At 46.9% G+C, this 139,294-nt stretch overlaps 4 protein-coding genes across 9 annotated transcripts; 3 read left to right on the top strand and 1 right to left on the bottom strand.

Moving 5' to 3' along the window:
• Nucleotides 1–11,513: 11,513 nt before the first annotated feature.
• Glipr2 (GLI pathogenesis related 2) lies at nucleotides 11,514–34,499 on the top strand. Its single transcript, XM_075967338.1, has 5 exons — nucleotides 11,514–11,652; nucleotides 22,020–22,128; nucleotides 22,471–22,574; nucleotides 24,210–24,287; nucleotides 33,095–34,499. The coding sequence occupies exons 1-5, from the start codon at nucleotides 11,640–11,642 to the stop codon at nucleotides 33,253–33,255; spliced, it is 465 nt and encodes a 154-aa protein (XP_075823453.1). The 5' UTR covers nucleotides 11,514–11,639; the 3' UTR covers nucleotides 33,256–34,499.
• A 4,760-nt stretch (nucleotides 34,500–39,259) lies between these two features.
• Ccin (calicin) lies at nucleotides 39,260–41,131 on the top strand. The gene has a single exon (XM_075968067.1). It carries the CDS (start codon nucleotides 39,300–39,302, stop codon nucleotides 41,064–41,066), a length of 1,767 nt encoding a protein of 588 aa, XP_075824182.1. The 5' UTR covers nucleotides 39,260–39,299; the 3' UTR covers nucleotides 41,067–41,131.
• A 27,471-nt stretch (nucleotides 41,132–68,602) lies between these two features.
• Clta (clathrin light chain A) lies at nucleotides 68,603–86,150 on the top strand. 4 transcript variants are annotated; one of them, XM_075967334.1, is made up of 7 exons: nucleotides 68,603–68,958; nucleotides 74,059–74,096; nucleotides 75,187–75,304; nucleotides 79,222–79,333; nucleotides 83,531–83,584; nucleotides 84,745–84,780; nucleotides 85,715–86,150. In XM_075967334.1, the coding sequence occupies exons 1-7, from the start codon at nucleotides 68,742–68,744 to the stop codon at nucleotides 85,884–85,886; spliced, it is 747 nt and encodes a 248-aa protein (XP_075823449.1). In that variant the 5' UTR covers nucleotides 68,603–68,741; the 3' UTR covers nucleotides 85,887–86,150. The 4 variants fall into 4 exon arrangements, with proteins under 4 accessions (XP_075823449.1, XP_075823451.1, XP_075823450.1 ...); XM_075967336.1 differs by lacking the exon at nucleotides 83,531–83,584; XM_075967335.1 differs by lacking the exon at nucleotides 84,745–84,780.
• A 3,400-nt stretch (nucleotides 86,151–89,550) lies between these two features.
• On the bottom strand, nucleotides 89,551–136,925 carry Gne (glucosamine (UDP-N-acetyl)-2-epimerase/N-acetylmannosamine kinase). 3 transcript variants are annotated; one of them, XM_075967332.1, is made up of 12 exons: nucleotides 136,773–136,925; nucleotides 117,142–117,347; nucleotides 115,211–115,662; nucleotides 111,930–112,082; nucleotides 108,670–108,882; nucleotides 101,617–101,704; nucleotides 99,941–100,151; nucleotides 97,014–97,143; nucleotides 96,496–96,717; nucleotides 94,527–94,709; nucleotides 91,154–91,270; nucleotides 89,551–90,092 (listed from the first exon to the last, which is right to left on the bottom strand). In XM_075967332.1, the coding sequence occupies exons 1-12, from the start codon at nucleotides 136,821–136,823 to the stop codon at nucleotides 89,857–89,859; spliced, it is 2,262 nt and encodes a 753-aa protein (XP_075823447.1). In that variant the 5' UTR covers nucleotides 136,824–136,925; the 3' UTR covers nucleotides 89,551–89,856. The 3 variants fall into 3 exon arrangements, with proteins under 3 accessions (XP_075823447.1, XP_075823448.1, XP_075823445.1); XM_075967333.1 differs by lacking the exon at nucleotides 136,773–136,925 and adding an exon at nucleotides 122,412–122,775; XM_075967330.1 differs by lacking the exon at nucleotides 136,773–136,925 and adding an exon at nucleotides 122,028–122,046.
• Nucleotides 136,926–139,294: the final 2,369 nt, after the last annotated feature.

The following is a 139,294-nucleotide window of genomic DNA, read 5'->3' as shown; positions in this document are numbered from 1 at the left end:
GACTTTGGACTTTTATTATGAAGACCCAGTAGAACTCGTCTACATATTGGCACCCAACTGCTTGCCTGTGGCTTTGCAGCCATGGGCACAGGCCAGAGCTGCAAGCAGAGCTCCTGCTGGAGTCACCACCCAGCTGGCCAGGTTCTTCTCTAAGCGAGTTTGGGATTTGTTGTTGTAGCTTCTCTGCAACAAACTTCACAGACCCAAACTCCACAGGCACCTGACTCCAAATGCCACAGGACTTACCTGTCCTTGGCCGACTGGCTCTGCCTTCAGAAAGGCCCTACCACGTGTGCTTCTTCTGCACAATTCCACGTGTGTTTTTCAGACAGCTGGCTCCTCTCTCTCTCTCTCTCTCTCTCTCTCTCTCTCTCTCTCTCTCTCTCTCTCTCTCTCTCCTCTCTCCTCTCTCCTCTCTCTCCCCTCTCTCTCTCTCTCCATCATGGTTTATGAGTTTTCCCCTATACCCCCTCTCCTCAGGCTGCTGCTCTCAGCTCACAACTACTCACAAGCAGCTGCAGCTACCCTCAGCCAGGCTGTTCACTGTCTATGTTCTCTGCTCAGATGCACTGTACCTCACAGTTCACTGACATTGTTGGCAAATTTGATAAGACAATTGAGAATTCTTAATTAGTTAAAGAGAGAGATTTTTCCCCACATTTAAAAAAAGTGAAACTCTATTACAATAGAGGTATTTAGGTTTCTATATGATATGCTGGACAGTTTGAAGATGAAACAATTGAATAAAAAGATAACTAATTTAGATGGGACTTATAATGTCAATTATAAACATCAGTTTTATTATTTTTGTTTTTTCACTAAAAAAGTTTGTTAATATGAGTGCTAAGATACAAGTTTTAGAAAAACTTAAAACATCATAGAGATATTCAGATACAGATATAGAAATTTAATGGAGAATCAATTTCAGCATTGCATTATAAAGTTAAAGAATAACAGCCTAAAGTTTTCAAATAAAATATTAATTCAGTCGTCTTACAGGAACAACTGTGAAATGATAGATATCCCCAAGGCTGTGCAAGAGTTAATGGACTCCTATGAGAATGTTAGATTTAAGGAGATTCAAGGAAGCAATAGTCTCATATGCCATGCATTCACTTTTTGAGAAGCAGATGTTAAACTCATGGTCAACTTATAATATTATAATATATGGATAATATAAAATTATCCATAGAGACTAGAGAGACTTGGTTAAAGCAGTCTTAGAGCCTGGTCCTCAATTACAATGGAAAAGCTAATGTAAAGAAAGGGCTAAACCACTGAACAACGAAGTAGGGCTAGAGGAATGGAAATCTCCCAAGCCAAACTTCTTGGAAAGATTATGCTGATGTACAAAGGCAATCTCTGTATGATGAACACACTCTGGATTTATGCTGTATTGATGGGGGAGTGTCATATATCAATCTGTTGATTTCCTTGGTTAAGCAATAAAGAAACTGCTAGGCCCATTGGATAGGCCCACCCTTAGGTGGGTGGAGTAAACAGAACAGAATGCCAGGAGGAAGAGGAAGTGAGGTCAGACTCCACAGCTCTGCTCTCCGGAGCAGACGCAGGAGAGACGCCATGCTACCTGCTCCAGGGAAGACGCACGCTATGAAGCTCCGACCCAGGATGGACTTAGGATCTTCCCGGTAAGCGCACCTAGGGGCGCTACACAGATGATTAGAAATGGGCCAGAGCAGTGTTTAAAAGAATACAGTGTCCGTGTAATTATTTGGGGCATAAGCTAGCCGGGCAGGGCAGGCGGCTGGGGTGTTTGGGGACGCAGCCCCGCCGCCGCTCCCTATTACTACAAATGGCGCCCACGTGATGGACTAAATCCACTTAAAAAACCTGAGAAGGCTTAAAAATAAGGGAGAGAGAGTTTAACACAGATTTTTGCTGTTTGTTGGTGGCGTGCTGTAGAGAGATTTCCTGATTCGGCAACAGCAGCAGAAAAAACGCTGTGTCATTTCAAAGCACCAGTGCAAACTCTGGCTTTATGTTTGTGTTCCTGCTTGGGATCGGAAGGAGAGTGCTCTGAGACCTTGACGATGACTCAGAGCTCCCCGCCTGCTCCTGGGCAGAAGGCAGAATCAGGCTTAGGCAGGAGGAAGAGCATGGCGGATTCCTGCTGCCATACAGAGACGTGTTTTCAGACTGCGCAGTGCTCTGCGTGTCAGATTTGGATGTAACTTGGATGAAAAGAATTTCTGTGCTGCACGCTCAGTCTCAGAATTTAAGTGCTGAGTGCTGCTCCTACCTGGTGGCCCCAGAGCTAGCACAAAATGGTACGTCCTCCATTTTGAAATTTTCCTGACTCAGCAGCAGGAACAAACCTGTGTTGTTTTAAAATGCCGGATTTCTGGGCCATCCTGCCAGGCCAAACTCTGACTGTTTGAGGCAGGAGGGCCGGCTACAGAGAGAGGACTTGAGTGTTGTCTGTTGTAGCTTGTTGGCTGGCAGGGACCTTGAAATGCTATAAACATGGCTACAGCCAGTACCTCAGCCTTGAGGCTGGAAAGCTAAGAAATGGACTGGATCTAGCTGGCAAAGCCACGCCTTTAGTCCTACTGATATTGCTTGGTAAATTAAAGACTCATGTGGTCAGAAAAAGAGAGATATACAGTAAAGAGAGATTCAAAGACAGAGAAAATTTCTGAATGGTTTAAAGTGTGTTAAAAATATATGCAAGCTGAAAGTTGAAGTTCTTAAAGCAAAAAACAAAAAAAAAAAAAGGAAGCGAGTTGTGTGTCGTGGTACACACCTTTAATCCCAACACTTGGGAGGCAGAGGGAGATAGACCTCTGTGACTTCAAGGTGTGGTAGCACACGCCTTTGATCCCAATGCCTGGGAGGCAGAGACAGGCGGATCTCAGAGAGTTCAAAGACAGCCTGGTCTACAGGGTTATTCCAGGTCAAAGATGTGCACTCAAAAAGCAAAAAGTTAACTTAGGAATGTCACAGCTTAGATTCTTAAGCGCCTAGTGATTTAAAGGCGCAAATCAAAAGTGCTCCTGGATAGTAAAAAATTGCAGATTCACAATAGGACAGATTCAGACCACTAAATGAGTCACACTGTTGGATGAATGTACGTAGGCTTGGAGAGAGAAGAAAAGGAATATAGAGAATAAAGTTAATGGTTAAAAAAAAAAAGGTAAAGTCTTTAAAGAGACAGAATAAAGTAAAGTGATAGAGTAAAAATAAGCCGCATAAAGATGAAAAATTCACAGAGAGTCTGGATTCTTTGTATTATTGTGTTTTCTTTAAAATTTTTGACTGTGAAGGAACTAAGTACAGAGAGACATTTCATTATATGGGCTGCCAAGTGGAACCAGAACGGATATCATGAGGGTATGACTTCAGAATTTGGGTCTAAGGATATGATGCTTTGGAGAGAGTCTTCTTTTGTTTTCACAGAGGACCAGACCCTTTGGATTTCTTCTATCCCGATTTGGTATGATGGACCACGTCCTCCTGAAGGGTTGCTGTGAATACCTTCAGAAAATTGCTTCGCTCAACTGCCAACTGAGATGAAACTAGCACACAGGTTATACCATGAAAGGCCTAATTAACGACGCCCCCATTCAGCAGGAAGCAGTTTGGAGAGAAAAAACTGCGCCCATGTTCCCAAATATGGTTTATAAATGTTCTTTTACATTTAAAGGGGGATATGATATAGATATGAATAATTTGCATTAGTATAGATTTTGCTTTATTGATAGCATTGATAATAGTAAAGCTTGTAGTCATGTTAGTTAGATTTTCTAGATATATAGAGATATATTTTAGATAGACATTCTTCATGTCTTTCAAAGATTACAGAATAGGACATTTAATGTTTTAATAACTTAGGACTTTTCATGACAATGAGACACTCTGCTCCTGGCAGCACTAATCTACTTCAAGAGGAAGATGGGCATTGAAGAGGCTCCTTATGGAGTTTGATAGCCATTTGGGCAAGAAACTGCTCTTGCCTGGACTATTGCATAAACTGGACACAGAGAACCCACAGAGAGAGGACTACTGAACTTGCCTAAGGTGAGATGATCTTTCGGGGTTCCTGATTCATGAAAGAGTCTGCAAGACATTCTGCAGGACACAACAGATAGTGACTGAACTGACTTTGAATTTTCCTGCTTTATGGAAATGTCTGCTGGATACCATGGGCCTGAGGGCTGAAGATGGATGCCCCAATGGTACAGAGGAACTTTGGGTGACTGTCCAGGCAGCGAGATGTCTCTGTCATTTCTAGAGTTTTCTTATTTCTTGTTTACTTAGGTAGTATTATATCCTTCTGGAGTCTTTGCTGGAGTTGAAGAATGAATAGATAGTTATAGTTTTCCTTAGTTATGATAAAAGATAAAATAGATATAAATATTGTAACTGTAATTCTTGCTTGATAACTGTTTTGCTATATGTAATTTTACTATGTTAAAGTTAAAGCCTTTCTTTTTTGTTTAAACAGAAAAAGGGGAAGTGATGTGGGAGTGTCATATATCAATCTGTTGATTTCATTGGCTCTAAGCAATAAAGAAACTGCTAGGCCCATTGGATAGGCCCACCCTTAGGTGGGTGGAGTAAACAGAACAGAATGCCGGGAGGAAGAGGAAGTGAGGTCAGACTCGACAGCTCTCCTCTCCGGAGCAGACGCAGGAGAGACGCCATGCTACCTGCTCCAGGGAAGACGCACGCTATGAAGCTCCGACCCAGGATGGACTTAGGCTAGAATCTTCCCGGTAAGCGCACCTAGGGGCGCTACACAGATGATTAGAAATGGGCCAGAGCAGTGTTTAAAAGAATACAGTGTCCGTGTAATTATTTGGGGCATAAGCTAGCCGGGCAGGGCAGGCGGCTGGGGTGTTTGGGGACGCAGCCCCACCGCCGCTCCCTATTACTACACTGTATGACAGCTTTGAATGATTGGAGTAGAATTGGAGAAGTAGGAAAGAAAACTGAGTCATTTACTAAAGTTATAAAGGGCCCAAAGGAAACCTTCAAGGATTTCTTACAAAGACTGACTCAGCAATAAATAGAATGATACCCGATTCAGAACCTAGACAAATAATTGAATCTCTGGCTTTTGAAAATGCTACTGCACAATTCAAAAGGATAATTAGGCCATTCAAGGCAAGATGGGTTGAATGTATAGGGCAGAAATCAGGGGGGAAAATTAAAGCCATATGTGGCTAACAGCAATGAACTTATGGGGTGTGATTTGTTACAACAATGGAATACTCAGTTCAGCATTCCTCCAATCTCAGAAGCAAACCATAAATTAACATATGTTTCTGAGAAGACTATTAGAAGGTATTATAAAGAGCAACCACTGACCATTCAGGTTGTGCAAGAACAGTGTAAGCAGAGACTGCACTTTTGTTTTCTGGCCACCCAGACCAGAATAATTACACAAAACTATATTAATTAAAACACTGTTTGGCCAAGGGCTCAGACATATTCATATCTAGCTCTTAAATCTTAACACATTTCTATTAATCTATGTATTGCCACAAGGCTGTGGCTTATTGGTAATGTTCTGGAATCTTTCTCATTCAGCAGCTACAGGTTGTCTCCTTGACTCTACTTACTCTCTCTGTATATCTCTGTTCAGATTAACTGCCTGGCTTTATTCTGCTAAGCCATTGGCCAAAATAGCTTTATTTATTAACAAGTAAAAGCAACACATATACAGAAGGACATCCCAAATCAGAACATGGCACAATAGCTGCTGATATTTCAAAGGCACCAACAGCCCTACCTTTAAAATGGTTGATTGACAAACCTGTATGGGTTAATCAATGGCCTTTAACAATAGAGAAACAGCAGGCCTTAGAACTGCTGGCATAGGAACAGTTAAATGCTCAGCATATTGAAGAATCTCCTATATTGAAGAATTCTCCTATATTGCTATTTAAAAGAAATCTGGAAAATGGAGAATGGTAATAGATCTAAGGACTGTTAATAAAATGGTTCAGCCAATGAGCACTCTACAGTCTGGAATTCCTTTTTCATGCACAGGCATGAGGCTCCCCTCTCACAGAAAGGCAAATAGCGGTTGCATCCCAGAACCAGTAGAATGGCCTGCTGGACCAACCTGAGGGGGACAGAGCCAGGCTGGTGTGGGATTGCCCTCTGTATGCTGTGAATATGTTTTATTGCCATTGGTTAATAAAGAAGCTGCTTCAGCCTATGGCAGGGCAGAATATAGCCAGGTGGGAAATCCAAACAGAGGTTTATAGAGATAACAGGCAAAGTCAAGGAGATGCCATGTAGCTGCTGAAGAAGGAGCCATAGCCTTTCTGGGAAGCCACAGCCTCATGGCAATAGACAGATTATTGGAATGAATTAATTCAAGATGTAAGAGCTAGCTAGAAATATGCTGGAGTCATTGGCCAAACAGTGTTGTAAGTAATACACTTTCTGTGTGAATATTTGGGTCTCAGTGGCAGAGAAATGAAAGAGCAGTCTCCTTTTACATCAGTCACCAGCACTGTGTGGTAAGTGGAGACAAACAGCAGGTAGCCTTGCCCTGTAATATAGGCTCATGCAGTCAAAGAAGGTTGCATGCTCACGGAAAGCCAGGTCTAGACTGAAAAAAAAAACTCTGAGCAGGTACAATATGCTTGAAAATGTGGCTTAGATGTGTTGGAGGAGGCTGCTAGTTAGTTCTCAGTCACTTAGCCCCAAAATAGTCACACAGAAACTGTATTAATTAAATCATCACTTGGACCATTAGCCCTAGCTTCTTATTGGCTAATTCTTACATATTAATTTAACCCATTTCTATTAATCACCATGTGGCTGTGGCTTACTGGCTATAGTTCCGGTGTCTGTCTCTGATGGGGCTACATGGCTTCTCTCTGACTCTGTCCTTCTTTCTCCCAGCATTCACTTTAGTTTTTCTTGCTTAGCTCTTTCTGCCCTGCTCTGCTATAGACTCAAAGCAGTCCATTATTAACCAATGGTATTCGCAGCATACAGAGGGGAATCCCACATCATAGGTGCTAAAGAAAGAAAATAAAATGGGTATAGACAATCATAGAAAAAATAAATAAACCAGTGGTGGTGGCACATGCCTTTAAGCCTAGCATTTGGGAGGCAGAGGCAGGTGGATGTCAGTAAGTATGAGGCCACACTGGTCTACCAAGTATGTTCCAGGGTAGGCAGGACTGTTATACAGAGAAACCCTGACCGTCGCTATGATTTGAAGGTGGAATGTCCTCCATAGACTGTGTGTTTGAATACCTGGTCTCCTGCTGGTGGCGCTGTTTGGAAAGGTCCCGGAACCTTGCTGGAGGAAATCGGGCTCTTATTTCCTGCCGTCTCTCTGTATCCTTGCTGTTTGATCTGTATTCTCACTGCTGCCCTACCTTCATAACAGGAATGGATTGAGGAGTTTGCATCCCCTCAAACAACAGAGAATAAACACCTCTTCCTGGAGTTGCTTCTTATCAAGGATTTGGTAACAAAGAAGGTAGCCTGTACACTTTGAAAATATATCAAAATCAAGTTTTACACTAGTAAAGATTAATTTTACAAACCATAAAAGTAACTTTACTTTTGCTGTGTACATTAATAGTCTTCTGAATTTATTGAAAGAAAAAAAGTTAAAAGATAAAAATTAGATGATCTGGGCTGGGGACAGTTCAGCTCAGAGGTAGCTTGCCTAGCGTGTGCAAGGCCGTAGGTTCATCACTAGGACTACAGTAAACAAACACTCATTGAGAGAAAGCTAGGACAGCTGCACTGATATCAAACCTGCATTTCCCATGAAGAAGTATGAGGAGAGAGAGATCTTTTTCAGTGATAGAAGAACTGATTTACTGGGCCAGGTTTATAGCTCAGTGGTAGAGCGCTTGCCTGCCATACATGAGTTCCTGAGTTTGAACTCTGGGGTGAGCGGGAAGGTCAACTTATCAAGATGATAAAAGCCATAAATGTTTATTTTCAAATAAAATGGTTCAAAGTACACGAAGCAAACTGGTATAGTCTCTGTCTCCGACTTAAGGTTTGAGGTGTGAGGTCTCAGCTGTTCCTGCCGCCACACCTTGGCTCCGCCCTCTGGACTCTAATCCTCTGGAGCTGTAAACCCAATTAAAGGTTTTCTTTTCTAGGTCGCCTTGGTCATGGTGTAATATCACAGCAATGGAACAGTAACTAACTCAGATGCTGACCCTGAGAGGAGCTTGTTTGGGGTTGGGGTCTGAGTTACACACGCCTCGGCCTCTAACCAAACCTAAACCCATGTGAAGATCCTACGATGGGCTGGGGGCTGAGGAATGTCATAGACCCTTCCTTCTTCCTAATGTGACCCATTGACTCAGTCTCCTCTTTCTCTGTTGTCTTGTCATCCAATGCGTGTGTGTTGGAATATCTTCCCATTGGTCCGGGTGCTTGGGTGCTGTTTCCACTGCAGGAGCATCCTGTGGCAGGACAGAGGACCATGGAGCAGCCAACACGCAAGGCTAAGTTGATGCAGGCCGAGAGCGTGCTGTTTGCAGAGCATCCTAGGCATTTCACACTCATGGGGTAGCAGTCATCCCTCTTCCCAGCACTTCTGTTTGTTTTCTTCCGGAGAGGGAGGGACAGCCCCGCAATAAGCACGAGCTTGTAGGGAGGTCACTGCTGGGAAGGTTCCTTATTTGCTTTCCGCAAAGAAGAGGTAGAGGAGGAAGAGAAAGGGGGTGGGGAAGAAATAATAGAGAACAGCAGAGAGAGAACAAAACCAGCTCCACAGGCTCTGTCACAATCCAAAAGTAAGACAAAACTTGAGTGTAAGAGTCAGAACTGACAAGCATCAGAAAAAAATGGGAAATCTCATGTTTGCTTAGTGACATTGGGGGTAAACTCAGGGATTCCCTGTGCTGAGTATACTCTACCCTGAGTTACACCCAGGTCAGGAGTTCTCAAATGAGACAAACCATACAAGAAATTAATAAACCGATTGGGAGTTGGAGTCAGGAGACTCAGGAGTTCAAGGCCATCCTCAGCTATAAGGCTAATTTGAGGCCAGCCTGGGCTAGGTGACAAAGCACAAGTTGTGCTAATCTCTCTTCTTGGTGTCTGGCCTTGGCTGTGGCTTGTCTCTTGTCCCCGACTTCTGGCCTAGCAGCACCTCCCTCTCCAGCCACCGAGTTGTCCTTAGTAGAAATCAGCTTTGACACTGCCTAAATCCACTTGGCACACTGCTGGTATGCTGCTGGCAGAGCCAGTTTACAGAGTCCACAGCGAAACAGCCATAGAGTCTCCAGATGTCACCAAGGCAGGAATCTAGCCTTGCCAGGTCTCTGGCCCTCTCCTTCTGAATGAGGGAGTCGTGAGACCGATGGCCACTGACAGTTGTCCTCTGCACACGGTGAATGGTTCCTCTGGGCTCAGCTGTTTCCTTGTGGCCTTGCATTTCTGGTTCCTCTGAAACAGCTTTCTAGAGATCCTACGTGTGATAAGGATCCCCCCTGGGCTCCTTTGGTTATTTCAATGGGAATTTGTCAGCAAAATGGAGCAGAGAATTGAACAGTGGGGGTCAGACTCCCTACCCAGAACTACAAGTCCCTCTAAGTCAGATGGGCACCAGTGTCCACTGTGCTCCTGTTTGGAAGTGCGAAGAGGCAGGAAGTATATCGGATGGACAGAGCGGGAGGGACAGTGAGGGCAGTGTGTGGCTCTGGGCTGACCTACTGGACACATCTAAACTCGATACGAGTCTGGTGAGGTGTGGTGGCGCAGTCCTGACCTGTGACCAGCACCTGAGTGAGTGTGGTGGTGTGAGGCTGTTTTGGGCTGCTCACTGAGACTGTTGAACAAACCAGCAGTAGCCTAAACCAGTGCAATTTAATTCCTAGGGTATGTACCGCTGGGGATACAGCCCGTAGTCACAGCCTCAGGAGGTGGAAGCATGAAGATCTGAGCTCCAAAGTCAGACTCAGCTACACCGGGAACTCCAGACCAGCCAAGGCCACAGGAGAGCCTGCCACAAAAAATAAAATGCAGAAGAGTAGAGAAGAGACAATGGCTGGAGAGACAGATGTCTTATCAGGTAATGGCGCTCGCTGCCAAGCCGGACTCTCAGGGCTCACATGGTGGAAGGAAAGTACCGGTTCTCAGCAGCTGTTCTCTGACTTCCATGCACCACACTCAAACACCCAACATAAATTACACAAAATACACAATCAAAATCTAAAGATGAGGTCGCACTATATAGACCAGGCTGATCTTAAATTCACAGAGATTTTCATGCTTCTGTTTCCCAAGTGCTGAGAATAAAGGCATGTGTTACCATGCCTGCCCCAAATAAATATATTTTAAAGTATATGTAGCACACACACACACACACACACACAGAAAGAGAGAGAGAGAGAGAGAACTGTCCTTGTAATTTGTTAATCAGTTCAACTCAGTCCCCATTTATTAAAAGTCTTTAAATTTTTTATGGTGAGAAAAAGGTGTGTCTTGAATTAACCAGCTGGACTCCGTTTAGATGATGCCAATGGTGGGATGGAGGAGGGGCGTGCCACCATCCCCAAGGAGAAGATGGCTTTCAAGAGTTGGTCCTCTTTCCACTGTATTCATTCCAGGAATCCAGCTCAGAATTAGAGTTTGGCTGCTTACCCTGAGTCAACTCACCAGGCCTTTATGGAAACGCCTGAACACAAGTCTTCCACAGGGGCTTCCAAATCTTCTGTCCCACCAGTGAGAAAGACTTCCTCGGCACAGGGAGTGTATTAGGCTGTGCCTTGGCTGGGTGCACTTCTCAGGGCTGAAGACCTTGAGCCAGTCTCTCCCATGTTAGGAGTGTACTGTCCTAAAAGTGGGGAAGGGAAGGGCTGTTGAGAGCTGAAGAAATTGACAGACTCCAGAGTACAGGTTAGGAGGGTCAGGTATGCGGCTGTCCCTGTTGAGGGATGAGTGAGCAAAACCAAGAACGTTTGGGGAATCTGGTTTGACAGGAACGTGGGATAAAGTTAGAGAGGTGGGGATCCATGTCTGGAGTCAGACTCAGGGGTGGGAAATTTGGCTTGGTCTCAGAGGCAGTGAGGGTCAAAAGCACAGGTCCGAATTGAGCTGTGGGCACCTCCTGGGGCGGCTGGATCTGGAGGGCTAGGACGTGTTCAGTTACAACCTGGGGTCGCATAGCGGAAGGGTCCTAGAAAGATGTGGTTGAAACACAGGGTCGCAGAGGAGGGGAATAAGCACACTCGGGGGGAGGGGGGTGTTGCCTGTCGCTCAAGACCGAGATTGGGAGAGTACCGACCCCTGGTGGCACCGGCGGGAACGGTTCCTGGCCAGGCTACAGTGAGCACCGCAGTCTTAATGACGCCTCTGTAGCACAGGAGTCATGGGGAACCACAAGGAAGGCTCAAGCACCCCTAGGTCTCATGCGCGCTTTCAGATCGGGGAGAGAGGCACTGCGTCCACATCTGGACCGCCCTAGCCAGCGGCGGAATCCCACCAGGCCATGTGAATTCTAGGGGTGGCCCCCCGTGCCTCCGCCTGCAGCTGCCGTTGCCTTATAAGGCGGGGCCGGGCGGCGCCGGGGGAGTGGCTGCAGCCGCCCCTGCCCCTGCTGGCCCTGGCCAGCTGCTGGGACCCACCACCCCGCGCAGCGCAGCCGCCGCCGAGCAGAGGAGCGCACACAGTCGGCCATGGGCAAGTCAGGTGAGTTGCCCGTTCAGCCCGCCGGAGTGCTAGCATGGCTCCGGGACAGTCACTGTCACCCTGTCCCGCCTGGGGCCCTGTCCCCTGGGAATCCCCTGTGGTCCCCGCAGCTCTCGTTGCAATGCATGACCCCTGAGTGGGAATGGAGAGCATGCGGAGCAAAGCGCCCAAAGGCGCAGCTGCGGCTGTTTCTGGTTCAACCTGGGAGCAAAGGTAGCGGAAAGACCACCAGAGGGGAGAGAAAGAAAGAAGAGGGAAAGCGATGGAGGGTCCCTCTGGCTTCGAGCCAGGGATTGCGTCAGGGAGGGTTTCCAAGCGCTGATGGGGTTAGCTCTCTAAGTCTGCCGAGGCGTGGCTTTGCTTTGTTTCCAAGTGAGGACAAAGTTACAGTTGGAAAAAGTCACCAAACTGTGACAGCACCCGTGCCTGTGAAGCGGCTAGTCCTGTCCCAGTCCCACTAAGGCGGCTCTGGGAGTCCTTTTTGCTCTCTTTAGGAGCATCTCCTTAGTGCCCTCTGCTCCAGGCTGGGTGCTGTGCAGACCCGCTCCCCCTCTGTTCTCTGCCCTGCCGCCGCCCATCCTCATCACTGGGACTGTGAGGTTGAAATGACTGAAAACCACCTTTCCCGTCGCTCCCTGCTTCCCGCCCTCTTTGCTGCACAGCTGTGCTGGCTGGCTCACACTCAGGTTACTTCCCCTGGGTGTCCTGGCCCAGTCTTTACCACTCCAATTATCCAGCCGGAAACTCTCCTCGTCCTTCTGAGCTCAACTCTTGTGAAGGGGATCCCATCCCTAATGTCACTCTCCTCCTTCAGAGGGACAGCTCACATCCTGCATCATCTGTCCTCGCTCCTGCAAAGACAAGGGACAGGTGTTGGGTAATAGATTTACTTCTCCCAGACTTATCCCTTCTGGACATCTATTAGGACATTATTTCTTCCTCACAGGAGGCTCTAGAGCCCTGGTTCTCAACTTGTGAGTCGCAACCCTTCAGGGTGGACAGAGGTCTCCTAAGACCATTGGAAAACACAGATGCTTAAATTATGATTCATAAGAGGAGTGAAACTACAGTTATGAGGCAGCAATGAAAATAATTTTATAGTTGGAAGTCCCCACAACATGAGGTGCTGTATTAAAGGGTTGCAGCACTAGGAAGGTTGAGAGCCACTGCCCTAAAGAAACAATGAAGTCAATGGGCTGTCAGCCTCAGATGAGGAAGGCTGGGTCCCTTCTTGGGTCTGTCCTCCAGGATCAAGACTCAAGAGATGCACAGGAAATGGCCTTCCGCGACCTGGTCCTAACCTGCTTTTCCTTCCGTTTGAGTGACAGGCCTGGTTTGCAATACTGGCCCTACTAATCATTTGCTACGTGATGGGAAGTAAGGTCTTCCTCTGTGCATCATTTTACCCATCTGTACAAAGAGGGTGGCCCATATGACCCCCAAGATCCTTTGCAGTGGAAAGGATGATGTCACATAATTAAAAGAACAAGATGAAAAATGGGGCAAATGATGTCAGATGTGAGAAGGCCTTTTGACACCTCTACTTGAAAAAATTAACTCCTTCCTCCCTACACTTATGAGGCAGTTCAGGGACTCTCTAAAGCCGTTTCATTTTATTGATATTTATTGTTACTATTATTGCTGTAAGACAGGGTCTCACTGTGTACCTCTGTCTAATCTGAAACTCACTATGTTGACCAGACTGATCTCAAATTCACAGAGATCCACCAGCATCTGTACCTCTATGGTGCTGGGATTAAAAGCTGACCACCTGCCCCACCCCTACCCCAGCCCCTAAGATACATTTTGATTGATTGTTTCCAGCCCCTGCTCCAAGACACAATTTTCTAAAACTGCACCTGTGCCGTCATCCTTCTACCTGCTCTCCCCCATCTGTCTCTGTGTCCCCTCCCTCCTAACACCTGTCCTTTCTTCCAAGCTGTGGACCCGGTGCACAGAAGGCCAGCCAATCTTTAGGAATGTTCATTTGAATTGTGACATGAATCAGCGGGAGGGGGGAACTTCTGTAAGAGCTGGGAAATGATCTTGATTCAGACAATGAAGGGAGGTGGGGGAGGCACAGGAGAGAGGTGTCCTATGTGAGGACCATCAAAGGAGTGTGAAGAAAGTGGCCCATTCTAGAGGGTCCTGGGAGGTTCTGGGTCATCTTAGGGATACAGGGTGCTACTGAGCAGGGTGGGAGAGGCTAGAGGCAGGGAGCAAAGAGATTGACTCCCTACAGACAGCGGTGGTGCAAGCACCTCGGGCCTGGCTTCTGAAACTGTCCACTTGCAAAAGAAGTAGTTTTACTCAATAAACTGTTATACAACTCCAGGTATACAGGCATGTAAAACAAGTATGTGAATCAAATATTTGCTGATTATAAATCATACAGAAATTTATTTTATTATGTGTGTATGTTCTGTGTGTGAATGTGTATACGTGGGGTGTGTGTTTGTGTGTATGTGTGGAGTGTGTGTGTGTGTGTGAGGGTCACAGGTAGACAGTGGGTGTCATCTTCAGCCACTCTCCTCCTTATCTTTAGAAGCAGGGTCTCTCACTGAACCTGGAGCTGACTGACTCAGCTGGAGTAGCTGGCCAGTGGGCCCCAGGATCCTCCTCTCTCTCCTTTCTAGCTCTAGACTACAGGCATCACCGCCCCTTGCCCAGTCATTGCTTTGTGTTGTTGTTGTCGTTTCTAAGCAGGGGTGCTAGGGACCCCAACTTCAATCCTCACGCTTGCCTGGCAAGTGTTTTATCAGAAGCCATTTCCCCCTGCTTTAAAAGAAAAGAAACTTATCTTCAAACAGTTCTTTAGGACACGGACACACATTTGAGACAGGGTCTCACTAGGTAGCCTTGGCTGTGTAGACCAGGCTGGACTCAACAAACTCATAGACATCCACCCACCTCTGCCTCCTGAAGTGCTGGGATTAAAAGCATGTGTTATCACGCCTGTAGTAAGGAGGCTGCTTGTTCGTTCCTGGCTGCTCAGCCCCAAAATAATTACACAGAAACTATATCATACAAAACACTGCTTGGCCCATTAGCTCTAGCTTCTTATTTACTAACTCTTACATCTTAATTTAACCCATTTCTAGTAATCTGTGAACTGCCACATGGCTGTGGCTTACCGGCTCCAGCAGGAATAAATGACCTCTCTCTACTCCACCTTCCTCCTCCCAGCATTCAGTTTAGTTTTCCCTGCCTAGCTCTGTTCCACAGCATACAGGGGGAAATCCCACATCACACGCCCAGTTTATTGTTGGAACTTCTGTCCTAACTCAAGACAAAATTCATTCAATGATTTTTTTTAGTTTATTTTTTGGTACGAAGGCTTGAACCCAGGGCCTTGTACATGCCAAGCAAGCACCACTGAGTTACATCCCTTCGGAGACTTCTTATGACCCTCAAGTGAATAACTCAACAGCAATTTTTAAAACCAAGCATTCTAGGGCCAACAAAATGGGTTACTGGGTAAAGGCGCTTGCTGTCAAGCCTGAAGACTTGAATTTGACCTCTGTAACCTACACGATAGGGCAAGAGAGTCAACTCCCCCAAGCTGTCCTCTGACCTCCACACACAGACCTGAAAAAATGTAAATAAAAACAAATAGATTTCAAACTCAAGCATTCTAACACGACACAATCCTCAGCTACACTAACTTGACTGAGAAATGACAGTAGGAAAATACTATGCTTTCTGTAATTACCATTATATTTCTATAAGAGCAGAGTGCTTTGTGTGTGCAACAATGACACAACCTGTCGGGAACTATCAGAAGCACCTCAAGTTCATTCTTGTGCTTGCTTTTGAATCGGGTTTTGGTAGTCGTACATTCAGAAATCTTTTATTGTTGCCAAAATTTTCACCACCCCTACATTCAGTTGTGTGCCGACGTGGAGGATAGGGGCGGGCGTTGCCAGGGAAGCTGTGGTCTAGGGCAAGGATGGGAGCCAGAGGGGAGGAAGGATGGACTTGCCCGTGGAGATCTTGGACAAACTTGATGACAACTTTCAAGGAATAGAAGGGAAGGGGAGACGCACGAGTGCGCCCGAAAACGGTGCTGATGCAGATTGCGGGGCGGGAAGCAGGTTGCAGCAGGTAGAGCCCGGTGTCCCCCACTCGCTAGCTCTCTAGCCCAGGCCCACGCTAGCTCATAGCCACACATGCCCGCATCTTCTAAGGTTCCCCAGAGAGAAAGTAACTCCTCTGGATGACTCAGACCCAATGAGCCTGCTGCACAAACCCAACCCTGAAGATCCAAGCCACCAGTCTAGGCTTCGGGGAGGTGCCTCCTGGCGATACCCATTTACGTAGTAGTTTATGTAAATTTACGTGACTCCCAAAAGACCATCTAAGGAATCAATCCCTGCCTCAATGGGTCGCAGTTTGGCCTCGTGGAACAGAACTCAGATACACCCCAGAGCTTCACGGTGAGTGTGAGAAATCCCCTAACGCCATCAAACAACTGCCAAGGCTCAATCCTAGAGAGCTTGGACCGGTGCTGGAAACTCTCAATCCTGCCCACAGCCCTGGTCTCCCTGCTGGGCCTCTGTATACCAGGTGTGTTCGGACCTAAGATTGCAATAGCCCTCTGCCTTGAATAATAGTGATTGCCAATCATTTGGCCTCCTGTTGTATGCTAGGCAGTTAGTAAGTTAGGTATTTTATGTTATTGGCCTTTTCAACAGCACTCTAGGCCACGGCGCTCGTCATATAATGTCTGGACCAGTATGTGAACAAATTAGGATTAGAATTTAGCTCTGGCTGGTGTGTGTGTGTGCATGTGCACACACATGTGCACACGCAGAGCCTAGTTCTTTGCCTTCTGAATTGTGTGTGTCCACAGCACACTGACCACATGCCTTCACCACAGTTCCCATCCCGAATGGACTCTGGTTAGACCCACACAAGTCCTCCAATCGTCTCTAAGACTCTTGGTGTCTCAGACACTGGACCCCTACACCAGAGGATATCAGAGCAGAAGGCCAGGAATTTTCTTCTGAGTGAGCCCCTGGGACCACTACAGGAAGAGGCCACGTGGGCCAGGGCAACCCCAGCAGCCCCAGCTCATCTCTTCATTTCCTTGCCGGCCTCATTTGAAGGGTTTCCCTGATTTGAGGACATCTTGAAACCCGCAGCTGTCCTCTTCCATACTCAGAGGGGAGCCTGGGGCCCAGGGGACAGAAACTTGTCACTAGGGAAGGACTGGCACTTGAACGGCCTGAGCAAGCACTCTCCTGTCTGGCAGCTTCAGTCATTCAAGGACCATGTGTATACTTGGGCATCTTTCAAACAGGCCGGCCTGAAGGAGGCCATCACTCCAAGAAATGGATTCCTGGCCCACAGGCAGCTGAGCAACACTTGGTAGCCTATTCCTGCCATCAAAAAAAGGGGGTGTTGGGTGTAAAATCGCAAGTGTGAAGGATTAGGGGTGGGAGAGGGGCAAAGGAGGGATGCTGTTAGGTCTGGCTTTAACCAGGGCCTCCTGGGTCTGAGTGACCTGAGACCATTTGTACACTGCCCCAGACACCGATTTCTTGTCTGATACAGCCGGGATCTAGTCCTCGTATTGTCTCTGAACCTTATTCCTTTGCTCATTCACTCACTCAGCAAATTTCCATGCTTGGAAGAACTTTCAAAATTGTTTCCCAGCTGAGCAGTGGTGGTGCCCACCTATAATCCCAGCCCTTGAGAGGCAGAAGCAGGCAAATCTCTGTGAGTTCGAGGCCAACCTGGTCTACAGAGTGAGTTCTAGGACAGCAAGGACTACACAGAGAAACCATGTCTTGAAAAAGAAAAAACTGTAAAATTGTTTTCTCTCCAATTATCTGCTTTCTACTCTTCCTAAAGATGCAAAACCAGTTTTGCCCCAAAGGCTGGAGCAATTTGCTTTCCAACCTCTTGTCAAGCGTATGGAGGGGCCTGTTCTCACCCTTTGTGGGGAGGCTGGAGAGGGCAGTGGTCAGGGAGGGGGAAGCTGAGGAAGGAGCCTGTCTGCCCAAAGCAGGGGGGGGCTAAGGACAGCTCTCAGAATCCCCCCCACACTCTCCCCAGTCCCCAAAAAGGAAGCGGAGTAGCCCCACCTAGAGTGTGCAGCCTTGCATTCCGGCAGACAGCTGCCTGGCTGTCACCCCTGCTCTAGCCTCTGCAGTCTCCTGCAGCCCTCTCTCCCAGGAGGCTCTTGAGAAATGCGAGAGATCAGAGGAAGCTGCTCGTGTGGGCTCCTTTCCCCTACTGCTCCCTTCAGCTGTCCCCGAAGCTTGAGGGGCACCTCCCGCTGCTCCACAGTGACCATGGGTTACTGGGCAGAGCTTCAGAGCAGGGCCTTCCTTCAAGTCTAGAGCCCTCCTGATGGTACCCCTTGAGCAGGAAGGGAATCTGGGCAGGCTGCTGCCCTTGCAAAGAGCATTTTTTTCTAGTTTAGTCATAAATGTGTCAGGACACCCCAAGAGGCGGCGAGAGGTTAACGAGGTCTTCAAGGCCCTGTGGGAGATGAGCAAGAGAAAGCAAGAGCCCAGGGCAGATAAGTCTGCCTGTCCCTCCTTCTGGCTCTTCTGCAAAATAAAATGTGGATCCCTGCCCTTCTCCCCACCCTAGGACAGCTGAGGGCCCACCCTGCCTGGCTGTGGGTGGCTGGTTTTACTCTGACTTTATCTGTGTTGGGGTTTTTCTATAGCAGTAGGGCAAGCCTCGGCCTGGGTGTGGTCACCATTGATAACTTGCCTCCTAGGGCTCTCCTCCTGCTCCGAGTGGGAGGGGACGCCTAAGATAGCCCTAAAGTGGCTGGAGGGCCCCCTGGCTTCCAGCTATAGGAAGCTATGGGTCTCTGTTGAGACCTGGTGACCCCTTGCAAAAGTCCCGGCTGAGGGAGCCTGACCCTGCTGGGGCCTGTGCCTGGCGTCAGCTTCTGGCACTGATCTTGAGTTGGTTCAGAAACTTTCACTTTTGTCCCCTGGAACTTCCTCCATTCTGGGACTACAGTGACCTAGTTTTTAGAAGTCACACATGTTTCTGACAAAAAGCCTGCAGGGCCTTCAGCGCTATGGGGTCCAGTTCTCCTGGGTCCTGTCATAACCTGGCCCTTTCTGCACCTTTGGCCTCCTCCTCCTCCTCCTGAACCTGGAACACCGTTTCCAGGGAGTTCTTGTGACACTGCACGTGTCACCAAGTCTCAAGTGTCGCTCACAGTGTCCCAGCAGACCTTCTCTGGCCTATTTGAGTCGTGGGAACTAGTTTAGGATGGCCCTGGCTGTGCCTATCATACAGATAGGGGCCTTTCTCAGTGTGACCGCATAGCTCACACAAGCCCTTTTATAACCGTCTGTTTACCGAAGTCACCTTCCTCTCCAGCACTGGATGGGATCCTACAAGGAATGGAGACAAACTGGCTTGCATGGCCCAGTGGTAGCTTGCTATCCTCTGGGAGGAAGCTCTGTCCAATCCCCAGAAAGCTTTATGCCAGTCCAGCAAAGGCACATATTTCTAAAGAGAGATGCAGACTTCAGATATCAAACTATTGGCACAATGGAACCAAGGAATTGGAACGGCCCCAGGAGTCTCATGCTGGGGGGAAGGAGAAGGCTGCAACCCCAGTGCCAGCCATGGGGAGGGACTTGTCTTCCAGGAGGAGACCTCCTAGAGCGCTGGCTGCTTGAAAGAAGGCTTGCCGCGTGGGGCCAACTTTAAGGAGAAGGCTTTCTTATTCAGAATTTGCCTGCTATTTAAACCCAGACCTTGCATCAGGTCTCCCCGATGGAGAGGGGGGATGGGGGTCACTGGATCTTTTGTTCCTCCTCACTGTGGCCACATTGTCACCTTTCTCTGCTTTCCACTTGGAATAGTGAGGACAGGGACGGCTATTTCAGAGTACGGAGGACAGGGTGAACCCCCATTTTTCGGGGCTGCCAGAGTTCAGGCTTGTTCCCTTAAAGCTCCAGGAACTTTCTGACTGGGAGAAAGGGACCTTCTTATTCCTGGCTGACATCCTGCCCTTCCTGCCTGCCAGCTCCAGCTTTGTCCTGTAGGACCTCAGAATTCCCCAGAGAACTCTCCCCCCCAACCCCAGTCTTCCAGTCTGATCCCAGTGTGTGCTTACTCTCATAAGACCCCACTTGTGCAAGGCAGGGCAGAGCACCCATGGCCTAGGAGCCATGGTTCCCACATTATCCTGCTGGTTCCCTAGCTCACTAAAAAAGACCAAACTTGTGACTTGTGCCCAGGAATTGCTGCTCTTGTTCTCATTATTCCCTGTTCCCCATGGTCTTTGAAAGACTGCTTTGATGTCCCCCAGTCCCACATCAGCATGCCAAACCAAAACTCTTCCTTGAGATGCCCCATTGTCAAATGAGATCACACAGCTGTCAAGCAACTCCAGGATCCTTCACCTTGGAAACTCGACACTTAACTAAACACCACCTGCTAAACACCCGTTTCCTCCCACCTCAGGAGACCTGAAGTCTGTCTTTCCTAACACAAGGGTGTGGACCTTCTCTGGCCACCAGGACGTGAGGGTTTCTGGTTGTGACTCCACCTTCTCTGTTAAGCTGAGTCATTATTTCCACGTTTACCTTTGTTCACTTTGCCATCTGTTACCCCAAACCTTACAAATCAGTTCAGAGCCCTTCCAACCCTGCTCCACCATATGTTCTGAGACTGATCACCTACACAATCTTGCTGGGCCCTACAGCCCCCAAGGGCGGTCTACTTCCTCTGTAGTTTGTCAGAAAGTCCGAGGACAGCGCGGCCACCAACCGCCAGCAGCATTTCTTCCTCCCTCCTGCCTGCAGTTGGCCCCAGGACTTCCTTCATGACTGTGGTTGCCTTTCCTACCACCGCCAAAAGACAGGCAGATGGGCCAGTCTGATCTCGCTCCTTGTTCTCTGGGCACCCCATGTCCACAGAGAGGGGTGGAGTCCTAGGTTCCTGAGGCCTGTGATCCTGGCCGCTTGCTCCAGGCTCCTCTTGCACCCTTACTGTTCTCTGCTCACAAGACCATCTTCCTTCTCTGTGTGAGCTTTGGAGGTCTGGGTTTGGCATCACGTGGGACAGTGCTCAGGGAGCAGACGTGTAGATTAGAGTCGGTCTGAACTGATGGTCAGGACTTGGGTGGGTGGATGTGGTTGCTCAACGATGATGACTTGGTGGAAGGGTAAGTGCTGGAAATGGAAAACGAGTGGGTGCATGACATGGGATGTGGATGCAAAGCAGATGGACGTTTGGTGAAAGGTGATTGGCTGGCGGGACTGATGGATGGTTTGGGACAAGTATTGAATAGATAAAAGATTCAGATCTGAAGCAGTATGGGTTTCGTCCACTCTTGCTCTTCATCCATCCCCTATGTCCCTAACCCCAGCCCTCTGGTCTTGTCTTTACTGAATTTATCATTCAGTTGGGCACAGGCTCTTTCCCCACTGGAGCATCACACAGCAGATCACACCCTCCCTTCCAGTCACCATGGAGTCCTTTTCTATACTCTCCTCTCCTCCATCCCTCAATGATGCTTTATTTGGTCCTCCCTGTTTTTTTTATTTATTTATTTATTTATTTATTTATTATTTTTTTATTTTTTATTTATTATTTTGGTTTTTCAAGACAGGGTTTCTCTGTAGCTTTGGTGCCTGTCCCAGAACTAGCTCTTGTAGACCAGGCTGGCCTCAAACTCCCAGAGATCCGCCTGCCTCTGCCTCCCAAGTGCTGGGATTAAAGGCGTGTGCCACCACTGCCTGGCTTTAGTCCTCCCTCTTTATCTGGCTTTATTTGACTCTCTCTCTCTCTCTCTCTCTCTCTCTCTCTCTCTCTCTCTCTCCCTCTCTCTCCCTCCCTCTCCCTCCCTCCTTCCCTCTCTCTCTTTCTCTCTCTCGCTGTCCTTATTCTCTCCTTCCTTCCCTCTCCCTTCCCCTCATCTTTTGCTTTCACTGATCCAACATGGTACCATCCACTCTAAGATATTCTTCCCTAAGCTCCCAACACCAGCCCTTCCCAGATTCTACTGGTCTAGTCTGAGGTTTGCCGCCACCTTCAGACATTGTCTCTTAGATGTCTGACCAGCTCTCTACCTTCCTCAGCACCAAGAACATCTTTCAGAAACACTCTCCCTGCTTCGGCTTAGTAGTCTCCCATTGCCTCAGATAAAGATTCAAATCCCCAACGTGGCCCAGAAGATCCTACATAATCAGCAGACCTCTGATCTGCAGAGACAGGGAGGGTGACAGGAGTGTAGAGATGAACACTGGTATGGAACAGGGCCGTGTGACCAGGATGGAGAAGAGGTGAGCAGTCTCTGCGTGTCCTGAAGCATGCCTATGTACCTTCAGAGGGTCTTCCCTCTGCACTGAGGGTTCTCCATCCTTCTGTCCTTCTAGCTTCCAAACAGTTCAATAACGAGGTCCTGAAGGCCCACAACGAGTACCGGGCTCAGCACGGTGTCCCCCCACTGAAGCTTTGCAAGAAGCTCAACCAAGAAGCCCAGCAGTGAGTCTCCAGCCCCAATCGGGTGCTAGCCCTTCATGGAGCTGCTTCTGCACTCATAGAGGGATCCTGGGTGGTTGAAGGGATGTGGTTGGAGTTCTGGTACAGCCAGGCTTAAGGACCACTCTGCTGCCAGCTCAGGCAGGTTCCCTCTACTCCTGAGTGTCAGTGTGCTCTTCTGAAAACGGGATTGTCGGAGGCCCAGGCACTGGGGTGGTGTTTCCGCTATCCCTCTGGGAACCCAGACAGGGAAGGCGGCTCAGTCATACTAGATCAAAACTCAGACACTGGATCAGGGTGGAGGGTCCCTAGGTTGGGCCTGCTCTGAGGAGACATGTTATGCAGGTATTCAGAGGCCCTGGCCAGCACAAGAATCCTCAAGCACAGCCCAGAGTCCAGTCGTGGCCAGTGTGGGGAGAACCTTGCGTGGGCATCCTACGACCAGACAGGTAGGACACCCTTGACTCTTCTTCTCTCCGTCCATCTGGATACGGGATGACACTATGCCCTTCATGGCTCAGTGGTGGTGTGGCCACAGGCCCAGGAAGGGAGAGGAGGCCCTGAATTCTCAGCATCTGCTCCAGGGCTGACCTCAGTGGCTGGCTCGGAGCCAGGAAGCTGGGAGCCGGGAACAGAGGAGTCAGACTGCAGTTCAGATGCGTGGGCGCCAGAGACTGCAGCACTGTATCCAATGGCAGCCTGGTTCTGTGGGCCCTGGAGCAACCTTGATCGTTTCTAAATTAATTTTTTATGCTGTAGGTATATTGCTCTTATTATAGAAAAAAAAGAAAAGAATTGAGCATTTTTCTTTTCTTTAAAAAAATAAAAGGAAGAATAAAAAGATGATTTTTCTGCCCGGAGCCTGGGAGGGAATGACCCCACCCCACTGAGCAAGCATTCTTGAGTCTCTATTTCCTATAACTCTGATGTAGCTTTTTAGGAAAAATAGATATGTCACAATCCCTGAGCTTTCTCCAAACCCCGGAAGAAAAAGATTCCTCTTCTCCCAAGCCTTACATTCCCCAGAGCTCCCAAGGGATCCCCCAGGCTGCCTGGTTTCCTAACACACCAGCCCCCCTCCTCCTGCCTCTCTCTCCCCAAGAGCTAAGTGCCTGAAAGGCGGCTGATGATGGGGTCTCTCCGCCTCCCCCTCAGTCAGCAGACTAGGGGCCCAGGGCTGCTGCCTCTCCTGATTGGGCCCTAAGGACACTGTTCTAGCCCGGCCTGTGTTGGATCTCTCTGGCCCTACCTTTCCCATTTCTACACAAAGAGCTTTGAATTGATGTCTCCTGGTTACTCAGGAGAGTCTCAGGAGAGCTTTTACATTTTTTCCAATCCCTGGGTCTCTCCTCCAGAACCAATAGAGCTGAAGAAGGCCCTGGGCCTCAGCTTCCTTTCAATGGTCCCCAGGCATGGCTGATATTTACTTCATGAACTAGCAGCCACAGTAGAGAACTTGGTAGAGATGAAGAATCATGGTCCTCTAGGACCTGCTTTAATCAGGCTCTAAGTTGTAACAAGGTCCTAGGGCGACCCATCTTGACTCCTGTGTCCTGAGTTGGAACGGTGGCACTGGGATCTACAGATCCCTGGGAAATGCCGCCTCACGCCATGGCTGACAGTGGATGCTCGAGATGAGGCCTTTCTGCTGGCAGTGACTACCTTTGGCCTACAGGCTCAACTGCTTTTACTCAGGCCTATTTTAGAAACAGACCCCGAGTGGAGTGAGAACGCCTCGTAGAAGTTCAGACCATTGCTAGAAGGCCCTCAGGATGTGCTAGGTTCAACCTTTTTATTGTAGAGGCCGAGAACAGAAAAGGCCTTGCCTAGAATGCCACAGCGGATCAGTGGCAGGATGTAGGTTTCCTTATCTGGGGACTGTGGCTTAACTCCGGGCCAGTGCTCATCCCAACGAAGGTTCTGTCTTCATCACGAGTCCCCAGGAGTCTGCGGGAGTAACCCTCATGCGTTACTTCATCAGCGTGCCGTCAGACATCCAGGCGTGGACTCCGGGTGGTTTGGGGTCTGTGGGAGAAGATGGCTTAGACTCCGTGACTTAGTTCACGTGTGCCTTTTCTGTCCAGGAAAGGAAGTGGCTGATCGGTGGTACAGTGAAATCAAGAACTACAACTTCCAGCAGCCTGGCTTCACCTCAGGGACCGGTGAGTAGCAATGGCGCCTGGGCTGACCAGTGTCTTCAGAAGGTTCGCTCTTTCCCTCCTGTGTTGGCTCAGTCATGTTTCTCCAGCTGAGCTGCCAGAAACCAAAGCTTCCTTTGCCCAACACCTGTCCACCTCACCCCACCCCACCATCATCCCACACCTTACTCTTTCTTCATCTGGGGGTACCCAGGATACTGATCCTGCCCCCTCCATTACATTCCCAGTCAGCTCAAAGTTCAGTGTGTTCCTCTCACTGCAGTGTGTTCCTCTCACTGCAGCGTGTTCCCCTCACTGCAGCGTGTTCCCCTCACTGCAGCGTGTTCCCCTCACTGCAGCGTGTTCCTCTCACTGCAGTGTGTTCCCCTCACTGCAGCATGTTCCCCTCACTGCAGCGTGTTCCCCTCACTGCAGCGTGTTCCCCTCACTGCAGCGTGTTCCCCTCACTGCAGCGTGTTCCCCTAACTGCAGCGTGTTCATCTCACTGCAGTGTGTTCCCCTCACTGCAGTGTGTTCCCCTCACTGCAGTGTGTTCCCTTCACTGCAGTGTGTTCTCCTCACTGCAGTGTTTTCTCACTGTAGTGTGTTCCCCTAACTGCAGCGTGTTCCTCTCACTGCAGTATGTTCCTCTCAGTGCAGCATGTTCCCCTCACTACAGTGTGTTCCCCTCACTGCAGTGTGTTCCCTTCACTGCAGTGTGTTCCCCTCAGTGCAGTGTGTTCCCCTAACTGCAGTGTGTTCCTCTCACTGCAGTGTGTTCTCCTCACTGCAGTGTCTTCTCACTGTAGTGTGTTCCCCTAACTGCAGTGTGTTCCTCTCACTGCAGTGTGTTCCTCTCACTGCAGTGTGTTCCCCTCACTGCAGTGTGTTCCCCTCACTGCAGCGTGTTCCCCTCAGTGCAGTGTGTTCCCCTCACTGTAGTGTGTTCCCCTAACTGCAGCGTGTTCCCCTCACTGCAGCGTGTTCCCCTCACTGCAGCGTGTTCCCCTCACTGCAGCGTGTTCCTCTCACTGCAGTGTGTTCCCCTCACTGCAGCATGTTCCCCTCACTGCAGCGTGTTCCCCTCACTGCAGCGTGTTCCCCTCACTGCAGCGTGTTCCCCTCACTGCAGCGTGTTCCCCTAACTGCAGCGTGTTCATCTCACTGCAGTGTGTTCCCCTCACTGCAGTGTGTTCCCTTCACTGCAGTGTGTTCTCCTCACTGCAGTGTTTTCTCACTGTAGTGTGTTCCCCTAACTGCAGCGTGTTCCTCTCACTGCAGTATGTTCCTCTCAGTGCAGCATGTTCCCCTCACTACAGTGTGTTCCCCTCAGTGCAGTGTGTTCCTCTCACTGCAGTGTGTTCCCCTCACTGCAGTGTGTTCCCTTCACTGCAGTGTGTTCCCCTCAGTGCAGTGTGTTCCCCTCACTGCAGTGTGTTCCTCTCAGTGCAGTGTGTTCCTCTCAGTGCAGTGTGTTCCTCTCAGTGCAGTGTGTTCCTCTCACTGCAGTGTGTTCCTCTCACTGCAGTGTGTTCCCCTCAGTGCAGTGTGTTCCTCTCACTGCAGTGTGTTCCTCTCAGTGCAGTGTGTTCCTCTCAGTGCAGTGTGTTCCTCTCAGTGCAGTGTGTTCCTCTCACTGCAGTGTGTTCCTCTCACTGCAGTGTGTTCCCCTCACTGTAGTGTGTTCCTCTCACTGCAGTGTGTTCCTCTCACTGCAGTGTGTTCCCCTCAGTGCAGTGTGTTCCTCTCACTGCAGTGTGTTCCCCTCAGTGCAGTGTGTTCCTCTCAGTGCAGTGTGTTCCTCTCAGTGCAGTGTGTTCCTCTCACTGCAGTGTGTTCCTCTCAGTGCAGTGTGTTCCCCTCACTGCAGTGTGTTCCTCTCAGTGCAGTGTGTTCCCCTCACTGCAGCGTGTTCCTCTCACTGCAGTGTGTTCCTCTCAGTGCAGTGTGTTCCTCTCACTGCAGTGTGTTCCCCTCAGTGCAGTGTGTTCCTCTCACTGCAGTGTGTTCCTCTCAGTGCAGTGTGTTCCCCTCACTGCAGTGTGTTCCTCTCAGTGCAGTGTGTTCCCCTCACTGCAGTGTGTTCCTCTCACTGCAGTGTGTTCCTCTCACTGCAGTGTGTTCCCCTCAGTGCAGTGTGTTCCTCTCACTGCAGTGTGTTCCCCTCAGTGCAGTGTGTTCCTCTCACTGCAGTGTGTTCCCCTCAGTGCAGTGTGTTCCCCTCACTGTAGTGTGTTCCTCTCAGTGCAGTGTGTTCCTCTCACTGCAGTGTGTTCCTCTCACTGCAGTGTGTTCCCCTCAGTGCAGTGTGTTCCTCTCACTGCAGTGTGTTCCTCTCAGTGCAGTGTGTTCCTCTCAGTGCAGTGTGTTCCTCTCACTGCAGTGTGTTCCTCTCACTGCAGTGTGTTCCTCTCAGTGCAGTGTGTTCCCCTCAGTGCAGTGTGTTCCTCTCAGTGCAGTGTGTTCCTCTCAGTGCAGTGTGTTCCTCTCACTGCAGTGTGTTCCTCTCACTGCAGTGTGTTCCTCTCACTGCAGTGTGTTCCTCTCAGTGCAGTGTGTTCCCCTCACTGCAGTGTGTTCCCCTCACTGCAGTGTGTTCCCCTCACTGCAGTGTGTTCCTCTCAGTGCAGTGTGTTCCCCTCACTGCAGCGTGTTCTCCTCATTGCAGTGTGTTCTCTAGAGTCTGGATTTGAGCTGGCTGCTTCTTTCTTGAACTAGTATCTGAGAACATCTGACTGGTTATCCTGCCTCTGGTGTTTCTTCTGCCTCAGCTGCTCTGGTTGCACTGCTGTGGCTCCCTGGAGGCAGTCAGGAAAGGGTCAGGCCACTCTTCACCTTTCCTCCTTCACACCTCCCTCCTCTTCCTGCTCGTTCTCCACACCTCATGGTACCAGGGGGTTTCCCTTCCTCTTGCATTCTAAGATTCAGGAAAGCTCGGCTCTTCCTAGATCTGCCATTTGTGGTGTGAACTTGAGTCAGTTCTGGTGGTGGTCTCCCAAGCGCTTCTGGGAATTGGTGATGCAGAACCGGAGGAGACCACCTTTGTTATAGCCTTTTTTTAGGGCGAGCAGTAAACGTGTGTGTGTGTGTGTATGTGTTTGCAGATACGTGTGTGTGCGCGTAAGTGTGTAAGATGTAAATGTGTGTGAAAAGGTTGCTGTCTAAGGTCTTCCTCTTGGTTGCTCTCCACCTTAGCTTTTGAGATAGGGTTTCTCACTGAATTTGAGCTCAGCAAGTTGACTGCCCAGCCAATGAGCTCCCACCCCCACACTAGGCAAGCTTTTTGAGCCAGTGCTTAGGATGGGCCACTTCCCCAGCCTTGAGCAGTAAACATTTATCTTATTAACATTTGGGCAGCTCTTCTGGTTTCTGAGGTCCTTCTGCCTCATTTGCAGGCCTCGCTGCCCCACCCCCACCTCCCCACTTTTCCTAAGAAGTGACTCAGACCCTTCTTGGGCCCCCAGACAGGGTAAGAAGGATGTGTATATGATTCAAAGCACCAGAGAAACTGAAAGGGGGAGGGGTTCCCTCCCCACCCCAACCCTACCATCCCACCTACATAAGGGTAGAGCCACTTGGGGCCTCCCATCCCCTGGAGAGTTTCTTCAGAAGCAGGAAATGACATGTTCTCGCTGTTTCCTGTGGCTTACTGCTCACCCTGTCCAGGAAGGGTTCTTGCAACTCTAGGTGCAGACCTGGGACAGTTTCTTGTTCAGTTGGCACCCCCCTTCCAAAGTTGCCAGGCTGAGCAGCAGGAAGCAGCAGGAAGCAGCTGCCAGAGTTTCAGATAACAATGACCCTGTCACTGAATGAGGAGGAGGGAGCAGTGTTAAGGATACAGATAGTGTCCAGATACTTTATTTCCTTGCTTGCTTTCCCCACGAGTGAGGTTCTTGAGCAACCAGACACATGCTGGATCTTGGAGCTGTGTGTGCCGCTGCTTGATACTTACTAAGTGATTGCATCTACAGCCGCGCCAGCCTCCAAGGCGGCAGAAAGCGGGGCCTTTTCTGCCCATTTAGCCCAGGAGAAGACTGAGACCTACAAAGAGGTCTCCTCAAGTCTTCTGGTCTTACCTGGTGCCTCTTCCATGGCCTCTATACCAAGAGACGGTGCCTGTGCAATACTGGGGACAAATGACACTGGAGCCGCAGGTAGGGCATTGCTCGGTGTTATAGAACTGAGGCTTCCGGAACCTTGAGGCTTGTCAGGTCAATCCTGCCAGAATCTCTCAGTTCCTGGCTTCTCCCTGCTTGTGTTTTGGGATTCCCTGACCTGAGTTCATATAGGTGAAAGGCCTGTGAGATACCTTGCAGTCTGCTTGGACTGACAGCCCCTCCCCACAGCAGCCTTCCCTGATAACACCTACTCACTGGTCCCTGCTATGTGCTGCATGGAAAAAACATTCTTAGTTACTTTGTTCTGTCCTGGTTAAGTGAATAGATTTGTTTATTCTAAATGAGGACTAATCAATCTGACCTGGCATAGCGTCTGAATGCCATCTAAGTTTCTGGTTTCTTGTGCAAGTTTCCTGAGTTGTGTGTGTGTATCCTCTTTTGCACTGTCAGAGCAGTGAAACGGTCGTCTCATTCCTTCTTGCTTTCGTACATTGTTTCTTTGCAAGGGTATGCTGTAATAGGTTCAGTGTGGTTTTTCAAAGGCATATTCTAGGAAGTTTCGGTCCTCAGCTGGAAAGAGGATGTGATCCCTTTAAGGGGTGGAGACAAAGAAGAAAAGAAAAAGGAACTGTTGCTGGCCCTTAGCGTTAGAAACCAGTATGTATCTGACGTTGCTAAGGAAGTTGTGTCTCTTAATTCGTCTGTAAATACCATAATGGGATTGTCTGTGCCAACGGAAATCTCCACAGATAAGATTGCTCAGTGTCCTCCCTTAAGAAGAAGCTGCCACGGGCATCTAGCCACTGATGCACACTTTCTGTCCCGCTAGTTGCTTGGCAACCAGTGGATGATGGAAGTTTCCTTCTTCTCTGGGAAACAGAGAGAAAGATGGTCGATGGCCAAAGCCTGTGGTCACGTTAGAGTAGCCTGTGGGAGAAAGGGCTTGAGCCCTGGCTAAGAGGCAGCCAGAGAAACAGGACTGCCTGGCAGGGCTGCCCAGTGCCTGGAGCTGTTAACCACGGTAACAACCAAGGGTGGCCAGGACAGAAGGGGCGCTCTCCTCAGAGCTGAAAAACAGACTTTCTAGAGCGGAGGGAAATACAAATAACACAAATTTAAAGATAAGTAAAGATCTGACCTAGGCAGCTTTTCTTTTGCTTTAAAAAAAAATAATCTTTGAGATAGGATTTCTTTGTATGGCTTAAGGAAGCTTGAATTTACCAGGTACTCCAGAATGACCTGGAGCTCACAATCTTCCTGCCTCTGCCCCAAGTGCTGAAGTTTCAAAATTTAAAAATTATGGGCCTGTGAGATGCCTGGGTTTAGATGCCAGCCTGAGTTTAGGTAGGAGAGAACTGACTCCTAGAGGCGTTCTCTGATCTCCTTCACGTGTGCTCTGAGGCATGCTTGTGCCCCCCAACACGCACGCACACACTCACGCACACACACTCGCACACATACACACACATGCGCGCACACACATGTAAACACACATGCACGTACGCACATGCGCACACACGCACACACACTCACACACATACACACACGCACGCACACACGCACTCGCACACATACACACATGCGCACACACATGTAAACACACATACACACATGCGCACACACGCGCACACACTCACACACATACACACACGTACGCACACACACTCGTGCACACACACATGCGCACACACATGTAAACACACATACACACACATGCGCACACACATGCACGTACGCACATGCGCACACACTCACACACATACACACACGCACGCACACACACGCGCACACACACATGTAAACACACATACACACACATGCGCACACACATGCACACACAGATAAATGAAATTTTTTTTTTTTGCTTTTGTTTTTCAAGACAGGGTTTTTCTGCGTAGCCTTGGCTGTCCTGGAACTTACTCTGTAGATCAGGCTAGCCTCAAACTCAGAGATCCACCTTCTTCTGCCTCCTGAGTGCTGGGATTAAAGGTGTGCCACTAGGCCTGATGACAAATTTTTTATATATATTAAGCATGAACTAGGCACAGTGATAAGAAGACAGCCCCAATCTTTGACTTCAAAGCCAGTGAAGGCCAAGGAATAAGTAAGAATAGAAATCAGTGGGTAGGCAGACTTTTCTGCCTGCCAGTTCCCAAATAACCAACATGGAGGCTCAGTATTAATTATAAATGCTCACCCAACAGCTTAAGCTTGTTACTAGTTAACACTTACATTTAAATGAACCCATATTTCTTATCTATGCTTTGCCACATGACTTGGTACCTTTTCTGCGTGTCCATCTTACTGTCTTGCTTCTCTCCGTCTGCTCTGCCCTTTCTGTTCCCAGCATTCTCAGTTTGGCCCTTCTGCCTTCCCTTATCCTGTTCAGCTGTTGCCCGGTCAGCTTCTTTATTAACCAATGAGAGTAACACATACTTACAGCAGACAAAGATTGTCCCACAGCAAGTGGGACAGGAGTATAGCTCAGTTGCTAGAGTGCCTGCCTTGCATGCTTGAGGCCCTGGGTTCAATCCCCAGCTCCCCATAAGCTGGATGTGTAACACAGGAGGTCCTGGGTACAATCTCCAGCTCCACACAAGTTGAGTGTGTAAGACTGGAGGTCCTGGGTTCAATCCCCAGCACTGTATGGAAGCTGGTGTGTGGACACATGCTGTAATACAAGAGGGGATCATTCTTGCCTACATATTGAATATGAAGCTTCCCTGAGATACAGAGACCCTCTCTTAAAAAAAAAAAAAAGAGGAAACCTTGGCAGTTGCTGCCAGTTTCAGTGCCAAGCCTGCTTTCCTGACCCTCAGAGTATAATGTTTCCTCTCTCTCCAGACACAGCCAATGAACTGTGACTGATTCCCATGGAGAGCTATGGCCATGCTTGGCTATGCCTGCCTTCCTTTCTCTGACTTTCCCTTTGAGAAGCCCACACTCTTAAGTAAGCCTTGATTTCTTCTGGGCACCTCTCTTTTCCACTCAACCTTCGTGTCTGAGCCTAACTTAAATGTCTTTAATAAACTCCAACTCTGCAAAACAAAAAATAAAACTTGTTCTTTGCCATGTAGGTGTCATGGATGAAGGAGCCAGTAGTAACGGAGAAGGGGAAAGACAGGGTGTGGGTCGGGATAGAGAGAGAGATGTTCTGGCAAATGAAAGGGTGACTGAGTAAGGCTTATTTAAATAAATGACATTTATTCAGATCTCAGGGACGAGAAACTGTTAGTCAGTAGGAGAGCTCCCAAGGGCTGGACGTCTACGGTGGTAGAGTGCTTACTGGCATTTATAGTCTTGGGTTTAATTCCCAGTACTGGGGGAAAAAATATCCGCGCGTAGGCTGATTTGAGCAAGGCTTCATTCCTACAGGGCTTTCTCAATAGGAAGCAGCTTACTGTGTCCAGGGAAAGGAAGGAAGGAAGCCTCCAGGCCAAAGTATTAGCTTTCAATCCAGGTGCAGCTGGGAGTGTAAGATTTTGACTTAAGGAAGTTAAATGGATACGACTTGTGTCTCAGGGTGATCTAACTATCTTTCCCGTTCATTCGCAGTGAGATTTCCCATTCTCACAGTGACAAATGAATGAAAGAGGTTGGAAGTGGAGCCAAGAGCAGTCAGGAGATGTTGCATCATTCCAAGACAGAAAGCTACGAATGAAGCCAAGGTTTTGGAAGAATATAGTTGAGCTAGGTTTTAGAGTCGCATTCCTTGGGGATTAGCGGTAGGTGGTTGTGAGGAATCCAGGAGAGGAATGGATGCAGGCTCATCCCTCAGCTATGAGCACAAAGATGCTGTTGATACCGATGGGAAGTCAGCAGAGGAGCAAGTCTGGGGGACCAAAATCGAGAGTGAGATCTGGATAGACTGCATCTGTGTGTCATCCAAGTGGAAGTGCGTGGTGATTGTGTCAGGAGCAGAGCGCGGAGGACTGAACCGGGGAAATCCAGCTGGAAGTCAGGGAAAGAGGAAACTGCATGAAGGGCAGAGTATAGAGAGAAAAGGAGAGAGTGCCTGGACTGAGGCTGAAGAGGTTGTAAGACCAAGATGGAGACGGGAGGGCCGCTAAGAGATGGGTGTCCTGGAACTCAGTGAGGGAGGAAGCTTTGAAAAGAAGGGACACGGACTGTATGTTCCTGAGAGGTCAAGTAAGACACAGGGGGAAAAAAGACCATCAGAAAATAACAGAGAACTTCAGGAGTTCAGTCTGAGGGTCTAGAGAGTGAGAGCATCTGCTGCTGTTGCAGAGGCCAGAATTCAGTTCCCAGCGCCCACATGGTGGTTCACAACCATTCAAAACCCTGATTCCAGGCGGTCTGGCACTCTCTTCTGACTTCCTGGGTGACCATATATAAGCACGCTAAACATTCATACACATAAAATGAAATTAAAAAGTCTAAAACACAAAAAGTTCAGTTTCGGGTGGGGGGGAGGCGCCACTGAGTGCTGGTGCCCGGAAGCTGAGGTCACAGGTACTGGGACCACTGTGCTTTGTCATGATCTCAGCAAGACTGTGAGAAAGTACTGAGGTGGCTGAGGTCTGTGGGATTGATTGACATGTGCAGCTGTGTGCTTTGTCTCTTCTTCATGACCGGCATCTGCGAGTATCTAATTATCTGAGCCGGAGAAGAGCATGCAGGTTTTGAGGGTCCCTAAGCATCCTCTTCAGGGTTCGGCTGACCACTCATTGTGCCTCCCTTGTCTTCCCACAGGACACTTCACGGCCATGGTGTGGAAGAATACGAAGAAGATAGGCGTGGGGAAGGCATCGGCAAGTGATGGCTCCTCCTTTGTGGTGGCCAGATACTTTCCTGCAGGGAATGTCGTCAACCAGGGCTACTTCGAAGAAAACGTCCCACCTCCAAAGAAGTAGCTCACCAGATGTCAGGAGAAGCTGGAGACACACATACGAAGTGCCCACAGAACAACAAAGAGCCAGCCGAGGGTCTGCCCCATGGGCGTACTGTGCACGCTATAGGCGGCTGGACATGAGCTCATCCCGGTTAAAGGATGGACATCCGAAGCGTTTATCCCGAGGGTTACCTAGACCACAGTTACTTAGATTTGGGTGAGATCAATCTTGACATCTTTTTGCTGTTAGCTTTTATGCAGACTTCTTTTGTGTATCTCTTACTTCTGATATCTATCCTCGGACTTTGTGTATCCTGAATATTTACCACGCTGAGAAGTAAGGTCGTTTGATGGGAACTTCCTGCACTGTAATCTCCTTTTGGTAGATTTTTGAAGAGTATTAAAACTTCCTTTAAATGTGACATAAAGCAGCTTGCGTTAGAGACACGTGACCAGTTCCATTCCACAGAGTCACTGAGATTTCTCGTTCTCGGCTGGAAGACATGGTATCATCCCACACCCGCTGGGATTCCCTAATGGAATTGCCAAAGAGCAAATGGAGAAGGAAAAACCAAATCCTTACTTCCTCGGAGTTTTTACCCTTTAAAGAGCAAATGCCACAGCCACTAGTGCCTTTCACACCTCTTAAATTTCAGGGCTTACAGCACTACTTCTGGCTTCTGGGGGCGGGGCTAGGTCTGGAATACAGCCCTACCCCCCAACCTCATCTCACTGGACCCTCACATGGCCTGGGCTTTTGGCCAAGGTCTTGGACTATGAAGTCAGTGGTGTAGGGGTGAGGGTGAGGTCACTTGGGGGCCCCTAGAGGAAACCCCACAGACTCTCTCCTTCCCCAACCCAGGAGGCAGTAACCACCCAGGCTTGCCCAGGGCAGCTGCAGCTGCAGCTGAGCTGTGGCTCCCTCCTGGAATGTGTGACCAGCCCAAATGCTCCCAGGAGGAAGCCCAAACAGAAAGCTTAGGAACGCCAATTTGATTTTGCGTTTTGCCTCAACCTATACACAGTTCCCTGTGAATAGAGGTTTAACCAGGTCCATTCAGGAGGGACCAAGCCAGAGGTCCAGTTGAGTGTCTCTGAAATTATGGCATCTTCTGCCAATGGAAGGGTTGGAGGAGGGGGTTGTTGACCTAAGGACAGACTGAGGCTGCCGGGCTTCGTTAGACTGTGAACAGTTTCACACTGTGCCATTTGGTTCGCCCAGGGATATCGACTAACGAGACAATAAAATCCTTTCCTTTTGTGTAATTTCTTCCTCTAATGCTTTTAGTTTGTGGCTGAGATAATTCAGGACTCTGAATCCTTCTTGAACCACTCCATCTTCCCAGCCCCTCCCCAGAGGGGCTAAAATAGTCACTTTGGAAGTGTGCAACCTTCTAGCTCTGAGGGCAGACAGCTCTAGGCGCGAGGAATTTGAGCTCAAGCACATGGATTGACTGGTGAAACTGGAAACATAAGGGAGTTTCAAACAGAGCCCCAGCAAATTTAAGCTATTTGCAGTTCAGTTATTAATGGTAAGGACAGGTGAGCCTGGCCTAGAGGCACAAGCCTGGAATCCTAACTCCTCTGGAAACAGAGACGAGACAGACGGGTCAGAAATTTCAAGGACAATCCCGACAATTTAGTGAGGTCCTGTTTTAAAAAGAAAAAGGAAGGCAGGATCTGGCTTGCACTGGCTTCAAAGCCCCACCCCATTCCCTACCCTTCCACTCCCACCCCCAGCTTCGAAGACAGACGTAAGAAGAGTAGATTGTGAGATGCTATCCTGACCTTCCTACTGGTAAGTCTGTATATCTTTGAAAATGCCCTTGGTTAAGAATTTGTAATATGATGATATCAATCTATAAGGGTTGAATATTAGCGTCTCCTCCCCAGGAATTTCCCAGATATGAAAAAATCTGAGCTGGGCAGGAAGAGAGGGTGAGTGGAATAGATCGGGAAAGGGACCTTTTCTGGCTGCACCAAACAACAGCCAGTGACTTCCTGGTGACTTCTAGGACACCAGCAGAGACATCATGGAAGCTGGAAGAAGCCCGTCTCTAAGCAGGAGTCTGTTTCCACCGTCGGTTGAGACTAAGGGAAAAGCTGCTTTCCAGGACTGGAGTAGAGCCAGGCAGTGCCGCTGGCTGAACAGATGGACATGGGCACACTCAGTCTCCCAGAGTAGCCTGGCTGGACTAGCCCTTGCTATGTAGACTAGGCTGGCCTCAAACTGGCAGTTCCGCCTTTGTTCATTCCTTCTTTTTTTTTTTTTTTTTTTTTTTTTTTTTTTGGTTTTTCAAGACAGGGTTTCTCTGTGGTTTTGGAGCCTGTCCTGGAACTAGCTCTTGTAGACCAGGCTGGTCTCGAACTCACAGAGATCCGCCTGTCTCTGCCTCCCGAGTGCTGGGATTAAAGGCGTGCGCCACCACCGCCCGGCTGTTCATTCCTTCTTAAACTTTAAAAGAATGTTCCATTAGCCAGGCGTGGGGGTGCACACCTGTAGTCCCAGCAGAGGCAGAACACAGGCAGTTCTCTGGGAGTTCGAGGCCAGCCTCATCTACCTAGCAAGTTCCAGGACAGCCAGGGCTTCATAAGGAGACCCTATAGTATCTTAGTGTTTTTGTACTATGATTAAACACCATGACCAAAAGCACTTGGGGAGAAAAGGGTTTATATAATCTTACACTTCTAGGTAACAAACAGTCCATCACTGAGGGAAGTCAGGGCAGGAACTCAAGCGGGGAAGGAACCAGGAGGCAGAAACTAAAGGAGAGACTATGGAGGAATGCTGTGGACGGGCTTGCTCAGCCTGTTCTCTTATACCACCTAGAACCCCTGCCAAAGGATGGCACCAACCACAGGGGGATAGGCCCTCCCACATCAATCATCAATCAACACTTCCCATAGTGGCATACAGGCCAATCCAATGGCGATATTTTCTCAATTAAGATCCCCTCTTCCGGGGGCTGGAGAGATGGCTCAGAGGTTAAGAGCATTGCCTGTTCTTCCAAAGGTCCTGAGTTCAAATCCCAGCAACCACATGGTGGCTCACAACCATCTGCAATGGGGTCTGGTGCCCTCTTCTGGCCTGCAGGCATACGTACAGACAAAATATTGTATACATAATAAATAAATATTTAAAAAAAAAAAGATCCCCTCTTCCTAGATGCATCCAGGTCAACCAAAATACCCTGTCTCTAAGCAAAACTCTGTGTGTGTGTGTGTGTGTGTGTGTGTGTGTGTGTGTGTGTGTGTGTATAAGAACAATTTTGTGGAGTTACTTGTGTTCTTTCACCTTTTATGTGGGTTCCAGGAATTGGATTGGGGGCCAGGCTTGCTGGGTAAGCATTTTACCTGCAGTCATCTCAATACCACACATCCTTTTCAAATCTCAAGTAGTTCAAGCTGGTCTCGAACTCAGGACTACATAGCTAAGGGTGACCTTGAACTCCCAATCCTCCTCTTTCTTATTTCTTTTTCTTTTCTCTTTTTTGGTTGTTTCGAGGCAGGGTTTCTCTGCGTAGATTTGGAGTCCGTCCTGGAACTTGCTTTGTAGGCCAGAGTGGCCTCAAACTCACAGAGATCCGCCTGCCTCTGCTTCCTGAGTGCTGGATTAAAGGCGTGCGCCACCACCGCCCTACCTATTTCTATCTCAGTCCTGCTTGGGTGACAGGCATGAGCCGCCACACCTAGTTTGTGTGGTTCTAGGGATCAAACGCAGACTATCCTGCCTGCTCCAGTGAGTGCATAGAAGGCAAACATTCTGTCCACTGAGCTATGTCCCAGAACAGTTTAATAACCTTTTTCCTTTATAAATTGTTAACTCTGAGACAGTCTGTTACGTTGCCGATGCTGGCCTGAATTTATGATCCTCCCTCCTCAGTCTCCTGAGTGTTGAGATACCCATGGACCACCACACCCTACTTGTTTTAAGGTCTATGTTATCCAGGCTGATCTAAACTCCTGAGCTCAGAGACCCTCCTGTCTCTGCCTGCCAAGCAATAGGGATTCTGAGCTTTCTGTCTTGAGTTTGTTGAGGACAGCAAGCTCTGCAATTAAGATCAGAGTGCATGGCAGCTGAATTTGAGTTGAGCAAGCCTCTCCTGTCCAGGCCTCAGATGTCAGGTCTGTCAGGTCCTCCTGGACCAGCAATGATCTCTGGCTGGAGGCACACAGTGAGTGTACGCCTTCTTGTCCTGGTGCTCAGAGGTCTGTTGATCTTCTACTTCTGGTAAATGTCCCAGCAAGTGGGGTCTGAACGCTGGCTGGGATGCTGGTGGGAGTCAAGCATCCTTAGCAGCATCATGATGCTTCCTCCAGCCAAGTGGCCACTGCTTCTCAGGTGATGGGAGCTGGGGAGGTATGCAGCACTGAAAAACTCCCAGGGAGAGGGAGAGAAACTGGACCGTGGGGAACTGAGCTGAGCCACACAGGGAATTCTCTGGAATGAGACTGGAACCTAAAGATTCCTCCAAAGAGGGAGACAGAAGTTCTGAGCCTTTCGCTGGCACCGCAGCCAGAGAGACTATCTGCCCCAGACATCAGGCATCAAGATGAGTAACTTCAATCTTCAAGAGTAATTGTTTTAAAAATAAACTTCAAAGTACCAAGCTCCCCGAATAAAGAAAAGGCTTGGTTTTGAATGAAAAGATGAATGAGAATCAAAGCCAACCAGAGAAAGGCTGGGGAGGGGTCGGGATGAAGCTGGCGGTCTCCCTGAGAGGAGCACTCAGGAGGACCTAAAGGTTTGGAGTAGGATTTAGAGCCCAGAGTGGACATCAGGGTCTGAGCCAGGTCCTCCTTGACCAGCACAAGGGCATTAAGTGGCAAGGCTGTTCTTTAGCGGCCAAGCTAGGCTCTGTCCACAGCTGGAAAATGAGAATAGGTGTCGGTCTGCCTGACTGTGAGCCCTGGGTTCAGGGCGTGCGTTTCCGAGTCGCTCGCACACCTAGGAGCCCCAGGCGCGACAAAGAGGCGGAAAGGAACCCCAGCGGCGGGTTTCCTTCCTGTAAAGCGGTTGGGGCGGCTGAGCGCGAGAGCGAGCTGCTCCCTGCCGGGAGGTGACACTGCAGCCCCACCGTGCGGCCACAGGAGGCGCCTGCAACCCGCCAGGAGCTCCGCGGACGCCCACAGCCTCCCACCAGCGTCCATCAGCGGCGGCAAAAACGGCTAAGAAACAGCAGCTGACATTTATTTGAAAGTTTGCTGCGAGCTAAACATCGTGCCTATTGCTGCTCAGTTATTTATTCCCATCTTACAGAAAAGGAGTCAGAGGCCCAAGCGAATTTGTCAAAGTAACTCTGGATGGAGAGAACCGGCCAGGCACTGGCTCGGCATTTTACTAGATACTGGGAAATCTGGAGCAGGCGGTTTCCAAGCCCTCCCATCTTCCTGGTGCTGGCTGTCCTCTCCGTTTCTGCTCCACTGAGCGTCACCCACGAACGAAAATGGTGTCCTGACTACAAAAGTCAGAAGCCAAGGAATTGTCTTCTAGGATGCCCAGGAACTTGGCAGAAAAAGGGCCTTTGGGTCTAAGAACCTGAACGTGTAAAGTGGGCGGTCCCGGCTTCGTGGAAGGGGGCGAGGGCAGACGGTGCCCTAAACTCCGCCGGAGTTCTAGGCCCGCGCTGCCGGCAGTAGCCTCGAGGACACTGGGACTCCAACCTCCCTGGTGAAAGGGGAGGCTTCTAGATAAAGGTAACCTCTCCTCCTCCTCTCCCATTATCTCAACTGAGCAGAGCGGCCTCCTGCCCCACCCAAACCAGCCCAGACATTCCTGTTGAAACCTTGAACTTTGGCCTGAACTATGTCCTTAAGGCCTCGGCAGGCTGGAGTCCTCTAAGGCAAGAAAGGCTCCGTGCCTCTGACAAAGGGCCTTGGGATGGGGGTGGGGGACTGCATTATGATGACCTCACTCATTCTATGACATCACCCTCCCTCCCACCCCACCCCTTCCTCTCTGGTCAGCTGCTCTGCAAACAACCATCAGTCCAAATCCCAAAGGCCTGAAAAAGTCTGCCCTCCAGTACCGGCTACTGAATTCTGTCTCAGCCAACGAGAAGCAGCATGAAATTGGAATTCACAGAGAAAAATTACAACAGCTTTGTGCTGCAGAACTTGAACAAACAGAGGAAGCGCAAAGAGTACTGGGACATGGCCCTGACTGTGGACCACCACGTCTTCTTCGCACATCGCAACGTGCTGGCTGCCGTCTCTCCGCTGGTGAAAAGTCTCATCGCCAGCAATGACATGAAGACCACCGACGAGCTCTTCATCACCATTGACCCCAACTACCTGAGTCCAGGCACGGTGGACCAGCTCCTGGACTACTTCTACAGCGGCAAAGTGGTGATCTCAGAGCAGAATGTGGAGGAGCTGCTACGGGGCGCTCAGTATTTCAACACCCCCCGCCTCCGGATTCACTGCAACGACTTCCTTATTAAGTCCATTCGACGTGCCAACTGCTTGCGCTACCTCTTCTTGGCTGAGCTGTTCGAGCTCAAAGAAGTGTCAGACTTGGCCTACTCCGGCATTCGTGACAACTTCCACTTCTGGGCCAGCCCCGAGGGCTCTATGCACTTCATGCGCTGCCCACCCATCATCTTTGGCCGCCTGCTCCGTGATGAAAACCTTCACGTGCTCAATGAGGACCAGGCTCTCAGTGCCCTCATCAATTGGGTGTACTTCCGGAAGGAGGACCGGGAAAAATACTTCAAGAAGTTCTTCAATTACATCAATCTCAATGCCGTCTCCAACAAGACATTGATGTTTGCCAGCAATAAGCTTATGGGTCTGGAGAACAACTCCGCCCACGCGACCTTGATCGAGAGCGTCCTAATGGACCGCAAGCAGGAGCAGCCATGCAGCCTGCTGACCTATCAGCGAAAAGGGGCCCTGCTTGACTCAGTGGTCATTCTTGGTGGCCAGAAGGCCCAGGGCAAGTTCAACGATGGAGTGTTTGCGTATATCATCCAGGAGAACTTGTGGCTGAAGCTCTCAGAGATGCCCTACCGAGCCGCGGCGCTGAGCGCAACTGCTGCTGGCCGTTACATCTACATCTCGGGTGGCACCACTGAGCAGATTTCAGGACTAAAGACAGCGTGGCGCTATGACATGGATGATAACTCCTGGACCAAGCTGCCTGACCTACCCATTGGGCTTGTCTTCCACACCATGGTGACCTGTGGGGGAACAGTGTACTCAGTGGGTGGGAGCATTGCCCCACGCAGGTATGTCTCCAACATCTATCGCTACGATGAGCGAAAGGAAGCCTGGTGCCTGGCAGGGAAGATGAGCATCCCTATGGACGGTACAGCAGTGATCACCAAGGGTGACCGGAACCTGTACATTGTCACTGGCCGATGCCTGGTAAAGGGCTACATCTCCAGGGTGGGTGTAGTGGACTGCTTTGACACCAACACAGGGGAAGTGGTCCAGTGTATCACTTTCCCCATTGAATTCAACCACCGGCCTCTGCTCTCTTTCCATCAAGACAACATCCTCCGTGTGCACAGCCACCGGCAGAGCGTGGAAATCAACTTACAAAAGATAAAGGCCAACAAGTCAACGACCTCAGTGCCTCTGTTGCCCAACAACTGTCCTTTGGATGTGTCCCACGCTATCTGCTCCATTGGAGACAACAAAGTATTTGTGTGTGGGGGTGTCACCACGGCCAGCGACGTCCAGACAAAGGACTACACCATCAATCCCAATGCTTACTTGCTAGACCAAAAGTTAGGAGAATGGAAGACCCTCGCCTCCCCGCCTGAGGCACTGGACTGTCCCGCCTGCTGTCTAGCCAAGCTACCTTGCAAGATTCTTCAAAGAATTTAAACAGCTTTTTAAGTGGGAGAATAAGTAAATGCATTATTATTCACAATTTCATGACAGAAAGCAAGAGAGGAAATGTGGCCCTTGGGTTGCCTTTAGTGTAGTCCATGCTCGGGTCTGAGAGTGGAACTCCTGGGCTGGGGATGCTATCCGTGGGTAGACGCTCAGGGTGAACGAGTCTCTGGAGATAACTAGAAGACACTGGCGTGAGTCTCTGGTTGGTGGGATGGCAGCATCTCTCAGGGACCAGTCCCCTAGTGGGCAGATTTTTTTTTTAGAGTTTCTCCAGCACTGGAGGTCCCCAAACTGAGACAGGAAAAATAATCCTTGGGGTGTGTGGGTGGTGGGTGGGAATTGAGGTTCCTCCCAAACCCTGGGCTAGGGGTTGTTTAACCCCCACCCCGCCATTCTCAACGCCTATAGTCACCTCTCAGTGATCTACTCAGAGATGTGATGCTGAGGGTTCTTCCAGCATGTTTGCTTCGGGACCCATCCCAGGTCCCGGAGAGTAGCCTCGTGGGCTGGGGAGAAAGGTGGTGTGTAAGCAAAGCTCAGGAGCAGGCAGGGTCAGCAGCTGGTCGTGTTTGTGTGCCAAGGGTGGTTTTGTGTCTCATTTGTGGGGAAGTTGAGGGTTATTCACAGCTGCTTCTAATAGGAGAGGCTCACTGAGAACCTTCCCCAGGAAAGTAAAGATTGAATTGGGGGGTGAATGCCCAGCTGGCAGTAGGAAGAAGGAAGAGATTCTTACCTACAATGGAGCCAAGCTTGTGGGTGTGTAACAGGGAGAAGGTGGCATGGTTTGAGTGCCTGCTAGGTCATTCTAGGTTGGTTAATTTATATCTCTGGGTCTTAATTTCCTTTTCTGTAACTGAGGTAGTGAGACTGCCTACCTAACAGTGTAACTGTGGAGTTCCCATGAATTAGCCCATGTGGGACGCCTAGAATGGATCCCAGCATGCACTGAGGTGCAGAGGACCCCCCCCCTTTCTGACAGGGTTTCATTCTGTGGCTTATGCCTCTCAGAAACTTGCTATGTAGCCATGGCTTCCCGGGAGCCACAATCCTCCTCCTTCACCTCGTGTCTCATTTGCAGCCTCTAGTACTGGGACTACAGGTGTGTACTTCCACACCTGGCTCAGAATTACCTTGTTAAAGGATCCATTCTGCTCTGTCCCAATATCCCCAGGTGCATTGCCCCTGGATGCCACAGAAGGGTAAAAAAACTGGCGTCAAGAAGGCCAGAAACCCATTACCTAAAGAATTTCCTATCTTTTTCTAAATTATCTCTTTAGGTCTCAAATAAGGCGTGAAGTCTGGCATTCAAAAAGAATGGAGCATTTTGGTCCAAATTGTGTTGTTCAGAGATGCAATAGAGAATGTCGATGTGTTTTTAAAAGCTTTATAAAAAATAATCTACCTACAATTGGCTTATTCAAAATATACACCTTAATAGGAGATGGTGGCTCACACCTATAATCTCAGCAGTTTAGGGTGAGGCTAGGTTACAGGAGTCTCAGGCCTGACTGAACTGCAGAAGGAGACCCTGTCTCGAAAAACAAAACAAAGGGACTGGAGAGATAGGTCAGCAGTTGAGAGCACTGACTGCTCTTGCAGAGGACCCAAGTTCGATTCCCAACACCTACAACCATCTGTAACTCCAAATCCTAGGATCTGATCCCTCCTTCTGGCCTCCCTGCGCACTGCACACAATACACACAGTGCAGAGACAGACAAAACACCATATACATAAAACAAAAAAAGCCCAACAAGTAAGCAAAATATATGCAGTTTTCGGGTGTGGTGGTACACACCTGTAAGTCCAGTATCTTGAGGAGATGGGAGGGTTGGAAGTTCAAGGCCATTCACAACTACTCATAGCAAGTTTGAGGCCAGCCTGGGCTGCCTTAGAGCCCTATCAAAAAAAAAAAAAAAACGGGCATAGTTGCCGTGGAACTGCTTTTACCCTGTAAACATTTGTTTATTGTGCTTATTTAATAAAATACTGATTGGCCGGTAGCCAGGCAGGAAGTATAGGTGGGACAACCAGGCAGAAAGTAGAGGCAGGGCAATGAGAACAGGAAAATTCTGGGAAGAGGATTATGCAGTTGTGATCCAGCCTCAGAGGAAGCAAGATGTGACTGCCTCACCAAAAAAAAGGTACCAACCCAGGAGGCTAACTCAGACAAGAATTATGGGCTAATGTAAGTCATAAGAATTAGTTAATAAGAAGCCTGAGCTAATGGGCCAATCAGTTTATAACAAATGTAGACCTCTGTGTGATTTCTTTGGGGCTAAACGGCTGTGGGACCTGGTGGGACAGAAAACCTCAGTCAACACATAGTGGCAAATGCTTTTTAACCCCACTGCTCAGGAGGCAAAGGCAAGTGAGGCCACCGTGGTCTACAGAGTTTCTAAGCTATCTGGGACTACACTCTAAGACCCTATCTCAAATTGTAGTTTTAAAGAAGCAACTAGATGGCTCACTCTAACTACATGGCTCACTCTAACTGTGTGGGTACAGTGGCTCACACCTGTGGTTCCAGCACCCCCAAGACTGAGACAAGAGTTTGCAGGAGTTCAACTGCCTACATAATTCTAGGATTTCATGTAAGTGGGATAGTCATCTGGCGTCTCTGACTTAGCTTTGCAGTTTTTTTTAATTTACATTTGTTTACTTTTTAATGTTTATTTACTTATTGTATATACAGTATTCTGCCTGCATGTCTGCCTGCATGCCACAAGAGGGCACCAGATCTCATTATGGATGGTTGTGAGCCACCATGTGGTTACTGGGAATTGAACTCAGGACCTCTGGAAGAAGAGTCAGTGCTCTTAACCTCTGAGCCATCTCTCCAGTCACCAGCTTTGTGTTTTTAAGGATCATCTGTCATAAGGTGTGCTATGATGGGTCTTTCTTTGGACTAACAGCTCCTGAATAATGACACAAAGCTTTTTATTAATTATGAAAGCTTGGCCTTAGTTTAGGCTTGTTCCCAACTAGCTCTTAAAACGTATTTATATTAATCTACATTTTGACACATGGCTTGTTACTTCTCAATGCCATACGTCCAACTTCCTCTGCATCAGGCTGGTGAATTTTCTGAGCCTCCGATTCTTTCCCAGAGTTCCTATCTTTCCTCAGACGTCCTGTCTATTTTCTCCTGCCTAGTAATTGGCCCTTAAACCCATCAGAAGGTGCCTTAAGCATATACATAAATCCACAAGTGTACAAAATATTATCCCAGCATCTCCCTGCTGTAGTCCAATAAAAGGCTTCACTTCACTTTTCCTCTCTCACCTGAAAAATAAAGAACATGCAGAGGTAACGTGTTTGAGTTAATTTTTTACCCTCGGATTCTTCCTTGCCATAGCCATCCTTTTATTGAGCCCTGAGTGGGTCCTGAGACTGGTACTCAAGAACCCCAAAAGTGCATAGTTACAATATCTTAAACAAGAGTAGAAACACATATATAGTATGCTGTAACAAAAATGACCTTAAATTTGTATCAATATATGAAAATCCATAGTATAAAATATTTGAGAGTAGTAGTTGCTTTTTAATTTAAAATAGATTCAATAATCTACTCTTTTATCCTATCATTCCTATATTCCTTCTTTTTTTCATCCCTTTTCCTTCCTTTATACCCCAACAGTAGATAGAAAAGAAAGAAGGTTAGAGGAAATAGAAAGAGATCTCTTAACCTAATCTTCTTTGCTTAGTTTCCTCCCTATGACCAATAACAACTGGCAACTAACCCCCCTAAACAATGATAAACATCCATAACCCACCAAATGACCAAAAATCTCCCATCCCACCTCTTGGGAATGTGGGCATCATGTTCTTAAAATTGCTTCCTTTGTGTGGGAGGAGACAGCATCTTTAGGAGACCCTGAAAAAAATTAGAATAATGGTTAAGTCTTGGGAGAGCTATATGTATCATCTGTTGTCTCTGTGTGGTGGAAAAGCGCAGGGCTCAGCTGAAGCCCTGGCTGGAGTAGTCTATGAGGCTGGACCATCTCAGCTTTTAGTCTTGACCTCTGATCATCTATAGCAGGTTGCCAAAATACTTGTTTTCTGTTCTCTCCTGAGTTTTCTGTATTACCTCCTGAAGATGCTATGACTTTGATATCTGGGTTATTAATGGCTATCAGAACACTGCTGTTTAATTGCTGTGTGGTTTCTCTGCTGCTGACCTGAAATGACCAAAGAGAGCACACACACACACACACACACACACCCGGGCATTTCGCCTTGTCTGTCCCCTGTTGATCTGCAATCATTAGTCCAAATCCAGCCTTTGTCACACCTTTTGCATACTGCAGAAACTGGACCTTCTTTTTGAATTATCTCTAGAAAAAACATTGTATCTAGGAATGACTTGCCTACAAACCCTTTTGAAATGACCTTGCTTGCCACAGCCAAGACAGTTTGGCTTTTCTCAAAGCCTTTAGAAATTACTTCTACTAAAGTTGCATCATAAGTATGAGATCCAGTATCAGCCATATTTCAATTTATTCATCTGTTGGTGCTGCTCTTGCCTTTAGAGACCTGATCAACTTTTTGTATGCAGAATTGGCATTTTCACAAAAGCCAAAGATTTGATTAATACTTGCCTAACTTCTGAATCTGATACTCTTGTATTTACAGCTGAAGTCAATCTTTGTAATAAAAAAAAAGAAAGAAAAAAGATCAGTGAATGCTTTCTTTGGACCTTGTAAATGGTTCAGATCTTTTTCCTGCTTCTTCAGTTTTGTCCCAAGCATTTAAAGCTACTGTATGACACAGCGCCAAGGTGCCATCAATGTATTCAACCCACACTTATATTAAGGCATACTTACCTTCACCTAGAAACTGACCTTGGGAACTATGGATTCTTCCTCTAGGCCTGTTTCTCTGTTCTGTCCCCTTAGTCTTTCCACCATGATTGCCATTGCATCTGAGGACCAGTTTCTCCGATTGCTTTTGTCATAGCTTTCCAGTCTTGGGGGATTACTCTATTTTGAATTGCCTAAGAATTTAATGCCTGCTTCACGAATGGTAAACACATACCATAGGAAATTACAGCTTTAATTTTTTTAAAATCTAGCAACCCCTCTTTCTCTGTCTTACTATCTTTCTAATTTTTCTTCTAAGGCTTGTCTTTTATCAATCCACCTTTTTTTCTTTGAGATTTATTTATTTATTGTGTATACAGTGTTCTGTCTGTAAGTATGCCTGCAGGCCAGAAGAGGGCGCCAGATCTCATTACAGATGGTCGTGAGTCACCTTATGGTTGGTGAGAATTGGACTCAGAACTTCTGGAACCTCTTAACCACTGAGCCATCTCTCCAGCCCTCAATACACTTTATATTTTTCTTTTTCCTATATTTCTAAAGCTTTGTTCTTTGAGAGGGCACAGAAAGATACTATGGCTATTAAGAATAAAATATGAAGTACCAGAATGATAATAATTATAATCCATATTAAGCCAATCTCAGTTAAGTCATCTATGTTTTTATTTTCTGTTTCTATTTTTAAACCATCTAATGTAGCATTATATAAGGTCCAAATGCTTGATGTTATGGCATTTTCCATCCTTATGGCTAGGAACTGCATCTACCCTCTCCACTTCTGGGAACTTTCTGGGCTCCTAGTCTCCTACTGAGTAGCAGTCGGCTGTTCATAGGCTCCACTAAAGTGCTTGACTGCACAAGAAGGTCTCTTAAAGAAACAGTGCCTCTATACACTTCTGCTTCTAGTACCAGGCTTGCCTGAGAGACTACATTTGCTGGGAAGCTGCACCCAATTCCTTGTCCAGAACTTTTCTCTGTTTTCTCAGGCCCTACATTTAGACATACAGACCCCACATTTGGGTACCAAATACAACAAATCTTTCTTTGGACTGCCAACTCCCAAATAGTAACACAGAGACTTTTTAATGAATCATTAAAACTTGGCCTTTAAGCCGGGCGATGGTGGCGCGCGCCTTTAATCCCAGCACTCGGGAGGCAGAGGCAGGCGGATCTCTGTGAGTTCGAGACCAGCCTGGTCTACAGAGTTAGTTCCAGGACAGGCTCCAAAGCCACAGAGAAACCCTGTCTCGAAAAACAAAAAAACAAAAAACAAACAAACAAAAAAACTTGGCCTTTAGCTCAGGCTTGTTCCCAACTAGCTCTTATAACTTCAATTAACCCATTTATAACTACATTCAATTAACCCATTTATATCAATCTACATTCTGCCATGTGGCTCACTACTTCTCCTCAGCATCATACATCTGACTTCCTCCCCTGGGGAATCTCCCGTACCTCAGATTCTTTCTCAGAGTTCCCCTGTCTCCCTGGAAGTCCTACCTATCCTCTCCTGTCTAGCTATTGGCCATTCAGCTCTTTATCAGAAGGTGCCTTAGACAGGTGAGGAAGGATTTACCTTCACGTAGTGTGCAGAAAGATTACCCCAACTGCATGCCACACTTTTATATCACTCACAACTGATAAATGTTTGAATGGTTTCTGCTTTGGGGCTATTATGAATGATGCTGCTTTGAACATTAATATATATGTTTTTATGACAATGTATGTTTTCATTTCTCTTCGATGCATACTTAGGAGGGTTTGTCTAGTAATTCTGTATTTGACCAATTAAGGAAATGATGGACTTGCTTTCTATCAGAATGCAGGAGGGCTCTGAGGATCCAGGCTCCCCATGCCTTCACGCACACACATTGTCTTTCTGAACAGGGATGCGATGCAGCATCTCATCATGAGTTTGTTTTGCATTTCCCTGATAGACAGAGAACACCTCTATCTGATGACAATTGTTCAAACACCTTGCCTCTTCTGTACTTAGCTGCTATCACAGAAATGGTTGTTATCAAAGAAAAGGGCTATCTGAGGCAGAATCTTGTTTTGAAGTTGGTCTAGAACTCAGGTCCTCCTGTACAATCCTCAACACTGTTGAACCAGGCCTGGTGGTGCACGCCTTTAATTCCAGCACTCGGGAGACAGAGGCAGGCGGATCTCTCTGAGTCAATCTCGTCTACAGAGAGAGTCCCAGAAGAGCTAGGACTACAGCTGACTTGAAAAAAAAATATAATACACATGTAGAATAATACATGATATGTAACTGTACAGGATAAAAGTTATTGTAAATATCTATGTATTCTCTGTTCAGGGAAATAGAGCCTTCCACTGTCCCCAGAAGCCTCTTGTGTGGCTGTCATCCTGATTAGGCCTCCTTTCCCATCAAACCTGTGATGTTTCTTTTCCACATAATTTTTTTTTTTTTTTGGTTTTTCGAGACAGGGTTTCTCTGTGGCTTTGGAGCCTGTCCTGGAACTAGCTCTGTAGACCAGGCTGGTCTCGAGCTCACAGAGATCCACCTGCCTCTGCCTCCCAAGTGCTGGGATTAAAGGCGTGCACCACCACCGCCCGTCTTTTTCCACATAATTTTACCATTTAAAGAGACCATCCAGGTGTTGAAGGTTGAGTCCAGGGTTTCACACAAGTTAGGCGAGTACCTTATCATGAAACTATATCCATCCCCCCAGCCATCTTTTAACTTTTTGAGTCTCACTAGATTGCACGACTAGCCTTGAGCTCTCTCTGCAGCCCAGGCAGCCTTCAACTTGCAGTCACCCTGTCTTAGCCCCAGCCCTACCTGCTTGGCATTACAGACCTGTGCCACCAGGCCTGGCTTAAGAACTTGCTCACTCTGTTCTCAACTACACATAAGACAATTAGCAAAGCTTCTTTAATACCTACTTTGGTTTCCTCAAAAGTATTTTTTTTTAAAAAAAGATTTTTATTTTACAGGAATGTGTGTCTGCATGTAGATATGTGCACAGGCGCACGCAGAGCCTGTGGAGGCCACAAGAGGGCGTCAGACTCCCTGGAGCTGGAGTTATCATTGTGAGATGTCCTGTGGGCGATAGGAATCCAACTCAGGTCCTCTACAAAAACAGCAAATGTGCTTAACCTCTGGACATCTCTCCAGCCCCAATTTTTACATACTGTTGCACATAGGTGTGGTTTTTCCCATTTCAGGTCTTCATTCTGTCGTATAAAACACGTCATTTGATTTGCCCCATCTACTACTGAACACTTGACTCATTTCCAGTCTGAGAGATTACAAATAGTGCTAGTCTTATGTAAGTATGTTCCTACACATGTATTTGAGTTTATCTAGCCTGGATAGCTAGTGGTAGAATCGCTTTGTCGCTGATTATAAAACATTTTGCAAATGGATTGTGCCAGTTTATTCTGCCATTGGCAGTGTATGAGAAGCCCTGTTACTTTCTTGCTTGCCAATAGCTGGTATTGTCCTACTTCTTAGGTGTATTCAGTCTGGTATAAAGTAAAATCTCAGCATGCTTCTTATCTGCGCGATCCTGATTGCTAGTTACGCTCGCTGGCACGTGTGTGCATTCATTGTTTGGGTTTCTTGCGCCAAGGCATCACTCCTGCTCAGTCGCCTGCTTCCAGCAGGAGGTCCTGATGCGGTGCGACTGGACGCTGCTACCCCGTGCAGACCACATCTCCTTCCTCTGCAGCCTTTCATCCGAAGGGGAAGGCTTGCATTTTAACTTGTCTTTTGTTGCTATTGCTCTTTGTGTGTCTTACTTCGTTCTGATTTTTCTTTTCTTTTGAGAAAGCATCCCTGATCAGCCAGATCTCCTTGAGGTGACCCTTCTGCCGATTGTTCCCGAGTGCTGGAGGTACAGGTGTGAGCCACCATGCCCATCTTGTTTGATTGCTCTTTGTTGCCTGAAAAAATAATCCTATACCTTAAAGTCCTGCAGAATTCCTTTCCAATCTCTCTGAAATGTGGTCTGTAACTCTCAAGAAACTGGTTTTTTTTGTGTGGGGGGGGGTAAAGTGGGTTTTGTTTGTTTTGTTGTTGTTTTTGAATTTTTACTGAATAGACACTTGCCGTGGCGTTCCTCTGCGGTGATGAGCTTACGTTTGCACGCTTGCTCGTTCCACCTGTTTGGCCTTCGCATCATAGCTCCCCTAAACACAGCATTGTCAGATCCAGTACAGTTTAGAATCAGGCTGTCTGTGTCTACACAGACCTGCTGAGATTTTATGACTTTGTTGATATTATACATTAAATTAGGAAAAACTGATATATTTACAATATTAAGATGGGTTCTCTTTTGAAGAGATAGAGAATGTTTGCTGCTATTTAGTCTAAGCTGGCTTAGAACTCGTGATGATCCTGCCTCAGAGTCCTGAATGCTGGGTTATCAGATGGACATTGTCTGTTATCAAATACTTCCTTAGCTTCTGAGGGGATCCTGCATTTTCTCTCGTATTCAAACTACCCCACAGGTGGGCTGCATGAAGCCCTAGCAAATGGCACTTCTTAAACAGTTAGAGACCTACTCAGATAACCTATCTTGTCTCTAGTGAGTCTGGGGAGCCTGTGGTAATCCAAGAATTCTTCCACTTCCCTCAGCCTGTCAGCCCCAGGCACGTGAGTTGTTGGCGTATTCCGTTGTTCGTCTCTAGTTTCCAGGCTTTCGTTGCTCTACTGCTAATTTATGCTGTCTTCATCTTTTTCTGTTTCTTCCCTTCTTTCTGGGCTAGTCTGGCTACAGAGGTTTTTGCTTGTTTTTTCAAAGCGCCAGATTTTGATTTCATTGGCTTCTCTATTTTTGCCGTTGCTGGGTTTTTGGAGACAGGAGGGTCCTGAGCTCCTGGCCTTTCTGTCCCTACCTCTCAGGTATCAGAGGCACAGGCCTCCACACCTCGCGTCTCCGTTTGTATCTCTGTTTTTATTGGTTTGCGCGCCTCTTCACTTTCCTTCTGCTCTGTGTTTACATTGCTCCTTTTTTCCATATAAAACGCCACAAGTCAGACTGTGTGTGTGCTGGGAATGGAGGTCTGGTCCTCTGAAGGACTGAGCCCTCTCTCCAGCCCCCACAGTCCTCATTGTGTCATCTTCGTACTTTTCCGTCTCCAGTCTATCAGCCCGTGAACGCTGTTGGCTGTGCAGCTTCATTAAATAGAAGAGAGCAGGAATGTGCTCACATCGCCTAGCTGTGCCCGGGCCTTCTCCAGGAAGCAGTTTTGCTTCTTATCAAGATTACGCTAATCCCTCATAATTAGTTGAGGAATCTGTTTCAAAGTATTTGTGAAGACTGAAGTCTTCACTAACGAGGACAACATTTTTGCACACGCGTGAGGTTTTAAAGTCATATTGAAAACAGTCAGTTATGTTTCTCCTTATTGTTGGCTTGCTTTCTGGGACAGGGTCTCACAATGTACTTCAGGTTATCACTGGATGAGTGGAAATCCTCCTGCCTCAGCCTTCCAATGTTGGAATTATGGGTGTGAGCCACTCCAGCTAGCCCGAATTTTAAAATGTTAACATAAAAGTTTCTGTACTTTATTATCATGACAATGGCTTTAAATTTTCCTTACTTTTTTAATTTTGGGGTGTGTGTACCTGCATGTGTGCATGTGTTCTTGAGTGTGTGTGCACAGGTGTGTCTGTATGTGTGTGTGTGTGTGTGTACACGTGCTGTGGGAGTCAGAGGGGTCACCTCCAGGAGTCGGTTTTCGCCTTCCACCATATGGGACCCAGGCTTTGCAAGTTAAGGTTCAAATCTTTAGTGATGGCAGACCTGGTGACACCGCAGGTGGCAGACACAGCCTCCAGCATGTGGGAGGTGGAGGCAGGAGCAGGGAGTAAAAGGGAGTTCCAGGAGGGCCTCACCCACAGAGTAAGATCCTGCAGCATAAGGTGTGATCTTCTAGAGGTGATGGGAATATGTTTTTGCATGGTTGTAATCAGCACATTATTGGTGGATACAAAACTCTATGTGAGTGAATGGTAGGCCATGAGAATCCTATCTCAATAAAGCTGCAATAAAATTAGCATGGCTTCTGTTTTGATCATTCATTCTCACCTGCACCTCTCTGAGGATGCTGAGTTCTGTGCCGTGGGAGCTTTTAGAAAGGCCCCTGTAACTCAGAACGGAGGCTTCTGCAGAGCAGACAGCCCAGTGGGTGACCTTGAATGTGGATCATCCCTCCTCAGGCTGCAGCTCCAGTCAACAGCCTGACTACCGCCTCAGGAGCAGTTGGAGCGAGGCGTGCCCTGCTGTCCTCGTCCAGATCTCTGGCCTTTACATGAGATGGTGTCTGCTATGAAGGTGCTGGGTTTTGAGATGGTCAGTACACAGCAATAGACGATACCAGTTACCCATTCCTCTAAGACAGAAATGCCTATGTAAAGGACATTCAATAGTTCTGTGTTATTACTTTTCTGGTATATTATGGACCGCTGATGATGAAGTGTAATAAAGGTCTCTCACACTGAACCTGGGATTCACTGTCTGAGATAGGCTGGCAGGATAGTCAGTCAAAGGGCCAACCCATCTTGTGTCCCAGCACTGAGAGTCTCTACACCCAGATTTCTACACAGTTCGGGGGATCACACTCACTGCTCACGCTTGTGCAGCATACGCTTTATCCATGAGGTCATTTCAAGTGCCCCCATGCGCAAGGTCTAATGTTAGACCTGAGATCACAAAAGTGACCAAGACAGCCAAGGTCCTGCCTGGTCTAAAGGTCCAGTAAGAGGAAACACTGGGAAGTGTTTCTTTTCTCTATGAAGCTTTTCAGAGCATTTGTTTGTTTGTTTTTTTAAGACAGATTTCTCTGTTTAACTCTGGCTGTACTGAAACATGCTCTGTAGACCAGGCTAGCCTCAAACTCAGAGATCTGCCTGCCTCTGCCTCTGCCTCCAGAGTGCTGGGATTAAGGGTGTGCACCATCACCGCCTGCATCAGGGCTTCTAAGCTAAACACAGCCACCCTCCTGTCTTCTCGTCTTCTAGGTGCTTGCTCACCACTGTCCTTGCCGTCCCGCTCTCCCCACCACCAGTAACACCTAATGGTGATTTCTATCAATTTCTTACTGCCCTTCTTTTGGCTGAAACCATGCTCTGTCATGGTCACTCATTCTAGATCCACCAGGAGCCACTGCAGCCTTCTGGGCTGGGCCCTGGAAAATACTGAGGAGGAAAGGTCCAGAGGAGGTCCACCCTTCTCTCAGGCCAGGTTCTTTCCTGACATGCCGGCCCCTTCCTCCTCTCTACTCCCTCCTTCGGGCCCACACCAGAGCTCCCATCAACACTTGAATATGAAGTCTAATCAAAACCTGATGAATTGAAGGCGGGATCTGCGGCTGATGGATCGAATCGTGGGGGTCTGGCCTTCCTGGTGGGTTAATTTGTTGATGGATTCACAATATGGTGGCATTGTTAGTGGAAACAGGGATCAGGGCCTTTGGGGGCGGAGGAACAGATCACTGAAGGCAAGCCTTAAAGGTTGTATGTTGTTGGTTTGTTTTGTTTTTTTTTTTTTTTGAGACAGGGTTTCTGTGTATTCTGGAACTCACAGAGATTTCCTGCTTCTGCCTCCCAAGTGCTGAGGTTAAAGGCTTGCACCCCCACCACCCAGCTGTGTGTGTTGTTTTTAGCCCTTTCCTCTTAGGCTTTCTGCCTGGTCTGAGGTGAGCCACTCTGCTCCACTACCTGCCCCCAGCCATGATGTTCAGCCTCACCATGCATGGGACAGAAAACACTGAGTCAAACAACTGTGGAGTCATTGAAACCTCTGAAACCGTGAACCCAAACGAATGCTCCTCTCTTAAATAATCATACTGAGGGAAACCGGCATAGGTCAGCTTCTACTGTTCCTAGGTCAGCTTCTCAAGTCAATGAATGCTTTCTGCCCTCAACGTCTCGGGCATCTGGAAAATCTAGAAAGGACTCCCCCCCAGAAAGAACCCTGCTATATAATCCAGCGCTGGTCTGGAATTCCTGATCACCTTACCTCAGCCTCCTCTGAGCTGGAATTATAGGAATGCGATACTACATTTTATTTAAAATGTAATAACACACATGCTACATAATACATGTATTATGTATTATATGTATCTATATAATCTGTTTTCTATAAGTCGCACACACTTCACACTGGCCTTGAACTCTTGACCTTCTGCGTCTACCTCCCAAGCTCTGGAATTTCAGGTGTGTGACACCATGCACAGCTAAAAAGGAGGTTTTTCCCAATCATGATGAGAACTTTTTAATTATCAATGATTGATTAACATAGAACAGACTTCTCTCAAAGCCATACATAATTTCCTTTATCTCACGAGAAGCCGTCTAAGCGCCTATTCCTATATAGTCCAGGGGCCGAGTGTCTCAGCATAACCAGCAATCTGGGCCAGTTGCCAGCTAGGAATGATTAACCCTATCCCCAGGGTTTCTTCATGTGGCATAGAATGTGATTCCCCAAGTTCCCCCTGTTTCCCAAAGGCCAGAATCTTTTAAAAGAAAATTTCCAGGAAGCTTCAATTTTTGCATTGGAAACTCTTGTGTCCAGGAACTAGGGGGGCCCAGCTGTAGGGCACACATGGAATTGTAAACTCTGCATTCCACTTCAAAAGATAGACCCCCAGACCTTTACTCTCTCCAATACAGACACTTACAGCAGGCACCAGAGAGCAAAGGTCAAGATGAATATGGGTTGCTGGTCCATAGTCACACTAGCTAACACCTCCTCTGTCTGCCTCCGGTCCTAGGTGCAGGCCTGAGAGTGGTGGGTAGTGGACCATGACCCTGTTTTCATACCAAGCATAAGACCCAGGAGGAGGTAGAAGGGTAGGGAGTAGAAGGGCCTGGAGCCTGGTGAAACTTTAATTTTAGCAGGTCCATAGTCTGGGAGAAAGTCCATTTGGCAGCAGTGTGTGTGGCTTCTGCTTTCTAGACCTGGGTGTGGTGGATCCATGGTGCACTGCTAGCCTCCTTCACTGCCATAGAAGTGAGAGAACCTTTCCAGGTCAGTTCTGACACTCCTTCAGCTACCTGCTTGACCCAGATGGTCTCAGTGGACTCAAACCAGCAGAAACTGGTGGTGGATTCAGAGGTCAGCCTGTCTCTCAGATAGTCGGTGTATAGCCAGGTCTCTCAGATTGTCCAGTGAATAGCCCGTATGGAGGACTGGAGGGCCTGTGGTGACTTGAGAAAGGAACGGTTAGAGAGGTCTGCCAACTGCTGCACTCTGAGCCTGGGAAGCAGGAGGAGCTCTTCCAAACATCATTCCATAGGGGGTAAATCCCTCCCTATAGGGGGCTCAGGGTGCCTAAAGCAAAGCAAAGTAGGGCGATCAATCTACTCTTTGCTAGACTCTGGGACACACAGTCCTTAGACGCCTGGCATTCTGGTATTTCTTGGAGGAGGGCCTCAGTGACGTGGGGTGCTGTGAGTGTATGATCTTGACCCAGAGTTAACTTGATTGTTTTTGTTTGCTTTGTTTGTTTTTCATCAGACTAGCCATAGCTGTCACATCTCTTAGACAGGAGGGCTGTTCTGTGGCTACTGGATCCAATCATTTGGATGGGTATGTCACAGGGCAATTCCATGGGCCCAAAGCTTGGGTTAAAAACTCCCTTTGCAATGTCGTTTGCTTCCTGGACAAACAGATGAAAAGGTTTAGAGACATCTGGAGGTGCTGGAGCTGGAACTGAAGCCACAAACGCCTTTTGTTCAGTCTCAGTCCAGATTAGGGGCTCCATGCTCCAGCCCCACTTTGTGCTGGTGTATAGAGCCCTTCTATTTCCACAGACTCTGGTATTCAGAGGCAGCAATGCCTAGCTACCCCTAGCAACAGTCCAACCTGTGTCTTAGTCTTTAGAGTTGGGATCTGGAGGATGGCAGCAACCCTACTATGGAACAGGCTCCTTTTGCCTCCCCTCAGCTTGTAGCCAAGATAGGCAGCCTCTGATTTACAAAATTGGGCTTTTTAAAAAAAAATTTTAAACTTACTTATCATGTGTACGGTATTTTCAGTATTCTGCCTCCATGTATACGTACAAGCCAGAAGAGGGCACCCGATCTCATCACAGATGGTTGTGAGCCACCATGTGGTTGCTGGGAATTGAACTCAGGACCTTTGGAAGGGCAAGCAGTGATCTTAACCGCTGAGCCATCTCTCTAGCCCCAAAGTTGGGCTTTTTTAGCTGACATTCTGTAGCTCAAGGTCTGTAACTCTTGCAGCAGTTCCTCAGTGGCCCTTTTATAATCTATTTTTCCAGGAAATCTCTGCCAGAAGGCAGGAGGAAAGCATTTAGTATCTCATCAAATGAGGTTGGAGAATTTTTAAATCTTTGGGGCAACCTGATCCATGTAAGCTGCCCACTGTAACCTTCATTCGTGTCTGTCCATTCAGAAGCAAAGATGAGTTGACTCACTGCTGCCAATGTAAGGCTGAATAATCATCTTTCAGGTCAAAGACAATGTACACCTGCTTCTCTGAAAAATTCAGACTCATGAGAATCAAGGTCCCAGGTTTCTTCACAGGCAGGAGAATGTATTCTACAGTGACTGGCAAACACCAGGATGCCTGTCTCTCCAACCCAGGCAATGTGAGCTGCAGTTTTCTCTTTGTTTCTAGGTTTATTAGGCATTGTTTAATCTACACAGGTAGTTGAACTGATTAATTGAGCAATTATAGGAACTTGGAATTGGGCCAGACCTATGGGGATGGTTTCTGCCCAAATCTGGGAATCTTTGTTGTCAATCCGAGAGATAATCCAACTACATCTTTTAACTGGGTGTTATGATTCAGCCACAATATGATGGACACGTCCCGGTTCCAGGGCCATGTATGTGCAGACAAGCCCTCAGGCGTGACCCACGTGCAGCATAGTTGCAGCACCTGTGTATGACACAGCTGTGTGAACCCTTTGCGCATGCATGAGCTCTGTCATCTGAGTATGACATAATCACATCATCCCCCTGCATGCATGCGCCAAGCAGCCCTTAAAAGCCACGTATGCCATCTTCAGCTCTCTCTCCCTCTCTCTCTCTCTCTCTCTCTCTCTCTCTCTCTCTCTCTCTCTCTCTGCACACTGACCTCACCAGGCCTGTACACACACCCCAATAAACTCCTATGTGTGTTTGTTGTGTGTTCTGTGTTTCCTTCTCACACCAGGTAATTTTATTGGTTTTGTGACTTGGGTTTTTCTTTTTCTTTTTTCTTTTCTTTTGGACCACTTGTTAGTGGTCCCCACTGTGAGAGATCGCTTGATCTCTAGCCTCTCTGGCTTCCCAGTCTTCCAGACTGGAGCCAGTCAGGCTTTAACACCCCACCTATAGAGGGGAGACATCCCCCTATAAGCCTTGTGGTGTTGACGTTTTTGCAGGTTTCCAAGGTTTCAGCTATGGTAGCAAGCCGTCCAGGACCATCAGTCCAGCCTCCCCCCTGTGATGGAGGAAGGTCATTGGCTAATAAAGGAACTGCCTTGGCCCATTTTATTGGTTAGGACATAGGTAGGTGGAGTAAACAGAACAGAACGCTGGGAGGAAGAGGAAGTGAGGTCAGACTCGACAGCTCTCCTCTCGGGAGACGCCATGCTCCCGGCTCCTGGGCAGACACAAGCGATGAAGCTCTGAACTAGAATCTTCCCGGTAAGACCGGTGCTCACAGATTGTTAGAGATGGGTTGATCGGGATATCAGAATTAGCCAGTAAGGGTTAGGGCTAAAGGGCCAAGCAGTGATTAAAAGAATACAGTGTCCGTGTAATTATTTCGGGGCATAAGCTAGCCGAGCAGGCGGCTGGGGTGTTGGGGACGCAGCCCTGCCGCCGCTCTTGTTACTACCCCAGGCCTTAAAGCTCTGTTTACAGATCCTACACTTGTCCATCTTTGTTCAAAAAAAATGGCCCCGATACAATTTAGGTAACAATCTAAAGTGGCTGCCTAACGGCACCTTTGATCCCGATATACTATGGGAGCTTTCTAACTACTGTCAGCACACAGGCAAATGGAAGGAGTTTCCCTACATCCAAACCTTTTACTGTCTAAGCTCTAAGCCTAAGCCCTCTGTCCTTGCAAGTTGTTCACCTGCTCACATGTTCCTGGCTACACCATCTGAATTGGAAGAACCCTATGCTTCTGTTCTGTACCCAGCTAATGAACCCCTGCCTTTTCCACCTCAGCTGGCATCTACTCCTGCCCCTTCTTATAATCTCACCTTTCATAGTATCTATATGATCCTATCTAATAACCTACTTCCTGAAGAGCACAGGTGAGTTTGGGAGCAGGCCAGACTATAGGCATATGAGGTTCACCAAACACATGCAACACCCCCCCACCGGGGGGTGGGGGGCAAAGGCAGTCCCCAAGCAGGAACCACACCGGAATTATAACACCCCAGGTGGAATTTTTAAAATAATTTATTTATTTTTATTTTATTTTATTGGTGTGGATGTATGTCTATGTAAGGGTGTCAGATCTTGGAGTTACAAACAGTTGTGAGCTGCCATGTGGGTTCTGGGAATTGAACTCAGGTCCTCTAGGACAACAGCCAGTTCTCCCAACTAAGCCATCTTTCCAGCACCCCCAAGTGGAATTTTAGGTACCAGTTTTTGACTTGCCTCCTGGCAGGTCTCTGTAAGGCTACCCTCAAGCCTGTAAACTATAGTAAGCTCTCAGAAGTCATTTAAGATACAAAGGAAAATCCTTCTGCATTTTTCGAATACCTCACCAAAGCCCTGTTACAATATACTAACTTAGATCCAGAAACCACAGAAGGCAGACAGTTACTCATGACTTTTTTTTTTCTCAGTGCTACCCTGACATTAAGGCTAAACTTAGACATTTGGAGAAAGGCCCGTTGACCCCAAAGGTAGAAGTCTTAGAGTTGGCTTTTAAGGTGTATCATGTGAGGAATGACAAAGCCCTCAATCACCACTGTCACGTGCTACCACAGATCTCCAGCGAGCCTAGGCAACAGACCGCCTGATCCGTGCTGTCCGTGCTGCTCCCTTGTCCCCCAGGGCTCGAGAACCACCAGGCCTGTGTTTCAAATGTGGTAGAACTGCCCACTGGGCCAGAGCAAGCCCTAATCCTCATCTGGTCCTACGAGACCTTGTCTAAGATGCCACAGGGAAGGACATGGGGCAGTCGATTATCCTTGTGCACATGGGGACATCAAACCCAGATAATTCCCAAGCTGACCTAGGTCTGGTCATGGATGAGTGAGGCCGCCTGGGCTCCTTTGATCTAACTGCAACCATCATCTGTAACAGGGAGCCACGGGTAAACATCATGGTATCAAGATGGCCTTTCTCTTGGGCACTGGAGCCACATACTTGGTACTGAGGAAATTCTGGGGTCCTACCCCTTCTTCTAGTTTCCCTGTTGTTGGGGTAGGGGGACAGCCTTATCTACCTGAGCTGACCCCAACACTTAACTGTGTTTTGGGGGTATTTATCTCACTCATTCATTTTTAGTCATGCCAACCTGCTCGGTACCTCTCATGGGAAGAGATTTTTTAGCAAAAGTAGGAGCTTCCATTTTGTTTGCTCCTTCCATTCACCTTACCCTAGACTCGCCAGCAGCCCTCCCTCCTCCTAGCCTCCCAACCTCCCAGCTCCAATGTATTTTTTTCCTCTTATCAGTCTCTCAGGTGAACCCCCAAGTCTGAGACACCCAAAACCCCTCTAATGCTAAACACCTTAAACCCTTTGCTCTTCCAGCTCAAGATACCCTGTCACATACAGTAACTCAAACATGGCCCTGTTCCCTTCAGTTCCAGAGGATACCAAGATCAGCCATTTTTCCCCCAGTTACAGAAAATAAAAGTTTCATCACCCTACTCAACTCTCCTGTGCCAAAAACTCCATATACTCTCCCTCTTCCTCTTTCTCCTGTCTGCTTTACCAACTTCTCTATATCTCCAACGTCATACTTACATTTCCAGTTAACCACTCAGCTGTTATTACAGGGACCATCATTAAACACAGAGCCAGAGGTACAAGGATTGCCAAAAGTCCAGGTGGTAAGAAACAGTAACAAGTTTGGGGACATTCACAGCCCTAGACTCTAAATATTCACAAAACAGATGTTAACAAAACAGGTTTATCACTGACTGCAGCAGTGTCTCCTGGACGTTAAGGTAATACCATGATGCTAAAGAGAACAAGTACCTTAAGATTTGCTTCAGGCAAAACATTGAGGGGTCTAATAATTCCCTTTCTAATAATTCCCCCTTCTTTTCCTCCCTCCTCCCCACTATCTTCTATTCCAACACTATACCATCATAATCGTAAGCTTTTAATATGTCTAAAATTTATTTCTTTTCAAACATTTTTTCATAAGCTCCAGGGAGCCAATTGGACCTATCTAAATGGACCAGACTCATCCAGAATAAGTATCATTTAATTCTTCCCTTATCATTCCTGGTCTCGGGAACCCCTGGAAAATTCCCTCCTCCACCCCCCCTCCAGAAAACAACCCCTCTATCTTCCATCTTGGGACTCTCCTCCCTTAATCACTGGGATCTAAAAGTTTTCCAGACATAATTTTCTGCCTTTCCAGTATCTTTTATTTATTTATTTATTTATTTATTTTTTAGTTTTTCGAGACAGGGTTTCTCTGTAGCTTTGGAGCCTGTCCTGGCACTAGCTCTTGTAGACCAGGCTGGCCTCGAACTCACACAGAGATCCTCCTGCCTCTGCCTCCCGAGTGCTGGGATTAAAGGCGTGTGCCACCACCGCCCGGCCCCAGTATCTTTTTTAAAAAAAATTTATTTATTATGTATACAGTGTTCTGTCTGTCTGTATGCTTGCTGGCCAGAAGAGGGCACCAGATCTCATTACAGATGGCTGTGAGCCACCATGTGGTTGCTAGGAATTGAACTCAGGACCTCTGGAAGAGCAGTCAGTGCTCTCAACCTCTGAGCCATCTCTCCAGCCCTCCAGTATCTTGTAATGTCCAAGGTGCCAGCCAGCCAGTTCCACAGAGGAAAAAAAACCACAAAAGTAATCAGCCACCCTAGGACGTGGTCAAGCATCTCAACTCTCCAATGCCCACAAAATCAGCAAAAATCAGTCACAAGGGCTGGAGAGATGGCTCAGAGGTTAAGAGCACTGACTGTTCTTCCAGAGGTCCTGAGTTCAATTCCCAGCAACCACATGGTGGTTCATAACCATCTGTAATGATATCTGGTGCCCTCTTCTGGCCTACAGGTATATATGGAGGCCAAATGTTGTATATATACTAAATAAATCTTTTTAAAAAAATCAGTCACGAGAGACCTTATGACGCCCCATTCCCACACATTAAAGACCCCAGACTCCCAAAATTTTTATAATAAACAAAAGGGTGGAAGGTTATGATTCAGACACAATATGGCTGACACTTCCGTGTTCCAGGACCTCAGGCGTGACCCACGTGTGGCATGGTTGCATCACCTATGTATGAGGCAGCTGCGTGAGCACTTGCATGCACATGCCTGAGCTCCATCATCTGTGTATGATGCAACCTTGTCACACACACACACACACACACACACACACACACCGCTCACATGCACTAGGCAGCCCTTAAAAGCCGGATGTGCCATCTTCAGCTCTCTCTCTGATGTAGGAGGTCCTTCTGTATTTGTGTTGCTTTCATTGGTTATTAAAGAAACTGCCTTGGCCTAGTTGATAGGGTGGAACTCAGGTAGGTGAGGAAGACAGAACAGAATTCTGGGAGGAAGAAAGCAGAGACAGGCAGACGCCATGATTCTCCTGCCCAAGACGGACACTGGTTAGACTCATGCCGGTCAGCCACGGTCAAGTGGCGATACACATTAATGGAGATGGATTAAACTAATATGTGAGAGTTAGCTAATAACAGGCTAGAGCTAATGGCCAGGCAATAATTTAATTAATACAATTTCTGTGTGATTATTTCAGGTGTAAGCTAGCTGGGCAGGATGGAACAAGGGGCTCCTCTTTCCTTGTAACATCTCTCTCTCTCTCTCTCTCTCTCTCTCTCTCTCTCTCTCTCTGCACACTGACCTCATCAGGCCTGTATACCTCCTCCCCAATAAACTCCTAAGCAGGTTTGTTGTGTGTTCCATGTTTCCTTCTCACTCGCGACAGGTAATTTCACTGGGGACAGAATTTTCAGCTAGGAGATTTTCTTCTGTCATTAAAAGACACACCAAAATTTTGCTGGGTGTAAGCGGTGACTGTTTTTTCATTTTCCAGCTTCCCAGACCCAAATAATCACACAGAAACTGTATTAATTACAACACTCTTTGGCTGATGGCTCAGGCATATTTCTAGCTAGCTCTTCCATCTGAGATTAACCCATTTCTATAAATCTGTGTATCGCCACAAGGCTGTAGTTTATGGGTAAATTCTGGCATCTTTCTACTTTGGTAGCTACACAGAGCCTGCCTGACTCTGTCTTCTTTCCTCCTCTATCTCTGCTCCACCTCAGTCCAAAATGGCAATCCTGCCTCCAGGAATCTCAGAATGAGACCACGTTTGGAGAGCTGTCTCCTCCCGTTTTATATTCCTCTCCAAGGCTGGGATTAAAGGTGTGCACCACTGGGATTAAAGGCATGTACTTTCCGGTGTCTATGGCAACTAGTGTGGCTACTGGGATTAAAGGTGTGTGTTACCACTACCTGGGGCTGTTTAACTCTCAGATCTTCAGTCAAGCTTTATTTATTAAAATACAACTGAAATGCCACTATCACCTTTTCTAACTTGTCCTATATCAGAGAAGGTGATGGTGGCTTTCAATTTATGCAAAAGGCCTTGTCTGAACCACTTCTCTTCTGTTAAACACCTCTTGAGTGTTTAACCAGGAACTATGTATATCTTTAAATGTTCCTAACTTTTATAGCATTCTGCTGCTAATATCTGGGGCCAATTAGGTGACAAAAGAAGCCAATAGAAAGTCTTTATTAGCCAGCTGGTGACCATTCTGGGTATTTGGGATCCCAGTACAGCCCCAAGACTTTCTTGGGGTGAGCTTTTCGCATTAAAACCATGTATGTTGACATACTTCAGTTAACAGGAACAGTTAGCCAAGGATGGAACTACAGAAGACAAAAAGCAGGTTAGTACACTTAGAGACTTTCCTGGGACTATGTACTTTGATGAATTAGGACTTCGTTTTAGTTTTGGCAGGCGGGGCTGTCTATTTGCTGAGGTTTACAGCCTGAATGGTACTTCCATCATGGAGTCAGGTGTGCTCAGGTCTGTGGGTCTACTAAGATTTGGGACCCTGTTAAAATTCCATAACCCCTTTCTTGACTCTAAGGCCAGAACCATGTGGCTGAATCTGCCAAGTTTTGTTGTTGAAAATATCCAACGCCCCTTCTTGATAAAAGTCCTGGGAAGCCTAGGGATACAAGGGCCCTACCTCCACATCAGACAGGTGATTTACAGCATGCCCATAGCCAAAATCAACAAGAGTGGACAAGGTATCCTCTCTCTCCATGCCTAGGCAACATAGTATTTGAAGTCTTAGTTTGAGAAATAAGACAACTGCAGGAGATAGAGAGGATACAAATAAGAAAAGTATCTTTAGGAAAAGTAATAAGAAATAAGAAAAGTGTCTTTACAATTGATGCTAAAAGTTCCACCAGAAAACTTCTACAGCTGAGGAATACTTTCAACAAAGCAGAAGAATCCAAAATTAGCATGCAAAAACCAATAGCCTTCCTGCTAACAAAAGTCAAACAGACCAAAAAAAGAAATCAGATAAACAAAATCTTTCACAATAACTTAAAAAAATATCTTGGGGCAACTCTAGCCAAGCAAGTGAAAGACTTGTAAAATAAAATCTTTAAGACAAGAAAGAATCTGAAGAAGATATCAGAAGATGGAACGATCTCCCATGCTCATGGATTGGTGGAATTAACATAGTGAAAATGGCCATCCTATCAAAAGCAATCTACAGATTTAATACAGTCCTCATCAAAATTCCAATAGAGTTCATCACAGATCTTGAAAGGGCAATTTTCAGCTTCATATGAAAAAATTAAAAAACAGAATAGTTAAAACAATCCCGAATGATCAAAGAACGGCTGGAGGTGTCGCCACCCCCATTCTCAAGATTTCCTCCAGAGCCATAGAATAAAAACAGCATGTTATTGGCCAAAACACAGACATATGGATCAGTGACACGGAAGACCCAGACGCAAATTCATCTAATTTTTTATTAAGAAGCCAGAAATAACACTGGCGAAAAGATTGCATCTTTAACAAATGGTACTGGTCAAACTGGATGTTTGTAAGTAAAAGAATGCAAATAGATCCATGCTTATCACTCTGCAAAAAGCTTAAGTCTGAATGCATCGAAGACCTCAACATAAACCTGATACTCTGAACCGGACAGAAGAGAAAGTGGTGAGAAACCTTGAAGTTACTGATACAGGAAAGGACTTTCTGAACAGAACATCATTAGCACAGGCAATAAGGTCTGTAATTAACAGATGGGACCTCATGAAACTGAAATTTTTCTGTATAGCAAAGAACACTGTCTTTGGGGCATAAAAGCAGACTAGGGAACAGAAAAAAGTCTTTGTCAACTAACATCTGATAGAAGGCTAATATTCATAATATATAAAGAACTCAAACAAAACAAGACAAAACAAAACAAAAACCCTGGGCATAAAGAAAACAAACAACACAATTAAAAATGGAGTACAGAACTAAATAGAGAAATAAAGTTCTCAAGAGATGAAACATAAATGATATCTTTAATTTCTTTAAACTTAAAGAAATATTCTACCTTCAGGGAAATGCCAATCAAAATTACTTTGAGATTCCATCTAACACCAGTAAGAATGACAAAGACCAATGAAACAGAAAGCCCACACTAGTGAGGATGTGGGGTAAGGGACCACCCCATCCATTTGTACCAAACTTGTCCAGTCACTACGGAAATCAGTGTGATGGTGCCCGAGGAAACCGGTACTAGATCGTCCTCAAGACCCAACTGTACCACTCTTGGGCATCACACAAAGGACTCCCTATCCTACTACTGTAGAGATGCTTGCACAGCCCTGCTCATTACTGCTCTATTCATAACGGGCAGAAACTGGAAACAGCCTTGATGCCCATCAACAGAGGAATGGGTCAGGAAAATGTGGAAGATTATCCAGTTGTTAAAAAACGAAATCATAAAACTATCAGGCAAATGAATAGAACTAGGAAAAAAAAGTCATCCTGAGTGAGGTAACGCAGATGTCAAAAGTCAAATATGGAATTGTGATAGTTTGAATGAGAATGGTCCCGTAGGCTCGTATATTTGCACGTTAGTCCCCAGGGGATGAGTTGTTTGGGAAGGATTAGAAAGTGTGGCCTTTTTGAAGGAAATGTATAACTAGCGGTTGGCTTCGAGGTTTCAGAAGCCCATGCCAAGCCTAGTCTCTCTCTTTCTCTCTCTCCCCTCTTCCCAGCTTGTTGTCTGATGTCTGTGGGTCAGGATATAAAGCTCTCAGCTACTGCCTCTTCCCTGCCATGATAATAATGACCCTCTGAAACTGTAAGCAAGCCCCCAGGGAAATGCTTTCTTTTCTGTAAGACTTGCCTCAGTCATGGTGTCTCTTCACACCAATAGAACAGTAACTAAAACAGGTATGTATTTTTTTTTTAAATATATGTGGATGTTAGCTTTTTTTTTTATTTTGGTGTGTTTTTTTGTTTTTCGAGACAGGGTTTCTCTGTAGCTTTGGAGCCTGTCCTGGAACTAGCTCTTGGAGATCAGATTGGACTCGCACTCAAAGAGATCTGGCTGCCTCTGCCTCCCGATATGAAAAAGCACAGAAGTTAAGTATATAGTAAGGAACCAGAGGAAGGGAAGGACTCCCCCCCACCAAAGAAAGGGAAAATAGAATATATAGAGAGAAGCAGGGAGGAGAAGACTGTAACAGAATTAAATGGAGCAGTGGGAAAAGAAGTAAGAGAGGAAATACAGGGAGGGACTGCAAACACTAAGGTCATTTGAGGGTCACATGAAACCTACTACAGTAGAAGTTTCTTTAAATAGTATTCATTGTACTGGAACATAGTATGCACCCTACCAGAGAAGAAAGGTAAACTCTGACCCAGCTACAAACCGTTTATCTACAATGGTGACCTGACTGCACCATACATTGGTGCAATAGTGGCACAGATGTTTCTGGAGTAACCAACCACTAACTGATTAGATTTAAGGCCCACTCCATGAGATGGAACTCATGCTTGACACTGTTTAGGTGGCCAAGAACCTGAGACTAAATAGGCCATAAACCTAGGAGAAAAACCAAATACTACTTTTCTACTAAAATAACATAGCAATAAAAGTGTTCTAAGAACATTCGGCGATACCCATACATCAGTGTCTTACTCCATCATCAGAGAAGCTTTCTCCTGCCGTGGATGGGGACTAATACAGAGACGCATAGCTGGACAATGTGCAGAGAATGAGAGACCTTTGAATACTCAGTCCTAATCGGAATGTCCCCATCAAATCCCACCTCAGGGCTCAGGTCCCCCAGGGAACTCTGAGGAAGAGGAGGCACAGAGATTCTAGGGACCAGAGAAGATGGATGATACCAAGGAAAGTGTCTTCTAGACCCAACAGGACTGACACAATACAAACTCAGAAGGTCTGAGGCAGTGTGGATATGTGTGCAGACATCCAGCAGATGGGTCCCAGCCCTGAGATGGGGAAGTAGGCACAAGCTTTCATCCCCAACAGAAACTATCTCCAACTGACAACCGCTTGGAAAGGAAAAATTAGTTTCTCCAAGAAATCTCACTGGGGATACATCCACCTTCAGGTAGGTCCCATGCCCAGCAGCAGTTGACCAGCACAAAACAAATTCAAAACTATCTTTGGAGATTTTTTTTGTCTCATATTACTTTGTTTGGGCCTTAAAAAAAATCCTTACTGGTCTTTTGCTTATACATTATGGTTTCCCATTTTGAGTTTTTATGGGATTTTTCTCTCTGTGTGTGTGTGTGTTTCTTGTGCTCTTTCCTAGTTTCTTTTTGTTAGTCTGTTCACTTTGTTTTATCTTTTTTTCCTGTTTGTTTTCTTAAGAGCATGAGAAAGAAATGGAGTTTGAAAGGTAGAACCAGGCTGCCCTCGAACTCACAGAAATCTGCCTGCCTCTGCCTTCCGAGTGCTGGGATTAAAGGGGTGCGCCACCAGCACCAGGCTTCCTACAGGAAAATCTTACAGAGTCATTCAGGGGCATTCTCAACTACCAGATAACTCTAGCTTGTGTCAGTTGTCAGAAAACTAGCCAGAACAAAACCAAAAGTTGTTTTCCTGGGATCTTTCATGGCAGTCCCTGCCAGTTTCACAGTGGCATTCGAAAGATCAACAAGGGAAATACTTCATATATCATTGCCTTTCTGTTCTTTATAGTTTTTTTTAAGCCGTCATCTGCCCTGCTATCTGCCCTGCCATTTGCTACGTAGACCAAGCTGGCCTCAAACTTATGTGTTCTCCTTGTCATATTGAGGTTTCTGTTGCTGCAATAAAACACCATGACCAAAAAAAACAACTTGGGGAGCAAAGAGTCTATTTGGCTTACACTTGCATATCGCTGTTCATCACTAAATAAAGTCAGAACAGGAATTCAAACAGGACAGGATCCTGTGAAGAGGCCATGAGGGGGATGTTGGTGCTGCTTACCCACAATGGGCTCCCCCACCCTCATTGATCACTAATTAGGAAAATGCCTGACAGCAGGATCTTATGAAGGCATTTTTCTCACCTGATCCCCCCCTCCTTTCACACACCTCTAGCTTGAGTCAAGCTGACCTCCTGCTTCTGCATCCAGAGTGCCGGCATTACAGATGGGAATTAACTTTCCCCAAGCTTTTCTTCCTACCTTTCCTTTAATTTTTGTTTTGACATTTCTCTTGTGTGTACTGTGTTGTGTGTGCTATTATGATCATACTTTAGTAGCCAGCTCAGGTCATCGGGCCTAACAATCAACACCTTTACCCTCCAAGTCACCTGGCCACCCTTCTAAATTTCTTACATTCCATACTTAAAATGGCTTTAGAAAGCCTGGGGATGGAGTTCAGTGGTAGAGGGCTTGCCTAGCAAGTGCCTTCTGTCCCTAGTCAGTAAAACAAGAAAAGAAGTGTTTGATGTAGTTACTTTTTAAGAAAGCAAAACTTCCAAGACGTATATTAAAACCCTGGGTAAAGATGCTTGCCACCAAGCCTGGTAACCTGAGCTCCATCCAAGGAACCCACAAGTTGGCCCTTAATATACACACATTTTAAGTAACTATAACTAAAAAAATAAAACACACATGGTGGGGGGTTGTTGTTTATTTCTTTTTAGGCCGGAAACATTAAAAAAGAAACATACTTCTCTTGGCCTATGTACCCATAAAAATGTCAAGACTCCAGGAGAGGGGCACCGCAGAATTCTCTTCCCTGCTTTCTAAGCGAGGACACTGAGGTTCAAGAAAGACCAAGTGGTTGCGTTTCGTGTGGCAGGGAAGAGCTCACATCACTGTGCCCCACACACCCCCTTCCCTGGTCACTCCCGCCGCTGATGATCTTTCTGCAAGTCCCAGCTTTCGATCAGGTGGCACTTCCGCCCGCTCCTCCCTCTGGTCCCAGTCACGAGTGGTCTTCAGGACTCTGCCCCTGCCAGCTGATTGGGCAGCTCCCGTCCTCTGATTGGATGCTCCTTTTGCGGCTCGCCAACCCGACCGGATATAGAAACAGGGCTTCCGCTTCCACCTTCTCCCTCCTCTCGCTCGTCCTCCGGTAGCAGCCGCTAGCACAGTGTCCGCTGCCGGGCGGGGTGTCGGCGGGTCGGTCGGTTGGCGTCGGCTTCGGTGTCGCTGCGTTTGAGTTGGGCTGTCATGGCTGAGCTGGATCCATTCGGCGCTCCCGCCGGTGCGCCCGGTGGCCCCGCGCTGGGGAACGGAGTGGCGGGCGCCGGCGAGGAAGACCCGGCCGCGGCCTTCTTGGCGCAGCAGGAGAGTGAGATTGCGGGCATCGAGAACGACGAGGCCTTCGCCATCCTGGACGGCGGCGCCCCCGGGCCGCAGCCGCACGGCGAGCCGCCGGGGGGTCCTGGTGAGAGGGTGGCGGCATTCGGGCGGGGCGGGTCTGTGCGCTTCCGCGGGACTCGGGTTCCTGGCTGAAGCTGAAGATTAACAGAGGGACGCAAAGAGGAAGCGAGACCCCGTCTGGGTCGTGCACAGACCTCCTCTGCTGCAAGGCTGCCGGCGTCGGAGTGCCTGAGTGCCACTGGGCCGGGGCGGAGGGAGTGCAGATGCAGTCACGGTCAGGAGCCGGGCCCGTTCAGTCCAACTTTTCACTAAGCACTTGGTGCTTGAAACCGGGTCTCGGAAAGCACCACATTGGCGCAGTTTGGCCAGGCTTACAGACATGTTTGAGTCTACCCAGAAAGAGCGGCTTATTGGGGAAAAGTATCTACAGTTTTTGAGACACACATGCAAACAAAATTGGCAGCGTAGTTCAGCAGTTAAGATATATAAAATGAGTTGTGGGGAGGAAGAGAGAAAAATAAGGACCTCAAGAAAAGACAGGCTGACCGTGGGCAAAGAAATTGGCCTAGAAGGATAGGTGTCACATCGTTGAGTGTACGGTGTCCAGGACTCCTGGCGCTTTTCTTTGGAACAGCTCCGGAAGGAAGTCTAGATTCAGGAAAAGCTTGGCTTAGTCTAGACCAACCAAAGAGGAAAACAAGATGAATATAAATGCAGTCGTGGGCCTTTCCACAGCAAACCTCGAGCAAAAGCAAAGGGGCTGGCTTAGAGTGACTGCTTGGCCTTCGAATGCTGTAACTTGTGATGCTTAGGACTGGTGTGGGAGCAAAGATGGAGTGGGAAAAGACCCATTCATTAGTATAAGGAAGTAGGAAATTCACTAGAAAAAAATGACACAATGGCTTTTCATTTGCAAAAAAAAAAAAAAGCGACTTGGCCTTGGGAGCATGGTGCACTATTTTTATTTTGAGAGGCTGGTGCCAGAGGTTCAGCCTCAGTAACAGATCAAACCCTCAATCCAAAATTGCAGCTTGAAGAGAAATGGGGCTCCCTAGACAAGTGGGATGTCTGCACTCTCCACCTTTGGCTTTGAGGCCAAGGGAACAGACAGCCTTGCGACAGTGAGTGTTGCAGCCTTAGGCTTTGGTGCACCAGATGGCGTTTTTGTGTAATTGAGGCACAGGAATCTCAAATTACCATCCTAACCAGGTGGACTATTTTGGGTCAGAGGTGCCCCTAGTTTGCAGCATCTGTTTTGTTTTTGTTAAGGAAAAACAAATCAGGACCCTGTGCCTTCTCCTAGACCAGTCGGCCTCAGCAGGAACTCACATGGGAGTGTGTACTGTGCCGGGTCTGCAGTTTACAGCTCGCTGCGCGGACAGAACTGGGCTGTAACCTAGAACTGAAGTTGATTTTAAGTGTCGGGGGCTGTTTTCTATGGGTGGTCTTTTGCCTTTGCCTGAGAACATTTAAAATTTGCCTTTTGGCCCTGTAACTTTCTTTCCTCATTTCATGGAAATCTGAAATGTAGAGAGAGGTGTGGCTTGGTTAAGATTAAAGGCTGAGCCTCAAGTTTGCCCTCTCTTAGATAGCACTGCATTGGAAGAAAAGCTTTGTGGGTGTTGCAGGCAGGCAGGAACTGGGAGAAGTGGGACCCCTAGTTAGAAGGCGATGGCGATTCTGTGGACAGTGTTCAGTGTCAACATATCTGGGTTGCTAACAGTGTCTGGCCTATAACAGGTGTTTAACAGATATATGGCTGAAAAGAGCCCTGTACCGAACACACAGCCTTTGGGGGTGGGCAGTTTGGGAAAATAAGGTGGGAGCCTAGAGCCACACCATTGGGCCTTTTGTGCAGCAAAGGGAAGGAAAGAGGCGATTGCTGACTTAGTTCCTGGGAAAGACATTTTCATGAACTAAGCATTTAATGACTTAATGCCAGATCCCGACAGTGTGTTGAGGTTGGCAATAGTGCAGTCTCAGCACTTCCTTTTGGGATTAGAGAACTTTCATGCTCACAGTCGTGGCTTGAGTCTGAGCTTAGTAGTTTATGTAATTGCCTTCCCTGTCCGGCCTGCTCTTCGCTGTCAAAGGCGCATGATGCCTACTGCATGGTGTTTTAGGTTACATTAGTAGGTAACGTGCTTACTGGTGTAAAGTCTAGCTGCATTTCCTAGGGAGTAGGAAAGAAGAGGAGGTACAAGGGCATAGGTTTTGGGGATACCAAATAATTTGAATGGGTAGGCAGGGCTTGCTCTCTCTGGGAGCACAGGTTAAACAGAAGGCTGGGCCAAGATGTAAGTTTAGAAGTAGGAGGTAGCTGGGTAAAGTGGCAGTGGTCAGGATGGAGGGGGCCCAAGCCCAGGTACTGGAAAGTCTCCGTGGTGGGGCCTGGCAGGAGAGGAATACCTGGGGGGGGGGCAGTGAGTGTAGCCATGAGGCACTGCGTATCTGACAAGTGCTTTCTTGGAGGAGAGAGGAGAAAGATAAATTAAGGGTATGTTTTCTCAAGAGATTAATTTTATTGGCAGAAGTGGAAGAGAAAAGAGAATGTTACACTTGATATTTAAATATATAATACATATACTGCATGCCAAATACTCCTTATGCCTCTGGAACCGAGGAGTAACTGCCCCCTAAGCTGAGTGTTGACATATTTTAGATGAGAACTGATTACTGAGCAAGCTAAGCAGTGTCCTAAGCTATTCAGTAGCTCAACTAGGGTTCATCCCTAGGCCTGCTTGACTTCATATGCTGATGGACGTATTTAGAGGACTTCTCTCTTGGTTCTTTTGTTTTTTTGGAGGGGAGTGGTTGTTTGAGACAGGGTCGTGGAACTTGCTATGTAAACCAGGTTGGCTGAGCTCAAATCCACCCACCTCTGTCTCCCAAGTCCTGCAGTTAAAGCATGTGCTGTTGTGCCTGGCTTGGTCCCTGTTTCTTTCTGGACTTGTTAAGAGAAAGTTTTCTTCTGGATTATTGGAGCTGGGACAGTTGTCCAGAATCAAGGGCCATTGTTTCTGTAGCAATAGATTGTCCTTTGGCTTGGGTCATTGATTCATGTAAGACTGTTAGAGCAGAACTGGAGAATGGCTCAGTGGTTAAGATCACTGGCTGCTCTTCCAAAGGCTCTGCGTTCGGTTCCTAGCATCTGCATGGTGGCTATCGTTCCAGTCCCCGGGGAATCTGATTCCCTCTTCTGGCCTTCGTGGGCTTTGCACACCTGGCCACAGACATACATCCAGGCAAAACACCCATAGGCATAACTAAGTCTTTAAAAGAGAATAATCTAATATCTAAGAAAGAGATGAAAGCATGTGCCAGAGGGTCTGGGTGAAGCCTCAGGCCTAAAGGACAGGATGCAAGCAGTTTATGAGGTCTGGGGTGTGCAATGCTCTGGTTTTATATATATGGGGTAATGGTCTGGGCTGGAGTGTATTAACTGGATACTGTGTTAGCTGTGATACATAACATACTGTAGGTCTGGCTGGGCTAGCCATTGGAGGCTCTAGGATTTAAAACTACCTCACTCTTCTGCCTTACACAAAAAATACATTCCAGGTGACGTAGATATTTCTAAAGTACCAGAAGAGGGCCAGAGACATGGCTAGTGGGGAAAAGGCCTCTGCTGTCAAACCTGATGGCTTAAATAAATAAAGATAATTTTTCTTAAATACCAGAAATACTATTGTCAGATTGCCTGCAGCATAAAAGCCCATGTAGAAATCACAGAGGAAGAGCTGGGAACATCTACATACAAATTAAGCTGTAGTTCTAATCTTAAAATATCACTAACCAAATTGAAAAACAAAGTGGGGTGTTGGGATGTAACTCAGTTGGTAGAATGCCTGCCTAGTTTGCATGAAGCCCTAGGTTCAGTTCCCACTTCCAGGTAAACCGAGTGAGGCAGGCATGCCTGTATTCCCAGTGTTTGGGAGGCAGAGGCAGAATATAATAGGCTAGCCTGAGTCACAGTTAAAGCCTGTGTCAATTCTTTTAAAAAACTTAAAAAACAAAAACGTCCAAAGCCAAAATGGGGGCTTGGGAGATGGCTGAGCTAGTGAAGGGCTTCTTGCACAAGCTTGAGAGCCTGAGTTCAGACCCCAAGTACTCTTGTAAGATCTGCCTGCTGTGGTGTGTGCGTGTGATCCCAGAGCTGGAAAGAGACAGATGAGCCAGCAGACCTTGTCTCCAAAAAGAAGGCTGGAGAGCAGTTGGGGAAGGCACCCAACAAGAACCTCTGACCTCCACATGCATGTGCACACATACGGCCTGGGGAGGGAGGTGGACAAAATGGGGAAATTATTTGCAGTATAATAGTATTATTAGCAAAGAAAACTGAGAGACCAGAAGATAGTAAAAATAGGCAAATCTCAGTAAAGACAAAAAACCTTGTCAGATCCATTATTATTTCCCAGGGAATAAGGACCTTCCCATTAATACAAACTGTGTCCCCGCAATTCTGCCACAAGGATATTATTATTATTATTATCAGGACATAGTTGACTATACTAGCCAAATACTCTTATTCACTTTAGCAAATGTGATTAAAATTGCTAGGATGTATACCACCTACCTTTTAGTTTCTTGCTGTATGGCTCAAGCTCACTTGGAATTGACCCAGGCTGGCCTCATAACCCTTGACCCTCCTACCTCAGCCTCTGTGCTGCCGCTGCAGGCATGTTATCACCATGACAGTCCAGCACACGTGCACACACAGAGGTCAGGGAAACTTGTAGGGATCCTGTTCTCTCCTACTATTTGGGTTACGGGTGTCAATTTTTTTTTTAACTTATGTGTATGGATGTTTTGCCTGAGTATGTTTCTGTACCACTAGGGTGCCTGGTACCTATGGAGGCCAGAAGGAGGGTGTTGGAGCCCTTGGAACTGGGGTTATAGTGTAAGCTGCCATGTGGGTGCTGAGAATCAAACTCCTCTTTACCATGGAGCCATGCCCTCCCCCGCCAAACTATTTTGCCCGTGGATGTCAGGGCCTCACTGAGGCATGTGTTAGACAAGATATCCCTGGTATCACTTATTAAAGGCCATTAGTAGCTCATAGTCTCTGCAGCACGCAGTACTACGTTCAACTGTATAATAACTTCCTCCTTTGGCCTAGCATTTAGCTGCCCTGATTGACAGGCTGGAACCTTGTGTCTTGCAGATGCTGTTGATGGCGTGATGAATGGTGAATACTACCAGGTACAGAGTACTCTATTAAATGATAGCAAACTCGAGTCTTAACTGAGACCCCAGTGCTGGTACATTACCTACCAAACTGGAAAGTAGCGTTGATAGGAAGAGCTTGAAAAAAACCAATGAACTCATGGCATTCCTCCTGCCTCGGCTCCCCAAGGTTTTGGATTATAGGCATAAGCCATAAGCCACTATGTTCAACTGAGATCACTGTTTTAACGTTTTGCTGTCTTTTTTTTTTCAAGAACTTATCCTCCATGATGACGATCAGTTTGAACACGGTCACACACCATGTCAAACACTAGAGAAGTCACTAGTACTTTACTGTTCTTATTTTTGTTGGTTTGAGACAAACAAAAAACAATATAGCCCTGGCTGTCCTGGAATTCACTAGGTAGACCAGGCTAGACTACCCTTGGCCCTCCTCTGCCTCCAGAGTGCTGGGGTTCACCACCGAGCCTGGCAGTTCCTAGAGCTTTACTTCTCTTTTTGTCTCAGAAGGTTAAGCTGGTGATGATCCTCAGTTGGCCACGTAGTGTAAATCTCCAGTCACCTTGTTCTTAGCCCCCAGTCTTACCCACTGCAGAGAAGTGTCCTTGTGGCCTCAGACTCACGCTGCCGCCTTTTTTATTCCTTCCCTGGTTTGACTATAGTCGTTGTGCATTTTCTTTTGGATTCTTTCTTAGAATGCACTGTTTTGGTTAGATAGTATTAAGTGACTTTCCTGCACTATAAAATAGCATTTGAAGTCTTGGGCTCTAGGCGTGGCTTTGCTATGAGCTTAGCTCTGTTACTTCGGAGATAACACATAATCTCTCTGTCAAGTGAAGAAACAAACTGATAACAGTTCCCTTACCCACGCACCTCAGCTTTCCCACGTATTCACAGACACAGCCACTCTGCCTTCCTCAGGAGGGGCGAGGAGTGCAGTGATGCTGAAAGCTCTGGCGGCTTGGAAGGTTCTGCTGTTGCTTTAAGCAATCCTTTAAGGTTTTATGGCAGCTAGCCATGCGGTGTGGCCTGAGGCTCTAATTTTTATGGAGAGCATTTCAGGAAGGCATTTGGGTACTGACAGAGTGTGTTATTTTGTGTTAAGGAGAGCAATGGCCCAACAGACAGTTACGCAGCTATTTCAGAAGTGGATCGATTGCAATCAGAGCCTGAGAGTATCCGCAAGTGGAGAGAAGAGCAAACGGAGCGCTTGGAAGCCCTTGGTAAGGAACCCATTTTCCTCCGGTGTCTGTTTTCAGTGGGTGGTTGACCTGGACTCTTCTTTTATCCCTTTAAAGCTTAGATTAGCTGTAATGTCCTTGTCTGGTCTTTGGGAAGCTGCATTTCTCAGCCTAAAGGTCCCAAGCCCACCGACATGGACATGCTTCATCACAGACTATGAGGAACACGGGCTTGGGAGCCAGCTCCCCCAGGAAGGCTAAGTTAGGATTTGATCTTACTGACTGTGGGCACTTGGTTCAGATCTCCATTCTGTTAGCATCTGAAAGGAAACAGTGTTACTTACCTCCAGAGCAGTGCTATTCACAGGCTCTGTGGAGACTTGACCACTGTCCTGTGAATGACATTCTCACAAGATGAATCAAACGTTAGGACATGTGCTAGTAACCTCCCATTGCTGTGATGTCATGGTGTTGAGTCAGCGGAAAGGAGGAAGGTTTAATTTGGCTCACAGTTTCAGAAATGGGCCACTGGTAAGACAGAAGCATCATGGCAGGATGGGCAGAGACCTCCCTGCAGCTAGGAAAGAGAGCCCTGGCGGCCAAGGACAACATGTACCTGTGAAGACACTTCTCAGCCCCCACTTCAGGCCTCACCTTCATGTTAGCACCACCTCTCAGTGGTCCATTCAATTGTGATCAATCATAGATTGATCCATTCATTAGGTGGTCCAGTCACTTTCCACCAAATGGCATCAGGAGACTTTTGTAAGGTTGATAATTTATGTGTGTGAATGTTTTGGCTGCATGTGTGTCTGTTTACCACCTGTGTGTCTGCTGCTCGATGTGTAGACCTGGCTAGTGTAGAGCTCACAGAGATCCGCTTGCCTCTGCCTGCTGAGTGGTGAGCTAAGGTGTGCGCTATCACGCTAGCTCTTAGATGATTCTCATTGTAGTTATATTGTGTGTGTGTGTGTATACTTTATTTTTAGATTTGTTTATTGTATTTTATGTACATAAGTGTTTTGCTTACATGTTTGTATACGTACCAGATGTGTGCCTGGTGCCTTCAGAGGTAGAAGAGGGTGTGGGATCCCTTGGAGCTGAGATGGGTGAGATGCATGGTTGTGAGCCACCACATGGGCGCTGTGAACCTAACCTGGATCCACAGGAAGAGCAACAAGTGCTCTTAGCCACTGAGGCATCTCTCCATTCCCATACTCAACTCTGTAGACCAGGCAGGCCTCGAACTCACAGAGATCCACCTGCCTCTGCTTCCCAAGTGCTGGGATTAAAGGCGCGAGCCACCACCAACTTCTTTTGTTTTGACTGATCTACTCTATCTTGAAGACATAATGTCCTGTCTAACTTTTTTATTCCATTACTCTAGAAATATTACATTTCTTCATGTATTTACACCAATAGTAGGTTTCTCCCAGAATGCTGGCCTAGTGAAAACATGACTCCTTATTCAGATGGGGTAACTGACACCTGGATATAGGAAAAAACCTGACCCAAATAACCTAACTAGTTAATGCCAGATCTTTATCCCTAGTACAGAGTGGCCCTGCATAGAAGGGCCTGAATGTCCTTTCTTCAGTGGAAGTACTTGCTATATATACTGTTGGCCAATTTCCTTGTTTTTAATACAGTTGTGTGTGTATGTGGTAATATACAGTGTAGAAGCCACTGACCACATGTGGGTATTTAGGTACTCATGACTGGAATTCAGCTCAGTCTTATGCTTTGTTCATTTTTAGTAAGCTTACACTCCAGTAGCAACGTGTTTCTGGAAGCTACTGTGTTAGAGAATACAGCTTTAGGGAGATGAAAACAGGCTGCCAGGTGTCTTGGCTGCTGTGCTCTTTGTTTTTGTGCACGTGTGCATGCCTGTGTGTCTCTACTGAAGGCTTGGAGGCAAGAGTCTGCCTTCACAGACAGGATATGTATTGCTGATAGGAAATTTCTTTTTTTTTAAAAAAATTATCAAGCTTGTATGTTGAACTATTTGAAGAGTATTCTTAACTCGCGATCTTCTCCCACCTCCACCACAGAGCCTCATAGTGTAGCCCTGCTCGGCCTGGCATTTGTTGTGTAAACCAAACTGGCTTTAAACCTGGGATCCTCCGAGAGCTGAGATGTTGTGTGCATCGCTACTCCCAGTTCAGGGTGGCTTCTTGAGGGGAATCAAATGTTTGGCCTTTGTTCCAGCCAGATTGTCTACAGATGAGGGGTTTCTGCCCCTTTCCTCTGTGAGAACTGTGGAAGGCACAGGTGTCACAATAGAGGACCGGTGGCAGCCAGTGAGCCAGGAGCTGGGGAAGAAGGGGTCTATCAGCCTACCTACCTTCCACCCCAGCCCATGCCTTTTCATCTCTGTCCCTTCGGGCTAAACATGAGGGGTTCTGAACTACTTCCAGTAGGACATCCTAATCTGTAAAGGCCAGAAGACAAGGGTCCTGTTACAGATGGTCACAATTTTTACTTCAGTTAGACTAATCCTTCTTAGAAAAAGTCTGTATATTCTAATGCCAACATTTAATAAAAACATGTAGGGCTGGAGAGATGGCTCAGAGGTTAAGAGCACTGACTGCTCTTCTTGAGGTCCTGAGTTCAATTCCCAGCAACCACATGGTGGCTCACAACCATCTGTAATGAGATCTGGTGCTCTCTCTGGCGAGTAGGCATATATGCAGACAGAACACTGTATACATAATAAATAAAAACCTTTAAAAAAAACCACAAAACCTGCAAATAATAAAAACATGTACTGGCTGTGTGATACATAACTCTAATGCTTGGCCCTGAGAGCAGACAAGTGTGAGGCCAGCTGGGCTGGACAGCAAGTGACTGCCAATTTGGGGCTAATGATGAGACTGAAAGGAGAAAGGCAGTCTCTCCATTATGTATCCCTTGTAGCTCTGGCTGTCCTGTAACTCACTCTGTAGACCAGGCTGGCCTCAACCTCACAGAGATCCATCTGCCTCTGCCTCTCGAGTGCTGGGATTAAAGGTGTGTGCCACCATGCCTAACCCTAACAAAAATAATTTTAATGATCGTTATTGAAAGGATATACTCCAATCGAAGAGCACCTAATTTTTAAAAAAATTTTCCTGTGTGTGTGTGTGTGTGTGTGTGTGTGTGTGTGTGTGTGTGTGTATGCGCGCGCGCGTGCACTTGTGCTATGTGTATTTGGTGGTCGCAGGTTAACTTCAAGGAGTTGGCTCTTCCCTTTCCCTGTGGGGTCCAGGATGGAACTCAAGTCCTCAAGCTTGCACAGCCTGTGCTCTGCCCCCAGAGCCATCTTGCCAGCCCAGAAAGGGTGTTTTGGGAAGTAATTCTACTTTGCATCTAGGTTTGGTAGTGTTTTAGTTCCAACCAGGACTATGTATTACTATGTATTAGTCCCTAGTGGAGACTCCTGTGAGTGCTGGGCCATCTTCTGATGGGTTAAACAACAAAATGAAGAGTGGTCGGCTAGCTTGCACAGAGTCCTGAGGCCAGTCCCTGGTGCAGCATGAAATTGGGCATAGTTGTACACATCTTCGTCTAGCATTTAGGTGGTGGAATCAGGAGAACCAGAAGTTCAAGGTTGTCTAGGTTCAGGGTCATCCTGGGCTAAATGAAATAAATATTGGCTCAAAAAAAAGGAAAAAAAAGTTGTGTGTATGCCTGTGCACCACATGTGTGAAGTACTTGTGGAGCCCAGAAGAAGGTGTCAGATCTGGAACTGGAGTTACGGGTGGTTGTGAGCTACCGTGTGATGTGGGTGCTGGAAATGGAACCTGTTCCCTGGAAGAGCAGAGCAGCCATCTCTCCAGCTGCCTCCCATCATCTCCCCAGCATGTCCATACACATACATTCCCATACTTAGGTAAATTCAGTAAGACCAAAGTGTTACATGTTGAAGTGAACTTAAATTTTGCTTTCCCTCAAGTTGTATTCTTTTCTCTCCTTTAAAGATGCCAATTCTCGGAAGCAAGAAGCAGAGTGGAAAGAAAAAGCAATAAAGGAACTAGAAGAATGGTATGCGAGGCAGGATGAGCAGCTACAGAAAACAAAAGCAAACAACAGGTCAGTCCACTGTGGTTCTCTGAGCCTGGATCCAATCCATTTTCCATCACACCATGTAGCTTCTTGACTGTGCCTGCCTTTGTTATGAAAGGCCTTGGCCAACTCGGAAGAAACTGCTAGAAACAGAGGCTACAAGTCTCCTGGGTCTGGTGAGCATAATTCAGCCTCAATTGAGTTTGGCTCTTAAACTCGGTTTAGTTTCACCAGTGTAGTGGCATGATCCGGGACAGTTCACACTGGAGAACTCTGAGATGAAAGGTCGGTTGCTGTCTCATTACTCTGGAGACGATTACAGACTAACTTATCCACATTCCCTAAATGTAGCCCTGCCCTCCTAAAGAGGCTTCGCGAGCGTCCTTAGCGTGGGCATGCTCTGTAATTAGGTAGCTCAGGATGTTCCAGCATGGGCAGGATTAGGGTTCACTGGCTACTACTCCCCATACTTAACAAGTCTTGAATAGGTTTCTTAAAGATGCTCTTTTCAGAGTACATTCACTTACTGAGAGTTTATAATGTAGGGAGCAAACACTCATTCCCCTGTTACTACCAAGCATTGGCTGTGGTCTGCACTACTTTCTTAGGAGTCCGGACTTCTTGGAATACCTTCCTTCTTGGAGGCAGCCTGGCGAGGTGCTTGTAGAAGAGCTCCCTGTACGCAAAGCAGATTAGCTCACTTTCTGCTGGACCCAGAGTAGGAGGCACGTCACTCATTTCACTGTTTAAAAAGACAGAACAAACTCAAGGCAGACTAGGGTGGGGCCTTAGGATGGTCTCTCGAGGCTGGATCTGGTGCTGCCTTTGGGGCAGCTCTTAGATGGAGATCTGTCAGGAAAGTGCAGCTGACCCTTCACTAGCCAGCTGATGCCACTGTGAGGCAACCGTGACGGAACAGATGGGCGCCTTTAAAACTGCCCAAGCCTTCTTATTTAGTTAGTTATTCTTGGAGTGTAGTCATCCTTGGCACTGTCCTTTGATGCCAGGCCCAGGGCTCTTAACCTGGTCATCTCTCTGAGGAGAGGGATACACTCTAGAACAATGCCTTCAGGTTCCATTTGAAATCTGGTGTCAAGCAGGGTAGAAACTAGTATCTGGTCAAGGTTAGCTGCCATCCTGCTCTGTCTGCTGTGCTGCTGTGAAGTGCTCACAATGCCACGCCTCTCTCTGCCCTGTGCCTCCTTGAGATGCGTTCCCCCAGGTTCTGGATCCGTGCTAATGAAGGCTGCTGTGGTGTAGTGAGATTCCCCAGCAAAGGCTGCCTTGGCACTTGAAGTACTTGGGCCAAATGATCTAAATCTTTCTGTACCAGGTCCTCAAAGCTTCAGCAACATGGCAAATAGATTTTCAAATTTGATAAAAACTCTACTGGGACCAGGCTTTCTGCTGGAGTCGCTTTTACTTCCTCCCTTTATCTAAAGGAATACGCCATGTCTGTTGTAGGAACTTAACCTTAAAGGTTGAGGTTCTGAACATGTTGTCAGACGGTAGTACTTTACTTTTCTTGGAATTGTAGGATGTTGAGTTGCCTGATCTGCTCAAGTTCCAGACAGAGACGATTTCCCACGGAGTGTTAACATGGCACTGTCAGAAGCCAGCGTGTGCGCCGTGGAGAACGTGCTCACCAGCTTCAGGTTGCCGAGAGCTGGAGGTGCGCTGGCCAGCACCCCACAGTCAGAACAGATTTGCTCCCACTGTTTATTCCCGTAGTTCTGTTGTCTTTTTGTTTGGTATTGAGACAGTCTTTATGTAGTCCGGGCTGGCCTGCAGCTCACAGAGATCCACCTGCTTCACCACCAGGCTTCCAGCGATTCCTTCAGAGGCTGGTGTTGGCAGCATTGCAGGCCAATTGAGGGGCTCTAGGAGTGAAGCTTTGTGTTTGTCGTAGGAGCACTTTAGCGTGTGCAAGGCCCTGTGTTCATCCTGCAGCAACTCAGAGTGAACGAAGGTGGAGATGGAGCTGTTTGTGGTGCCACACAGCTACGGTCTCACACTCTGAAGGCTCTGGCGGGAATGAATGTTGAGGCTAGCCTGGGATGCACAGATCTTGTCTCAACAGAACACCTCACCAAGACATTGGGGGCCAGTCCAGGCCGGGTCCTGCAGTGAGTGTGGAAGAGTCAGCAGACATAGGGGTCTTTGTTCCCTTGTGGATGGCGCTGTGTCATCAGTGCTGGGCTGCAGCTCCCCTCATCCCAAGCCATCCGGTGGTAGCTGTGAGAAGAAATCCCCTTTTCAGAGTCCAAGCAGTGGTCTGCAGTTTGTCCGTGGAGGAAAACCCTAGAGCAACCCTTCCCAAGCGAGAAGAGAAACATTGTCCGTGTTAGAGGTCTCTTGTGTTGGGACTTTGAGTTCTCCTGTGGCCTGAAAACATTTGAGGAATCTTAATTATTTTTAGCAGTGGTAGATTCCTTCCCCATGTCCACTGTGGAGCTATTTATAGGATGCAGTTCTGAATTGTGATTTTAGGCTTGAAGAGCCTGTCCTGTGGTCAGGCATTCCTCTCCCCTTTCCCAGCCTTCCCCGAGCTCTCTGGCAGTCGCTGGGAGAAGAACAAACAGGTGGGGTGCCTGCATTTGCTGTGTTTTCTCTTTGTCCTTCAGAGGCCCTGCTTGTCACTGACAAGCTCTGTAGTTTTGGGGCTAGTTGCAAACAGCCCGACAGAGAAGCCTTTTGTCATCAAGTGATGCCTTGATGGGAGACATTAATCCTTTATCCTCCTCCAGGGCTAAACCCCTTGTATAAACTGGAAGGATCAGAGCATCCACAGTGCCTGGCCTTGTGAGCCTCTCTCTCACTCAGCAGCTGTTTCCTGCGAGTCACTGAGTCACAGCCAGGCTGCTCCTTTTGCTCTTTCTAAATATCCACAAACACCTTCTGTGTGGAGAAGTATGAAAGAGTAAAGGGTGTGTGTGTTTAAAAAATAATCTGAAACCCTTGACGGTGTCATTGAGTCAGTAGCGTCATGGTGTCTGAGTCCCGATCTGGATCCACAATACTGCATTTTATAGAGTGGGTGCCCCAGAGCATGCTCGGATTCTTAGGAGGCAGGAAGGTCAGAATTTCAAGGTCATCTTCATCTCCTTATGAAGTTTAAGGCCAACCTGGGCTACCTGAGACCCTGTATCAAATGAAATAAGTCAAAATGTAAGTTATTAGAATATGCCTTCAGATAAATGTGTGCTTAGGATAGTGAGTGAGTGTGATTGTCATTGGAAACTGGCCCAGCCAGTTACCGCTGCCTTGCTACTGAGAAGCCAAGTGAGTTCTTGGCTAGCCAGGAACTTTGAGACCCTGTCTCAAAAAAACCAGACATTTTCAGTTTTCCATCATAAAACAGCCTGGCTGAGACCTTATTTGCTGTGTCCCTTCTCGGCACCTTGTATCCCTGGTCAGTCCGCTTCTGTCATCTGGTCCACTTCCACCCGAGTGTATTAAGAGTTGCTGAAACTTGGGATTTTAAGGTACACTTTGTCAGAGCCAGCCAAGACTAATATAAAGGTATTCAGAAACAGCCGTGGCTTCCTGAGCAGAATAGAAAAGCCTGGGGCCAGAGGCCACACTAGTTTCCCTCCACTTGCTCTTATCTCTAAGTTTGCAGCAACCACAGACTGTTTCTTCCACCAAGCCAGTGTGGGGAAGCAGTGATTGGAACCGATATTGGGGATTAAATCTTTGGGACCGTGCCCGTGTGTTGCTTGGCAGTATTCAAGTACCCATGCCCAGTGATACTGAGGAAGGCTGGCAGGAAGGTAGCTTGCCGTCCCGAGCTTGGAAACAACTTTTAATTTATAGTAAGTAAAATATCTGCACCACCAGCCACACTGCTGCAGCTGGCCAGGTCTTCACCTCTGAAGCCCAGTCATCTTCCACCTGGAGTAGGGCGAGAACACTGGCAGCCATAGGTGGTAATGGCTGAGGTGTGTGCAATGGCATGTAACCCATAATAAAGGTTGTTGCTGGGCTGGCCCAAAGCTGAAGCTGAAGCGCTCTCTTGTGGAGAGCCGATGAAGGCCAGCTTCCAAGATGCCTCTGCACTGGAGTCTCCACCGCTGGAAGCCCCCCTGGGTTAGAATGGAGTCTTGGGAGCAGCTCCCCAGGGCACTGTCACACCTCTATTGTGGATTGTAGATGTTTCTGCTTCTCAATGTTTTCTCTTTTCTCCTGCCTGCTCGCCTGCCTTTTGGACTTCTTGCTGTCTAGGGTGGCAGATGAAGCTTTCTACAAACAACCCTTCGCTGACGTGATTGGTTATGTGTATGTTGCAAAACTAATTCCTTTTCTTGTTTTGATTCCTTTTGTTTAGAGTTAATGCTCCTTTTTGTCACAAGTTGCTTTGCTTTTTAAAATATTTCCCCTTGGCTCTGTGGGGCTGCTTGACAGTTGATAAGCTAGCTGTGACCATTGCTAACCTTGCAGAGTGCTCACCCCACACTCCCTGGCGACCACTTGCATACCCGATCCTGGAAGCTTTCAAACATGGTCCTTCACAATCTGTCTGGGAAGGTTCTGGGCTCAGATGGTCTGACCTCTTGCTGTTGCTGCCACTGGTACTGCTTCCAGGCCCTGTTGCCTGCCTGTCTGCCTAAGATGGGAAGGAGAGTCTCCCACATGGAGCAGTTGATGACCTAAGTGTTAGGAGCCCAAGGACAGCAGCCTCCTAGATCACCAGTCAGAGTGGGGCGTTTGGGGGTGGGGGTAGGGTACTCTGCCTTGTCAGTTCTTGATCTTAAAGACTGGGAGGTGAGTGGTGCTCACTCAGGCAAAGTGGGTATCTGTCACTGTTTTCTCTGGTCTCAGGCATCAGAGATTGCTAATTTAGTGGCCAGCTTCTGGTACCCTGTCTCCCACCCTAGCAGAGGTCCCCCGCTGTGAGGTCAAGATATTCAAATGTTCTCCTCTCCTCCTGCCCCCCACCCCGCCCCAGAAAACTGTTATCTTTCCTGGAAAAGCTTTTTTGTTTGTAATAAGGATCCTTGTTACTGAAAGCAGTATTTCTGAGGACTTGGGATAGTCCTCACTGATTTCCTTTTTACAACAGAATTAGGGGAGAAAGCAGCAGCCACTGTGGAAGGTGGGTGGTAGGCGGAGAGCCTCAGGGGCCATGACCCTGAGATGGCCACCTCATTAGAAGACAGAGCTGGATGCGTTTACAGAGAGACTTGTGAAATGCTGGAAATTACAGGTGGTGTTTGATTTGACTTTTACACATTCTCTGGAGTAGAAATGGAGACTGGAAAGGTTGAGTCTGGGTTTGCTGGACAGCAGGGTGGCCCAGCAAAGCCAGCTGCATGTCCAGGCATAGGTAGAGCGGCAAGGGCATGTCTAGCTACTGACCATCTGCATCGAGCTCATTCTCATTTTCTATATCTGACCTAAAGTTTCTCCTTGTTTCTTTTCTTCTCTTCACCTTTAAGCACAAACATAAACCATCCTTGCTACAGCCTAGAACAGTTAAGTAAACCTTTCTCACTGCCCCTAACTGTGTGTGCCATGAAGTCGCAGTGTTGTAGTGGCTCTGGGCTTCAGCAGTGTCTGCCACGGCCATCCTTGTGATAGTGCCACCCTCTGTCCCCACAGACCGGTCATCTCCATTGCTTTTGCTTTGCCGTGACGCTTGTTGGAGTAGATGAAACACGTGTGTCTTCCCACTTCCACCTCTGTCCTTCTGGGCTCTGCTCGTGCCAGTTAGTTCCCCACTGGGGGTGGGCTGATCTTGATGGGAAGAATATTGGAGTGGCATCCTGCCAAAAAGCAGCTCATGTTGGCTCTCCTGCCAGGGTATTCCCTGAGTGGCACCAGGCACCTGGGTGGAGAGAAAATGGCAGACCTTTGGCTGAACTGGTGACTGTCCTAACAACCCTTCCAGAATGGCTGTAGTCTCTAGTGCCTGCTAGCATGGAGCTTGGTCTTGAATGCCTTTTGCTCTGCCCTGTTTCTCTCCAGCCTTAGGAGTAAGTTTTGGGCTCTTGTGCAATGACCCAAGGCCTCTTTAGAAGCTCAGTATAGCCCAGCACAAGCTACTCTGCAAGCCCTTGATCAGCCTACTGCTTTGCTCTTGTGCAAAAAGCAATGCATAGGTGGCCAAGGACTTGCTTTTTCATGCTCTGATGAGCAGAGACAGCCATAGGGACAGACTGAGCACTGAACCAAACACCTGTATTCCACCATTTCATACAGCAGCCTGGGTACCTGTACCAAGGAGAGCTGGCCACGTGTCTGCCCCTGCTTCTGACCTGAGCCAGGGGCTGATACTCTTTGGAAAACCAGAACACCCCTGAGTCAAAAGAGACAAACACTTATCCTGTAGCAAGTTGTAGCAAGGCAGCCACCAGATTGCTCAGCGGGTGTTTACATTAAACCAACATACTTTGTTATTGCTTCCAGGGCAGCAGAAGAAGCCTTTGTAAACGACATCGACGAGTCATCCCCAGGCACTGAATGGGAACGGGTGGCCCGCCTGTGTGACTTTAACCCCAAGTCCAGCAAACAGGCCAAAGATGTCTCTCGCATGCGCTCAGTCCTCATCTCCCTGAAGCAGGCCCCCCTGGTGCATTGAAGAGCTACCCCGTGGAAACACTACGTCTGCGATATCTTAATCCTACTCAGTGAAGCTGTTCACGTAATTGGATTAATTATGTTGAGTTCTTTTGGACCAAACCTTTTTGTCTTCAGAGTTGATCATTGTTTGTGATTGCATGTTTCCTTCAACTGTTCCCCCTGGCATTCAGAGAGGAGGAGGAGGGGGGACCCTCCTGACAGTAGCCTCAACCCGTGCTTTCGTGCATTATTCTGAGAATAAATTTCTGTTTCAGACAATATACATGAAGCGTCTTTATTGACCTCAAACTGGTGCTGCAGCTTGGGGCAGGCTTAAAGCGGTGAGTGAGTCTGTTACTTCTGGGGCTGAGAAGGCACAACCATTGAACATCCACCCCCCTTTAAACTGTAGTAACTCCATAGTTCTGGTGTTTTAGTGGGGACGGGGGTACTGGAGAGTGAACCTAGGGTATTGGATGTACTAGGTAAGCATACTACAATAGGCCTTTTTGACTTTTTGGGATAAGGTCCAATTAAAGAAGCAGTTTAAAGGCCCCTCCATAATGCCTTAGTCCTCTCCCCTCAGCTCCCGTGACCCTAGCACAGCTTGGTTTGGGCGTTGTCTACATGCCATTGTCTGGGGTTTCTTGAAGGCAGTGTGACAGTTTTAAAATCTGACGTTGTTCAGATGAAAAACTAGAGGACCGAAGTGATGGTGTGTGCATTCCAAGACCATAAAGGGCAGCACAGCTTACGGCTGATAGGCTCCAGTTCTCTACCTGGTGACCCTGAGCTTCTACGTGAAAAGCTCTACCTGAAGCTGCCGTGCAGCAAGGAAACCCAAGTTCATCTGCTTTTATAAAAAAAAGATGAGTAGGGGTGATTAGTGGATGTTCCACATTTAGTTCTGAGTTTCCTTCCTGGGACTACCTGTTCTCTGTGTCGGGTACTACATGCTAGTTTAATAATGCTGTGTATTAATAGCTTCCTTCCTCTTTGGTTCAGAAAGCAGTGGTACTCGATACTGTAAACCATTGTGTAATGTTAAAAGCTGAATAAGCAGGACAACAAACAAACCTGGGAAGAGTAGTGCTTCTAGCTGAGCTGAGGGGAAAAGCGTGTAATGGTGTTGTTAAGACTTGGACAAGGAGATGGATTTTTTCTTTTAAAGTTAGTTCAGGGGGCTGGAGAGATGGCTCAGAGGTTAAGGACACTGACTGTTCTTCCAGAGGTCCTGAGTTCAATTCCCAGCAACCACATGGGGGCTCACAACCATCTGTAATGAGATCTGGCGCCCTCCTCTGGCATGCAGACATACATGGAGGCAGAACACTGTATTGTACACGTAGTAAATAAAATCTTTTAAAAAAAATAAATAAATAGAGTTAGTTCAGAATCAAAATATTTAAGATGTAATTTAACCATATGTAATAATTTATGTCAGGACATATTACTCTTTCCACAAATTTGACTAAAGCTAATTTGGCCCAGAACTTGGTAGCAATGCAGTTGTTTGGTATGTGGTCTTAGGTTTCAGCCAGGAGTGGGTGCTGATGCCCCTTTGTGTATCCTCTGTCCCAGACACAGCTGCCTGGACAAGAAGCAGGTCTAGGTGAGGCTGTAAGGCAATGGTTCTCAACCTGTGGGTCGTGTGACCCTTTCACAGGGTTCACATAGCAGATGCCCTGCATATCAGATATTTACATTACAATTCATAACAGTGGTAAGATTACAGTTACCAAATAGCAAGGAATTAATCCTGTGGCCCAGGTCACCACAACATGAGGAACTGTTCCGTCTTCTTTATGTCCAGTGTTCTCCTTGCCCCTGGTCCTTGCTGTGACAGCTCACTGTGTCCCTATCCTGATTCCCCTTTGGAAGGGGAATGTGTATTCTGCCACTGTGGGTTGGAAGTGTGTAATTTTCATTTTACAGGGGGATGTAGTTGAGAGATTTTTTTGAATGGTGTTGAGACTGTTAGAGACCACAGGGACTTTACTGGTGGACTAACTTGCGTTTTGATTTGTGATATTTTCATAGGTTCATGGGAATAGTAAAAACCCAGAGACAGAAATTGGGGTTTAGCCTCAAGGTCAGAAAAGCAAGGCAGCCAAACCACTAGAGAAGTCTTACCTCTACCAAGTCTGGACAACTGTAAACTAACCAAACTAAGCCTCTCTCTCCTCACATTTTATATTCCCTCTAGTGCTGGGATTGAAGACGTGACTCCCTAGGAAGGACTGGGATGAAAGGTGTGAGCCACCACCACCTGGATTTGTTTCAGCACTGATCTTGTGTAGCCCAGGGTGGCCATCTGCCTCTGTCTCCCAGATCCTGGGACTAAAGGTGTGTGTCACCATTGCCTGACCTATAGTGGCTTTAGCTTTGCCTCTGGTCTTCAGGCAAGATTTATTTACCAAAAACCAAATGTGCCACTACAGGACTGGGTGTGGAAGCTTGAATGAGGACGTCCTCCATGGGCTCAAGTACGTCACCCATGGTCCCCAGTTGGTGCTGTTTTAGGTGTATTGTGTCATAAATGAAAGAACAGGTCTTAGGTTGGGTATGGTGACTCACTGTGTATAGTTCCAGCACTCTGGAAACTGCATCAGGAGGATTGTTGTGAGTTCAAGATGAACCAAGGTTCAGAGTGAGACAAGTGAGATTCTGTCTCAAAAACAAACATACACAACAAAAAGCACAAATTCTAATTTAGTCAGAATTCAGATTTGTGGCTCTGAGCTTTAGGTCTCTCTCTCTCACACATACACACACACACATGCACACACACTGGCTCCATTAATATTCCAGGTCACAGGGAACAGTGAAAAGCAGATAGAAGCTGCAGACGCTGCTTAGAAGCAAAGACCCAGCCAGGCAGTGGTGGCGCACGTCTGTAATCCGAGCACTTGGGAGGCAGAAGCAGGTGAATCTCTGTGAGTTCGAGGCCAGCCTGGTCTACAAGAGCTAGTTCCAGGACAGGCTCCAAAACCACAGAGAAACCCTGCTCGAAAAAAACAAAACAAAACTTGATGAGCAGCAACCTCTTCCAGCAGACACTGGAGTGTGATATCTGTCCAGGCCCTGATCCTGGTGGCTGTTTTACAGACACATGCCTGTGACAGGCTATGAGATGAATGAAGTTACATTATTAAAAACCAGCAGGCATTTCCTGGTGAGCTTTCCTTCACTGTGTCTGAGGAAGGACTCTTAACCCACATCTTCCCATGAGCTGCACAAGTGTTGCTCCTTTGGTGCAGGAAGTGTCGCTGGAACCCACAGGGTTTGCAGTAAGATGATCCCATCGGCACAACCTCTGCAGAGGCTCACGGGAAAGATGTGATGCTGTTCTTGGTTGTCAGCTTGATTATATCTGAAATTAACTAAAAACCCAAGAGGCTAGGTACACCTGGGAGGGATTTTTAATTAAATCATTTGAAGTAGAAAGAGCCACACTTTCTGGTGGAAGAAGGAAGTGATTGCCTGGCTGCCCCCACTCTCCTGCACTGGATTTCCCTTGGGAGACAACCACTGCTGGACTAGCTGGACCTCAGTCTGTGAGCTATTCTAGTAATTCCCTTTATGTATAGAAAGAATCAGTCTGTCAGTTCTGTTCTAGAGAACCCTGAATACAAGAGTCAAAGCAAAGGTACTTCTGGTGTTGCTGGAGAATAAATACCAAATTTGCCTTTTAAAAAATAAGATTTATTTTTAATTCTGTGTTTTGTGGGGAGGGGTATGTACATTTGGATGCAGATGCCCTAGGCTGCTGAGGCCTTGGATCCCCTGGAGCTTGGCTTTCAGGCAGTTGAGGTGCCCGACTGAGCGCTGGGAACCGAACTGGGGTCTTCTGCAAGCGCAGTACAGGCTCCTAACCACTGAGTCATCTCAGCAGCCTCCACCCCCAAACTTGCCTTTGGAGAAGTACTGATCTAAAAGAACCTCGTTTCACTAAGTAGCTCTTGGGTCCATGTCCACTCCCAGGTGGCCTAGTGGATCCTGCGGGTTGTATAGTCCAGAACCATGCTGGCAGCGCCAAGCAGGGCTGGGTCAACCAAGTCGGAAACCACCACATCCACATCCTGCACGGAGGACAAGGCTTGCTGGCGGATGACGTCCTTGACAATGTGGATATAGTGACTGGCCAGGACTCCAGACAGGATCACTAGGGAAGGATTCATAGTGTGGAGGATGTTCACAACCCCAAGTCCCAAAGCAGTTCCAGCTGTAGGGGAGCAAAAAGCAGAAAAGTTTCCAGGAAAATGCCAAACCAGACACTGGGAAGTGCTGTGTGATAAACTGTCTACGAAGACCATGTAGTCTTTAGTCCTACCCTTCAGGAGACGGAGGCAGGTGGATTGTTGTGAGTAAGCCAGCCTGGACTATACATTGAATTCCAGAACAGCCATAACTACAAAGAGACTCTCTCAAAAAAACAAAATAAACCTGTTCATGGCTTACTCTTTCTTAGATCTTTTGTTTTCTCTCTTTGAAACAGACTCTTACTGTGTAATCCAGGCTGGCCTCCAACTCCCAGCAGCCTTCCTGCCTCAGCTCCCAAGCACTTGAGTCTAAGCTTTGAGCTGGCTTTTGTTTTGTCTTGAGACAAGAGTCTCACTACATGGCTCAGAACTCCTGGGATCAGGCAATTCTCCTGCCTCTGCCTCCGCCTCCTGAGAAGAGGCCTATAAGAGAGTGCCTTGATTCATTCTCCTTTTTGAGACAGGATCTCATTCTGTGGCCTAAGCCTCTCTTGAGCTCACTTAATCATGCAAGCTGCTACCTAGATTCCTAGAGCTGATGATCTCCCGTCTTCCCCAGGCCTCCCAGGTACCATCTTTCTTGTTGTCAGCACAGACAACAAAGTGAGATTGCCATCTGAGAGAAAAAGAGGAATGGGGGTCGAGCTTAGTGGCAGAGTGCTCGCCAGAACATAGAAGGCCCTGTGTTCATTCTAAGCACTGCAAAATAGGTAAAATGTATACTGTAAAATACAATCTTAATTATGTAAGCATTGTAAGAACAGACTGGAAAGACTTTCTAACAGTCGGTGACTCAAGACAGTTTTCCTTACTACTATCCTGTTCTTCTCTAAATACCTATAAAGTGAATAAGCAATATTTTCAGTATAAAATAAGAAGTAAAACACAATTATAGGCAGTGCTTCTAAATATCTTCAACACGTTTCCCTTTTTCAGAAAGTAGGAATCACAATGCAGAGCACTGCACCTGAGGGAAACTGAGGCTCTCTGTGGGAGCCCTGGGTGTCCAGGACCGTAGGCTTACCTGTTCGTAAGATGCTCTGGGCCTTCACGTTGCCGAGCTTGGCAGCTTGGATGAGATGGAGGGCACCCACAGGCTCATCTTTGGGCACTGACATCCCTTCCACCAAGAGCAGATCCTCTGAAGGAACAAGAGGAAGAGGCACTAATGAGCAGTGAGCAGCCTGAGGAGGCCTCCACTGCACCTGTGCCCGCTGGCAGCTCACTCTAAGGAGGTGGTTCTTTCCACCACTCAGAGCTACTTAGCACATGCAAACACCAACACATTGCTGTTGGGGAACATTATTTTAAGGTGTGTTACTTTTGTTTATGCTGTATTTGTCTGACTCTGTGAAGCCTGTGATTCTTTGCCAGTCTAATAAAGAGTTGAACGGCCAGTAGCAAGACAGGAGCAAGGATAAGTGGGGCTGGCAGGCAGAGTATAAATAGAAGGAGAAACAGGAAGAGGATGGTACCAGGGCCAGCCACCCAGCCAGCCACAGAGTCAGAGTGAAAGTAAAAATACACAGAAGAAAAGGAAAAAGCCCAGAGGCAAAAGGTAGTCAAGATAATTTAAGAAAACTAGCAAGAAACAAGCCAAACTAAGGCTGAACATTCATAACTAATAAGCCTCTGTGTATGATTTATTTTGGAGCTAGGTGGTGGGTCCCTCAAAAAGCCAACAGAACAAAGAACAAAAGCTAAGAGTAAAACAACCCCAACATACTGTCCCAAAGTGATGTGGGAGTCTTCTGTTTTGTGTTGATTTCATTGGTTAAATAAAGAAACTGCCTTGGCCCTTTAATAGGACAGAAAATTAGGTAGGCGGAGTAAACAGAACAGAATGCTGGGAAAAAGAAGCAGATTCAGGCAGTCGCCATGATTCTCCCACCCGACACAGACGAAGGTTAAGATCTTCCCTGGTAAGCCACCTCATGGGCTACACAGATTATTAGAAATGGGTTAGATCAATATGTAAGAGCTAGCCAATGAGAGGCTGGAACTAATGGGCCAGGCAGAGTTTAAAAGAATACAGTTTCCATGTAATTATTTCGGGTAAAGCTAGCCAGGTGGCAGGACGCAGCCCGCTGCTCCATATCACAACACCAAAGCCTTTGCTACCTCTTGCTGTCGAGTCTGAACTTGACTCAGATCTGAATACAGCCTCCCTGCCTGCTGTTTCCTTCACTTCTCACTTGTAATATTAAACCCTCGTTATTCTCCCCACCCCACTCTTCCTTCTCCGTCTCTACCCTCATTCATGCACACACAGTGCTGCACCCTTGCCAGAGCCCTGAGGTGGTCTACAAGGCACCAGCAGGGCCTTGAGTGTCAGAGGCCGGAGTGACAGGTCTGGCCAGTACCAGCTCAGATCTGTCCCAGTGGTCACTACTGGCTGCACAGGCCATTTCATTTCCATAGGTTTTTCTAGAAGGTTGGGATAATAATGCCTAGAGTTATTTTAGGAACAAACTATAGATAAGGGACATGGATTATGAACAAAGTTGACTAAGTGCTTAATAAACAGACATTTTCTGTGTGGGTGCTGTGTTTGTGTAGGTATGTACACGTGTGTATGTGCGTGTGTTTAGATTATAAGTGGATTTGGGTGTCTTCCTCAATCCCTATCCAGCTTATATTTTGAGTCAGGATCTCTCATGAACCTGGAATTCACCGTTCTGTCTAGACTGTGGCCTGCAAGCCCCAGAGGCCCTCCTCACTCCAGCTGTTGGGACTGCAGCTGTGCACCACCATGCCTGGTGTGATGTGGGTGCTGAGACCTACTGAGGTCCTCATGCTGTGGGGCAGGCACTCTACGAAGCCATCCTGCTGTTCTCTGTAGCCTTGTCTTTCTGTCAGCCAGGACTGCTGTATTTGGGTGTGCTAGGTCCCCAGCCCTACCTCTGCTCCTGTCCACGAGGTGAACAGGCCTCGGCCACGGCCACGATGCACTGTACTGCAGTGGGCCATACTGGCGGGGGTGACTAGTCGGACTGAAGCCTGAACCTGAGATAAAATAAAGCCTCCCACCTTTCAAATTATTTTTAAAATTATTTTAAAAAATAATTTATTTGATTTTATGTGCACTGGTGTGAGGGTGTCGGGTCCCCTGGAACTGGAGACACGGACAGTTGTAAGCAGCCATGTGAGTGCTGGGAATTGAACCCCGGTCCTCTGGAAGAGCAGCCAGTGCTTTTAACTACTGAGCCATCTCCCCAGCCCTCCCACCCCAAGTTTTTCTGAGACAAGGTCTCACTTCCTACCATTCCTGCTTAGGTGTCACTTCATGCTCTCCTCCCGGGCCTCAGCTACGGCTCCAGCTGTCTCCCTCTTCTCACAAGGCCAACAGACTGACTTTATACTTGTCCTGCCATTACCCTCTCTGAACCGCCCTCCCCTGGGGCCTCTCTCTGCACTCACAGGTTGATCTCTCAGGATTCCACCTTGGACTCTGTCTAGTGCCTCAGTCCCAGCTGTAACAACCACTTCAGTACCTGTGACCTCCCTGAATCCCTGCCTCTTAAGTATTTGTACATGGATAGCTCCCAGCACCCCCTGCCACCTGCCACCTAGACCTGTTTTTCCCAACTCCAAGCGGCCCCATCAGAAAACTAAAGTCCTTCTATAACAGCTCCACTGAAGCAACCCTCTAGTCAACCACCATTTCCCTCTATAAATCAAGAGACTGCCCGGCGGTGGCGGTGCACAGAGGCAGGCGGATCTCTGAGTTTAGGGTCAGCCTGGTCTACAGAATGAGTTTTAGGACAGCCAGGGCTAAACAGAGAAACCGTCTTAAAAACCAACAACAAATCAAAAGGTTATGCTTCATTGAGGACCTGAAATTCAGATCACGCTTCCTGAAGGTTCTCAGTGGTTCCTCTGACCCACTGGTCCTCACACCCTGAACCATTCACATGCCGACCCCACTGTCTCCACCCTGGAAGACTCCTTTTGGCGTCGGACTTGCCTTCCTGATTCACGTGTTCTCTATCTCTCAGCTCCCAGGATGGAAGCCAACACTCCCTCCTTTCCCTGTATGGAGGGCAGGGAAGGAACTCCGGTGCCCTCTGCACAGGCAGCCACCTCCTTGGCCATCGTTCTCCGTGCATTTGGCACACAGAAACTCTAAGATGTTCACTGTTTATTTCATCACTAAAATGTATATATAAAATGCATATGGAGTTTGGGTCCTGTGCCAACCAAAGGCTGAGAAACAACTGAAAGAACTCTTCCCTGCTGTCTTGGAGCTGTAGATGCCCCTGTGTGCTCTGTAAACCTGAGTCAGGACCAAGGATGCCCTGGACGAATCATGGCTTCCATGCTCAGCTCCCTGTAACGTCTACTCCCAGGTACTGTCTGCATTTGGTTAGTCACTTCCGCAGGAGAGGACTACAAACCATCATGGAGCTTCTTTGCTTCCCTCTGCAAGGCCATCCCAGAGGCATATGCTTCAATACAGCCATGGCTTCCACAGGAACAGTCAGGCCCATCCAGAGACACCACGAGGTGGCCGAGCTCCGCCGCACAGAAAGAGCTGCCGTGGATCAGCTCGTGCTGGTGGATGATTCCACCCCCGATCCCTGCAGTGAGAGACAAGTCACCGTGTGGCACTACCTGAAATAGGAAGCTAGGCTGTTTAGCCAAGCTGTTGAGCGTTTATAAAATGCCCACGTCTCACTAGGCGCCGAGACTTTATTTGGTGCCACTGTGGAAGGAAGCAGCTGCTGCAGATCTGGTGTCTATGACCAGACCAGTCGTGGCATCTGGCCCATCTTGTATTGGTCGGTGGTCCCTCCAGCACTCACTGCCTACTCTGTGCACCGATGACTGTGAGGTCATTGGTGAGAGCCTGTTCCCCAGGTGAGATGGGAGCCGCAGGAAGTAGACAACTTCAGACAGAGCTGTGGGAAACTTATTTGGTATCCTGGGAGATCTTGGCCCTTACAGTCCTGATGAGACTTGGGTGGTCCGCCCCTGAGTGGACTTGGGTGGTCCTCCCCTGAGTGGACTTGGGTGGTCCTCCCCTGAGTGGACTTGGGTGGTCCTCCCCTGAGTGGACTTGGGTGGTCCTCTCCTGAGTAGACTTGGGTGGTCCGCTCCTGAGTAGACTTGGGTGGTCCGCTCCTGAGTAGACTTGGGTGGTTCTCCCCTGAGTGGACTTGGGTGGTCCTCCCCTGAGTGGACTTGGGTGGTCCTCCCCTGAGTGGACTTGGGTGGTCCTCCCCTGAGTGGACTTGGGTGGTCCTCCCCTGAGTGGACTTGGGTGGTCCTCCCCTGAGTGGACTTGGGTGGTCCTCCCCTGAGTGGACTTGGATGGTCCGCCCCTGAGTGGTTTCACTCCATTTACCGTTCCCACCACCTCCACAAGAAAAGGGCCATGTCTAAGTCCTTGTGCAAGCTCTGCTTCAAGGGAAGGGAAGGTAAGACAGTCTGTCTAATTGTGTTACAGGGCTTACTTCCAGAAGCATAGAACATGGAATCTGAAATTCTGCCATTCTAAATCACAAAGACCAATGACTTGTTATGGAGCACTAATGCATTAGCTCTCTCTACAGAGGCAAGGTACACTTTACCTTAGAAGCCTCTGTTTGGAAGAGCGTCCTGCCATCTACACCTTTTGAACTCTCAATCTTATGTGTATGGGCATTTTGCTTGCATGTATCTAAGAGCAATACATGTGTGCCTGGTACCTGCAGAGGCCAGAGAGTGGAGTTACAGATGGTCATGAGCCACTGTGTGGTTATGACTCGAGCCTGAGTCTTCTGCAAGAGCAGCTGCTGCTCCTCACTGCTGAGCCAGGCCTTCTGTCTCCATTTCTTACTTATTTTGGCACTTATTCCTCAAATCATTCTTCTCCCTCTCACTGTAGCTGACTGACTGCTCTGAGCTAGAAAATGGTATCCAGACTTGTTAAAACTGTTAACAAAAGAGGACTTGCGTGGAAAACACAAGCTTAGTCAGGAGTGATGGCGCGCCATTTGTAGCCAGGGTCTGGAAGGCTGGAGCAGGAGGCTGGGCTACACAACATCTTTCTCAACCAAAACATCAAACAAACAATAGAAGTCTACAACGAAAGTGAAATCACACAAAATTTAAGAGCTGTGTAGCCCAGGTTAACCTGGAAATTTGCAGCAATTATCCTGCCTCTGCTTCTCAGGAATGTAAGCCACCATGCCTGGCTAAAATTCTTTATTCCTTTTTGTCTTGGTGGTACTGGGGTCAGAACTCAGGGCTTCCCATGTGGTGGACACAGGCTCCTACTACTGAACTACCTGCTCAGGAAAGGGCGTGTATGCATCGTGGCCCACTCCAGCTGCAAGCGAAGGCTAAGACACAGCCCTGCGGGGTGAAGCCCCTCCTCCTCACCTGTCCCTGTGATGAGCGTCACAAAGTTTTCCTGTCCTTTTCCTTGGCCAAACTTCCTTTCCGCCATGGCAGCACAGTTGCCGTCATTGTCCACCCACACAGGGAGGTGCAAGGTGTCCGAGAGGGGTGTTCTGAGGTCCACCGAGTTCCATTCCTGTATCAGTTTGGTTGAATGCAGCACAATTCCTTCCTGGGGATTCACACGGCCACCTGTGGAAATGCCTGAGCTCCACCCCAAACAGAGAGGACAATTTTGGTTACCCATTTTAGGAAAGCCTGCCAACTTTCTTGGCTGCAAACGTAAATCAATTCACCCCACATCTTGCAAATTGCCAAGGACTGCGAGGTATCAGTCCTGAGCTAAGTCTACAGTGCCCGCAGAACAACAGAGCCTCCCATGCGTCTCCCCAGTGCCTGCTGGCATGAGAAGTGGAACTCTGGCCTGAGGTCAAGGGTAAGAACGTGCTGACCATGAACACAGAGAGGCGAATTCTTGGATCTGTAATGTAAAACCTCACCTACTCCTAGAATCCTGCAGTTCAGCTTCACAGCTTCTGCGGCAGCCTCCACACACATCTGCAGGATTAAACTAATCCTTTCTTCATAGGTTTTAGGATTGAAATGAGTGTACTTCTTAACTATTTCACCCTAGAAGGAGAGAGAAACAAAACACAGATCCAGCTCAGTGGCCACAGCTACTACATTCTACATTCTATCCACTACAGTCTGTGAATGCTGTTAGTTGTCCTTCCCGGGACAGTCAGCCCTTGTGGAGCCCGTGCTGGGCACGCAGAGTAACTGTGTGCACGGGGCCTGTCCCTGAGATGAGCCTAAGTAATTCCCGGGAATCCATCCCAAAACAAGGTTGTTGAAACAACAGCAACCCCGTAGCCATCGAGGAAAACTCTCTTAGGTCTGTGGTCAACAGTGGACAGTCTAAATCTAGTTCACTACACGTCCTAATTCCTCTTTCCAGGTTGATACACTGTCTGATTTCAATACTGGGGCAAATAATGGTCACCCTCATGTCTGCACTTAAGCCATTTCTTTATCTGGAGTGGTAATGGCGTGAACACTCAACTCATGGCAAGCTTCTGTGTGGACTGGCAAACACCACATCACACTGTGCTGTGCGCTGTGACTTAATACTGAACAGACAGTCCCTCCTCGTTATTCTTAGTGTCCCAGGGTTTTTTGTTTGGGGTTTTTGTTTTGTTTTTACTCCCCTCAACTGTGTATTATTTTGTTTCAGAATGATGTTATTAAAAAAAAAACTTCCTTTGCCAGGCGGTGGTGGTACAAGCCTTTAATTCCAGCACTCAGGAGGCAGATCTCTGAGTTTGAGGCCAGCCTGGTCTACAGATCGAGTTCCAGGACAGCTAGGGCTACACAGAGAAACCCTGTCTCAAAAAACCAAACACAGAAAGCCAATTCCAATAGCTTAGAATGACTTAAGATCCCATCGAAATGTTGACTATAATTATGCTGAATTTATCATCCAATTTGTGAGGGGCTGACATTTAAAAATACTCAACACTCTCACCAAGGATACTTTTCCAGGCCTTTGTATGGTACTATTTCATAACTTTATTTATGTAAATCACAGTTTTATGGTTTTGATTATTCTTTGGAATCTGTTGTTCTAAATCGGATCTCCTTTTCCCTTCATATTCATTTGTATTAATGGATTTTTACACTTCAAACACAAGGGTTAAAGCTGTTTATCATTACAAATAAGTCTACAGGAGTGGTTCTAATCTTTACTGTGTGACAGAGTCCGCAGAGCACAGCTGAGCTGTCCCCAGAGGTCCAGTTCAATTAGTCTGGGCAGGAGCCAGAAACCTGGAGGATCACAGCGTTTCAGGAACGCTAATGTGCAGGCCTATCTGACACAGTCACACAAACAGATCCAAGATCTTTGCCACAAATTCACATAACCAGAAATTTACTGATACATATTAATCATAACATTCAGCCATTTACTGGATCATCCTAACTCTATAATCCAGTTAATTTATGGTTTATCAATAATATTTTTTGTTATGTATAATCTCCATTTTGCTGTTCCTTGCTTTATTTCTTATAGAACAGAAAACTTTTTTCCTTGATTTCAATAGAAATGTCTATAATTTCACCTCCAAAAAGGTGTTTGGTCACTGATAAAAATCCTGTGTTAAGAGAATAGTCTATTAACTTTTTTAAAGTATAGGGAGGTCTTTTGGCTTCTCTTGAGAAAGCTATGTTTTGTTTTGCTTTTCATTATTTGACCTAATATTAGCAAATTTCTAATGATTTGTGTTTAAAATATTTGCTATTTCTCAAGGACTCTTGAAACTTTACATGTAATCTATGATGCTGCAAGCTGATTTTCCTGGGAGGCCTCTTTCTCATAAGGTCAGTAAGAGATCATTTTAACACAGTTTGCTGTTTGCACGAAGGCTTTCTCACCTGCCGGAGCTCCAGCAGTGTGCTGGTCAGCAGGGTGAAGGGATATATGGTACTCTGGGAAGATCAGCCTTGTGAAAATGCAAACTGGAGAGGCATATGCTGACCATGCTCTACAAGAGCACATTTCTTCACCTGTAGGTGGGGAAGAATCACTGGACTCCATGCTCATGGTGTCTACAACTATAGAATTCCTGTCTTCCTGGGTGGCAAAGCCCTCTCATGTCTACAGGGGTCTCCCCATTGCCAACTCAAGACTTATCATACTGGATTCCTAATGTCTATTTTGTTGTATTTTTGTTTTTTGAGACAAGGTCTCACACTGTGGCCCAGGCTGGCTTCTAACTTGCAGGAATCCTCCTGCCTCAGCCTCCCAAGTATTGGGACTATAAGCATTAGCTACCACACCAGCTTGAAATATTAACAACTAGTAGATAAGAGAAAAATATTGTAGTGGACTCCAAAGTCAGTACAACAGGAAATGACGACAAACTCCCTGTATGTTTCCTAGTTCTACCTCCCACTTAAACATTTTAAAAATCAATCACTCAGGGCTGGAGAGATGGCTCAGCGGTTAAGAGCACTGCCTGCTCTTCTGAAGGTCCTGAATTCAATTCCCAGCAACCACATGGTAGCTCAGGACCATCTATGATGAGATCTGGTGCCCTCTTCTGGCCTGAAGGCATACATGTAGGCAGAACAGTATATATAAAAAATAAATAAATCTTTTTTTTAAAAAAATCAATCACTCAGCTGGTCGTGGTGACACACTCCTCTAAACCCAGCACTCAGGAGGTGGAGGCGAGCAGATCTCTGTGAGTTCAAGGCCAGCCTGGTCTACAACAAGAGTTCCAGGACAACCAGGGCTGTTTAAACAGCTCCAGGACAGGCTCCAAAACCACAGAGAAACCCTGTCTCAAAATAAATAAATAAATAAAATAAAATAAAAAATCAACCACTCATGTGAGATATAAAGTTAAATGTTTTGCAATGACTTTACCTTCATGCTAACTATGGCCACTCTGAGATTTGTCCCTCCGAGATCAACAGCCAAAGCACTGAGAGTCTCAAGAATGTGGTCAATGTCTTGAGAGATGTTATCCTTCACAGGAGGGAAGCAGAATTTCTTCTGTAGTGGCTCTTGAAGGTCAATAGATTTGAGAAACTTTAAAATCCTTGGAACAGCATTTCCATCCCCATATATCTTTGAGCTGGAATAGCCAAAGAAGTCAGTTCAGTGAAATGGTTTGGCTGTGCATGACAGGCGGTGCCAAGGGCGCTGAAATCCGAGTCTTCAGGTAGAACTAATTTGTACTTTTTAAAATAACTTCTCTGGGCTGGGGACTGGTCGATGTGGTAGGGCACTTGCCTGGTGTGCATGAGGCTCTGAGTTCAGTCTCTAGCACCACAAAAAGAAAATGAAATAAAACATCATCCCCACAGTGTGTGTGTGTGTGTGTGTGTGTGTGTGTGTGTGTGTGACATATACCAGCACTTGGGAGGTAGAAGAAGAGGAATCTCTTTGAGTTTGAGGCCAGTCTGGCCTATATAGTAAGTTATAGGACAGCCAGAGTTGTACAACAGAGAGACCCTGTCTCAAAACAAAAAAACGAAAACACAACAACAATCCCACAAGTCATAATTACATAGAACTAAGTACAGTAACATCTGGACCTTCTGACAACACTGTAACTTAGTACATGAATTTGGGATTTGCTATTTTAGAAGTTTTTTCTTGAAGTTTTTTCTTTACAATTCTGAGACATTATCATATTGAAATAAAAGGAAGGGCAGCCAAAATTAAGTTTTAAAGATTCCGATACATTGTTTTCTAATATGTGGTCAAATTATACCAGAGAAACACACTGTAGGGTAGCACAATTGTAATTAATAGAAGTAAACCTTGAAACTTCTCTACTGGAACCTGGGCAGAGCACTGAGCGATGTGATATCTTGTCGTTCCAGCTGCTAGGATGTGCTAATTGTTTGTTTGTTTTGTTTTGCTTTGTTTTTTGTTTTTCAAGACAGGGTTTTGCTCTACCTATCGAGCCTGTCCTGGAACTCTTGTAGACCAGGCTGGCCTCAAGCTCGCAGAGATCCTCCTGCCTCTGCTTCCCGAGTGCTGGAATCAAAGGCGTGAGCCACCGCCACCTGGCTGGGTGAAGGGTGTGCTAATGTAAGACGAAAAGTTCTGTTAAGGTGGTTAAATGAGGGCTGGAGAGATGGTCAGTGCTCCTGACTTCTTCCAGAGGTCAGAGGTCTTGAGTTCAATTCCCAGCAACAACATGGTGGCTCACAACCATCTGTAATGAGATCGGGTATCTTCTTCTGCAGGCAGAACACTGTATACATAATAAGTAAATCTTTAATTAAAAAAAAAAAGATGGGGGGGCTGGAGAGATGGCTCAGAGGTTAAGAGCATTGCCTGCTCTTCCAAAGGTCCTGAGTTCAATTCCCAGCAACCACATAGTGGCTCACAGCCATCTGTATTGAGGTCCGGTGCCCTCTTCTGGCCTTCAGGCATACACACAGACAGAATATTGTATACATAATAAATAAATAAATATTTAAAAAAAAAAAAAAAAAAGATGGTTAAATGGTGATGGAGCAAGGTTCCTTTGCTGCCTGAGGTAGCTCCCCTTTTAACCACTCCAAAATGAAGGGCTGTATACTCACCAAGGGTACTGTTTACCAAACTGGAGGTGGAGCGCTTGTAGTATTTTATCTTGGGTGTCAGCATCCCGGACATGAAGAACATTCTCCCCTAAATAAATCCACAGACATGTTACAATGACTTGGTGTGACTATTCAAAGAAAAACAAACAGCAATGTACCAGATCCATAACTGAATCCTAAAACCTGGCAGACTGAAAGCACTCCTGATGAGACTCCTTACAGCAGACAAAGCCACCTAGTAACATCAGACAGGAGTTTACTTCGTTTTAGAGATAAGTCTTGCTATGTAGACCTGGCTGGCTTCTAACCTGTGGCACTCCCCGAATCTCCCCTAAGTGATAGGATTACAGGTGTGTGCGATCACACAGAGGCTTGGTTTTTTTAGGGGGGGGAGGGAGTCTTGCTCTACAGTGTAGGCTGGCCTCAAACTCAAGACCCTCCTGAGTGGGATTACGGGCATGTGCCACCACACCTGTGTAGGGTGAATTACCCGACAAACTGCCCGCCTACCTATCCACCAAGCCCATTCTCAACTAGGCAGTCATCCAGTCAGCAGCCAGGCAGGGCTGGCCAGCCAGCTGCTGGACAGGCATTTTCTCTCTATACATCTCTTGGCCCGTGTGAGAGAGTAAACATCACAAATAGCTAGGTCTCCAACAGGCTTGGCTAAGAGGAGTAGGAGAGAGGTAGCTGGAGAGAAATGAGGGGCCAAAGAAGGGTTTTGTTTTTGTTTCCTAAAATAAGAGAGTCTAAGCATGCTCGCTGAAGGAGTTAAGCACACATGGAAGAGAACGTCGACTAATGGGCAAGTAGGGCCCAAGAGAGACAGGAGGAGAGGGATTTAGACATAGGGAAGACGATGCGCAGCAGATACGCAGGAAACACATTCATCCCCCTGCCCCTGGCTCCACCGAATGTGCAGTTAGCTAAGTGCAGAGACCATCTCCAGAGTTCTGGGATCACAGGTGAGCGCCACCAGACCTGCCCCATCCTGCCCCGCTCCTCTGACCTCTTATTTGGGCCCAGATCAGCTTTCAGCACCACCTCCTGGGAACTGTCTCCTTCTGGACTCTAATGGTATCACATCATTGAAAGCTCCTTTTCTGTTTTCTTTTCTGGCCTTCTATTTCACTGATGAACAGTTTCAAGGTTGGTGCTGGGCTGTAGTTTTGCCCTGTTTAGACATTTTCCCTGGGTATATGTCATTAGTTCCTTCGTTTAAAATACCATCATAGCAGAGGGCCATTTTCTGCAATATCTTTTTTCTTTTTGTAGTACTAGTGATGGAAGTTTCATCTAGGAATCTGGGTATCTACCCAAAAGCTATTCTTCAGCTTCCCTTGCAGCCAGATGTAGCCTGTGATGGCCAGGTTCTGATAGATGTGAGAGGAAATATTTACAACTTTCAAGGCTAGACAAATGACCCTTCCTTTCTTCCAAATGTCTAAATATAGACTAGACAAAAAAAAAAAAAAAGGCTAGAATACCCACCAAGAACCTGGGCTGATTCTGATGGCTGTGGTGCTGCCACACCAGGAAGGAAAAAAGTGTAATTTCCTGCTGTTAGGGGGTCTCCATTACAGTAAGTGAATAGATGCCTACTATATACCATCCATAACCTCCAATTACAAATTTACCTCCATCTTTAAATCTCCCTGACACAATCCAGCTCCTTTTCTGCCTTGACGATCTGGCTGGCATCAGCTGATCATGGCAAAAGCAATCTCTTCATTCCATCCCTTTCCCACTGTTTCTTCAGAGTCCCCATGCCATGAAGACACTCCCTACTGCTCAGCACAACGTCTAAACATTGCCATTGGTGCTCTCCCTCCATTTGCAGCTCACATGCACTAGGTAACCTTAGTAACAAAATCCACACGTAATGTTCTCTATCTCAATACACCACTGTCTTCCTTTGGGTTGCCATTGAGGTTCCCCCTTGGGCAGGAGGTCCTAGGGCGTAGATATAAGAAAGCAAGCTGAACAGGCCCTAAGGAGCAAGCAGTTTTCCTCTGTGGCCTCTGCTTCAGTTCTGGCCCCGACTTCCCTTCATAATAAAACCATAAACTGTAAGAGCAAAGAAACCCTTCCCTCCCCAAGTGTTTGCCATGGCAAAAGAAAGCAAACAAGTACATCAGTATTTTATCTTATAAAGGTCTGTGTCAGTTGGGGCGGTAGTGCACTGTGGTGATATTTTGTGCTTTGACAAATAAAGCTTGCCTGAAGAACAGAGTGCGAAGCTAGCCACACTAGTTAGCCATAGAGGCCAGGCAGTGGTGGCGCACACCTTTAATCCCAGAACTCGAGAGACCGAGATGGAAGGATCTCTGTGAGTTCAAGGCCACCCTGGGCTTCACGAGATTAAATGAGTCTAAAAGAGAAACAGAGCCAAGCAGTGGTGGTTTACACCTTTAATCCCAGCACTAGGGAGGTGGAAATGGGAAGAGATATGGCTGGGCAGAGAGAGGAATATAAGGCAGGAGGAGACAGAAGTTCAGGATTCAGTCTGAGGACTTGTAGAGACAGGATACCCCATTCGGTCTGAGGATTTCGTAGATGTAAGAATTAGTGGCTGGCTGTTCTGCTTCTCTGACCTTTCAGCATTTACCCCTATATCTGACTTGGCTTTTTATTATTAAAACCAACTAGAATTCACACAACAGTGCACGCCTTTAATCCCAGCACTTGGGAGACAGAAGCAGGTGGATTACTGAATTTGAGGCCAGCCTGGTCTGTGTAGCAAGTTCCTGGAAATCCAATGCTACATAAATAGACCCTATCTGGGGATGAAAAAGTTTGCCTCTCATTTTTTGGGCAGAGGGAGAAAGGGGGTCTGTGTAGTCCTGGCTGTTCTGGAGCTTGCTATGTAGACTGGGTTGGTCTCAGCTCACAGAGATCCTCCTGCCTCTGCCTCCAAGTGCTGGCATTAAAGGCGTGCACCACCACACCTGGCTCTCATCTTCTTCTTAGCTAACAGTTTACAATCAGGCTGATCCTTCTGTTTCCCCAATATCAAGATTATGTAGATCCTTGGTCCAAAAAAGAAAAAAAAATTATAACCTTGGCATGTGTGTTCACCTGCTTCTGCCCGATCTCAGCTAAAGTGCCACCTTTCAAAGAGGCCTCCTCAGCATTTAATATAGCCCATCCCATTACCCTGTATTACCGTCTACATGGCACCTAGAAACCCTAGTATCTTCTTTTGGGGCTGCTTACTTATCTTCCCTACCCCACTAGAATATCAGTCATAAAGAGCAACACTTGGCGGTCCCTACAAACAACCATGAGTTTTGTTGGGTCTGCCCGTCTCCTGAGTTCTGATTCAGAAAAAGCTAACTTTCCCTGTCCCTGCTTTTCTGTTTCTTTTGGATGCTAGCGAGAGCCAAAGCACACCAATTTTTCTGGTAATCTGGGCTTCCTCACTCCTTTTCTAGAGCTTTCCTCCCACCACAAGGCACAGAGCACTCTTTCCATTTCTTCCTCAAAGGCAGGGTCTCATGTAGCATAAGCTGGCTTTGAACTTGCTATGTAGCCAAGGACACCTTGAACTTCTGATCCCTCTGCCTCTGCCTTCTGACTGCTAGTGTGTACCATCATGCCTCAGTGCTGGGAACTGAACCAGGGCTTCATGCTTGCTGCGTAAACACTCTACAAACTATGCTGTGTCCTTAGCTCCTTAGTCTGATACCTCCATATCCCAGTGCCTCATACATCCTAAGTGTTTTCGTAATATATCTGAAAGAATTTCCATCCTGGTCTTTTCTTTTCCCTATAAAACAGAGAGCAAAGTAATATTCTGGGATGACATAATGATAATAGAAATGTAGGGTGGTATGAAAAAGAACAGAAGAAACAGCAGAGCCGGAACTAATCTCCTTAGTTCTAATCCAATTCTTTTTACATTAATGACATGCATTTTCCCATTAGCTACGGATACATATTTGCACGTACACAGCATTAGAAGCTGACTAACGCTAATAACATGCATAGCTCAGTTAGCAATGCATTAATAATCCTACTTACACTTTCATTGCTCAGGATCGTCATAGTCTGCAGACTGAAAGGACACTGGACCAGGCTCGAATACAGACTAGTATTCTTACACTCAAGACACATCCAACTACAGTCTCTCTTAAACAAGGCCAAAGACCATAATTAAGAACCCTTCAGCTCTAATTGATTTTACAAAGCAATAAAAATGCAAATAGAGCTATGAATGTGGTAATCATCTGTGTTATTTATTGATATTAAGCTACAATTGGCCATTCACTTCACTTACCTCCTTGTTCACAAAAACATGTAGCCAGATATACCTAAAATACTTACCTAAGTATAGAGCAATACCTAAAACATATACCTAAGTATAGAGAGATATACATGAAACATATATACCTAAGTATAGAGAGATACCTAAAATATATACCTAAGTATAGAGAGATATACATGAAACATATATACCTAAGTATAGAGAGATACCTAAGCTTGACATCCTACGACAGAGACACTTGCTCAGCCACGTTCACACACACTTGCTCAGCCATGCTCACACACACTTGCTCAGCCACGTTCACAGACACTTGCTCAGCCATGCTCACACACACTTGCTCAGCCATGTTCACACACACTTGCTCAGCCAAGCTCACACACACTTGCTCAGCCATGCTCACACACACTTGCTCAGCCACGTTCACACACACTTGCTCAGCCATGCTCACACACACTTGCTCAGCCACGTTCACACACACTTGCTCAGCCACGTTCACAGACACTTGCTCAGCCACGTTCACACACACTTGCTCAGCCATGCTCACACACACTTGCTCAGCCACGTTCACACACACTTGCTCAGCCATGCTCACTGCCACACTACTCAGACCAGCTAAGAAATGGAAAGAACCTCCATGTCCTTCAACTGATGAGCTGGGACTGGAGAACATTCTACTGAGGGAGGGAACCCAGATGTAGAAATCTAAACATTGTGTTGTCTCTGACTTGTGGATCCCAGCTCCCAGTCTTTAGCCCTGGTATATAACCTGAAATAACCACAGGAGCCAGAGAAGCAGAAGATCACGGGGCGAGGGGGATAGCGTGGTACAGGTGCTATATGGGGGAGGGAAACGGGGAGGCTCGAGCTGGGGAGTATGGAAGGAAGGTAATACAGAAGAGAGGGAAGAAGGAAAGATAAGTAACTCCAAGAATATTTTAAAAAGCCCCAGGAAATGCATTATTTTATAGAATTACTTGAAATACACACACACACTTTAAAGTAGAGTTATGCCACATGAGGTGGCAATGTTCCCCTCACCACACACACACAAGAGCCATAGACAATCTAACAAAGACCTCAGTGCCAAGAATGGGAACCTCCCTTGGGATTGTTAGTCAGAGGCCTTCAAAGGATCCCAAAACAAAACAAGCTATTGCCGTTGTCCTTGGCTGCTTTCCAGAACTGGAACGTAAAGACCTATTGCTGAGCACCCATGCGCTTTGGACGGAGGACGGAGCGGAATCAAGCTGGCACTGACCTAGGAGCCTCCTCCCTGAGCATTGGCTCGCGGTGTTGGAAGGCACTATGCACGATGCCCAGTAGTCCTGCCTGCTGTGAAGCCCACAGAGCACAGCAATGGCTGTGGGCAAGTTGTCCCGATGATGTGGTAATGGGCATTTTACCTCGGGGCAGCCAGCAGCTGTGAAACTGGACAAGGCCCACTCAACGGGAGTCAGCAGCTAGAGAGTTCACAGACCCTGCAGGAGAACCCACTGCTGCCACGTTCCTAACCAGTACATTTTCTAATTATACTCTAAATAATTGTCCTTGTCCCCACAGGGAAGTGTAGCTCTTATCCCTCATCAGAGAAGCTTCTTCTTGCAGCAGACAGAGACTATTACAAAGATTCCTAAGTGGTCAAAATGCAGAGAATAAGTAACTAAGGCTGGCCAACCCTGGCTGCTGCAACTACAAAACAACGACACTTAAGGTTCAGGGGAAATCACTGAAGAGGAAGCAAACAGAATCTAAGAGCCAATGGACCAGGACACCTACTGTGAGACAGTGTCTTCTAGACACGACAGGGAGGCTGCACCATTAAATCTCAACAGTATGGTGGCCTGGACAATTCAACCCCAGCTGACATGAGAACGTGAATGGGGAAAATGCCACAAAGCTTCACCCCTATATAGAAGAACTATAGGCCGTCACTGGCTCACCCCTAGATAGAAGAACCATAGCCCATCACTAGCTCACCCCTAGATAGAAGAACCATAGCCCATCACTGGCTCACCCCTAGATAGAAGAACCATAGCCCATCACTAGCTCACCCCTAGATAGAAGAACCATAGCCCATCACTAGCTCACCCCTAGATAGAAGAACCATAGCCCATCACTGGCTCACCCCTAGATAGAAGAACCATAGCCCATCACTAGCTCACCCCTAGATAGAAGAACCATAGCCCATCACTGGCTCACCCCTAGATAGAAGAACCATAGCCCATCACTAGCTCACCCCTAGATAGAAGAACCATAGCCCATCACTGGCTCACCCCTAGATAGAAGAACCATAGCCCATCACTAGCTCACCCCTATACAGAAGAACCATAGCCCATCACTAGCTCACCCCTAGATAGAAGAACCATAGCCCATCACTAGCTCACCCCTAGATAGAAGAACTATCAGCCATCGCTGGTTGTTGAGAGACAGAGAGATAGTTTCCCCCAAGGACAAGCTCCTTGTCTAATCCCAAGTGGTCAGCCCTAAACACATACAAACAACGAATAAATGGATTCAATAAGGTGTGTGTGTGTGTGTGTGTGTGTGTGTGTGTGTGTGTGTGTGTGTGTATAAAACAATAAATCAGAAGAAGTCATGAATTTGAAAAGGAGTGGAGGGGGAAACAGGAGGAGTCGGACGGGGTGAAGGGTAGAAATGAAGTAAATATACAGTACTCATCTGTGAAATTCTCAAAAATGAAGTGAATTTGAAACATGTGGCCAGCACCAGTCCATCACACAGCTACAGAGACACTAGTCAGCTGAGAGACAGGCAAAGGCAAGCACCTGTTTCTCTTCCTATCTGGCGTGTTCCCAGGTTGATCACAGGTGTTCCAAAAGCGCCGACCTCTCGCACCCCACAGCTGCTATTCCCAATCATACACCCCGCATGGGCAACCAGCTGTATAAACTGCTCAAATGGGACATGCTTGACTGCACGGAAATTGGGGTGATGCTCAATGCCCTTCTTCCGCATCACTCGAACCATCTCCTTGCTCCCTGGGAAAATGAAAAGATCACATGATTAAATGCAACCATTTAATCGAATGAGACAAAGAAATCACTTTTATTGGCAAGTACAGCCCTAATCCTCTAGCAGTTATTTGGAAAACAGACACTTGAACCACTCATCTTTCCAGTTTTTGGTGCTAGGATTTTCATGAGCAGCACATAACGAGTGGTCAGCTTCTGCATCTCATGTAGCTCACAGTAGCAGCTGGGGGCTTCCAACAGCACTTAGCAAAGCAGGTATATTGTAGTAGTATCTCAGTATAAACTCTCACCTTAATTGGGCTACAAAGAAGGCAGTAGTTTCTAAGCAGGAAGGACACTGACTCCACACCTGAGCCGATTGGAGTAGCTCTGCCTAACTCTGCTCACACTCCCACAAACACAAACTCCCACCTTTGTGACCCAAACTCCAGGGCAGTGTGGATGGGGCCCAACACCACAGCTGGTATTTCGTTTAAAATACAGCACTTTGAAACAATATAAGGCTACGAGAAAAAGTTAATCTCCCCTCCCTTGTTTTTCTTTCCCGTGTGTGTGTGTGTGTGTGTGTGTGGTGTGTGGTGTGTGTGTGTGTGGTGTGTGTGGTGTGTGTGTGTGGTGTGGTGTGTGTGTGTGTGTGGTGTGTGTGTATGTGGTGTGGTGTGTGGTGTGTGTGTGTGGTGTGGTGTGTGTGTGTGTGGTGTGGTGTGTGTGTGGTGTGGTGTGTGTGTGGTGTGGTGTGTGTGTGTGTGTGTGTGGTGTGGTGTGTGGTGTGTGTGTGTGGTGTGGTGTGTGTGTGTGTGGTGTGTGTGTGTGTGTGGTGTGGTGTGTGTGTGTGGTGTGTGTGTGTGTGTGTGGTGTGTGTGTGGTGTGGTGTGTGTGTGTGTGTGTGGTGTGGTGTGTGGTGTGTGTGTGTGTGGTGTGGTGTGTGTGTGTGTGTGGTGTGTGTGTGGTGTGGTGTGTGTGTGTGTGGTGTGTGTGTGTGGTGTGGTGTGTGCGTGTGGTGTGGTGTGTGTGTGTGTGTGTGGTGTGTGTGTGGTGTGTGTGTGTGGTGTGGTGTGTGTGTGTGTGTGGTGTGTGTGTGTGTGTGGTGTGTGTGTGTGGTGTGTTTTCTCACATCTCTGTCTTCTAAGGCTGGAATTACAGGGAAGCCACCATGTCCTGCAGGTGCATGTGCTCTACCTGAGCACAACAGATCTAAATTCACGCACACTTTTGTACGGCAAGTTCTCAACTACCAAGCTGTCTCCCCAGTCTCTTCCTTAGTACTGGATGGCAAGAATTTCTAAAAAAGATGTATTGACTCACTTATGTATATGTGTACCTGTGCATGCAAGAGACGGCGGAGGCCAAAAGACATCAAGTCCCCTTGGAACTGGAGTACAGACCGCTGTGAGCTGCCGTGTGGGAACTAACCCAGGGACACCACATACACAGCCCACTTTTAACCAGGAGCCATCTCCAGTCCCACTTCCTTGGTTTTTTTTTGAAACAAGGTCTCACTATATAGACCAGGTTGGCTTGAAACTTTTTCCCTACAACTTACAGAAAAGATCTTTAGTTTTATTCCTTTTTCCTTATGTGTATGTATGGGTGTCTCTGTGGAGGTATGTTCATGTACAGGAAGGTGTTCATTGAGGCCAGAGGGGTTGAATCCTTCTTAGAACTGTTGCTACAGGCAGTTGTTAGCTGCCCAACATGGATTCTGGGAAACACAAGCTTTTAACCCCTGGGCCACCTCTCTGGGATCCTCCTGCCTCTGCCTCTGCCTCCTAAGCGCTAGGACCACAGGTGAGTGCAAACACACCAGGATCTGTGTTCCAGCCAATTCTCCTCTAGTCACGTGAGGACGAGGGGTTCATCTGACCTACGGCAGACAGTGAACATATGAAGCTCTCAATGGACAGAACTCACCCAGGCACCAGAAACTGTGTGCATGTCTTCTTTTTAAAGTTTCTCTGTGTGGAAGACAGGCAGAGGGCTCAGGACTCCAACGCCCTGGGAGATGACTGGCCAAGTCCCTCCCTGAATGCCAATCCTCGTCTACAATTACAGGAGAATATGGTGCTCCGGAAGGTCCTCCTCTTCCAAGGCTCCACTTTGGTCTGAAGCCTAAGCTACTGCTGCAATCTAGTCGAAACGGCAAGCGTGCTGGGGCACTCAGCCGCATACTGGCATTGCTCCTTGGACAGCAGAGGATGTGCAGGGCCAGGACTCAGACAATCTCCCTTTAAGTCAGAATCTGTCTTTGAGCCAGTGTCCCAAGGGATCCGCCCCTCTATTCTGAGTAGCTGTGACTACAGATGCGCACCACACTGCATATTACAGAGGAGAACTAATTCTGCAGCGTACACACCCCGGAAAGTTACGACAACCAGAACACATCGTTCAGAGATAGGCAGATAGATTATAATTACTTATTCAGAACTTAAAGGAGCCAAAAGAACTCTAAAGGATTTTGAGATACTGCTATATTACCTGATCAAAATCTGGGTTCAAAGTCCTGTTTCTTCTAACAGAAAAGGTTCTTCTTAAGTAAGGTGGCAGGTAATAGCTTAGCATTTCAGAGAAAATGAATCCTGTAACCAAAAGAATCCTAAGAGCTCACAGTGACTAATGTCAGCTACAATAAGCAGGATTTAAAGACCCCTTAGTGTCAGCCCTGATCTGTCTCATGTACCTCAGAGCCCCATCACCTGCCTGAGGTCTCACTTAGCACTAAGTCCACAGCTATCCCAGCCGAGACACCCTCCTTGACCTTGACCTCTCACAGCCCTTAGAGTTCCTTCTCGGAGTGGAAACTGGAGGGAAACGACAAAGCAGGAGGGCGAACTGCAGAGCAGTGAGCCTCTTAAACATTTACTTCCTGTTGTTTCTACTAGAGGTGGACTACAGTATCACACACAGCATCCTGACTAACCTTCGCATGGGATGCTTTTCCGAAGGGCCCTAGGATAGGATAGGCAAGCAAAGGCGACCATCAAGCAAAGAGGAAAGTAACAAAAACTAAAGTTTGAAAAGGTAGATGGCATAATTTCATTTTTAAGTTCCATTACCTGCATCAATATTTGGAAACAGAACTAGGGTCCTCTTGTTAAACGAGATAAGTGCATCCAGTGTTAATTCAAACATCTTTATGGAATGCTTAATGTCAGTGGTCACAGGGTGCTGCAGAGCGACAATGTAATCTTTACATTTTACATCATCACCTGTTTAAAGAGAGGCGAACCACAGTGCTTCATTAGTTAAGACTCTTCTTCTTGTTGCTGTTGTTGTTGTTTTTTGGCAGGGTCTCACTATGTAGTCTTGGCTGGCCTGGAACACATTTTCAAACGTGAAAAAGGAGAGCCTTTCCTGTTATGATCTAAAGGATGAGCTAATCTAAGTGCAGACAATCTAAGTGCCATACCACGTCTGATAAGGCAATTCAACGTACAGCTCCGCTCTAAACCACAGCTGCGGCACATGGTGCTGGGACGTGAATGAGCTCACTCCCGACTCATTCCCAAGAGGGGAATGCTGTCATCCTTTGACGTGGCAGCTGAGGCACTCGGAATCATCCTTACAGCAGCAGCCAAAGCACAAATGTCCATGTAGACAGTAAGCTACGAAGGACACAATCTCCTCTCAGAGTCTCTTCTCCCCTCCCCCGGCCCCCACATCCTTCATCTTCATAGTATTTTCTTTGTAGGTGAGAGGATCCACACACACACACACACACACACACACACACACACACACACACACACACACTCCAGGGGTCTGGGAATTAAACGCAAGGTTCACCGATCAAGTAGCCAGCTGCATTGTTAGACCTGAGGGTTGGGATATCAAAGCGCTTCTCCGGTCCCATGAGAAGGACCATTCTCTACAAACTATTGCTAAGAATAAATAGAGGTCTCAGGGGAAGAATTCTAGCACTTTGCTCCATGAGTGATTTCCACTTCTCATTTACCTTATACTCTGAGTGTAATTTTTCAAACTTTGTTTTATTGAGTATCATTATTAGTGAGGGGTGAGATGCATGCTATGACTTGCGGTAGTCTCCTTCCATCTTACAGGATTGAACTCAGGCTTGCGGTCTCACCAGCTTTGATTTTTTTTTTTTTTTGAGACAAGGTCTCAGTATTCCAGGTTGGCCTTGAATTCAATATAGTTAAAGATTACCTTGAACTCTTGATCTCCTCCCAAGTGCTAAGATTACAGGCACGTACCACCATACCTGGCTAGGTATTTTTTGTTTGTTGTGTTGTGTTTTGTTTCGTTTTAATATTGAGAAACAAAGCTCAAGTCATTGAGCCGGAACTATCTATTCCTGGCAGCGAAGACTGATATTTACTGTTGGGATGCCTCTCATTATCACGAGTTTAATGTATCTTTTCGACCTTGCTAATATTTTATGGGATCAGGTGATAAAGCTGCATGTTGTAAGTGACCTGCACAATTTTACTTTCCTGTGAGCAGAGTGAAAACGTAAGAAGCTCTAGCGGAGAAGCAGACAACGCTACCTGTACAAATGTATTACTGCTAGATACAATTGGGCTTGCTGTCTTGTGTCTGCTTTTTTTTTTTTTTTACCAGTGTAAAAGTAAAACAAGAAGCTGGGTATTGTGTGCAGTTGTGTGCAGAAGGGAGAATGAGGCAGGAAAGTCAGTTTTGAGACTGGTCAGGCCTACACAATGAATACCAGAATAAACAGAGTTATATAGCAACTGTCTAAAAATAAAGAAATAAATATAAAAAGTAAGAATCCAGGTTTTGCTCTTTCCATCATGAAGTATAAACTGTCAAACAGGGCTTTAAGCTTGTGTTTACAATCTTACTGCATTGTGCCCTTGATTTTTAAAAAATTAGTGTTCTTGTGTGGGCCTCATGTGAGGGAATGTGCACACATGTGGAGGTGAGAGGGCAACTCTGTGGAGCCCGGCCTCTTCCACCTTATATGGGCTGCAAGGGCTGCACTGTCAGGAGCTAGAACCTTTCCCTGCTGAGCCATCCCGCTGGACCGGCACGCTCGCTTTCTTTTAAAGCCACCAAAACCAAAACCCCAGGTATGACATTCTTTGCCCATACTCCCAGCCCTGAGGTATGAGGACAAGAGAATCTCTGGGGCTTGTTGCCCAGCCGGTTTGGCCAAACCATCAGCTGCAGTTTCAGTGAGCGGCCATGTTTCAAATCATAAGCAGTGGGGGAAATGCTGGACATCAACATCTGGCCTCCACAAACCCATGTGCACACACAAAAGTGAAAGCAACATTTTCCATACTAAAAAATAAGATGCAGCCAGGCGGTGGTGGCACACGCCTTTAACCCCTGCATTCAGGAGGCCGAGACAAGCCTGATGTAGAAAGCGAGTTCCAGGACAGTCAGGGCTACACAGAGAAACCCTGTCTTGAAAAAAAAAGTAGAAAAAGTCAAAGTACTCTAAGTTCACACTGGAAAATAATATAATAAATTAGTTTTACCTACTTTCTAGCCTTTCCACTATTACAGCCTTTACAGAGATAGATCACATTATGCATGCATTTTTCTAGCATGCTCTCCCAACACTTGTGCACATGTGCACATACGGACACAGGAGAGCAGCGCTGACTGTCTTCCTCAGGTGCTCTCCACCTTACACCTCCTGAGCCGGTCTCTCTAACTAAATTCAGAGCAGTCCAGCTGGACTAGCTGCCTCCATGCCCCACCATGCCAGGGCTAGGGCACACACCACAGCTGGCTCTTTGACGTGGATTCTTATGCCAAACATTTGACCCAGTGAGCCATCTCCTTCTCCTTTTCCCCATTTTTTTGATAAAGTAAGAATTGTACTCATGGACAGGTATAATAGCATATGCTTATAATCCTAGCACTTACGAGGCAGAGGCAGGAGGCTCAAGAGTTCAAGGTTATCCTGAGCTATCTACGCTCCAGCATGTGGACCTGAACTCAATCCCTAGAGCACACGGCAGAAGCGGAGGACTGACTACAGATTCATATGCACATCACATTTTGAACAGACACACATATGCATATGCACATACAATAATAAAATTCATTTTTAAAAGCTTATCAACACATAAATTAAAACTGTTAAAGAATGAACTATCCTTGTGAATACTACTCACTAAAATATTCAGTGGAGCAAAAGCATTCCATATGTACAAAGATAGCATAGATTTTTAACATCAATCCAGCTTTTCCATTTTATAGAGAACCTTGGGGTAAGCATATACCACAAAGTAAGAACTGTGAAGTAAAATCTTAGTTCTCTGGTCTCCAATGGAATATTGTGTCCATGAGTTTCCAAAAAGACTGAAATATGCCCAGCACTTTCTGAGTCTGGCATACGTACCTAGCCACATCCGAATGATGCTCATATAGTCCTTGTTCTTGGCCGAGAGCAGTTTGTCATAGGAAGGGCAGCCTGCCAACAGAATGCGGTCGTGGTCCTCACACATGGATATCAGGTGCTGCTCGGCACTGCGGGTGCAGCACACGTGGTAGTGCGCCAGCTTCGTTATGGCATGTCTGATGGAGTCGTCGATGGTCCCACTGACCTCCCCTCCCTCAATGTGCAGGATTCGGATGTTCATCAGGGCGGCAGATGTCGCCAGGGCAAGGGCGTCGAATCGGTCTCCATGAACAATCATGATGTCAGGCTTCAGGCGATTAAGGACATCTGGAAGCTTCACTAGAGCTAGGCCTACTGACTCTACCATGGCTGCTTCATCCTCCCCTCTAACGATCGTGTGGAGCCGGGTGTTAATGTCAAAGTCGTCTTGCTCAATCATGCGATACGTGTTTCTAAAGCGGAGCACAGGAGTGACACTATGTTCTTACACAAGAAGGCACAATGCCAACCCCAAAGGGACACCTGCTCACAGTCTCGCTTGCTAAAACAAGTAATTAAACTACAAACAAAGAGCAAAGACCATAAATGTACCTATACCCGATTCACACTGGTCCACAGTCAGAAGCGCTCTCCAGATCAAGATAAAGCCTGCCCTGGAAATCCTCCTAAATACTAGTTGATTTTCCTATTCAATAGTCTCACCATCAAATACACCTTTCCACCTCAGGTGCTGCAGCAACTACCTCGTCCGGGCCAGCCTCCTTGCCACCGGCTTCCCACACAAGCTTTGTCACAGAAGAGAACTTACTGAGACTTCTACCTCTGGCTCAAACTACAACGTCCGATCACTCAAATAGCCTGCCTTAGATAGCCAGATTCATTTCAATTAAAAAAAAAATCTATAGGAGCTACCCATGAGCCTCCTCACTGCTCCTTAACTGTCTTCTTAGAGCAAGCTCCCGCCACACAGAGTGTAGGAGACGGTGGTATTTTGCTTACTGTTCTGGCGGTGCATTACTGCCCTGCCTTTAAAGTAGTCTGAATATGACGGTTTGAGCACTGGCTTCTTTCATAAACGGTGACAGTCTTAGGAGGCTGCACGAACATTTTCACACCACAAGGGGGCACTAAGTGCACGAGGAGAGCAAAGCCAAGGCTCCTTCCTGGTCTAGCTCAGCCTACCCTTCAGTTTTCAAATCATGCCTGCTACCCTACAGTACAGACCTTAAGGTTACACACACAAATTAATGATCCTGGTAATGTAACATTTTCATTTACCTTAAGATAAGTTAGACTTCTGTAAATCTTGTCTCATGTATACTACTTTATATGTGATTGACTTGTAAACCAGGATTGGTTTTGTTGTTTTGTCTATTTGGAGACAGGGTCTTACTATGCAGCCCTCACTTTGCAATCTGGGCAGGACTCAAACTCAAAGCAATCCTCCCTCCTCAGCTTCCCAGGTAGTAGGATTACAGGCACACACCAATACACTCAGTTTAATAAACCGTTCTGAAGAACTGCCATTAGAACTCACGAGACACCCTGGGGTGAAATAAGCCTGCTCTGTCGTAAAGCACAGGTCTGGCTTGCTTGAGGCTTTGGGCTCAAACCCCAACACCAAAAAATTATGCCATGAAGCCATGTTATTATAGTCTAATTTTATATACAATTATACACACACATATGTGTTTCTTCTGAGTGTAGTAACAAATAGTGACATTTCCAGCTGTCGATCATCAAGTATCTGCTGAACAGCAGCACTGGGGCAGGCTTCATCGCCATTTGGTTTTTACCCTGGTTTATAACTGAAGTAACAGACTCTGAGCGTCTTCCCAGTCCCCTGCGGTAGAGGCCGAGGCCCGCAGCCTACAAACTCAGGCTCTCCCCGGCGCACTGCTGGACGAAGCACAGGAAAGCACTTGTCTCACCCGTAGTCGTCTATCAGGTGCGAGCCCAGCACCACCACGTCCAGCTCAAAGAACGCAGGCTCCGTCTTAATGCCGAACATGATCGGGGCGAGTTTGGAGTAATCCGCGCGGTTGCAGGTAGCAACGCAAACCCGAAGCTTCCGGTTATTCCCGTTCTTCTCCATGACTTGCTTTTTTTGGGTTGAGAGTTTCTTAAAATAGAGTTCCTAATGATACAAAAATAAAAGTTATTGTTTACTGCTGGGATAACTACGAAGTAGGAGAGCAGAACTTTCCTTTGAAAGCACTGTGGTTCAGTGCAGAGGCGTCCAATCTTTGCTCCACCCTGCTCCACCTGCGACACCCTCACTGGGGTGTCAAGTGAGGAACCCCCAGCAGGCTGGCAGCCTCCATCCTTTCTCTCACTGCCACACTGGAACACAGTTTCCATTCCAAAGATAAACAAATAACTTCTCTTTAATTATTAGTTTAAAGTACTTACTAAAGGAAAAAAATACTTGGTATACTCACAAGCGAGCCCAACAAAACAGACTGTTAGAAAATGTGGGCAGAGAATCACCTACCGGTTAATTTCACAAAAGGGAGAGACAGGTCTAGAGGGAAAATTACTGCCCCAAGATTCAAGATCACATCTTCAAAGAGCATGTCCTTGCCCTCACATGACACACCCCCTTGGAAGAGATGCTTCTTAGAAACTCCCTCAGGACCTCATCTGCACCCACGTGCCAGACCGCAAAGCCGACTCCAAACGCCCACAGACGGCTCTGCTACGCTTCCCCAGGGCACCTGAAAGTCGGTGTCCCAAACTGAACTCATTTCTCCCGCAAAGCTGTTTCTCCTGGTTTGTTCCCTAACCCAGTGCTACGACTCATCCAAATTTCCTGCTATCCTGCCGCTTCCATTCCTCACCAGTACCTCCTGGGCGGGTCAGTTCACCCCTGAGCTCACTGTTTCTTCCTCTTGGTCCCCACCAGCACCTCCCTTAGATAAAAGTCCATTTGTCTTGGGTCCGAGCTAGTAGTCAAAGTGGTGAGCCTATTTCTCGTCCTGTCCTTCTCCCACAGACTTTCAAAGGGATCTGACTGTCACACCAATCCGCATACCTCACTATGGGATAAAATCCAAAATGCTAATCTGGACCTCAGCCTGTTTTATAAACCACATCTCTCCGATTACTAGTGTCAAAGCATCAGTGAATCAAAATGCCCGTTGCTCACTAGTGGATCTATGCCAGCCTTAGGTCTAATGCCTGGACCTACAGCTTCCTTCCCCTCTTGCCCAGACTCCTACTCAGGCTTCAAACCCCAGCGAAGTATCACCTCTTCTGGGGAGGCTTCATTAACCCCATCCCTTGCAGAGCTACCTCCTCCTCAGCACTGTGGTCCTGCCACACCCATGAAAACACTTTTGTTTAACTCCACGGCCTACCTACCTTTCCATCAGCCCTCACCCCACACCCTTCACTTACAAAGTCAAAACCAGCAAGAGATGGTTGACTTAGGGAACTTGTTTCTGCAGGCCATCTATCATATAACCCCAGTGCTTGTCAGGCTGAGGCAGGAGGATTCAAAGATCCTGACCTGGAAGCCAATCCACGTACATGGTGAGATATGAGATGAGGAAGGGAAGAAGAGACAGATTGGGGGGGGGGGGAGCTACAAAGAACAGGGGGGAGGGATTTGTTTTATGGAAAACTTTAAATTTCCCAGTAGCAACGTTAAGTTTCACCTCATGGACTCTGACCTTGGTGCTTAGGGTTGAGGAAATACAGCAATATTTGAACTTGAACTAGGAATCCAGGCTGTAACGGGAGCAGCGCAGCCCCCTGAGGCTAAGCAGTAAGGGTCTTCTGATGTGGGCACACTTCAGAGTGGAGTTCCCTGATCATGCAAACTGTCCCATGATGAGTGAGGCCCACTCCAAAGCATAATACCCAGGAAAGGCTAATTCTGCCCAACGAAAAGCCCTTGTAACTGTCAAATGAGCACACTGCCAAGACTCTAGAGCACCACCTAATCATTAGAGAACGGCCGTCCTAAGTGTCCTGTACACAATCCTCCCTCCACTGAACAAACGTGGACTGACTCAGCTGTGGTATTTGATTTGCTGGGTGAGGCAGAGCAAACGACTGGCGTTGGTCAATGTATTATACGTGGACAGCGAACGTTCCAACTGGCAGCGCTTTGTTTGCCAGGTTACCGAGCTATCGTCCTAACCAACCGTTAGCCAGCTGTATAAACTATGAAAATACGTGCTCTTTTTTTTTCTTCTTAAGCCAAAACATTTTAGGAAAATAAAACCTTTTAAAGAGGAGTATTTCTTGAATTTTAAAAATTAATTATTGCATACTGGACATGGTGGCGCACACCTTTAATCCCAGCACTTGGGAGGCAGAGACAGGCAGATCTCTGTGAGTTCGAGGCCAGCCTGGACTACATGCAAGTTCCAAGTCAGCCAGAGCTCCATGGTAAGACCCTATCCCAATAAACAAACAGATAAATAAATAAATAAATACACAATTCATGATTAGGTGGTGTATTCACATAGCTTCAAATGAGAAGGTCTGCCAGGCCGTTTTCTCAGCCATGTGGCTCTTCTCAGCGGCTCACAGGACTGGTTTGCCTTCATTTCCGTCTTTTCTTTTCTGTCTCCTCTCCTTGTCCCCAACATTTGTTATTTTGGCTTATTAGTGGTTTTTTGTTTGCTTGGGTTTTTTGTTTGTTTGTGACAGCCCTATGTAGCCCTGGCTGGTCTTCCCTGGCCTGTGTAAGCATCCAAAGTGTTGAAATTACAGGCATGTACCATCCTCCAATATATAGTATGCAATTGGTAACATTTTACAAGCTATTGCTACCTTCTTTACTTTTAAAATATTTATAATTATGTTTCTGAATTAAATGGGAACAAGGAAAAATTTAAAGACAATGGAAATACCAAACCAACTGTGCAAGTTATCAGCTTTTCAAATAAATGAAGAGTTGTAAGAGCCTTGGAAACAAACAGAATGAGCAAGAGCTTACAGAGTCTTTCATCTGTGCAGGGCACTGCACAGAAACTGAGATGGTAAGGAGCTGAGAAAGGTCTCGTTTCTGACTTTAGGAAAGAACACTGTGGAGGATGGCCTGGAACACAACAGACCCCAGCCATTCCGCTTTCACAAGCAGGCGCAATGGAAATCAGAAACTTTAACAAACTGTCTGTTATTTATTCTGGATGAAGTATTCCCAAAGGTATTTTTTAAAAATTCTGTTCTTTGTGTTTTTGAGACGGGGGTCTCTCTACATACCCCTAACTGTCCTGGGATTTTCTCTGCAGACCAGGCTGGCCTGGAGCTCACTGAGATCCTCCTGTCTCTGCTTCCTGAGTGCCAGGTTTAAAGACTTGCACCACTAAAGACACATTTTTTATACTGACGATAGTGACCAGCATTGTCACCACTAATATGGGATGAGTAGTGAGACAAAATTGACTCAAACTACTTCATAAAGTACAATGTAAAACAAGATCAAATTTGCTTCTTTACATGGCAGAATACTAGACAAAAGTTAAAAATAATCAACTGTATCTATATTTGTCAGTGCATACTGTGTATACCCATCCCAAAGTCTGAGGCCCCAAACATTGCAAAATGTAAACAGTTTTGAGCACTCGAGCCAGTGAGATGGCTGGCTGCATGGGTGAAAGTGGAGGTCAAAGGACAAACTCTAACAGGACAGTAATGGCTCACATATTCGGGAGGCAGAGGCATGCGGATCTCTGTGAGTTCGAGGCCATCCTGGTCTACAAGAGCTAGTTCCAGGTCAGGCTTCAAAGCTACAGAGAAACCCTGTCTCAAAACACCACACACACACACACACACACACACACACACACACACACACACACTCCTGTATCAATCAATCCTCCAAGCTGAAGCAGAGTTAGAACACACAAACAGACAAGGAGCGCAGGGGTGTGCTTCTTTATGCCTTCTGGGCTAGGGTGGAGGACACATCAGGAACACAGCAAATCAGCAGGAAGGAGAGGATGCCTGGGCGAACACTTGATCAGTGGACCAGACAATAAGGGAAATGGGAGGCCACGAGGGTTTTATAAAATGCCCAACCCAGAGACTAACTGCAAGGACCCCCAAATCTGGGCCATCCCATCCCAACAGCAGCAGTCAACTGGCTTCAACAGAGTTTTTTACTTCGCTTTCTCCTTCACCAATGCTTTGCTTGCCTCACAGAACAATCTCACCAACTCCTCGCTTACACTTTCACCTTGTTAGAGACAGGCTGTCTGTAGTATCCCCGCTCCTTCCGGGGAACTCAACGTTTCGGATTGCCGGATTGCCGGACAGCCGCTCGAATTCTACAGCTGGTTTTACCGGGTTCTGAGGACCTAAACTCAGGTCAAGTTTTCAGCGTCACATCCTCCAGCAACCACCACCAGCCATCTGCGCGGCTCCAAGAAATGGCAATGCTCACATACCGCGTTCAACTCAATCGTGCTTTATAAACGTTGCAAAAGGTGGTAATGTCAATGTCCCAACCAAGAGAAAGTGTTTTCTGTACGCTTGTGCAAGTAGCCACCAGTCACACGGTAAACACCGGTAAGCGCTTTCACCTCGCGCTGTGCTAACATAACGTCATAAGAAAGAATCTTTTAATCCTATCTCATTTACTCCGCTACACGGACAGGAACACTGAGGTATAGAAAAAAATCGTCTTGCTCTAAATTACAGTTAAACATAGTTAATGACTGACAGACCCATCTTCCTGCACCGAAGTCACTGCCCTACACACCCTCTGCCTTGTGTGTACATTCCACAAACACCCACGAGCGCAAACCTTGCTGGAGAACTTGACACACACCTCCTTTCACGCAGAGCGGATGGAACTCACCGCAATAAAACGGGGTGTGGAGTTCTCAGCACCCCGCTGCCCCGCTATAATCCAGTCTGTCATTCCTTCCAGAGCCCCTACAATTGGGCTAAACCATTTTCTTTCCGGTTAAACTGTACCCCCGCCACACCCCTCCTATCTGAGGAGCAAAGCCCAACTGTGCTCTAGCGATTTTACAAGGCTGTTCTTGGATGGATATAAACGCCGATCACATTTCCAAGGAGGCCAAGAGTCCAGATGGTCCGTGCTGGGCGGACCTCCGAGACCGTCTCCCAGATCACACCCCGTGCACCCGGGGCAGGGGTGGCCAGCAGCTCTCTCACGCCTCCGCCCCGGGCCCCAGGGCTGCGCTGCCCACTGCCCGCGGGGACGGGCCAGGCCTACCTCCTCACGCCCCGGTCACCCGCGCGCTGAGCTTGACAGCTCCGGGGTCACACGTCGGAACCCCGCGCCCGGCGGGAGAGGCGCCCTGCCGCGCAGTCCCGGGGCACCCAGCGCAAGGCCCACAGCTGCAGGGGAGCTGTCGGAGCGCGGCGCGATGCTCGTGAGTCACCGACTGGCGTGTGGCCCTCGCCGGGTTAGTTCCTTCAGCGCCACCTCAGCACTCAGTCAGCGAGCTTCCAGCCGGCCTACACCGCGGGCCCGGGCCAGCGCACCCCGTGGCTTCCGCTACTCCGGCGCCGCTCGATGACTCGGCGCTCCGCCCGACCGCTGCTCCTGCAGGCGCCCCCCCCCCCCAACTCCGCGGAGCGCCGAACCGTCGATCGCTCCGCCCGGCCTCGGCCCCGCCCCCTGCCCTCCCCAGAGCATTTCTGTTAGCCCCGGGCGGTTGCACGGAGCGCCTTCCGCTGTCGTGTCAGCTCGGGTAGTGGCGTCCATTCAATCTGCTGAGCCTGGGGGTGTTCTCTCCTCTGCCGAAGCCCACTGTGAAGCCCGAGTTTTCCACGAGATGGTTGTTTCAGCCTTGCACTCAAGCTGAGAGTCATCTCGTAGACCAAGCACCAGCCCAGAGTGGTCCCTGGGATTAAGCCTGGCCACGCCTGCCAGGAGGCTCTGGTGGAGTGCGGAGTGACAAGACACATGTATTAGCTGAGCATTCTGTTATCGAATTTGGGTGCCCCGAAAAGCCAGGTCCTGCCACCTATCCTCCATAAGTCAATGAGAACAGCAGAATTAATATAATGATAATAATAATCATTATTATTATTCATTGTGACCATATTGCAAGAGGAACAAAGATATCCAAGGATGCGCTCTCCCCAGGTCCATTTTTGAACCCCTAAACTGAGGTTATAATATATAGGAAGAGTTGGAGATGATCATGTGGTTTTTTTTCTCTCAGTTTGTTCATATGGTGGACTACAGTGACTAATTTTTATATGTTGAACTATCCCTGCATCTCTGGGATGGAGGCTACTTGATGATCTATCACCATCCCTGATTTCAAACTGTACTTCAGAGCTATAGTAATAAAAACGGCATGATATTAGCATAAAAACAGACACGTTGATCAATGGAACTTAATAGAAGACCTAGACATAAATCCACACACCTATGGACACCTGGATTTGATGAAGAAATAAGAAATATACAATGGAAAAAATAAAGCATCTTCAACAAATGGTGCTGCTCTAATTGGATGTCTGCATGTAGAGGAATGTAAATAGATCCATATCTATCAGCCTACACAAAACTCAAGTCCAAGTGGGTCAAAGACCTCAACATAAAGCCAGATATGAAGAGAAAGTGGGGAATAGCCTTGAACGCATTGGCACAGGAGAGCACTGCATGAACAGAAAACTGACAGTGGAGCCACTAAGATCAATAATCAATAATAAACGAGACATCATAAAACTAAAAAGCTTCTATAACACAAAGAACAGCATCAATGGGACAAAACGGCAGCTTATAGATGGAAAAGATTTTCTCCAACTCCATATCTGACAGAGAATTACTATCCAAAATATATAAAGAACTTAAACTAGAAATCAACAAATCAAACTATCCAATTAAAATGATATATATAAACAGAGAATTATCAACAGAATAATATGAAATGACTGAGAAAAACATAATTAAATGTTCAATATCCTTAGTCATCAGGAAAATGTAAATCAAAATGACTATGAGATTCCTTCTTACACCTGCCAGAATGGCTAAGATAAAAATGCAAAGTGACAGATCATTCTGGTGAGGATGTGGAGCAAGGGGCACACTCCTCCATTGCTGGCAGGAGTGTAAACTTGTATGGCCACTTTGGAAATCAATATGGCAGTTTCTCAGGAAATTGGGAATTGATTTACCTCAAATTCCAGCTATACGCTCCTGGGCATATACCCAAAGGACATTCCATCCTACCACAAGAATTCTTTCCCAGCTATGTTCAGAGCAGCTTGATTCACAATAACCAGAAACTGGAAACAACCTAGATGTCTCTCAACCAGAGAATTGGTAAAGAAAATGTGGCACATTTACACAGTGGGGTACGGTACTCAGTTGTTAAAAACATTGACATCATGAAATTTGCTGGCAAATGGATAGAACTACAAAGCAAACAAACAAACCATTCTGAGTGAGGTAACTCAGACCCCGAAAGACAAACTTGATATGTACTCATGTGTGAGGAACTAGGTTCAATCCCAGTGCAGCAAAGAAAAAAAAGAAAAAGAAAGAAAAGCATTTTTTAGACTCCATATGTACTTAAGAGAGTTCTAAGTTGTTGTGCATTTATTTGTTGTTGTTGTTTTTGCTTAACCACTGTTAAAAATCTTGTGTTTCTATATGTAGGTAGTTAGTAAGGTGTTTGTCATTTAACATTAAATGAAATGACCTCACCTTTTACATCTCTGAATTCCAGAACTGCACAAGAACCTTGCAAGGACTTGTCTCTCAGTATGCAGGTCATTTCCCTATGTGCAAATGAGACTACACTTCAGAGGCTCTGTGGCTCTTCTGGTCAGCAGTGTGAACTGGCATACCCAAAGCCTTCCCAAGCAGGGCCGTTTGCCTGCTTTCGTTACTCTGATCTAAGGACTTACAGTTTATAATATAATATAAATAAGGTCATTTTGTTGTTTTTTGTTTTTCGAGAAAGAGTTTCTCTGTGTAGCTTTGGAGTGTGTCCTGGAGCTCACTCTGTAGACCAGGCTGGCCAAATTCACAGAGATCCGCTTGCGTCTGCCTCCCGAGTGCTAGGAATAAAGGCGTGCGCTACCACCGCCTGGCTAAAATAAGATCTTTCTATAGCTGACCCATCGGCTGCAGCATATGTGAAAACATCAAAACACAGACTATGAAGAATTACTAAGCCTTCTCACGGAAGGTGAGCCCTTTCTGAGGGGATCCTAATGGATATTTAGCTGGCCATTTTGGCAACATTTCTTACCACACTGCCTTGTTTGTTCTTTTACTTGGGGATTTAATTATTATAAAGTACTCCCCTGCTTGGTAAATGCTACCCATTGTAGTAGTAACTGCTTATTATCTATGCCCAGGGCCTATAACGACATCCAGGTATCTGTTCTAGCACTCCTATTTATTTTATTGATCATTTTGTCTTTTGAGACAGAGTTTCTCTACATAGTCCTAGCTGAAATTCGTTATGTAGACCAGACTGGCTTCAAACTCAGAGAGATCCACCTACCTCTACCTCCTAATTGCTGGCCTTAAAGGCGTGCATCACCATGCCCTGCAGACCTCTTTTGTATATAAACAGATGTAACTCAACAATGTAGCAAGTTGGGGGGCACCTTGGGCTATGTGAGACACTACTCCAGAAAAGGGGGCAAGTACTGGGGCTGTAACTCAGTTGACAGAGTACTTACCTGGCATGCGTGAAACCCTATACATGAGACTCAGATCGCATAATAATAATAATAATAATAATAATAATAATAATAATAATAATAGGAACATAAAGAAAATGTCAGCTGGAGATTTATCTCAGTGTTAAGAGTGCTTGCCTGGTCTCAGTGCCCAGCATTATGCAAGAGGTGGTGATGGGGAGCATGAGATCAGCTTGGCAAAGCCATTGGATGTGTGTGCAGGCATTTGTAGGACAGAGGTCACCCTGAATATTATTCCTAGAAATGTTCATCTTGTGATTTTTTTTTTTTTTTTGGAGACAGGATCTCACTGATTAAGTCAGGTTGGCTAGTCAGCAATCCCCAGAGATCCACCTGTCTCAATCTCCCCAGCACTGGAATTATAGGCTTGTACCACAGAACTTAGCATTGGGGAGCGGCACTGAATTTTCATTTATTTATTTATTTATCATAATTTTTTATTGATCTTTAGGGAACTTTACATCGTGCACCCCAATGCCACTCATCTCCCTGTCCTCCCACATCCTCCCTCCACCCTGTAATCTCCCCCCAAAAGAAAATAAAGAATAGGGCTGGAGAGATGGCTCAGCATTGCCTGCTCTTCCAGAAGTCCTGAGTTCAATTCCCAGCAACACATGGTGGCTCACAACCATCTGTAATGGGATCTGGTGCCCTCTTCTGGCCTGCAAGTATATACATGCAAGCAGAACACTATATATGTAATAAATAAATAAAGATTTATTTTTTTAAAAAAGAAAATAAAGAATAAAAATTAGAACTTGGGGAAAAAAAAAGTCTTGCCGGCCCCTCTGGGCACGTCCTGCTCCTCTACCAACTGCAGCCTTTCCTCACACTCCTCCCAGCTGTCAAGTCTCCAGCTCTGCCACACAGTTACCATTCTGCTCTTCTGTCTTACTGGCCTCTCAGGCACACATCCATTTGTCATGGTGGCATTAGAAGCTGTGGTGTGTCACACAGGAGACCCTTTGGTCCAGACAGCTTTACTTGCAAATGTTGATTGCAATGAGTCATTCATTGGTCTGGCTCACGACTTCTGCAACACCATCAACTCTGGGCTCCCATTGAAACTCCTCTCAGGTATTCCGCTGTTGCCTCGAGTCCAGGAGATCCCGTGGCTACGGTTTGGCAGGACTGGCCCTTCAGGTGCTTCAGCAGCTTATAGATGGCATGGATGCTGGGGTGGTCCCACTCAAGGCCCTGGATCTGGGCCTGGGTGGGAGCTGAGTTGGTCAGGTCGCCAGCCTCCCTGTGCCCATGCCACTGGAGCCAGCTCTCCTGTGCTGCCAGGCAAGGGACAGGATCGGCTCTCCCTCAGCCATGCCTCTGCTCCGCACTGCAGGTGAGGAGGGGCTTTAGGGAGCAGTACAGACCACGGACATCTGCATGGCTTTTGGTGAAAACACTGGCCATGTCCATCGACACAGACCCCAGCTGCAGTAGGGCCACAGATCCAGACATGGCTCTTGGCGGCAGCAGAGGCCTGGACATCAACACGGCCTCAGGAGGCAGGTAGGCCACCGGATCAATATGGTCACTGATAAGGACTGCCTGGAGGACGATGTCCAGATGACCCTGGGGCTGAATAAGAGTGTGGAGGAAAGAGTTCTTGGGTGTGTGCTGGGCTGTTTGGACGGGGCCAGAAGAGAGGTGGAGGCGGCATTGCGTAGTTCCCGTCTCTGTTTTGAGTCACAAAGAAGATAGCCACAGGGTGGAAAAAATGAGTGATCAGCTGGGCATGGTGAATTAGGCCTGCCTGGAATCCTAGCCCTCCAGAGACAGAGAATCAACATGGGCTAGAGCCAGCCTGGACTACAGTGAACTAAAGAGTATCCTGGAGTCTCTATTTCAAAACCAAAAGAAACAAACAAAAACGGAGTAGCCAATTACCATATCCTTCTGAATATCCACATGTAGCTATCAACCTCCACTTAGTTGCTCTCACTCACAGTACTTCGGATTGACAGGCTGTCTGAGTGTCTGGGGGTAAAGCAGGATGTACACTCTATTGTTTATACTCTCCTCATGAGGCGGAATAAGGCAGAAAAGAGCAACTTTCAGTACGGGTCTGTTGGTGTGCTTAGTGTTCACTTAGAGCACCGCTTGTCCTGCCTACTGCCAAGCATGACCTCACTTGCTATCCGGAACAGAGAGACCCAAACAATGGGCCCTTGCTCTTAACAACCCGACTGACTCATCTTGCTTGCTCACCTCAGATTGAGGCATTAGAGTATAAAATGGGAACACAAACTGGACCCATCACTGGGGCCTTTCGGGTGCTGTCCTGGCTTCGGCTTGCCGGTGATCTGGGCTCTCTTCCACTCTCATTGGTGCTGGAGTTTACTCCTGAAAGGTTCCTGGAGCATTCAGAACAGAGAAGGGCTCCTATTGTACTAAGTGGCTTTCTGCAGCTGCGTTACACAGAGAAGCATCCCCACCACCCAGGAAAGAGCATAAGGGTTAAGATTACGTTGTCTGAGCCAGGGCAGTGCGAGGTGGTGGTGGCGCACGCCTTTAATTCCAGCACTCAGGAGGCAGAGATAGGCAGATCTCTATGAAGGGCCAGCCTGGTCTACAAGAACTAGTTCCAGGACAGTTAGGGCTATTACACAGAGAAACCTGTCTCAAAAAACTTGAAAGAAGGAAAGAAAGAAAGAAAGAAAGAAAGAAAGAAAGAAAGAAAGAAAGAAAGAAAGAAAGAAAGAAAGGAAAGATTACATTGTCTGAGCAGTGCTTAGCCTACTCTGTAGAGTCTCAGGTCAGTGAGAGCGAGAGACTGCCTCAAAACAAAACAGAACAACGTGAAAAGAACTTGAGGAATCCATCTAAGGATGACCTCTGACCTCTACACAGTTGTGTACAATGTGCAAGTGGGCCTGCATTTACACATGTACTCACACACATGAATACTCTCTCTCTCTCTCTCTCTCTCTCTCTCTCTCTCTCTCTCTCTCTCTCTCTCTCTCTCTCACACACACACACACACACACACACACGAATACACACACGAATACACACACGAATACACACACACACACTTGACTATATTGGCTGAAAGAATTCAGAAACATCCTAAAGCATCAACTTTAGTCTGAGATTAAAAGATAGGCCGGCAGAAAGACTGGTTAAAGTATTCATGACTGCAACACGAGCCTTTTGAAACTCATGTTTCAGAGCCATTTAATGATTCTTCCACTCACCAAGCTTTTCATGGTTCCACGATGGCTAGCCAACTCTTTGCTAGTGTTCCCAGCTACAGAAGAGACATGCAAATAAACACAATGTTGTTGGGTTTGTCTCTGTGGAATATCACTCTTTATTTGGGAATTTAAAGTGTAATTTTCGCTATGGACTATGAAGATATATTGTTCTATGTAGATGTTAGCAAAATGGTATAAGCAAGGAAACTCAGACATTCCTTATGTGGGGATTCCCCTCTGTATACTGTGAATACCATTGGTTAATAAAGAAACTGCTTTGCGCCTATTGCAGCGCAGAACAGGGCAAGGCGGGAATTCCAAGCCATAGAGAAGGAGAGAGTAGGCAGAGTCAGGGAGAAGCTATGTAACCACTGCCGGAGACAGACATTAGACGCTGGACAGAACCTTACCAGTAGGCCACAACCACGTGGCAGTGCACAGATTAATAGAAATGGGTTAATTTAAGATGTAATATTAGCTTATGCATAAGCTAATAGACCAAGCAGTGTTTTAATTAATACAGTTTCTGTGTGGTTATTTCGGGTCTGGGTGGCCGAGAATGAACAAGCAGCCTCTGCCTACACATTCCTTGCTAACAGAAGTTTAAAAATTTGTACTTCCTGGAAAAAATCTAGTTTGCTTTTAACTTTGGCTCTACAATATAAAGTTGAGTCAACATAATTGTTCTCTGAAATAATGTCCCAGTGAAAATTATACAAGTTTGTTCTGTTGAATTTCCTGGTACTTAACTAGGCATTAACTAGAGCTCAATATCTGCAAACCCTAGGAGAGACTTCATGATGTCCCAACAGGGGCTAAGGAGATTATCCGGTACTGGCTCACACCTGAGGGACCACCGAGGAAGGACCCATGTTCGTTGTATAAATACCATATGTTAATCAGCTATGCTCCTCGAGCATCCAAGTCACATTTGGGGGCAAGCATGCAGCTAAGGTTGAAGGAAAGGCCCCATGGGATCTTGCTATGTAGCTCAGGTTGGCCTCCACTCTGCAGCTCAAACTGCCATCAAACCTGCTGTCCTTCCTCCCACCTTAGTCCGTGAATGCTGAGATTACAAGAATGTGACACCAGGCCTAGTGGTTCAAGCGGGCCGTTTAATATCTGAGAGAAACTGGATATAGTGGCTCGGTCTTGGAGAAGCCCTTGAGTCCAGGAACTCAAGACTAGCCTGGGCTACATCATAAGACACTCCATCTCAACAAAGCAATGGTATATAAATGTGTAAGGCATATCCAAATACACACAATTAATATCTCTAAAGCCTCAGCATGAACAAAAGGCCTCAACTTCTCTGCTCTGCATCTCCCGTGCCCCGACTGGGATAGCGTCAGTTCTATGTTTCAGGTCATTTCCTGTTCTTCTTTACATCTTGTCCTGTCCATGAATGTGGGCACTGCCATGATTGGGCTTCGGTCCTTCCCTGGTCCTCTATTCACTGTGTCCTCAGAACTTCTATTCTTTTTTTTTGTAAATATTTATTTATTTTCTCCCCGGCAACTTTGTCTACTTCCCATAGCCAAGAAGATAACTATATGTTTTTCCTTTGGTTCACCTTCTTACTTAGCTTCTTTAGGATCACCAATTGTAGGCTCCGTGTCCCTTATTTATGGCTAGAAACCAAATATGAGTGAGTACATCCCATGTTCATCTTTTTGGGTCTGGGTTACCTCACTCAGGATAGTGTTTTCTATTTCCATCCATTTGCATGCAAAATTCGAGAAGTCATTGTTTTTTACCGCAGCATAGTACTGGGGGTGGGGTGGGATGGGGGTAAGGGGAGATGGGGAGAGAAAAGGGAGAAGGGGAGGAAGGGGGGAACTTGGGGAAAAAGGAGGATTAGGATAAAGGAAGGTTGGATAGGGGAGCACGGAAGCACAATTCTTAGTTAAGGGAGCCACCTTAGGGTTGGCAAGAGACTTGAACCTAGAGTGGCTCCCAGGTGCCCAAGCCGAGGTCCCCAGTTAATTCCTTGGGCAGCTGGGGATAGGGAACCTGAAATGACCCTAGCCTATAGCAATACTGACGAATATCTTGCATATCATCATAGAACCTTCATCTGGTGATGGATGGAGATAGAGACAGAGACCCACACTGGAGCACTGGACTGAGCTCCCAAGGTCCCAATGAGGAGCAAAAGGAGGGAGAACATGAGCAAAGAAGTCGGGACCACAAGGGGTGCACCCACCCACTGAGACAGTGGAGCTGATCTATTGGGAGCTCACCAAGGCCAGCTGGACTGTGACTGAAAAAGCATGGGATAAAACTGGACTCTCTGAACATGGCGAACAATGAGAACTGATGAGACGCCAAGGACAATGGCAAGGGGTTTTGATCCTACATAATGTGCTGGCTTTGTGGGAGCCTAGCCAGTTTGGATGTTCACCTTCCTAGATATGGACGGAGCGGGGAGGACCTAGGACTTACCACAGGGCAGGGAACCCTGACTGCTCTTTGGACTGGAGAGGGAGAGGGAAAGGAGTGGGAGGAGGAGGAGAAGGGTGGGAGGAGGGGGAGGGAAATGGGAGGCTGGGAGGAGGTGGAAACTTGTTTTTTTTTCTCATTTTCTCAATAAAAAAAAAGATTTAAAAAAAGATTTATTTATCTATTATGTATACAACATTCTCCCTCCATGTATGCCCACATGCCAGAGGAGGGCGCCAGATCTCATTACAGATGGTTGTGAGCCCCCATGTGGTTGCTAGGAATTGAACTCAGGACCTCTGGAAGAGCAGCCAGTGCTCTTAACCTCTGAGCCATCTCTCCAGCCCCATAACTTCTATTCTTAAGCTTTCCATTTGGACTTCCATGGAGATAAAGCCTGTATATCCACTCCGGCAGCAGCCTCCCCAGTCTGGGTCCACACTTGCTGTCAAGGTACTCCCCCACCTCAATCTCAGTACACAGAGATTTTGGTTCCATTTCTCCCCTTTTCTCATTTTTTCTCTTCTCTTTTTTTCTTTCTCTCCTCTCCTCTCCTCCCTTCTCCTCTCCTCTCCTCTCCTCTCCTCTCCTCTCCTCTCCTCTCCTCTCCTCTCCTCTCCTCTCCTCTCCTCTCCCCCACGTCCCTTCTGCAGGATATCCTGTGTACCAGCGTCAACACTCACTTGAATTTTTAATACCCCTGCCTCACTTCCCATCGCTGGGCTGGGCTACTTCACCATGCTTGGGTTTATGTAGTGCTGGGGTTGAGCACAGGGCTTTGCTAATGATAGACAAGCACTCTACCACTGAACTACACCCCAGCCTGAGGCTCTCGGTCTTCAGGCTTCCTTTCTGCTTCCTGTGGTTGTGCTGAACCGAGCCTGTCTTTGCTTTTCAAATCCTATTTATCCTGAAACTTAATCTGAACTCTATCCAAAGAAACTCCTACCTCCACTGGATTTCTGTAGCATTTGGCTTGAGTACCCATTTCATATTTGTGAATTATCCGGTGCTTTAAAATGGCTATGTTTACAACTGTGACATTTAGCATCACTGTTGGTATTCTGTGAAAACCAGTCGTACTAGCTACTTCCTTATCTGTGACCTAATTCTCTAATCAGATCCCAAGTTCTCTGAAGCTAGTCCTCTCTGCTTCTCTCTGAGGGTCCCTGAATCAGTACCTATGTAAGAAAGGTAGTCAATAAAAACTGAGACATCTAACAGTGGTCCCGCCCATCTCTGGTTTCTCCCTGTGGCCCATATCACTGTGTAATCAACCCCCTTGGTCATCCTCCACCAATTAGGCCTAAATATCCTTTTTTTTCAAAATAAAAGCTATAATCATGGTGTGTACATATGTATTTGCACACTCACGCATGCTATGGCAGACACGTGGAAGTTGGGGAACACTTTGAGATCTGGGGATCAGACTCAGGTTGTCAGGCTTACACAGCCAGCACTTTTATCCACTGAGCCATCTAGCTGGCTCCACGGTATCGCCTCGTCTTTTTAAAGATTAAGTATGAAAATTAGTAACGAGCTGAACAAGGAGAAAGTCAGTGTTGTTATAAGATAGAGGTATGGAGGCAGAAAGTAACTGGAGATGTGACTGAGAAATGGAACAAGGACGTGTCAGCAAGGGCCACCGTGAGGGAGTTGGGCATTCTCCTCTGTATTTTGAATTAGGGGTGATAGGCTGGGAAGAGGAGGGACTAGAGGAAAATGGTATTTCCAAGTGATGGTAGCAGGAACTAAGAAAGCGAATCCTGCTGGGTGTGGTGGCACACACTTGGGATCCTAGCACTTGAATCTGAAGTGGGAAGACTGTTGTGAGCTCCAGGACAGCAGGGGCTGCACAGAGATCCTGACTCAAGAGAGAGGAGCGAGAGGGGAGGGAAGAGGAGAGGAGAGACAGAATGAATCCTGAGAACGGAATCCAAAGAACGTGAAGGAAGAACGGATAGAGCCAGATGGTAGAAATGATAGAGGGGGTGGGGACCAGCCTTCCTAGTTCAGTATGTGGGTGATCAGCAATGCCATTTTCTGAACCCGAAGAGAGACAGACTTGGGGATGAGCTCTGGATGGGAAGGAGGGTGCTCTCGTTTTGGATTTGTTGAGTCTGTAGAACCTTAGGAGATTTTCATGAAGTTAGGGATCCAGAGGAAACAAGGGTTAAAAATGCAGATTTGTCATGGACATGATTAATTCCACTACCTAATACCCATTTGTTTGTTTTTAATATACTTCTCACTCAGTTCAAGGCGCCACCCAACTGTCCTTCTGGTTTTGTTTTGGCTTGGCTTTGTTTTTATTGTTTTCCCCAGCCAAGTTTCCCACATCTGGGGAAATCTCAGGAACAGACACATGTGGAGTGTGATGGCTAAACCTTGTCCAGCATGGGAATGTAGTGGATAAACCTCGTCTTGGGAAAGCCACCTTTGTGACCATGGTATCTCCCCTGCCAGGGAAGTGTCCAGCTATACTTTTTGCATCCCCATTTCTCTGCCCTGACTCCCAGTTGCTTTTGGTCAATTCTATGTATTTTACTTTATTCTTTTTAATTAATTAATTTATTTATTTTGGTTTTTCAAGACAGAGTTTCTCTGTAGCTTTGGAGCCTGTCCTGGAACTCACTCTTGTAGACCAGGAGGGCCTGGAACTCACAGAGATCTGCCTGCCTCTGCCTCCTAGTGCTGTGATTAAACACATGCATCACCACTGCCCAGATAACTCTTTTTCATAAAGTTGCCTTTTGTGCTTGCAAGTTCCACATCCATGGATCTAAAGAATTATTGATAGAAATATTTGGGGAAAATGTGTCTGTGCTAGAATGTGTGGGCTTCTGTCATTATTTTTCATTATTTGTTAAATAATACAGCATAAAAACTGCACAGTGTTTCCATTATACTGAGTATTATACATGATTAGAGGAGATTTAGCTCTACAGGGGATGTGAGAAGGTCACCGCTGTATGACAACACCCTCATTTTCTACAAGGGCCTCGAACATCCCCAGGTTCTTGAGAGCCTTCATGCACCTTGGATCCCATCTCCCCGCGACCAAAGGCTGACTTGACAGCTGCTGCTATTTGTTCGTTAAGTATTTTGACTGTCTAGGTCTCAGACCATTAGTCTCAAACATCTTGAAATCGAATTTAATAAGGTCAAAAGTTCTGTGGAAACCTCACCTCGCTCTGTGATACTTTGTTCTGGACATGAGTTTGCCTTTCTGGACCCAACCCCTTTCTCACTCACTTCCACCGTCCCCCACAGCCCAAGCACCTGTTCTCCCTCCGGCAACTCTTATCTTAAGGTTTCCTAAACTACTTCTTTCTCCTTTCTTTTTTTCTTTTTTCTTTTCTAGACAGAGTGCCACATTGGTCTAGAACTACCTAGAGCTGTCGTCAAGGACCTTCTAAGTGCCAGGGATTGCAAGCATACACACAACACAAGTCTCTTCAAAATATCCCACTTCCGGGGCTCACAGGACCCCTGCTTCCTATCTGTCTCTGACCTCTCTAGAATCTGCATTTCCTCAGATCCCTGTGGAAAAAGCTGGCTCCTGGGATTATGTACCCAGGCTTCTTCCATGCCATTTTAATATTCATGCCTGATCTTATTTGCTGGCGTGGCTTAGCTTTCATTTAAAGTGATTCCAAGTCTGGAGGTCTAGTGGAGGACCCCCAAGCCAGGGCGACTAACCAGCTGCTTAAAGGTCAACTTCGTTTGTCCCAGACATCGCAAGTCAGTCTCGCCCAAATACAGACATCTTTGTCCTCCTACACCTGGGCGTTCTCCTCAACCACAGTTCCCAGTGAGTGGAATCCTGACCTATCCAATGACCCGAGAGACATATTTGCCTCCCTCTGCCCTTTCTCTTCTTATGAGACTTAAAAATAGCCAGAGTGGTTGCTTAGACTGTCTCTCGCCCTTGTAATTACAGACAACCGGTGCACGCTAGATCCCACTGAAGACACGGGGGGGGGGGGGGGCAATTCAATTTTAGGCAAAAGCTCAAAAAGTCTAAACTTGAATTTAACTGCTAAACAATAAAAATAATGCATTTTTTATTGAAGACCTTGAACTTGGCCCTCACTACCTTGGTGCCACAGCTGGCCTTAGACTGTGAGGAAGGCAACTTTGCTCACCACGACCCCACTGACCTAAACTCCTGGAATGAATCCACCACCTAACTGAAAATGTCTTTTTAAAACTTGTTTCTGATTTCTTCACTCTTAAAAAATATTACTGGCACATATGTGTGAGACAGAGTAATGGGCTTCATAAAGACAGTTTTTCTTTCCGGTTTGGCTAAATTCACACCCCCCCCACACACACACACTCCCTTCCTTTCTCCTGCCTCTGCTTCTCATTCCTTCCTCTGACAGGTTCTTCCAACCGTTTCCTAACTATAGGTGACCTTTACACCGAGCTGTTCAACTTAAATGTGATGATACCCTGGAGCATGGAGCTGCTCAGATGCCTCAGTCAAAGCCTAGCTTAAACATACGTTCTAATACAGTGTACCGTGTGGTGTGGCTAAAGATTGACCAACATCCCTCAGATGCCTTAGTCAAAGCCTAGCTTAAACATGCGTTCTAATACAGTGTACCGTGTGGGGAGGCTAAAGATTGATCAGCACAGAGATCCCTTTTCATTTGGGCTTAGATACTAATTAACTCAAAGAAAATGCCACCCCCACCATATGGTCATTCAAAAACTCAGATGTAGGGGTATCCATTACGGCGGGTCTATGTGTCATGTTTCAAAACTAAAAAATAAAGTTACAGCAAACACTGTACCTTTTGGAAAGAGACCGTATTTTTGAAGCAAGGAATTAAAAAAGCAAAAGCAAAACTTGTTTTATCTGAAAGCAACAGGAATCGGCAGGAAAGAGCCTGTTTTTAGGAGGAGGAGCGGATAGGGGAGCCGAGGGGAGGTAGAGGAGATATTGAGAGGAGAGAGGGCGGAGGGGAAACTGAGGTCAGGATGTAAAATAAATAAATAGTAATAAAAAGAGTTTGTTTTTCTTTCTGCTTGGAAATGCAAAGAGACCACGGGAGCCAGGGCGATGGCAGAGACACAAACCAGAACTGTACAGTGACTAACCACAGAGTGGCGAGCCAGCGTGAGCAGGGCACCGACGTTTAAAAATGAACAGACATAACAGATTGAAAACCTAAGCTTTCCCCTTCCTCCTTTCGATGGCCCTGGTGTCTGAGAGCAAAGCCACGGTGCTCGAGAGGCCCGGCCTTACTCACATGAGGTCCTGGGTAACCCAGCTCCCTGTAGAGATACGTGCGTGCTTCCATTCTGTGGCACAATTGTCCCCTGAGGTGTGGTTGGAATCGCCGAGCAGCTGTCTGTCCTCCTGGGTTAGCTGGCACGAAGTGGTCATTAGTAAGCACCTGTGTTCCAAACTAACTCTCAAGCCCCGCCTCTTTGAGAAGGGTGTGTGTGTGTGTGTGTGTGTGTGTGTGTGTGTGTGTGTGTGTGTGTGTGTGTGTGAGTGTATGTTTCTGAACACTTCCTGTGTTCCTGGACAGTGGGTTTGAAGTAGGAGGAAGGAAGAAACCTGAGGGCCACTTCCCTGTTCTTAATATGTGACTCAACTCAGTGATTTTTATTTCCAGTTTAAAAAAAAAAATGTTCCTGAGTATAAACCCAGTGATAGCTATCATGAAGATCTCTGTTGTCCTTTCTCCCCGTTTTCACACAGGAATATTCAGAACGTCTACTGATGTGCTCGCTGAACAAAGCAATTAAGAGATTAGAGACTTAATAGGATTCCTTAACAACCACAGACTTCTCTATGTTTAGAAAAACCTTTAGCTTCAATAGACGGAAGGAAAAAATCAAATCGCCTTCATCTCAGCTACGTTAGGCTAGAAAAGAGCCTTGGCTTACGAAGAGTGCAGTTTGTGTCTTTAGTGTCCAGGGGTCCCCGAAGGAGCTCAGGCTAAGGATCTGCTTGTCACCGAACACAGCCTGCCGTTTCAATGGGAAGCAGTCATACGAACAGTCACCTACTCCGCTCTCTGGCCGTGTCTACCGCATGATGTCACCCACTTAAGGAAATCTGTAATTAAAACGTAAAACGCCTCGCTGGTGCGAAGGTGTGCCTTGGTCTCGGCGCTCCACAGTGTGAAGAGGACCTTGAGTTTGCGGTCCGTTTGGAAACAGGCTGAACTGGCTAATTTTATGTCAACTTGACACAGGCTACGGTCATCTGAGGAGAACCCCAATTGAGAAAATGCCTCCCTAAGACTGGGCTGTAGGCAAGCATGGAGGCATTAGTGGTTGATGCTAAGTCTGGCTGTGGGCTTGCTGTAAATCAGCTTTTTTATATTGAGGTGGGTCCATTGTATCCCTAAATCTCCCTGGGACTTTTATCATGAAGGGGCATTGGGTCTGATCAATGACCCTTTCTGCATCTAATGAGATGATCGGGTTTTCAGTCTTTACTCTGTTTATATGGTATATGACATTTGATTTTCATGTATTGAACTAGGCCTGCGTCTTGAGATAAGGCCTACTTAATCGTGGTGGATGATCTTTTTGACATGTTCTTAGATTTGGTTTGCAAGTATTGTATTGAGAATTTTTGTATCTATGTTCATCAGGGAAATTGGTTTGTAATTCTGTTTTTTTTCTTGAGTCAAAAATGTGGCCTCATAAAATGAGTTGGGTGATGTTGCTTCTGTTTCTATTTTGTGAAATAATTTGAAGAGTATTTGCATTAACTCTTCTTTGAAAGTCTGTTTTCAGTTTTCTGCACTAAAACCGGCTGGCCCTGTTTTTGTTGTTGTTGTTGGGAGTCTTTTAATTGCAGCTTGTATTTCACTAGGAGTCTGTCTAAATTGCTTATCTACCCTTGGTTCAATATTGATAAATGATATATTTTCAGAAAAGTTATCCTTTTCTATTAGATTTTTGAATTTTGTGGAGTACAGGTTTTTAAATATGCCATATGATTTTCTGGATTTCCTTATGTTCCCCTTTTCATCTCTAATTTTATTAATTTTGATCTTCTCTTTTTACATTTTAGTTAATTTGGCTAAGGATCTGTCAATCTTAGTAATTTTCTCAAATAACCAACTATTTGTTTCATTGATTTTTTTGGTTGTTTATTTCTATTTTAGTGATTTCAGCCCTAAATTTGATTATGTTGTGCCCTTTATTCCTTTTGGGTGTTATTTCTTCTTTTTGTTCTAGAACTTTCAGGTGTTCTAACCATCTTCAGTAGGGCTGGATTTGTAGACAGACAGAAAATGCTTAAATTTGGTTTTATTATGAAATGTCTTATTTCCTCCATCTATTGTGACTGCAAGTTTTGCTGGTTATAGCAGTCTAAGATGGCTTCTGTGGTGTCTTTGAGTCTAGAGGACATCTGCACAGGAACTTCTGAGAAATCAAGTGTTATTCTAATGGGTCTGTCTTTATATGTGAGGGTCTTTTTCCCTTGCAGCTTTCAATACTCTTTCTTTGCTCTGTACTTTTAGTATTTTGATTATTATGTCCTGAGAAGACTTTCTTTTCTGGTCCAGTCTATTTGGTGTTCTGTATGTTTCTTTCACCTTGGTAGGCATGTCCTTCTTTAGGTTAGGAAATTTTTCTTCTATGATTTTGTTGAAAATAGTTTCTGTGCCTTTGACTTGGGTGTCTTCTTCTTTTATACTTATTATTTATATATTTGGTCTTTTCACAGTGCTCCAGATGTGCCAGGATTTCTTTTAGAGTTAACATTTTCTTTGACTAATGTAGTAGTAGGAGCAGCCGGGCT

Source organism: Microtus pennsylvanicus, chromosome 3 (genome assembly GCF_037038515.1).
Source record: "Microtus pennsylvanicus isolate mMicPen1 chromosome 3, mMicPen1.hap1, whole genome shotgun sequence".
NCBI lineage: Eukaryota > Metazoa > Chordata > Mammalia > Rodentia > Cricetidae > Microtus > Microtus pennsylvanicus.
The sequence above is the reverse complement of the archived record's forward strand: the minus strand, read 5'-3'. Positions and strand labels throughout refer to the sequence as shown.

Bases quoted from the DNA above. Each gene is read 5' to 3' on its own strand.
- Glipr2 (XM_075967338.1), top strand. The intron at 22,129-22,470 runs GTGAGTCTCCAG...CATGTTATGCAG, and splicing joins CTCAACCAAGAAGCCCAGCA to GTATTCAGAGGCCCTGGCCA. The intron at 22,575-24,209 runs GTAGGACACCCT...TTTTCTGTCCAG, and splicing joins GGCATCCTACGACCAGACAG to GAAAGGAAGTGGCTGATCGG.
- Ccin (XM_075968067.1), top strand. From the start codon at position 39,300: ATGAAATTGGAATTCACAGAGAAAAATTACAACAGCTTTGTGCTGCAG.
- Clta (XM_075967334.1), top strand. From the start codon at position 68,742: ATGGCTGAGCTGGATCCATTCGGCGCTCCCGCCGGTGCGCCCGGTGGC. The intron at 79,334-83,530 runs GTCAGTCCACTG...CTTGCTGTCTAG, and splicing joins AAAACAAAAGCAAACAACAG to GGTGGCAGATGAAGCTTTCT. The intron at 84,781-85,714 runs GTTAAGTAAACC...TATTGCTTCCAG, and splicing joins CCTTGCTACAGCCTAGAACA to GGCAGCAGAAGAAGCCTTTG.
- Gne (XM_075967332.1), bottom strand. From the start codon at position 136,823: ATGGAAGCACGCACGTATCTCTACAGGGAGCTGGGTTACCCAGGACCT. The intron at 100,152-101,616 runs GTGAGTATACAG...TGGCTATTCCAG, and splicing joins TTTGGTAAACAGTACCCTTG to CTCAAAGATATATGGGGATG. The intron at 97,144-99,940 runs GTAAAGTCATTG...CTCTCCTTCTAG, and splicing joins TGGCCATAGTTAGCATGAAG to GGTGAAATAGTTAAGAAGTA.